The sequence below is a fragment of the Centropristis striata genome, chromosome 4 (genome assembly GCF_030273125.1).
Source record: "Centropristis striata isolate RG_2023a ecotype Rhode Island chromosome 4, C.striata_1.0, whole genome shotgun sequence".
NCBI classification, from domain to species: Eukaryota; Metazoa; Chordata; class Actinopteri; order Perciformes; family Serranidae; genus Centropristis; species Centropristis striata.
The window spans coordinates 36,654,083-36,772,458 of NC_081520.1; the positions used below are offsets into that span (position 1 = coordinate 36,654,083).

At 37.5% G+C, this 118,376-nt stretch overlaps 4 protein-coding genes across 6 annotated transcripts; 3 read left to right on the forward strand and 1 right to left on the reverse strand.

Moving 5' to 3' along the window:
• The first annotated feature begins 17,044 nt into the window (after positions 1-17,044).
• vps53 (VPS53 subunit of GARP complex) lies at positions 17,045-52,765 on the forward strand. Its single transcript, XM_059331685.1, has 22 exons — positions 17,045-17,163; positions 18,259-18,339; positions 20,686-20,735; positions 20,830-20,896; positions 27,464-27,550; positions 28,045-28,160; positions 28,778-28,897; positions 32,249-32,327; positions 32,466-32,609; positions 32,844-32,986; positions 34,623-34,764; positions 36,156-36,254; positions 37,487-37,581; positions 38,630-38,872; positions 42,072-42,222; positions 43,034-43,116; positions 43,214-43,292; positions 44,082-44,230; positions 44,344-44,413; positions 44,577-44,714; positions 49,913-50,017; positions 51,433-52,765. The coding sequence occupies exons 1-22, from the start codon at positions 17,077-17,079 to the stop codon at positions 51,598-51,600; spliced, it is 2,496 nt and encodes an 831-aa protein (XP_059187668.1). The 5' UTR covers positions 17,045-17,076; the 3' UTR covers positions 51,601-52,765.
• Positions 52,766-54,272: 1,507 nt separating this feature from the next.
• Positions 54,273-59,828, forward strand: rflnb (refilin B). Its single transcript, XM_059331692.1, has 3 exons — positions 54,273-54,814; positions 56,653-56,747; positions 58,454-59,828. Exons 1-3 carry the CDS (start codon positions 54,617-54,619, stop codon positions 58,770-58,772), a joined length of 612 nt encoding a protein of 203 aa, XP_059187675.1. The 5' UTR covers positions 54,273-54,616; the 3' UTR covers positions 58,773-59,828.
• A 1,580-nt stretch (positions 59,829-61,408) lies between these two features.
• Positions 61,409-70,978, forward strand: LOC131970322 (tRNA-dihydrouridine(20a/20b) synthase [NAD(P)+]-like). 2 transcript variants are annotated; one of them, XM_059331691.1, is made up of 12 exons: positions 61,409-61,764; positions 61,914-62,035; positions 62,225-62,342; positions 62,630-62,752; positions 63,158-63,388; positions 66,076-66,177; positions 66,367-66,467; positions 67,121-67,268; positions 67,356-67,491; positions 68,692-68,794; positions 68,965-69,065; positions 69,784-70,978. In XM_059331691.1, the coding sequence occupies exons 1-12, from the start codon at positions 61,673-61,675 to the stop codon at positions 69,817-69,819; spliced, it is 1,413 nt and encodes a 470-aa protein (XP_059187674.1). In that variant the 5' UTR covers positions 61,409-61,672; the 3' UTR covers positions 69,820-70,978. The 2 variants fall into 2 exon arrangements, with proteins under 2 accessions (XP_059187674.1, XP_059187673.1); XM_059331690.1 differs by lacking the exons at positions 66,076-66,177; positions 66,367-66,467; positions 67,121-67,268; ... (2 more) ...; positions 68,965-69,065; positions 69,784-70,978 and adding an exon at positions 63,955-64,299 and having other exon boundaries at positions 63,158-63,384.
• A 3,023-nt stretch (positions 70,979-74,001) lies between these two features.
• LOC131970321 (solute carrier organic anion transporter family member 1C1-like) lies at positions 74,002-114,483 on the reverse strand. 2 transcript variants are annotated; one of them, XM_059331686.1, is made up of 15 exons: positions 114,138-114,483; positions 107,073-107,245; positions 94,705-94,846; positions 89,770-89,902; positions 88,518-88,639; positions 88,290-88,436; positions 86,882-86,980; positions 84,714-84,962; positions 82,648-82,812; positions 81,627-81,819; positions 80,458-80,623; positions 79,218-79,390; positions 76,136-76,200; positions 75,226-75,343; positions 74,002-74,520 (listed from the first exon to the last, which is right to left on the reverse strand). In XM_059331686.1, exons 2-15 carry the CDS (start codon positions 107,166-107,168, stop codon positions 74,283-74,285), a joined length of 2,106 nt encoding a protein of 701 aa, XP_059187669.1. In that variant the 5' UTR covers positions 107,169-107,245; positions 114,138-114,483; the 3' UTR covers positions 74,002-74,282. The 2 variants fall into 2 exon arrangements, with proteins under 2 accessions (XP_059187669.1, XP_059187670.1); XM_059331687.1 differs by lacking the exon at positions 107,073-107,245.
• Positions 114,484-118,376: the final 3,893 nt, after the last annotated feature.

The window sequence follows — 118,376 nt, forward strand, 5'->3', positions numbered from 1 at the left end:
CAATCACACACACGCATGCGCGGCTTCAGAAGCACCCACACAGAAACGCATTCACCATATATCATTATCATGGGGTTCCAGGCTGCAGATAATCCGGTAACAGTTGACATTTAGCAGCCTGTTGTTCACACAGACACATTGAGCAGAAGCCCTGATTAACACTGGGCATTAACACATTTTATGAAGGCAAGATTAACACCAACTAGCAGAAGATGCATGCCCTCGAAAGCTGCAACAACAGGGTACTACACAGCAAAACAATAACGTCTTCCTTTGTTTGCTTTATGCTGTTTTGCAGGTATTTTTACTTGGTGCAAAAAGAGACAAAGGCAGAGTTTGAAAAAAAGAAGTGTTTACGATGGAAACACAATTGAAAAGTTGAACAGATTAAGTCATAACGCAGCTAACCATCAACAGGTGGGTCACAAAGAATTAGCAGTGTTTATCAAGGTTAGGCTCTAAAATCCAGTGGTGGAAAGTAACTAAGTACATTTACTCAAGTATTGTACTTGAGTACGTTTTTTAAGTATTTGTACTTTACTTGAGTGTTTCCATTTTATGTAACTTTTTACTTCTACTTCACTATGTTTGGAGGCAAATATTGTACATTTTACTCCGCTGTATTTAGCTGCCAGCTTTAGTTACTTTTCACATCAAGATTCAACATAAAAAAAACATGATACATTAAAAGTGATTAGACTTTTTTTTTTTTTTTTTTAAACTAAACCTCATAACAGTATATTAAGTAGTAAAATGAAAAATACAAAGAATCCAAAATTAAAGCACTTACATTAATGCATCAATACAAATAATCTAATAATATATTTGGAATATATAAAACAATGGGTGAGTGGGGTCATTCTGCATAACGAGTACTTCTTCTTTTGATATTTTAAGTACATTTTGATGCTGATACTGCAGATCTGAATGCTTTTTCCACCACTGCTAAAATCATAAAGTGTAGTCATGAGGATTAAATGGCACACCGCCTGCTGCTGCATAGGACTATAGCATGCTTTTTGATATTAACTGGAGAGTAGAACCATGTAGATGGAGTATTAATAGGATTGGGATTAGAACAGAATATAAAATAATCAAATCCTGTTTATTTGGCACCCTGGGGAAAAGTTCCCAGTTCACATCCAAGGACCTTTGTTGCATGTCAATCCAAATCTCTCTCCCCTTCCATCAGTAAAAAAGTGCTTGTAATGGGTAATAAATATATAAATTATTGCTGAGTAAAGGTAGATGCAGGTGAAATAAGCAAGAGAAAGGAAAAACAATAAGTTAAATCAGCCTTAATTTGCCCTTTTTAACATATTGTTAGCAATCATAATAACAACCGGTATTGCCACTTCTGTCGCTGTGAAATATTGGCAATGAATGCCTTAAAAATACTTATTTTTAAGAAAAGACCACTCTGATCCCTGCAAAATTGCAAAACAAAATATTAAGTTATGTTAAATTTGGTCTCTCTTGTGTTGGTGTATATTTTTAATCCTGTGCAAAATCCCCAGAAAGATTGCTTTTAATGCCTCTCAGACAGGCTGTAGTGGGAAAGATTAATGGTTGAGTCAATATTAGGAATAATATATATTCACAACTGTTTGCAGAATGTGTACATTTCTTTAATTTTTTTGTCAGTAGAATCTGCAGTGCTCATACAGCAACAGGTATGTACATTGTATTTGCAGGCTCTATATTTGCAGATATACTGTGTGTGATTTATACACAGCTGGCACAGCAGTGGGTACCCACTCTGAATATTTATTGCTTTCAGCATGCCACCAAATAAGCACAGAGAAAAGATTAAACAGTGAGTATTGCAACCAACCTTTTCACTTAAGACCGGTAACAATCGGTTGTTATTATAATTGCTAACAATATGCTAAGATGGGAGAATTAAGACTGAATTAACTTATTGTTTTTTCCTTTCTCCTGTTTATTTCACCTGCATCTACCTTTACCCAGTAATAATTTATATATTTATTACCCATTACAACTGCAGGTACCAGACCTGATGCAAGACTCTGGAAAGACTCCACTATGGATGCAAACTTGTCACCTTTCTGCAAAAATAGTAATTTTGAATCCAAAATAGGCCATTTGTGTAATTCCTTCCTAGTTTTTGAAATATGGTGGGCAGCAAAATCTCATTCATTTTTACTTGAAGCCCTAGGAGAGAGAGCTGGTAGAGCAGAATGAAGCATGGTGCAGCACACACATTTATTATATAGTCAGAAAGCAGCCATACAGCAGTGTGTGAAGTTGAGACAGCTAGAACTGTTACTTGCAGCTATGCATACAGCCTGTTTTGATTTTTTTATAATCAATTACAGTACATTTTTTTATTTAACATTTAAGTACAGTTTTATTTAATCTTTAAGAACAGTTTTTTTGTTTGTATGTTTTTTAAATTTATTTAGGAACAATGTTTATTTGTCTTTCATGTGCAATACCTTTTTAAGTGAAACATCAATCAATTTCCTATATTTTAGCACAGTCTTACTGTTCAAACTGTGTAAAATTTTACAATGGCTGACAATATTAAATATACTTCTTTAGAAATGAAACCTCTGCCTTGCTTTTGATGAATACTTAGGCCTACTACTGTATAGTGTTGTCATTATGGTGGTACTTGGACAGCCAAGTGTTTTCTGAGGTGGTACTTGGTGTAAAAAGTTTGAGAACCACTGGTGTAGTGGATGAAAAGTACTTTAATACAACTTTTGACCCACCTAGCACTGTCTTGGCTGGGTTTTGTTAAGTGCCCTGAACTATTGTCCTTCCGTTGCCTTTATAGCAGTGAGAAAACATTAACATTAACATTAACATTAAACGACTTTAAATCCATATTAGAAAAATGCCCCTGGTGGAGCGTATCACATATTTGTTAACTTTTTCACCCCTGGTGAGTTTGTCTGGCTTATATCTGGTCCTATTGCAAATCAATGGTCAATGGCTTTAATTTATTTCTTTTTTTTTAACACATAAGAGCAAGAGGATATAGCTAGCTGAATAATATTGCTAGGCAATATTGGGAGGAACTGATTGTATTGTAGCTGACTAAGTTAATCAGGAGCTTTATATATTATTATGAATATAAGTATTATATAGTTTATATACAGTTAAATGCTCCTTTTCATGGCTTTATGAAATAAAAGCAGCAGAATACAATGGGATTTGGACATGGCGTGGATTAGTGGATTGACCAGGATAAATACGGTGTAGGGCAGAGTTATAGGAGTTTATTGGTAGTAATATTTAAAACAAATACATTATAAGTGATTTAAACTCCCTCAGAAATCTGGTCTAATGAAATGTGTGTTTGCATGTCCTTCTGTGTGCATTCGTGTCAATGCAGGAGCTCGGGGACACATTTACCTTGCAAGAGAAATGGATGAGTCTAGTGAACTAATTACACAGCTGTAATGTTCTCATCAATATTAAGGGGTAATCACAGACTTAACAGGTACTGATTACAGAGAAGAGAAAAGAAGAGAAGGATGACCCTGTATCATTCATAGTATTTCAATCTAAGCTTGTGTACAATGTTGGCATGAACAGTGTAACACTATGGCCTTGGAGGAGCACCCACGGTGAGTTTTAAAGTAGCCACTTAAAAAGCTCTAGAAGCATAAAGAACATATTTTTTCCTTTGGGTCAAGGACTAATGTATGTAATGGACAAATACCTCTTAAAGCAGGAAATCTGAGGGCTAAATCTATAATCTACTCAAATACTGTACACATGGACGAGGTTGAATTTGGAAAGCTGGAGCTCTGCAGACATGAGCTAGAAATAAGATTAAGTCAATCCCTCAATGTAAAGAATTTTGAAAGTTCCTATAAATAATCTGCACAAATGCTGCTCGTGACGTGCCATTTCTTTCTCTTCCATTTCTGTCTTCTTTCCGCCTTTTCTGGCCTCTCTTCCTCTACTTGTGATTGCATTGTCTCTGCGCGCCATCTCCTTATTTTTCTACGTTCTCCGCCTCAACGCCATGAAAAGAACATCGGCACAAAGCCATCGCCTGCACTCACAAAATTCCCCCGAGAGTGGAGTGGAGGGGGAAAACAGTTGGAACATTAAATAAAAACATTTTTAAACAGAAAAGAAAGAAACACCCAGAGTGACAGAGTGCAACAGAGTCATACATGCAATTACCCTGTTTCTCTGATAGACATTGAAATCAAGATTGAGAGAAGAAGAGAGAAGGAAAGAGATGGAAAGTATCAACACGTGATCTGCTGCTATTATTGCCCCTACAGGGTCTTACGTGCTCTGATTAGTCCTACACTTCCTGGCACAAAAGGTACATAGATACTCACAGAGACGCTACTGTGCACACATGCTCCTGGGAAAATGCAAGCGTGCAACCCACACTCAATCATACACACACCCCTTCACGGTCATTTGCACACACACCTGCATGCATGCAGTCAAACACTCCCACACACGCGTTAAATCTCTATGCCATAGCACTTCTCAGCTCTATCATATGAAACTAGGAAACTAGGAAAAAAATGGTCATTAAGGTGTAGGACATTAAAAAAAAACAGGGTAAATGTAAATCTGCAATGAAATACAGACAGATGGAGGAGTGACAAGGTGGGAGTAACAGGGAAGAAAAGAAAGAAACAAGGAAATTGTTTGTTCCTTCTCTCTGAAGAAAGTGGATTTGTGTCTATCCTGAATGTAATATATGCTCATCATTTATCTTTTTTCACTTGAATTCTGAGGCTCTAAATTGCACCACGCCATTTGACAGGAAATGGATTTCATTCCCCCTTAAATGTGTCATCACATCAGCCTGTGGAGAGGCCTTCTCTTGCTGGTAAAATACAGCACATTTTGGGTGGCACTTCCTCCCAGTGTGGGTTCAGACCCTGTACAATTTGTTCTGATGCAGAAGTCCAACATTTGTTCTGTCTCGCAGCTTTGTCCCTTCACCTCCCTGTTGCTTCCTTTCTGACTGTGAATTGCTACAATGGGGTGAAAATGCAATTAGGGACAAAAGTTCTATTTTCATGCACAAAAAGCAGTCTGAGAGACCACGAGGAGTCCTGTCTGTCTACTGATCTCTTGCTCTGTTTCAGTACTACGGACAGGGCCAAACATGCACCCCCTAATTTAGCTATTGTCATTTTACCTTTCAAAGCACAAGCAGACACGCCTAGCTGTGGGGCTTGCAGTAATTATATCCTCAAATATTTAGACACCAAAAAGCATTGAATGACTTGCGACGAGTAGAGAATGAGAATGAGAGCCATGTGGAGGCAATCCCTGCTTGGACTCTGAAGCTAAAATGTTCTGAATGCCACTGCACCTTTAATGTCCCAGTTCTTGTTGGAGGACGGAGGATCGTGACTGAAAAGGATTGAGAATCACTGACTGGAATGGGTAAATATGATAAATATGGGTATTGATCTTGGCAAAAAGGCGAAAAATCGTAGGCTACTTCCATAGACTGTATATAAATAATGGACTTAGTGACCTTTGCTGTTTTCCAATACCCATACTACCCATACACTTAAACGCAGTACACTATCCGCACTTACTAAGTACGCAGATTTCAGCAGGTGAGTGTTCCAATCTGATACTCCGTGGTGCACAGCCGCCGCGGCTCGTCAACCGCAAAAAACTTCCGGCTTTGAACAGCAAAAAAATTACCCTTTGTGTTGTTTAATCTTTACTTCTACAGTCCGGCAATATGGCTCCATTAACGCAGCAAATGTGGAGAATACGCCGGCATCGTCGGCTGCCATTAAAAAACATTTTTTTCGAGCTGAGCGGCTCTGCCTGGCTCCGCCTCTTCCGCTACAAGATGGACAAGATGGCGGCCGTTGAGTGCGTATAGTGTACATCGTTCCACACTCGTTATGAGGGCAACATCCTTTAGGTACACTTCTTTTCGACGCGATCGGAATCGGAACACCCTGCGTACTCAAACTAAGTATAGTAAGTACGGGAAGTATGGGTATTGGAACACAGCACTTGACGTCACAGCCCTTTTGAGGCATCGAGTTCAGTGTTACACTCGTCGCCATCTTGTTTTCGGACACAGGGAGCAGACCATATTTGGACTGTGGAGGAGCGAGAGGGATCTGACGTCACTGACTACATGCTTTTCTACACCTCAACCTGACTGAAAGAAGCTGCTGCTAATTAATGTTAGCATTAACTGGGATGTTAATTTTGGCTAGCAAAAAAGAAAAACAAAATATACTACATTACTTACCTGAAGAAATGAACAGCGCCTCCTTGGAGTGTCTGTTAGTCCAACCAAACGCTGAACAAGACATTTTTAAATGAACAGAATGTGTGAAAATACAGTGTGAATGAGCCCAAGTTATGAGACCAAACAGGTTAATACCTTTTTTTTTTACTTTATTGACACGTTGCCGTGGATACGCATTGTTCTGCTTCTCTTCTGATGATGGCTCGCCTTGTTAGTGACCTGTCAATCAAAGGTAGCCATACCGCAAATCATATAATTCTTTATCTTCTATTTTCTTCTAATTGGGGCCATTATTTACACTATTATTAACATCAAATTGTCTTGAAGAAGATTTTTTACTAGCGATTGAGACCATAACGTTGATCTAAAAAAAGTTTCTCAGGTAATAAATCATAAAAAATAAAGTGAAAAGTTTTCTCATTTTGTATTGAAATCAATGGACCCAAATGCTTCTGCAACCTTCGTCAGCACCCCCTGCTGGAATTTTTAGTAGAATGCAGCTTAAGGCACCTCCTGGTTTGCCTCACTGCTCAGACCCGGAGGTTACCGCTTGGCTATTTTCCAAAGTTTGCCAATTTCCTTTTTTTAAACCTTTGCTACTGTTAAACGACATTTAGCCTCCCACCGCAGTTCATTTTATATCTTTTTATATACTCCATCGTAGTATTTCTCCACTTGCTTCCTTTTTTAACCTTTTGTAAAAAATATAAGTGGGCATCAGCTTTAAAAATGCCTTGAGAAAACGCAGAGAGGTATTGAACTTTGACCTTCAGCTGATGGTAAAGCTGCACACACATATAGAGAGATAATAAACCCTCCCAGTTGTAACAGGTTGCTCTCGGTGTGGTCATAAAAACAAGGTCACTGCCCACATCTTGGGTATGCCAACTCCACAGGCAACCATGCAAGCAAGGTTATTAAATGGACCATCTGTCACTACACATGCACTCACACACACACACACTCATATGTGCTATATGCATACATACACAAGCATGTACATAAAAACAAATGTTCGCACGCACACAAATCAGTGCACACAGACCCACAAGAGAGTGTTGATTTGGGTCTTTAGGGTTCAGTGGCTTTTCTATTTTATCGCTTTCTTTCTCCTGCACTGCAGAAAGACATGTGGATACTCATGCAGCACATATGGATATATGCAAGGTTTTAGTGTGGAACACTTGCATGTTATTGCTCCTTGGTCAGCATATGTTGGAAATCGTCCAAAGCTGCCGCGGTAACCTTCCCTCTAGCAAGGCAGACTTCTATTAATTTCCATGATGTTGTTAGTACGGTGCCTATCGAGTGCTAGATCTCATGGAAAAAACACTTTATGAACAAGTAGCTACAGTTTAATTCAACTCAGTCAGTGAAAGCATTTTTTTCTAAGTGTTAAATCCTTCTGTAGCTGTGAGCCAAAACACTGACATCCCCATGTTCCCGTTAAACCTACAATTTACATGAGTGATTAAATCATTTGTATCACACAGGGAGCCATCCACCCCATATCTGTAAATAAATGAATGCAATCATTCTGAATTTGTAGCTACAATTACAACACTGAAATCCCTGTGGTTGTATTCATTTAAGAGTTAAAATTAACCATCATTCTGTTTCTCTTTCCTCATCAGCTCCACGACGAATAAGACTCTAAATCCACCGTGACAGATAATCTTGGCAAAATAAGATGATTGCGGTGCTCTTTAAATCTTCATATTAAATTTAACCTTGACATTTAAATCTGTATGCTAATTTTCCCTGATTAAGGGAGGGTTAAAACCATATGCTCCTATTATACTTAGTGTCACAAAGGGCATGTAGCTACTGTACCACAAAGGACTAACGGTGGGATGTTCTATTTCAAGATGACATTTAGCTCAGCCTAATCTTACTTAAGCAGGATGCACCAGGGCTGTCGTGATATCTGAGATGTTCGCCACTCGATTATAATAACAAGTAATAAAGTAGAAAATGAATTTTTAATTTTCTTTTATATCCTTTGTGCCTCAAGATAATACAAGACAGAACGTCATGTTCATCAGGTGGCTGGAAATCTGATTGCCACACAGGTGTCGCCCCATTATCTTCTACAATTCTTCTGCAGACGCTTCCAAACGTACAAATGAGAATTTTTTATCAGACAAAGAACCGTATTTGGTAACTTCAGCGGATATCCAAAATAAAAATATTTCGAGAAAATAGTTGCAAATTTACTAGATTAAAGTGGCAAATCTACAAGAAAAAAGTTGGAGATTTAAAGTGGCAAATCTACAAGAAAAAAAGTTGCAGATTTACTAGATTTAAAGTGGCAAATCTACAAGAAAAAAAGTTGGAGATTTAAGAGATTTAAAGTGGCAAATCTACAAGAAAAAAAGTCGCAGATTTACGTGGGGAAAAAAAGCAACTTTTTTTCTCGCAGATTCACCACTTTAAATCTCTTAAATCTGCAACTTTTTTTCTTGTGGATTTGCCACTTTAATCTAGTAAATTTGCAACTTTTTTCTCGACCCCATTTTGATATCCACTGAAGTTACCAAATATAGTTATTCGCCTGATAAATGGGTAATACAACACAAGCAAAGATAAGGTCAAGAAACATAGCAAGAGTAAGTGCTGTGGGTTATGTCTTGAACTCTGATTGGCTGTCTGACCAGTCAGAGGCGGGACCTTCATCGTTATTGTTTTTAAGAGGCTGTAGCCTGCTGTTTAAAGATCAAAATATTGGTATATTGGTATCATTTGAATTAATAATAATAACCTAAGGAATCCATTGGTAGCAATCATGTCATTATATGTTATAAGAAGATGGGTAATAATGCACCAAAGGTGAAAACAAAGAGGTCACTTGACGTCTGACCTCAATATATCTGATGAAAATGTTTGCTTAAATATTACAGAAAAGTGCAATTCTTGCAGATGCAGATGATCATCACAAGTGCTGGGCTGCATCTCAATTCATGTTCTGATTCCCAGCTTTTGTTGTGGAAAATCTTAACAGACGACAAGAGTTTCTTAGAAAGACAGCCCTTTGCGGGATTTAATGACAAGTATCAAAAAACAGATATAATACTCAACATACACAAATAGGTCCTTGGTCCAAACAGAAACTGCGCAGTATTCTATTGCTTGTACTATTATACATAATGTTTGTGCGTAAGGTTTCATGATTTCCTGTTTTGTTGTCAAATGATGCATTGGGACTTCCTAAATTAGAGCTGCTCTTATCTTAATCAAGCAGCTTTCCTGTACAGAGAGACTGTGACTGTTGGTAAAATTCTGTGTCTTTGTCAAATCATATGTGATGCATTTTTTAACTGCTATGTGTCTGATATTTTAATACATCAAATTCATTCCATGACACTTTGAGATGATATACAACACTTCTATGTGGCATCTACTGTTTACCTTGAATATCCCCCATAAGTTCCTCTTCCCTTCCCTCAACAGAAGACAAAAATATTTGGTTGTTTTGCCTCTTTCCATAGTCGCTTTGAGCCTTTTTGCAGCTGTTTTTTGCATGTTTTTTAATATTTTTGCCTCTTTGTAGTCATTTTGCCTCCCTTCCTGGTTTCCTCTTCAGGGGATATTTTGCAGGTGAAGGCCAGGGGGTGCCCGGATACTTTGGGCCTCATTAAACCTGCTCAGTAATACATCCATGAAAACAATTTTAATTTTCCCCACAACTGTACCTCACCTTAGCCTTTATTAAACTACCTATTTGTTTAATGATCGCATGGATTTCATTTCTAGATGAGTGCTGGAGACCTAGAGGGAAATAAAGAGCTCATATGGCCAGATCTGCGTGTGCAGGTGATCAGATTGCAAGCTTGATCAGAAAGCTGCTTGAAGGCTGGCTGGAGTGCAAAGCATCGAGTTCTGCCAGCCTTGAATCTCTGCCTTGTTTTTCCCTGCAGCAGCTAGCTCTTCACCTAGAGTGATACTGGTAGAGTGGATTGCTTGTGGATTGTTTGTTTCATGTTGCTTTCCACTGTGCATTGTATATTGTGCATCTTCATCCAAAAATCCATTTTATTAAACTCTAAGAAACCTCTGCAGAAAATACAAATGTCCAATATGCATGTTTATTACTCTATGGTTGCATTTTACGGGTCTGTGTGGATATTTCATGTCCCTAACCAGGTTTTTACTCAGAGTGAGTGCACAGTTTATAAGAAGATGCAATAAATATTTTTTGGTTCATGCAAAGTAAGTATAGATTCACAGGGGTGCAAATTCTGAGATTTATTCCCATTTCGTGCTCAAGCTTTCTGGAGAAGTTGTCTAATTACCTTTTTTTATAATTCCCCAAACTTTGGCATTTGCCACTGATTCTGTTTCAAGACATGTCTGTGATACCACATTCCCTGCACAGGTCAATTTTTGGCTGGCGCAGCAAAGCACAGAGAACTTGTGGGATTTAAACCAAAACAAATATTCTGACAAAGTCTGGACAGATCGCAAAAACAGAACATGGCCAAGGCTCACTTCAGAACGCCGTTGCTTTGCTTGTTGACACACAACTTTGGTTATAATGTTGTAAAAATAGTTGCTAATGTACAGTAACTTCTTCTTAAAAAGAGGTTTTGGTCCTCTTCAGTGAGGATGAGTCAGTAAGACGCTGAGGGTCTCACCCAGAGGGTTTCAGCTGTCAGAGAATCTTCGAAAGCTCTTTGAGACTTTAGCACATTACGTGTTCTCAAGGGTTGAAATGTGCGATCCTCTTTGTCACCTTAAAGCAGGGGTGTCAAACTCTGGCCCGCGGGCCAAATTTGGCCCGCAGTGTAATTTTATTTGGCCCGCGAGGCAATACCAAATTATTATATTATTATTGTACTATAAAAGCTGACCCCCCGGTATTATACCGCGCATTTACCGCTAATACTAGATTTATTATTGTTATTTTATTTTTAAATGTATTAACCTGTTGAAAAACTTTATTTTGATATTTAAATCAGAAGGATGCAAATAGAAAAGAGACATATGATTTTTATTTTTTTTTTATTTAATAAATTAATGACATTGATGTGTTTTTTATTTGAAATTTGATTTTGCATGTCTGCACTATTTAGTTATATATTGTATGTTTATAAGCGTAGCTGGTTCCATATTTAATGTTAAAGCAAAACATGTTTGTTATATATTAAAAGGTTTATTTGTTCAATGATGGCCCGCAATTTTATTCAAGTTTTAAATTTTGGCCCATTGTGTATTTGAGTTTGACACCACTGCCTTAAAGGGATAGTTTGTATCTTTTGAAGTGGGGTTATAAGAGGTATCCATAGTCAGTGTTTCACCTACAGTAGATGGGTGACACAATTTGGAAAATGATGCATAAAGTCTTTCATTTCCCACTGGAAAGGTCTGGCAAGGTAAAGCAGGGAAGCTATTCTAAATGTAGTGTCAGTATCACTTTTAGTGTACGATATGTAGAATATTTTCACAGCTTTTCCTTTCTGTCAGACAGTGTTTAAGTTTACGTTAGGGGAACTGGAGCCGTTATCTATGCTCTCTTGAAAGCCACCAGACTCCTTTGACAATTTGTCGTTTTATCTTGTAGAACACAGACTGGTGTTTGTGTGTGTTGTTTTGTGTTTGGCTTTGGTGTTTTAAAGGGTAAGTTTGGATTCTCCAAAGTTGTGATTATGGATAAAATCCCCACACATTCAACCCCAAAAAAAGCTTGACTTATCCCTTTAAATACTACACAATTATACATCTTTCCATCATTATTTGCACACATAGTCAGACGTGATTTTACTGTAGTTTGAAATGGAAAAAAAAACATTCAATACACAAAACACTGACGTCTGACTGACGCAACAATCTTTGTAAAGCTCGTAAAGCAGAACATCTTGGACTGGATGTTGAGAGAAATTTGGTTCTGCTTACATCGTTGCCTGCTTTTTTCCAGGAGTAGTTAAACCCCTTGACCACAATCCATGACTGCTGCATCCGATTTGCAAAATCTTCAGCGCTTTTCCATTTGCAAATGATGCCAAAAGCAGCTGATTTGGGGAGAAAAGCTTTCATCAAAGCTTTAAAAGTGGTGCTAAGTGGAGGTGTGTTGAAATGAAATGGACTGTGTGGAAGCAGTGATGCTTCTTGAGTAGATTAAAACACATTCGTAGCTCAAACTTGACATGAAGGTTCATATTAAAGGTCTCGTCAGGACTTTGAAACAGCTGCTCTCATAAATGTTCTGAATCTTGACCTCTTCCCGACCCTGAAAGACATCATATCCATCGCCACAGATCAGCCCAAGACCTTGTGATGACCTCATCTTGACATGCACTAATCTCATCTGCCTTTCTTTTCCTCTCCGGAGACTCAAGTATGTCTCGCCTTGCTGAACCTCTAGCTTTTGCTTGACTTAAAGTCTCTTGTTTATTGAACACTGCCTGGACAATGAGAAAAAAAAGCTTTTAGGGACAACAGTTGAGCACAGTCAGCTCAGGCATTAGCAGGAAATGGCTTTCCACAATCAGAAACCGTCTGGCTAATTAAGTGCTATCATGACTGTAGTTATCTCCTCATTCTGTCCACCCAGCTTCTTCCAATCTTGCTCTGAATGTGTTTATACCACTGGTGGAAACTAACTAAGGGCATTTCCAATTTCTGCTTCTTTCTGCTTCTGCTGCACTATAATTAGGTGAGAGCTATTGTACTTTTATCCCTGGTTTTACATAAAAAATGCATGATAAGCATTTGAAATACAATGCATTGTAAAATAAATAAACCAGTGGATTCTCTACCCTATTAGCGTATGGTCTCAGATGGTTTCATAGAAGTATCTGTTAAAGGCCAAATTGGTCAAACTATCTAATATAACAAATAAACATTTTGTGCAGCAGAACTTTATTTTCCTTCATTTTCACCCCATCAATCACCGAGCACTAGGGCAAGAGGGAGGTGTGGTGGAGGGATGGTAGACGGGTCGAACTATCCCCTGAGTTTGTTCTAGGAGGCTGTTCATGTTCCCCATGTAAAACAAAAGACAGTGTTGTTATTTGGAGCCAGCCTGCTTAACTGTGTCCAGTAGTTAAGTTTGGAAGTAGCTGTTTTGACCCCAACCCGGTTCTCTTACCCTAACCTTAGCCAAGTGGTCTGTTGCGTCAGAGGTTTACTTTGAAAAGCAACAATGCATGTAACTAACGACACTTTCAAAACTGAACCTAAGGGCTTCCCTGTGCGTCCATATCTAACATCGAGGTGCGCTAACCTCTGTTGTTGGTATCTGATGAGTTGGGAGTGAGAATGTGTTGATACCATGTCTGAAGATGAGAAACAAATGCTGAGTCCCAAGTCACATATTTTTTCTTTTTAGTTTTTTTAAACTTATTTTTGACCATTTTTCAACATTGAGAGGGGAAGACATGCAGGAAAGGGCTCCGAGCCGGACTTGAACCCAGGCCGCCTGCTTACCAGCACTAAGCCTCATATGGTAGGCGCCCTACCAGTGTGCCTCTTCTTTTTACTGTTAGTACGTACCGGAACTGCCCTTACAAAGTATATACGACTTTGACTCACACCCCCTGCAGGGCACCTTGTCAGCACTGGAGAGCTCCTTCAGCAACAGACTGCAGCACCCAAAGTTTTCGAAGGAGTGCTCCTGCAGGTCCTTCCTTCCTGCCAGACTTTAAAATCAGTCCAATAGACCACACAAACCAGACTTTGACAATCACTGCACACTCAACCAATTTTTTTGTGCAATGTTCCATAATGCATGCATGGTCCATATCCAACTGCTGACTCTATCTACATTGTACATAATCTTCCTTTTTTTTTATTTTATTTTTGTTTTAATTGTTAATACTTTTTAGAAATATAAAAACTTGTTCATATTGTAAATTGTTAATACTTTATTATATTTTTTCACTTGTTTATTTGCTAATACATCTCTTATATTTCTTCTTTATACTGCTATTTACTATTTATTTATTGTTGTTTTGCTATCCACTTTGCTGCTGTGACTCTTGAAATTTCCCCATTGTGTTGACTGATAAAGGAAATCTTAATCTTACTCTTAATCTTAGCACTGTTGCATGCAGTATGCCCACAATCGGGTCTTACTTCTTTGTCATAATATTGTGACTTGAACTTTTACCCTCTTGGTTATATACTGTGTGCTGGGCAGGGGATTTTGGGTCAAAACAGCCAGAAAAGCATGTCCTGCTCACCGCAAAATGCTACCAGATGACGTTGGACATCCTGTTATTTTGGCACACTGAAACATACTATGTTTCAAAATGTACTAAACCTGGTTTCCTGTGCACTAAATAGTATGTTAGCTATGATTGTAATAGTAATTCTACCTTTGTATAGCGCCTTCATTCATCCACAGCAGCTGGATGTGCTGCATACTCCATCACACGGTCGCACTTTTCAGTCACATCAAGTCTGTCGAACAAACGTCTCCTCATTTGAACCACTGCAGATGTCTGTACAGCTGAATTATGCAGATTATTAGATCGATTAACCCTATGATATACACAATCATCTTAACCTAACAATGACTCCCATTTTCATATTGCACTTGTCATAAAATGTATTGCAACTTCACTACCACACACACACACACACACACTGCTTGTCTGCAGTGTTTGTTGTGACCCCTGGTGAGTCGTGCAACATAATGTGTTTCCTCTGTGGGAGAGATTTATATCAGCCGTCTGACAGCTGTGCTGTCCCACACTAACACATTACACTACAGCAGTCTCTTCAGTCTTCCTACACTCTTTCTCTCATTCCTTTTTCTTTCACCTCCTCTGTGATCCAATCTCACCCTCCTTTACATTCCAGCACATCCTTTAAAAATGTCAGAAAATGCTTATTTGCTCATGAATTGCAGGGATTTTTCAAAAGCCTCTGCATAAATTCAATCTTTTCTATGGTTTCTCAATTCTATGTCTTTGCATGATGGGTGCGATGGGGACCTGCTACACCTGATCACCTCATGTCTCGTGCTGCGTCTCCTTTTCTCCCCCTCTCTACTATTGATTTTCATCGCTATAAATAATATGCAGCTAAACCTGATACCTTCATTTCTGTCTTCTTCTCTCTTTTCTGTCCATTTTTTTGGTCTTTGATACTTTGTCCTTTGTGCTCTCCTTACTCTTGTGTCATCTTCAGCTTTTTCACCACTCCACTGTCTTCCTCCTCTCCTCTCCTATGTCTTTCCACACTTTTTCTTTTCTTCTGTCTAGTCCTTTAAATAGCTGTTGTAAAAGCTCTCTTATGGCTTTATATGCCTCTCTCCAGAGTAGAACAGGGATATGCTCAGAAGCTGGGGCTTATGGGAGCATGTGTATGTTTGTGTGTTGCTTCCTTTAACAGCAGGGGGCACTGCTGTTCCTTAAATAACGATGTGTGCACAGATGACAGCAATACATTACTGGAGGGACACAGTAGGTGTGGTAGAGACAATTTTAGAATATGAAATTGTCACTGCGTGGCACATTGTCAGTGGAGTCATGCTGCAGGTCAAGATACCCTGTGATGTATTAGGATCAGAGCAGGGCAATGATGAGGTTTGTGGTCAGACAATGTGAGAAGAGGTTGAAAGGCTGTGTGAAATTTAATTAAAGTATTCAGAGAAGGATTTTCATCACCTCAGCTCAAACAGGACTTTAACAGATGATGAATGAACAAGTGATCAGATACTTTTTCTGTGTTTGATTTAATTTCCTGTAACTATTACGGACTTTTGTTTAAAACAGAAACAGAATTAATTATAATATTCATCACTCATTGATTATCTTGTCAACTAATAATGTATCATCAGGTGATATATGAACCTATATATTTGTCGTATTTACCACTTTGTTGGATCAATCGTGCATTTTCAAGAGGGTGCAATGATCTGAGTCGGAGAGGAAATTTGCAGCTATTGTCAGGCAGGAAAAGGATGCAGGAGAATGAGGAAGTTTTTTTGTTTTTGTTTTGTTTTTCTTAGGGAACCGTGAATTTATTCCAGAAAAGGCCAACATGGCCAAGACAAAAACATTTTCTATCCCTAACACTAAAGGTGAAAAATAACATAAACAATAAAACATATGGCTCATTTGGAGTTTTGACATTTTAGTACTAAAGACACAACTCAAAAAGGTACAAATAAAAAGGTTTAAAAAAAAAGACATGTTTTCAACAGTTTTTTAAAGTTCAAAAAGTAACTCACTAACTCACTCACGTTGTTGTTTCCTGGCCCGGACATCATTGGAGCATGCTCAGCAGCCATGCTGGGATGAGGAAGGACAAGTGTTTTTTTTTGTGTGTGTGTGTGTGTGTGTGTGTGTGTGTGTTTTAAAACATCAATCAACTCTAAAACTTATAATAACATCAATATTGTGAATTCAGAGCAGTTAAAATAAAATAAAAATAAATAAATACAAAAATAAATAGACAAAATAAAATACATATAAAACAGTCTAAATGTTGTTTTCAATAAGGGGGATTCAAATTAGTTTTAACTGTTCATTTCAGTGGGAACATTTTTCAAGATATCATATAATTTTTGTGCCTTTGTTATTGTTAGAGATTTTAAGTACAATTTGAATTAATTCATGAAGACAATAAATATGGGGGATAATTTCATAACTCTACTCATAACACTTCTTTTGCAAAAGCATACCGAAAGTGACATCGTCTCTAGAGATAGCAGCTGGAAATAATATGATTATTTTTTTTTGTTTAAGAAGGACAAGTGTTTGTAGGTAACCCAGTGCTCAGGTTAAACTCTGATTTCCGACAGCCCTGAAGGCACCATTTCTCTAACGCCGGTATCCCAGAAGCCTCTTCACCAGGAAGTGGAATGCCGGAGAGGTTTTGTTTTGACAATGATGGAGGAGGAAGAGTTTGAACTTGCTGAGGATTTGGAGGCTATTTTGCACCTAACACCGGAGGTGCAGCTAGCCATTGAACAGGTAAACCTTTCATCTCGTTGCTATTGCATTTAAAAAGAAACCATTGTTGCTGGTCTTGCTACTAAACCAGTTGTTAAACTAGCAGGCTAACTGGATGTGGCTGTGCTGTATTACGACTGTTAGCTATCAAACATTGATTCTCCCACTATATTTACACGGTTTAGCCCAAGGAAATGTTGTCAGATTGTTTACACATTGCGGCCACGTTAAAAACCAGCTGGAAATAATGCGTGACATATGTTTACAAAGCCGTCTTTGTCTTTTACTCTTCGGTGATTGTCGTCCATTGCGCCTGTAATTAAACAGCTTGAATATCGTCACCCTGTTAAAATAATCGCCTTACTCATTTTTTTCAAGTTTTGCAGGAAACACAAACAACTAACATATGACATTTATTGATCATTTCACTCATGTAACAAAGGATGGCTATTGGCATAGTAATAACACTGTGTGTAAATTATGTAACTTAAGAGAAATAAATGACTTAGGCAATTTTTTTGAACATGCTTTTGTGACTTAAGCAAGATATGGTAACACTTTATTTTGAAAGTGTCTACATAAGAGTCACACAAGCCTGTCAGAAACATGACATGACAAGTATCATGAGCATTAATGTTACTTCAAAGTGTCGTTAATGGTCATGACACATCTCATGTCATGTTTATCACACGCTCATGTCGCTCTTATGTAGACACCTTCAAAATAAAGTGTTACCATATCTTGCTTAAGTCACAAAGGCATGTTCAAAGAAACTGCCTAAGTCACATTTCATTTTGACTTAGGCATAGTAAATCCGCTTAAGTCACACACTTGACATAGGCCATTATCTTAAAGGGGTAAAATCACATGATCTGATCAACTGAGGATGTAGGCGTCATGAGGAGATGATTTAGGCAAAAAAAAATGACATATTTTATTATTTTAACAGTGTGACGATATGCGGCAATGACAGGCTGAAAACAGCTGAATAACGCTACAAGGCATCACCAGTTTGCATGTTGAAGTCATCATTATACAGCATCAAATATTTGAGTGTAGCTGACGTCGACAGCCATGACAGTGTGACTGAACGCCGAGTGTATCTTGTGTACTAAGGTTTTTCCCAGCCAGGACCCGCTGGACAGAGCAGACTTCAATGCTGTGGAGTACATCAACACACTGTTCCCCACCGAGCAGGTACAGTACAGTGACACATCCTGCAGACATACTGAGTGCTTACAGATATTTATTATAGTGGGGGGTCAGTCGATAGCTCTATGAAACACAAGTGGATTGACTGTTACTGTTAGGAACAAAAAAAACATCATAAAGAATCCCCTTAAAACTATTTAACAGCAGCACCACATAATACAGCACTGTTTGTTCCACCAGACAGTTTACTTCACTGCTTTATTTGCACTCTGTTTACATACAACCACATTAGGCCTATATTGGGCCTTCTGTATTTTTTTCTATATTATATATGTCATATACCAATTATATATTTAAATATATCTATTCATTGATGTTCATACTACTACATGCAACAAGCTATTTAACCTATTTTGCATGCTAAAATATATTTTCTCCAATGTGCAATGTCTGCAAAAATGCAAAGTTCCTTTAGGAAACAAACAACCACAAAAAATATGTAATAATAAATGCCAAATAGCAGAAATGTATGTATATAATGTGTATATAATGTATATATCTTATTTTTTATATTCTTTATTCTGTCTTCTATATCTATGTGTCTGTACCTTGTGCTGCTGTGACAACTAAATTTCCCCACAACGAGATAAATAAAGTCATATCTTATTTTATCTTACTGAGGGGAAAATAGAAATAAGACATAAATGAAATATTAATAAGATAAGCCAATCATTTGTGTCATTAACCTCCAGTAAATAATTTTTTAAATCATAAATTTCCCAAATTTATCAAGCTTGTTTTTTGAAAAAATGCTTTTCTTTTTGAGAGTATAGTGAAAAGTCATCGCTTCCAGCAACTTGGAAATTCCACAGATTTTTTTTTTTTTTTCAACTACAGGCAATACATTGCTTGCCCTCCAAAAAGTGAACATCGAGAAGGGGCTTTACTTAACAGAGTTTGAGGTCATAAAATCATCAGAAGAAGTAAATATTCAGAATATGTGGTTACCAATAATCTTTCCATTAGGATGCAGGACCTTTCTCCAAAAACTGATTATCTGCAGGCATTCCCAACAGTAGACATTTTTAATGATAACAATAAACATTTTTTCACAAAATAAAATGCAGCTCAAAGTGCTTTACAGTGGGGAAAAACAATAACACAGCCATTAAAGAACAAAAACATGTTGAGCAATAAAATATTTAGTACTTATTACATTACATTAAAAATGTAAAAAATATATTGACGTGTCAAAATAGGGAAAAAAGTGTCACGTATACTGTAACATTAACAACGGCCCTGTTCTATTTAGGTTTCCCAGTCAGCCATGACAGTGAAACAGCTCATTCAGCCATCACTGTAACATGTCTGTTGCATGTAAAAAAAAAAATCTTACATGAAAAACACCAGTTGATCTTTGATTTATTAAATACATACTGTGCTTTATAAACCAAAGAAGTTACATAGATTAGACCTCTTTATATGTGCATGGATGAACATTCAATATTTTATTTTATAGGAACAATACAGGCAACCAATAAAACCAAGAGGAATTTATTGTAACACATGTAACATATAAAGTTGTTCCCTAATTTTTATGAGGTTATCAAGGTGAAACAACTAAACAAACAAACTGATATCAGATAAGGAATGAAAAACAAGTGAACAGAACAGATTTATGCATATGTTAACATGCACATTGTGCAGATGTCTGTGAGGGTGTATGTATACGTATGTGTATACATATGCGATCATGTGTGTATTGTGATTCTTTTGACTGTGTTGCACTATAAACTTTATCTTAAGAGATTGCAGTATAGTTCATATGTATACAGTACATGTCTATATGTATACTCCATCTCCATAAGGGGTCACTGTAACCCTGTGGTTTGTATTCATATATGTAGGACTTCTAGTTGTGTGCATGCATGTTCCCTTTGGGTTTTGTGTAAAATAATTCAACAGATAAGGGCTCACACCTGCCCTGCATTTCACATTCAAGATATAATCGAAGAGATTTGTATAATTTGAAGTTTTGTGCTTGTTCAATGGTATTAATAATAATACACTTTATTTTTAGCACGTTTAAAAACAGACAAACAAACAAAGCAGTGGTGGTAGCAAGACGCCCAGAGGGAAATATAACAACAGAAAACAGAACCGTTCAGCATAACAAAAGCAATACACCTCAGGGTAAAATTTAAAAACAAGACCTAACAAAATAAATGCTGCAGTATGTGGGTGTTTTGTGTAAAATATAGGGTCAAAAGTGCAACACATGAGCAGCTGGATAAACTTCCAGAAAGTTATAATAAAGAGTATAACTGATTGAAAAGAGTACTTTCTCTATTTGTGTGGTTGCTTCATGTTCATCCATCTTTGTGTCCTCAGTCTTTGGCTAATATTGATGATGTGGTAAACAAGATCCGTCTCAAGATCCGGTGAGTTCATGTCAATGACTTGATAACACATTTCTCTTTAACACTTTTTTTTTGTATTTTACCCTTACTCTGAATTACTGTCATTTTGTGATAGGCGCCTGGATGACAACATCAGGACTGTGGTGAGGGGCCAGACCAATGTGGGCCAGGATGGCAGACAGGTGAGTTGATCTTTAGGTCATATAGGGACATTCTGCAGCACCAAGACAAACATGATCAACTTTAAATTTGTTTTTTCTGGTAATGTGGCTTGGAAAAAAAACCATTATTCTTTTATTTTAGTTATATGTCAGATTTTACGAAGTGCTGAATTCTATTATTTTGTTATGGTGATGGAGGTAGTGCACCAGTATACAGTATTGTTCCTCACACATCGTGTTATAAAAGCAGCATTTGAAACTTGCATGTTCTAATAGAAGATATGGGGGAGATTTACAACCGCTTTTGTGTATTTTCTATACAAACCACAAGGGCTATTGTAACTTGTGGCATTCAAAACAACATCCTGAAGTTAGAATAGTGCCACTGGTTGCTCCCAACCCAGAAAAACATGTTCTTCCCGCTCGCCTGCTCTTTCCTCTCTCCACATTGCTTCCATGGAAAAGGACAAGATGACTCAGAACCATTCCCACTGCTCCAACTACCCCTCTTTACGGAAAACACGTCTGGGAAATAGATTCCCGTATGTAAATACTTAGATTTCTTTTAAACCCAGGCTTTTGAGTCTTTGCCTTCTTCTTGTGGGAGCATGACGGAAAAGAACAGCCCCTGCTGATTTGATCCAGGTCCTCTCGCTGTCAAAGAGTTGCGGCTTGAAGGGAACGTGACACCTGACGGGCGAGCCGCGTATGTTCTGACCAGCTGACATGATTAGGTGTGCGCTGTCGTCAGGGTGTCTGGCCTGGTGGCCCTGTCTTTCCTAATTAGCTACCGTTTGGTAGCGGAAACGCTCCAAATCCCCTCCAGACCAATAACATTATACAGTCACACACAATAATTTTAGTTTGTTTTTCCAACCCCACAGTGCCATTCCAACATTTCCAGAGGGAAAAAATCCTTTCTGCAGACGGAAAGATGGAGAGGTGTTCATTTCAACATGGCGATTGAAACATAAAGACGGCAATAGAATAAAACCAACATCATCAGCAATTTAGTCATTTCTGCTGTTGACTGAACTCTCACCGAGCTAAATGCAATCCGCAGCTTGAAACCTTAGAAGGTAACATTTATGGAGAAGGATGGAGAGACAGGAGGAGAGACAAAGTGGAGGAGGTCTGGGGAATGATTTCTCTTGTGTGTTTTTTCTGTAGGGAGTCAGACAGTTGTATGCTGCAGGACTGAGAGTGTGGAAATGTGATTCTCTCAGTGGTCAGGCCATGGCGGCTAATAGAGCTGATATTTAATGTGGCGATGGCTGTGTTACTTGGCAACAAAAAAATCTTTGCATTTGTGAAAAAAACCCATCAGTACTGAAATGTCTACTGTATCACATGAAGAGCGATACATAGGCACATGGCCCCACAAGCCAAAATGGTGACAGTATGATTGACTGTAATACATGGTGTCCAGTGGCAGAGAGACAGACTCGGTTATAATGACATGAACTCCGTCATTAACCAGAAATTATGGCAGTGCTCATACGCGGCTCATTGAGAATAGTCCAGACTAATCCCCCTAAACCTGCATCATTTCATGTGGTAGAAATATTGCAAATGTTATTTCCTAAAGTGCTGAAGATTAGGGCTCCTCACCAGTCAAACACACAAAATGTACAAAACTCTACACAAAAATTATCTGGATCTGGTTGTAGTTTGCCAGCCGAGAAATTCCTACCACACATGATGTTGCACGGTATTTCCACATCTCAGAATCCAAGCATTAAAGAAAGGGGTGTTGTGCTTGTATTTTTTTTATTTATTTTATACTTAAAAATTGTATTTGGCCACCAGACATTACACAAGCACCACACACTGTTTATACAACAAGCTTTCTGTTTTAAAACAACAGGCGGAAAAGGAGGAGAAAGAAAATATAAATAAATACAATTATTATTATTATTATTATTATTTTAAATAAACTTAAAATAATATAAATAAATGATAACAAAAAAATATATAAATAAATAATAATATTTTTTATAAAAGAGCATACACCAGAGATACATTTTCAAATCATTTTAACTCATTTAAGTTTTTTTCCCCCCTCATATTCACAAACTTTAAAGTTTTTTTAACAGTAATTAATCTTGATCCATCAAACTATTCCAAGCTGGGTCACGGAATATAAGGGAATCAGGCCTGGAAAGTCTTTGAATTTGATGTTAAAGAAGGTGTGAGAACCCTATTTTTGGTTGGAATCTAAATATTGATGTCTAAGCTTAAATATCTCATTAAGCAGGCTGAACATTTGTTACCAGTTACCGCCATTCACATTAAGTTGAACTTGCTGCTTGCATGGTTGGCAACCTGGTATTTGCGTTTTACTTTCTGTGTTTGTGCTCTCTTTATATGCCCATTTTGGTATAGAGAGGAGCTGCATTAGAAAATCCAGTGTTGGGTGGTCTTCCTATAGAAAGGGCATTAATGTAAATATTTAATGTTGGCTCAAAAAAAGACTGTTCACAGCTTGTTTTAGCTTCCATGCTTTCATCTTCTTAGAGCTCTGTCTTATATGCTCTAAACTGTCTAATTTGTGGTGTCTATAACCTTCTTTTCTGTATTTATATTTCTTAAAAGAAGATAAAAAATGCTTCACACTGTTGATTCTATCAGCCTGTGCTGTGTTTGGTGACTGCCTAAATCTGACTATGGCATCACCTGCAAACACCAACTGTGCCAACATGTTGTGTTGCTTTATGAAGAAGAAATCGAACATATTTTACTTCTATTTATACTTGTAAAAAATGCATTAGAAAGTGGTACTTTTTTTATGGCTCACTGTCAGTTTCAGCCTTGACAGAACAGTTGTTTTAACGAAGAAGTGTTTCTATACAAAACACTTCATGAGCTTCTCTTGTCTCTCTCGAAAAGTTTACACGAAGCTCAGGCAGTGATCCAGTTGTTAAAATAACTCTGTTTGCTTGATCAGATTTATTGTATTTGGCTCTAAACTCAGAAGTGCTGTTTAATATACCATCTACTTTACAAAGTTACACTGATGTCTGTCAGAGGAAGGAGGAGTGAAGTACACCCCAAGCCTGTTCAAACTGCTTTTTTTAACTCTATATTACCGCCTACGTACTGTACGTCTTGGAACCTGTGCCGCTTATTGCATGTTAGAGGATACGTCGGTGTGCATGTGCGTGTTTGTGTGAGAGCAGATAACATCTCGGGCATGGAGGCGCCTGCTGGGCAGTGTTCTCTCTCTGCTTTCCTCAAGGCTAAATACAGGAAATGAGCGCTAGGAAGCGAGCCAGATTGACTCAGCTGAGTCTGCATGAGCGACAATCGCAGCCTTGGAGGGTCTGGCCTCTTCTAACTGCACTTTGTTTGCTCAAGAACTCCTCCAGGGAACCTCTTTAAAGATTCAGTGGCGCTCCCTTCCTCCTCACTCTGAGATCAAAGAGTAATCACATAACCTGCATGCATTTTTCCAATTCATTTATCCAATCATCATACAACCAAAGGGCTGTTTGAAGAATAAAAAGAAAGAAAGATGCATGCAAGCAAGCAAGCTAGAGTCGGCTTCTGCTCATCTTTGTTAAACAAGAGTTCCTCTCTGTCTGCCTCAATGGCACATTGTCTTAACAGGGATATATATATTTTACACAGAGTAGATGAAGTTTACGCTTAGTTCAGGAATATCAAAGGGATATTTCAGATTATTAGAATAGTTTTTTTCTTTTTCTTTTTTAATATAAATGTTTTTATTCATTCGACAGGCAAAAGTACATACAGTGAGAAATAAAGACTTTTTTTCTTTTTCCAAAACAAAAAACAACCCCTTTTCCCCTCCTCCCCCCTCCCAGTCCTACATAGTCTTGTTACAAATCAGAGAAAATTAGAAATAATACACATCCTTCTTTTTTACCATGAGCAGATAGAAAAATAAATGAGTACATGAAAAACAACAACATACAGAGATACAGCATTAGATAGATTATTTGAATAGTTTGTATGAGGTACTTTTTTGATTGTCGGTGTGTTACCTACAGCAGATGGCAGTCGGTGCGTCCCCAGTTTAGAGAAGCAGGCAGGAGTACCAGCACATCTGTGGACGTGGGCAAAACATATTTCAGACACCGAAAGAAAGAAAGAATGAAAGAAAGCAATTTCCTTTTAAGTGTACACTACATTTGAATATTTTCACTGCATTATCTTGCAGACAGACAGCCCTTTTCTATGTTTATTTGGGGAAAACTGAAGCCCGCCAAACTTCTGTGTTCTGTAAGCTAAAACTGATTTTTGTTGTCAAATGATCTGGTGGCTTTTAAGTGATATAATGGCTACAGTTCCCTGCCAAAAAGATGTCTGACGGAAATGTAAAGAGGTGAAAATATTCTTCATATAGTGTATACTTAAACTCATATTGATTTTTTTTATTTTAGGCGAAAATTTGTTTTGATGCAGCAATACACTGCTTAGCTTTTTGTCTCAGTTCTGCCTCTCCACACTCAGGGCGTGAATAAGTATCTCATACAACCCCGCTTCTAAAAACCCAACCATCCCATTAACCCATTGAAGCCTGGACAGCGGATACGTCGTTTTGTAGTATTTGTATAAGCTCTCAAATACTTTTAGAATTTCATTTCTATCTGCTACAGAGGCTGAAAAATCTATTATTTAGTAGAAGCGTTGACACTTCTGTTGAATTTCCAGAAAAACTTCAGGTTTTAGGGGCTTATTTTAAAATCGCCCAGAGGTTTTACAGACGTTTCAGGCCTCAATGGGTTAAGGTTAAAACTCCCCTTGCAGAGATAACATCAGCTTTGTTTTGTTGTGATCTTTTTGACCTGATCACATGTTGTCGCCTTGACCTTGATTGTGTCTATACGACACTGTCACCAAGTGCTACTCTTTGGCTACACTCGGGAAGGGAAATTAATCCTCTGCTGTCAGTGCAAGCTGTATTTATGTTTGTGCGTGTGTACATGTGCACAGTTTTGTGTGTTTGCTCAGTCGCCGATTCTTAGAGGTGCTTGTAAAAGTGGTAAATTCCTTGCACAGCTGGTGCCGGCTGTTAGCATTCCTCGTGTACATGTGCCCGTGTGTGTGTGTGAATCCGAGGAGAGTCAAAGTTGCATCGCAGCATCGAGCCAAGTGAAGCCAATTACCTTGGCATCAGATGTCGGAGCACAATCTCTGTTTGGGACCATCAAAGAACAGCTGCCATGTCAGATGATGGTGAAATATTAGAATAGCACGTTAACCATCTTACAATTCTAACTGTCTAATGTTATCTAATCCGGTCTGGCTTTATAGGCTGTTAAAACTGCTAATAATCTCTTTAGCCTTCATAGTGACAGCCTTTATGCAGAGATTAGCCTCATGGCTCATGTGTCAAACCAAGACCTATCAATGTCAGATATCAAGATAGCTCGCCAATTAGACAGCAATTAGTCTGTATTACAGAACTGGGAACAGGCATAAGCAGGATATTTTTTCACATGGAGCAAAGCCAGTGGTGAGCGCGGATAAGGAAATATCCATGGAAATTGGCACACAGTTAGTCCACACACCGCACTGCTACTCACAATAAAGTATTATTACTGTAGCATATTTTTTTCTACGAAGGTTTATGTTTTATGTATGGAATGATACATTTGATTTATAGCAAATAAAAAATAAATCAATTTTAGCATCAGCTGCTGACTGGGTGTCTCTGCCCATGAATTTGTGGATGAAAGAAAATCCAGACAGTCCATTTTGTTTCAGATCTTTTACTTCCAGCAGGAACCAGAAGGCAGTTTAATGTGTCATTTGCAATGAATGCACAGTACAGGCTGTTAGTTTAATAAAGAAAAAGAAAGTTTAGTAATAAGGGATAAAGATGAAATAATTTATGAGCTAAAGACACACCTGTATTGCATCTCATGTAGAAGCAACAAATGGCAGATTACTTTTTTATTATTTTCTGACCAACTGCAGATTAGGGCTGGGCGATATGGACCAAAACTCATACCTCTGTATTTTTGGCAGAATGGTGATATACGATATATATTAGTATTTTAAACAACATGTGCAGTGTTTAGTTTTAACTCAATGTCGCAAGTAATTATCATCAACCCTTTTATTTAAAGACTTTATCATATTCAGAACTTTCCACCTTTTGAAGCAATTTGCTTGCAGCATGTTTTGCAAAAGAAATTGTGTTGCTCTTCATCTGCAATACGAAATACCTCCAAATTACAGAACCATTGTTTTGTTTGTTTTTCTTAGGAACTAGCTCTGGGTCTTTATCAACCAGCACCATGTCCACCATGTCTTTTTGAAAAGTTTGTTGTGTTGCGTGGAGAAAAAAAAAAGAGTGTGAGCAGCAGAGAATGCTCTGTGCCTGTCGTGCGCAGAGAGGAGAAAACAGCTTTATCGAAGAAAATTGAAGAGTTTTTTTATTTTTTATTTAAATGTAATTTTAAAAAAATATATAAATGTATGTATTAAATTTTATTCTAACAAATACATACAAATACAAATTAATCCAAATCCAGACATACGGGGGTGATTTTTACACAGCAGTTGTAAAATGTGCCTTTTCTGTATGTTTCATGTTGCTCTTTTTCTTTTTGGCAGGCTTTGGAAGAGGCCCAGATTGCCATCCAGCAGCTCTTTGGCAAAATAAAAGACATTAAGGACAAGGCAGAGAAGTCTGAACAAATGGTTTGTACACACACACACACACACACGCACACACGCGCACACACACACACACACAAAAGGTGGCTTGTTGAAGTTAATCAGGGACGTGACCCGAGCACAGGAGAGATACACCCTTACACCCTGTATCCTTCTGTTACAATAGAGGACAGTGGTGAGAGTTATTTAAAGTCGAGGTAATGCTCCTACCATGTGTCTGTCTGTTGTGTGTGTGTGTGTGTGTGTGTGTGTGTGTGTGTGTGTCAGAGGAAGGCCAGTAGGCTGGGTGCGAGAGGGGTGAGTTTGGCAAGCAGACCCTCCCTCAGGAGGCATGTAGGAGCAATTATTTCTCAAACCAGTGGGTGTGTCGTTCATCAAGTTCTATTTCTCTTTGTCCTTTCACCCCATCGAGTGAAAAACACACATTTTTTTTTTCTTCTTCCTTTCCCATCTTTAACTGTCTCCTTTGTTCCATGCTATATGACCACCCTGTCTGACGTGTTCCACTTCCTGCACAGGTCAAGGAGATTACGAGGGACATAAAGCAGTTGGACCATGCCAAGCGCCACCTAACTACATCCATCACCACCCTCAACCACCTGCACATGTTGGCAGGGGGCGTCGACTCTTTAGAGTGGGTACAATCCAATTTAACAGATCAGACCAAAGAGTTTTTCCCTAAAAACTATTCAAACAAAATAAAGAATTTGGGATTAAGTTGTGATTTGCACTCTTAATATTAGGATAAAGGATTAGTTGCTTCCAGTTTAAGGCAGGTGTTGTTTCAAAACTTGTATAACCCTCAGACTTTTGGCTAAATAATAAGTTTCATTGCAATGCATTCTGTTTTCAGTAGTGTTGGGTTAAAGCAGTTTATGTATATTAAAGAAACATCGGATTAAACTGCAAAGGATGTGAAAATCACATAGAATTTCATAATTTTTCAGGTGGGTGGAATTATAAACATACTATGCAATCCCTATAAGGCCCCTAATCATTTTAATCTGTAATATCCATATCCCTGTGTATTCTGTATGCTATTTTTGAAAGGAGAGTGGGTGGTTATCTCACCTATCGTGTGTTAGGAAATAATTAACACCTCTGAGAGATATACATGGAGACTGATGCATTAATGACATGATTACAGAGGTGTGTGATGTAATCACATGACAACTTTAGCGCAGAGAATATGAAGATAAATCTTTTCTTCATGTTAGAATAGAAATAATTCATATCTGTGTTTTGTTCCAGAGCCATGACCAGAAAGAGGCAGTACGGCGAGGTGGCCAACCTGCTGCAGGGAGTTGTCAATGTGCTTGAACATTTCCACAAGTATATGGGCATACCCCAGATCAGACAGCTTTCTGAGAGGTAACTAATATTCACACACTAACATGCACACCAAGGTTATTATAGTTAACGAAAACTAACAAAATAACGAAAACTAGAATTGAAAAAACATTTTCGTTAACTGAAATAAAAATAATAAGTTTTTTAACAAAAAAAAACAAAACTAGCTAAAACTATAGTGAAAATGTCCTTAGTTTTCGTCTTTGACAACTTTTTTCATACATAAACCTTTTTGGTTGATATGAAATCTATTTCATCTATCTGGTTTTATGACTTAGTAAATTTATTGGGGCTGAGATGGATCAGACAAAGGAAATAAAGGCAACATTTATTGTGACCTTATTGAATCTGGCACCCAAAAAATACCCCATTACAAAAAACTAACACTAAAACTAATAAAAACTACACTAAAACTAAGCATTTTCCAAAAAATAAAACTAATCAAAACTAGCAAACTCACTCTAAAAACTAATTAAAACTAACTGAATTTGAAAACAAAAATTGACAACGAAATTAAAACTAAAACTAATGAAAAATCCAAAACTATTATAACCTTGATGCACACACATGCATACCACTTATCTACGATGTGTGATGCACATATGGTTATTTCTTTACATATTTACAGACACACTTTCTGTTCGGCCGCATTGAACGCTGAGTGGTTTGGTGCCTTGCTCAAGCTCACTTTGGCTGTTGGTATAGCAGCGTAGCGTTAAGAACAGCTCGTTTCCAGTAGCCAGTTCAGAGCCAGGTCTCCTCTTACAGCTGAAATATTCCACAGCTCGTCAGCTGAACTGTTGAAAAGCGGTTAAAGTATTTGGCTGGAGGTATTTCGCGTATTACATCCTGTTTATGGAGATATTCACACACATGCACGCACAACCCCCCCCCCCCCCACACACACACACACACAGGAAGGAAACACTGAATAGGGTCCAGTTATGCCAGAATTTGTTCCATTGTGAGAGATGAGGGGCATACTTTTCTGAGGGTGTGTTTGTTTCTCCATGCATGTGCTTCCACTTGTGTGTGTGTGTGCAGACGATGCATTTATAACAATCTGCAGTTGAGTTACATGACAATCAATCTAACAGTTTAATTTTTAATTAATAGTACATGTAGGAATGTTTGTTTGCTCTGAAAAGTCTTGCAAATATCTGAATGTGGTATTTAATCTAAACACACAAGCGCTCACAGAGAACAAAGTGCATTGTTATACAGTTGTTTCCCACAGTCCTGGCTGATTACGATCCCATTTTTACTATTATTTTCCAAGAACATTAGAATCAATTTGGGACATATTGGTCAAGCTGATGTTCACGTTCAAAGCAGCCCCGGTCCCTGAAAAGAAAAAAAGTCGACCTTGTGTTCTGTTTTGACTGAGGTGTGGCAGACCGTGCTCATACCAAACAACAGCTGCGTGGAAGAAGTGACTCTGCTGGAGGAACAGATGATAGGAGAGACGCAGGGAAGGGGGAGAGTTAATAGAACGTATAAAGAAAAAAAAAAGAAAGACCTCTCTGTGACAAACGTGGGCAGACTAACGCATGAGCCACAAAAATACTGCAGAAAACAGAAGGCAAACACTGGCAGGATGAAGGATCAGGTCCCAGAATTGCAGACAGACAGAAAAGAAGCTAAGGAATGCTTCAGAGCAGCACTGTTCACAATATAACCATTTTTGAAAAGTTGATTAATTAATGAATAAAAGACTACACATTTCTAGGGAATTCGGAAATCAAATATGAAGCAAAAGACTAGACCTACTTTCAATGGGTAAGATGTAAACTATCTCGTGAGGCAAGTTGAGGGTATTTTGAGTAAATTATTTCTTCTATAATGAAATTAAATACAATTTTTTTTATTTTATTTTATCAAACAATTGTATTATTTATATTATATTGTACATGTATAAGTGGGTGATAGTAGCATGACTATTATAAATAAATATCATATTATATTATAAATATTACATATTATAAATATTATAAATAAATATCATATACTATAAACATCAAATCTCTCAAATATCAGATCTGATTAGATTCAAAGGATGTTTTGTGTCAATTAGGGTTGCGAAGGGGTGGAATATTTTCAGTAAATTTCCAGAAACTTTCCATTGGAAGTAGAGCTAGAGAATTTTGGAAATATTCCTAACTTAAACTTTCCATGGCATAAATTCCCACTAATTGCCATGAAAAAGGTTCCAACTTTGAAAATTTCCGGAATTTTTAAACCCTAGTGACACTGCAGAATATAACCGTATACTAAAGTAGGCTAAAAGAAAACAATTTCTAATTTTGACAAACAAGTGCACCGAATTTTTCCAGCTCTAAAAAGTAAAGAGAAAAGAAATTATAAGACAGTTCAGAAATTTAATGACTGTGAAAATTCGACAGGGTAACAGTCTAAATGGATATTATAGCCCGCATCTGACATTTCTCTACTCCTGCTTTCACTTCTTTAATCCAGTGAAAGAAATTGGCCCTTTGTCCTGACAGTACTCTGAGCCATGACTAAATAGAGTCAGTGCAGCTGTCACCTTTGAACAGGATTAACTTTAACTATTGTTTAATAAGGATTTTTCTTGTCATCGCTTAATGCTTTTCTCACTGTTTCAACTACACTGACTGTAACGGTCCAGCTGACAGGCAGCGAGACAGAATGTTTGGCTTTGTCGCACTATTGTAAATACTGTGTATAAAGCACGCATTACTGGTAGAAAAGCAGCCACAGACTGGACACAGTCAGACCTGCTGCTCTTTTTGATATCAGTTTATCGAGAGTGTGAGACACAGCTGAAACAGGAGCTGTGGAGCAGTGTGTGTGATTAGAGTCTCAGTAGCTGACCAGACAGAGGGGGGATAGTTGGATAATGTAGCCGACAGCGAGCACTTGGAACGAAGGCTACCAGTTCAGTTGCCATCCATCTGTGATACTATCTCTGCACCCTCTCTGTTGATTCTGGATGGTTGTCATGGCTTTGGGTGCTGTCCTTGGTTAACCCGGCCTGGATGCCTTCGGGTGAACACAGACTGTCCGAGGACACGACAGACTCTGATTGTCCAAGTAGACCTCATTATATAAGCGCTTCTCGACCACTTTTTGAGTTTTCAAAAGATTTTACACGGTTATGGGATTTAATAGTGGGTGCTGTGGAATAATTAAACCAGGTATCTTTTCACTGGCTGTTAGCCATAAAAAGTCTTTGCCAGAGTTTCTCGGGAGCCAAAATATTCAAGCCTTCAAGGAGGCTAAAGTCTGTTGTATATTGGAGGCTTCCATGTGAAATTGCCACCATTCCAATTTTACATTTGACTAAGTGGCAATGAGTAATTTCATGTCATTGGTTTTTTAAATCCTTTCTAGAGTAAAGGCAGCACAGAGTGAGTTGGGGACTCAGATCCTGGCAGATTTTGAAGAAGCCTTCCCCTCTCAAGGCTCCAAGGTAAATATGTTGTATGGAGTCTGGATTTTCATATTTATTAAGTTTTTGTTTTAATGTATTACTTTGGGACAAATTAATTCAATGTTGTGTCTGCTCCTGTACAAAACTTTGTGTCACACTTTATTTTTAACCATCCAGAGACCAGGTGGGCCCAGTAACGTGCTGAGAGATGCCTGTCTGGTGGCCAACGTGCTGGATCCACGCATCAAACAGGAGATCATTAAAAAGTTCATCAGGCAGCACCTCTCAGAGTACCTGGTGTTATTCCAGGAAAACCAAGATGTGAGTTTGAATTCCATAGTGTACAACATCATATCCAATTTTCAGTTAATGCATAAAGTGGCTTTACATAGTTCAGATCATATTCACTGCCTACACAGCTCTCAACGTGGCTAGCAGCAAACCGTGCTAACACCACCATGAACAGTCCTAAAAATAGCAACAACAGCTGTGTACAGCCTCTTTTATTGAAAAAGGTGGTATTTAGGTATTAATGTGAAGCTACCTGTTGCGCAGGTTGCATGGCTTGACAAGATCGATCGGCGCTACGCCTGGATCAAACGGCAGCTGGTGGACTATGAGGAGAAGTATGGACGAATGTTTCCGGAGGAGTGGTGCATGACGGAGCGTATTGCTGTGGAGTTCTGTCACATCACCAGGTAAACGCACCCCACAACTTCCAGGCCTGAAAATTATAGCCAGTGTGGACGTCCCTAAAACCTGCATTCTTTCTAACAGCCAGCAGGGGGCGACTCCACTGGTTACAATAAGAAGTCTGATTGTATGAATGTCAATAGGAATCTACTTTTCACTTGATTTGTTACCTCAGTTAACATTTTCCTAATAAGTTTAATGTCTCAAACACTAGTGTCAAATCTTCAATACAGCATGATGTTCATTTAGTTAATTATAGAGTAAATTAGATGATAGGGCAGGTATGTATTTAAGGCCTGGCTACCTTATGATGGACAGGTTGATACCAAAGCACACTGTGTTTTTACGTTGTCTAAGTTGATCTCTTCAGTGTGTTTTCATTTCATCACAGTTTGGTTGAAGATTATTTTATGAGTCGGCTGTTCCTTTTGAATCATGATTGTAGGCCTGTCATGATAATTACTATATCGACTTATCGTTCGGTATATGGACTCTATATGTGTTGTGCTTAAAGTAATGCTGCAAATGTTTGAAAGGCAGTACGAATTGCCATATAAACACTATATTTCCCAAGCAGCCATTCCGGCTGTTTGTTATTTTAATAAAATAATATAATTCATAATGATTATCTCATTGCAATGTTTTGTTAACAGAGCCTGAGAGTCTATTTTATTTGTTTTGGTTGTAGTTTATTTATTTGTTTCATTTATCTGGGATATTTTATTATTTCTTTTCCACATTTCAATTCCAATGTTTAATATTCTCGAGATTTAAAAATTCATTGCTGTGGAAAATGATGTACTTATTAGGCTCTAATATCGTTCTAAAACAAAAACAACATGGATACAACAATACTATCGTTAATCGTGATAGTTTCTGTGAAAATATATCGTCCTAAAAAAGTGTTATCGTGACAGGCCTACATGATTGCCCCTTGCTAACAAAACTGGCTAGGTCGTGCTAGCTTTAGCTGGTGATGAAGTGTCCTTCAGGCTCCTGATTTCTTCCGCTAATGCGCTAGTTGCGGAAAAACAAGATGCTGATGGCCACAAACTAAGATGGCGATGACCAAAATGCAGTGACTACGTCCATTATTTTTATATAGTCTATGATTTTGTGGTTTGTGGCTACAGCCTATTTAATGAATATTTTGTGCTGTGTCTTAATCCCCAAGAAAAAAGAAGAAAAGAAACTAAATTAAGTATAATTACATTTAAAAGGCAGAAATTGAGGAATAGGTTGTGGTACAACTTCATTGTGAAGTGAACCAAACTGGTATGGCGTGCCTGACGTGACTGTGATTTGGCTTTCAGTACAATTGACGTAGGTGGCCTACATGCGCAGTGACCTAGTGTCCCCACTTCTCGGTCTTTTCCCCTCAGCTCCATGAGGGAAGAAAGAGTGGGTACTGTTTTGTGTTTTGTGTGTTACTCCTGGCTGCCGCTCACAATAAAAAAAAACATCTGGCAAAAATTGCAGTAGTGTTGTTAGAAAAAACCCAGACAAGATGTTTTTGAAAGTTATGGTCCAATCCAATTATGCACTAACAAGGATTATTGAACACATTTTGTGATGTTAAAGCATAGAAATTAGAGGCAATATACTCAAAGTGATGTTAATTTTTTCATGTGTGTTTTTAAGGGTGGAGCTCGCCAAGGTGATGCGAACTCGGGCTAAAGAGATTGAGGTGAAGCTGCTTCTGTTTGCTATTCAGAGGACCACAAACTTTGAGGGACTTCTGGCCAAACGCTTCATAGGATGCACCTTGACTGACACACCCGGAGTAAGAAAAGCACACACAGACAAACAATACACACAGGGCTGCTCACTGTTGACTACTGCTTCAAAGTTTTCAAGCTGAAAATGTCCAAACGCAGAATTAGATCAGAGATTTTTGATGTATGCATCAAGGTTATTATAGTTAAGGAAAACTAACGAAATAACGAAAACTCGAATTGAAAAAAGATTTTCGTTAACTGAAATAAAAATAAAAACTAGAGTAAATAACTAACTGAAACTGTATTGCGTGGTTACAAAACTAACTAAAACTAACTAAAATTATAGTGAAAATGTCCTTAGTTTTCTTTTTTGTCAACTTTTTTCATTCATAATTCAGTGTTTCTATTTGAACATGTAGGAACACATGGTAAATATGTTTACTGAGACTGGGATGTCTAGACTCGAAACAAAATTCAAATCATCCTGAACTGTAAGAGTTAATAACCTTATTGGGGCTGAGATGGATAAACCAAAGGAAATAAAGGCAAAATCTATTATGACCTCTTTGAATCTGGCACCCAACACATAGCCCATTACAAAAAAACTAGCGCTAAAACTAAAAAAAACTAAACTGAAACCAAGCATTTTCAAAAAATAAAAACTAAACTAAAAGTAGAAAACTCACTCTAAAAACGAACTAAAACTAACTGAATTTGAAAACAAAAATTCACAACGAAATTAAAACTAAAACTAATGAAAAATCCAAAACTATTATAACCTTGGTATGCATACACTATTTTTTATTGAGACACTTGCAGTATTGTTTTATCCAAATGGCAGCGTGCAGATTGTTTTAAGGCAAATATATATTTATTTATGTTGCTTGTTTTTTTTTTGCACCATAATCACACTTCCATGATACTGCTGATTCGTAGCTTGCTGTGTTCTACATTCACACACACAGAGCATTCTCTGTGTCACAGAGAGAAGAAGCCTTTTAATCCAGGTCATGTTGGCGTGCGTGGGTGGAAGCAATACACAGAGAACTGACGGATTATGATTATTATTCTGTTGGGGCACATCTAGGCCGAGCTTGTTCAGATTCAGAACTGATAATATTTAGGCGAGTCAGAAGCCCTTTGTCTTCCGCTGAGTTTACACCCATGCTTGTTTGGTTCTGTAATTCAATCAGGGATTTGGTTGAGTGGAATTTTATAATTGGAAGTTTCACCAAAGCCTCCCATGAAATGTTCTACATAAACATGAAAGAAAGCAATAAAACCTGAATTGTTTTTTTTTTTGTTTTTGTTTTTTTTAGAGTTTGTGATAATTGCAGAAACAGTTCTGTCAGTCAGTATTGTTGGCACGGTGTGCCTTAGTGAGTTAGTCAAACCCCTAAAAAATACTAAAGTTTGCCTTTTAAAGTTTTACTTTTATCTTTATCTGTTTTTACAGCAGAAGAGACCAGAGAGCCCTCTCGAGCCCACTAACCCCTTCCTGGAGGATGAGCCAGGTGAGGATGGGGGCACAGACAAGGACGAAGATCTGGCTAAGGTGAGTTGAACTGGAATGACCCCATCTGATCTGTTCTGCAACATAAAGGGACAGTCAGTTGTTGTTTCCTATGATGTGTAGCTTTCTTTAGGCCGAATAGATTGTTTTTTTTCTCTAAAGGGCGTCTCTTAAAGGGAATATTTTCTCATAGCAATGCAGTGGCAAGTAGAGTAGTAGTGTTGTAGCCTTTTGTTTAAATATTCCCCCATGTACAAAACCTAGACTGAGTAAAAGAAGTGAGCGTTACTACTCAGACGTCACACGTTGGTTTGTGGATCACTGTCTGAAGCCTTTAAATGTACACAGCTCTTAAGATACTCTGCACCTCTATCCTGATTGACAGATTGATATGAAAGCGACTTATCAATCACAACTTCAATCACAAGACCATCAAAAAAAGAACATTATGATGTAATGACTTGAAACTAGCAATTAAGACCGTAAACTCAGTTTGAAAATATTTCCTATAGTGTTGATTTTATGTGTATACATGCATATTTTATTTTGTGCGGGCAGTGCATTTTATTTTATTTTATTTTATTTTTATTGTATATTTTTGTATTGTTTTGTTATCGTTCTATTGTCTACTTCATATTTTATATCGTGTTATCTTTTTATTGTGTTTATCATTTTGTGCAGGACTTTGGAAACCTTGTGTTTGCTAAAATCATGCTTTATAAATAAAGGGGATTGAATTGGATTGGATTACTGTGGTAATAAATCAAGTGAAAATGAGGGTAATTTTCTCATAGACTTCTACACAATCAGAATCAGACAGAATGCATGTTTTTCCACCCAGAGGCTAAATTTACTTTTTTTTTTATACAGCCTGTGGTACGACATCACATTACAACTCTGTGCCTATGTTGCAGTAGTTGAACAAAGCTTCTTATCTGATATACTTGTTGTCTTTGCTGAAGGACTTTAGGCACACCAAGGTAAAACTACTGCTTTTTAGTGCAACAGACCTGCAATGAGGTTATATGCAATGCTATAACACAACACAGTTCAACAGAACCACAAACAACAGCCTGTAAAAATGATCATAAAGTCGAATCCACATCTCTTTAAAAGTGTCAACAAAAACTTTTGAAAACTCTGCACAGTGTTTTGACATTTAAACTTGCTTGCTGTGCTGGAAGCACACAATAAACCCACTGATTGGTACTCAGAGGAGCTACAACTAAAACATGTGATTCCACTAATTCCTAATTTTCCCTCCATTCTTTCAGCCCAGGAAGCCAAAAGCTCCGGACAACCCTTTCCATGGCATTGTCTCCAAGTGCTTTGAACCTCATCTATACGTCTACATAGAATCCCAAGACAAGTGAGAAACACACACACTCACACATGCAAGCACACAAGGCCAAATTGGGTCAGGGTACACAGACCCAGGATCAAGAGCAGGTTGTGTTTAAATCTGGCACATGCATCCGTTTTCCATTGCCCACTCATCAATCAGATCCCCCACCTCCCATTCTACTTCCTTGCTTCTTCTGTCTTTCCATCTCTTGTTCCTGTACATGCCTCTGTCTCCACTGTGGCAGAAATGTTTCCCATTAGCTACACGACCACAGACGCTGGGAGAAAGAGAGAGGGAGGTTGAATAAGTGCTGCCGCAGCAGATCTGCTTATTTTCATTCCCACCTCTTTATTTTTTTCCTTTTTGGTACCCCTCTTTCTTTTGGTGTAATTATTGTTTCATTGCTCTTTTCTACATCTCAAGCTCTCGTTCCTTTTTTTCTTTACAGCCTCTGTCTGTTTTCATTCTGCCTCCCTTCTTCCTTCTTCTACCACCATCCTTCACTTCTCCTCCATCAGTCCCCTCCCCTCCCCCAGTCAGGGGGATCACTCCTGAAACTGAACACAGTACTGGGACTGCTGCGCTTTCATGCAGCTCCTGGCTCCTGGCTCTCTGGACCGTTAAATGCTGTTTGTCTGTCCAAGGGAACAGGATTGACCTATTCTGCAGCTACAACCTCATTTCAGTTCAATCCAAAGGCCTTAAACAGGCAACAGCCAGATCAGCCCGTCCCCAGTGGGACGTAGCAGGAGAGAACAGTGGCCTGCTTGTTTTGTCCTTGGCTTTAGTTCCAAAATTCAGTAGGATTGGGCCACACCAACTGACTCTGGACCTGTTGACTGTAGTACTCAGGATTTTGATACGCTTGGAATATTTTCTCCTATTTATTCATATGGCTCACATTCTGTCTACCTGTTATTTGATCCTTTTATTTATTTCTTGGGTTTAGACACCAATCATGTGTTTTTAATGCTTTTATTTAATTCCTTTCACGTGCCCCTAATCCAGCCACTTTTGTGTGAATGTGTGTGTGTGAACCTGTGTGGGTTTGGCTGTACATTTTCATCTGCAGGAACCTGGGCGAGCTGATTGACCGGTTTGTGGCTGACTTCCGAGCACAAGGCCCACCCAAGGCGGGCACGGAGGAGGGCGGAGCGGTGCTGCCCAGCTGTGCCGACCTCTTTGTCTATTACAAGAAGTGCATGGTGCAGTGCTCCCAGCTGAGCACCGGGGAACCAATGATTGCTCTCACAACCATTTTCCAGAAATTCCTGAGAGAGTACGCCTGGAAGATCCTCTCTGGCAACCTGCCGAAGTAAGACTGGTTCAGATTTGGTTATTTAAAAAAAAAAAAAAAAAAGGTAATACAGTACACCCATCTCATTCAATGCGTTTTTCTTTATTTTCATGACTATTTACATTGTAGATTCTCACTGAAGGCATCAAAACTATGAATAAACACATATGGAATTATGTACTTAACAAAAAAAGTGTGAAATAACTGAAAACATGTCTTGTATTTTAGATTCCTCAAAGTAGCCACCCTTTGCTTACTAGAATATAAGACATGTTTTTAGTTATTTCACACTTTTTTGTTAAGTACATAATTCCACATGTGTTCATTAATAGTTTTGATGAATTTACAATGTCAATAGTCATGAAAATAAAGGAAAAACATTGAATGAGAAGGTGTGTCCAAACTTTTGGCCTGTACTGTATATCAGAATTGTCCTTTTGCATCTAGTCTAAACAGCACCCTATTTTCAATTATGTTTTCTCTCTCCAAACATGAAGCACGTCTTGTGTTTGATCTTGAGATGAAACACTCGCCATTCTCCTTTTGTTTTTCATTTTTGAAACGCAGTTGAAACTGATATAGTATCTGGTATTTGTAGCATTATCAGCACAGCATCTGCCGTCACAGCACCACATTTGGCGGTGTTTGGGCACGATTTGACCTTATTCCTGAGATGGTCCATCTCGGACACCACGCGCCACAACTTGAGGAGCTAAAACTGGTCACAGAGCAAATTAATCTGCCATGGTTTGCCTCAGTACGGCCAATTGTGCCGATGGAAAAATAGTTTTTAGAAAGTCTGACTTATTTGAGGTGAAGGCAGAACACCCTCAACTTCTTTCTCAAAATACAGTCATTTCACGTTAATATTGCAGTATAAGTCTGGCAATATTACATTTTTTCTTATTTTCAAAAGTTACCATAAAAAGGCCAAAGCCAACAATGAATTGATTGCACTAACAAGTATTGTGTGTGTATGCCACTGCACCACAAACCTCCACTGCTTTCCAAAAACAATTAAAAACACATCATGAAGCCACAATGTTGCACTTCTGACATGTTCCTTTTATAACAACCAACACAGGCACTGTAGTCTGAGTCAAATCCACATGTACCGTTCTGCTGACACAAACATTCACTAATATTCACTCACTAGTGTTTCCACAGTTTTCCGTCCATGAGTGTCATTAGGTTTCTGGGCAGTAACACAAACAGAGATTTATTTGGGATTAACTTTTCACAAACAAGCATGTCACGCCCATATTTGTTCATTCTTCTGGTATGGTGATGGAGCTGTTTTGGAGTTTAGTTTGAAACTTAATGTCTTTTAGTCCTCGCTGTGTTTGATGGATTGGGATGGCATGCTATGAGGGATCTGGAGTTGGTTATGTTGTGGCAAAGCCTAATATGCTACCAGCAAAAACATCTCTGGCTCATTGGCCACATTAAAACTCATCCCTGGCTGTGGTGCACACACACAGGCATGTTCTGTTTCTATCTCAGATATGCATGCATGCTAATTACACACTTGCGCTCGCCGACTAATGTATACCATATTCTGAGCCGTATACAAACGGGATACAGAGATGAACTCAATCGCTTTGCAAGTGCGTACACTTATAGGCGCATACAGACACGGTTGTCCAGTGTGGTGTGCTGTGGATTGCTTTTGCAAGGTTTGAAGAGGGGCCATCAAAAGGAGCTTCAACTATGTTGTGGTTTTACCCACGTCTCTGTTATGACATTTATTAATGACTGGGTCGCCGTTGAAGCCCCTTTGGCGCAGCATCCCGACACTTGCGTCTGCTTGTAGTTATGTCTGTTGTGTTTCAATTACAACTTCTTTACCTGTGGTTCCATAAAAAGGTATTTCTTACGGATCAGTAGCAAAGGGGGTCCACATCATCCAGTCTCAGGAAAAATAATACACAGCATCTTGGAATTTGTCTCAACATCTGATCCCTCTCATTCCCTCTTTAACCCATTGAGGCCTGAAATGCCTGTAAAACCTCTGGGCGATTTTAAAATAAGCCCCTAAAACCTGAAGTTTTTCTGGAAATTCAACAGAAGTGTCAACGCTTCTACTAAATAATAGATTTTTCAGCCTCTGTAGCAGATAGAAATGAAATTCAAAAAGTATTTGAGAGCTTATACAAATACTACAAAACAACGTATCTGCTTTCCAGGCTTCAATGGGTTAACTTAACGGCATACAGTTACTTATGATCCAAATATAAACTCATGGAAGTCACCAGAACCATTTTTAACACACAAGATTGAAACCAGCTACTATGAGTACTAACTTAACCGCTTAGTTATTAGTAAAAACATTTTTTTTCAGATCAGCTGAGAAACACAAAGTGCAGATTTTCTGTCAACAAGTGAAACTCGATCCTGTAGTGCCAGCCAAATGTATGTAAATGTTGGTGTGCCTAACTGCTCCACCATAATACAAAAGCTTGTGTACATATACAGTCATGGAAAAATGATTAGACCACCCTTGTTTTCTCCTTGCTTTCTTGTTCATTTAATGTCTAGTACAACTAAAGGTACATTTGTTTGGACAAATATAATGATAACAACAAAAATAGCTCACCATAGTTTAATTTAAGAGCTGATAGCTAGTCATTTTATGAGCTATTTTAGTTGTTGTTGTCATTATATTTGTCCGAACAAATGTACCTTTTAGCTGTACCAGGCATTAAAATGAACAAGAAATTGAAGAAAACAATGGTCTAATAATTTTTCCATGACTGTATATGTATGTGCAGGCTGTCCAATTCAAAACATCCTGACTGTGGAGCAGCTGGTGCTCTAGTGTGTATGTGGGTGCAGTGTGCTGCCTTTTTGACATGAAATTAGATATATATTGCTATGGGGTTTTTTCTGTCTTTATTGCATTTTTGTATTTGTTGTTTGTTTTTATTTAATGTGCTGTGGACCCTTTTCTGTGTCCTTATTAAAGTAGATGGATACATAGATTTATTTGACAGAATTTAAAAGGCTGATCATACCAGTTTCCATATTGGAAAAAAATGTTGAGGAATAAAAGACACAATAAAGCCAGTGGGCTTATATCCATTGTGGTCTTCTAATCCATCATAATGTGAAAATTACAGCCAGATTTTACTAATTGGATCTTTAAGCATTTTTCTCTACTTGACATGAACCCATTTTTCTTTTCTCTCCTCCTCTCTCCCGTCGCATCTGCAACCAGATCCAGCAGCGTCAACAGCGTCGGTCTCACCATCAGCAGTCTGTTGAAGGAGAAAGAAGGCTCAGAAGCTGCAAAGTTCACTATGGATGAACTCTGCTTGATCTGCAGCATCCTCAGCACGGCGGAGTACTGCCTGGCTACCACACAACAGGCATGCAAATAAGCACACAGATGCACAAATCTTAAGTATCTATGAATTCACGTTAAGTTGAGCTGCAGTAGCAGTATATCAGGGTTGTCAAACTCTGGCCCGTGGGCCAAATTTGGCCCGCAGTGTAATTTTATTTGGCCCGCGAGCCAATATCAATTTATTATATTATTATTGTACTATAAAAGCTGACCCACCGGTATTATACGGCGCATGTACCGCTAATACTATATTTATTATTGTTATTTTATTTTTAAATGTATTAACCTTTATTACCTGTATAAAGGTATTAACTTTATTTTGATATTTAAATCAGAAGGATGCAAATAGAAAAGAGGCATACGATTTTTATTTATTTTTTATTTAATAAATTAATGACATTGATGTGTTTTTTATTTGAAATTTGATTTTGCATGTCTGCACTATTTAGTATATTGTATGTTTATAAGCGTTGCTGGTTCCATATTTAATGCTAAGCAAAACATGTTAGGTATACATTAAAAGGTTTATTTGTTCAATGTTGGCCCGCGATTTTATTCAAGTTTTAAATTTTGGCCCATTGTGTATTTGAGTTTGACACCCCTGCAGTATATGCTCTAAGAGATGCCTATCATGTCGCGGTTACAGAATGTTTCAAGTGTTTCATCAGTGTTTTAAGGAACTCACAGTGGCAGTTAGGATTACAATACACTGGAAGGTTTCATCCATACGTTTTTTATTGCAACACATATAACAGTTTTGTCACATTTGAAAAGATGTACTTAAAGCAGCTTTTTAAGTGTTTGTATTAATGTTTTGTTTTTATATGTTCCAGTTGGAAGAGAAGCTTAAGGAAAAGGTGGATAAACTCCTCGTGGAGAGAATTAATTTGACTGGGGAGATGGATACATTCAGCACGTAAGAAATGTTTTTTTACTTTTAAAAAAAAGGGCCTAATTTCTATTATTTGAAGAGTTTTAATGGTGTCAATTATTTTACTTTCTTGTCTCCTTAGTGTGATCTCAAACAGCATCCAGCTACTTGTTCAAGATCTCGATGCTGCATGTGACCCTGCTCTCACTGCTATGAGCAAGGTTGGAAACGGACACACACACACACACACACACACAAACACAAAGATTAGATAATTTAGTATATTTAAGCAATAGCTCACACCAGGCTGTGGTACGGGCTGTTGTCCCTGATTATAGCTATACATATGGCATTATGAAATGTATAGATACATTCCAGTTTAAATATTTTGTTATTAATAAATATTTATGTTGAAAAATAATATTGGTGTGCTGGCTGACTGCACACACAGTACCATAGCAGTTGCAATGGGAATGTACACTTCCTAAGAGTTGTTCTCTTTATTTAAGTTTACATGTCATTTAATAGGTGGCTTTTCTTCTGAAGACTCTTCCAAATATAGTTTGGCCACTCATGAGATTGAAGTTAATAAAACATTTTCTTGTAGTGGATTTAAGAGAGCTAACTTTGTTACTTTTCTCATTTTTTTTCCTCACACGGGAAGTGATAATGAATAGTGTAAAGAAAGTAGAAGTTATCGCAGTTGTATACGGTACCACACATTGATTTGAGCTGTTTGAACTGTTTTATAAAAGTTGGTGGAATCCCAAACCACTGGCATTCTTGAAAAAACTTAAATGAACATTTTCATCTTTCTGTCTTTTCAAAGACGACGCACACGTTCTAGTGGTTTCGTGAATGTCTTTTTTTCCGCTTATCATTCACAACTTGAAAAGGTCTATATTAACATATGCATTTCTTTTAAAGGAATTGTCACATAAACCTGATGATAAAGAATATTTAAAGCCTACTTGTGTGTTAAAGCTTCACTCTCTTCCTCTCTTTCTAAGATGCCGTGGCAGAGTGTGGAGCACGTAGGAGACCAGAGTCCTTACGTGACATCAATCATCATGCACATTAAGCAAAATGTGCCGATCATCAGAGACAATCTGGCCTCCACGCGCAAATACTTCACACAGTTCTGCATCAAGTTCACAAAGTACAATAAACACACACACACACACACATTCATACACATATTATAGTTATATCCATGAGCATCAATTAAAGGTTCCCAAAGTTGATATATTTTTCACTTCTTCCTTTCCTCAGCTCTTTCATTCCCAAGTTTATCAACCACCTGTTCAGATGTAAGCCTATCAGCATGGTGGGAGCTGAACAAGTAAGTTTAATTGAAGCTACACTGTGTGTCATCACCTTATGCACACTTTAAACATCAGAAAAATCATGCTTATCATTCATTATGTGCACTGGTATATATGCTTGGTCTTGAATAATTGTTCTTATATGCCTGAGTTTCTGTCTTGTGTGCCCTTCCTCAACAGCTCCTCCTTGACACTCACTCCCTGAAGACAGTCCTGCTGGATCTGCCCTCCATAGGCTCCCAGGTGCTCCGCAAGGCACCTGCCAGCTACACCAAGATAGTGGTGAAAGGCATGACCCGGGCAGAGATGATCCTGAAGGTGAGGAGTGCAGAGACTTGTTGCAAATTTGTGTTAAAAGCAGAACTCTTCCTCGGACAAATGTTGGAAAAAACACTCAACGTTGCTCTTAAGATCAATTTAAACAGTTTACGTTTCATGTATAAACTCAGAATGACCTCGTTTCTTTAACTGATGGATTTTAAAGACAACCTGAGTTCCTCTCTAAATACAAAATACTTCAATTTAAACACATTATCAGAGCAACTTGATCTTTATTGGACACTTCAGATTTTTACGACTTTTAACTTGGGTGGCTAAATTCATGCCGGCCACTTTTACAACCGAAAGCTTCCCTTTCTGACCTTTAAAGGCTTGGAATTTTAGATAAGCCTTTTGTGTGAGTGCGGTCTGATTGAGTTTTCATGATCTCTTGTTTGCCATTGTACAGATTTAATGCTGAAACTCTGACATATCCAGTTAAACATGAGCTTTGGTGTTTACGTTAATGCCCTACCAGGAATAGCCTGGCACAACCTGCGGCTAACTGCTTTTTCCGCTGATTGAGGTTCCATCGCAAGAAGCAACAAAAGACAAAACTTCTCATTTGAGCATTTGTGGTTTGACTGGCGAGCCAGTATTAAAGTGTTTGTTTTGAGTCACTCACGCAGATTATCTATTTAGAGTTTATTTTGGGCAGAATAACCCTTTAATTGTGTCTTTAACCCCACTCACAATAGCACTTTATGAGCATGTTCCCATAAAATAAGCCACCTCACATGAGGAATGGAGCTCATGCACTACTGGTTTAATGAGTGAGAGACGGGCCAACGCAAGACACACAGACACATATTCTTTAACACACAGTATGTGGTTGACCTTGGGCCAGTGGAAAGGTGTGAGTGAGTAAATAAGTAGATGCATGCAACCATGCGTTTACTCACGAAAGCATGTGCAATATAGCATTGTGTTTATTGGATGTTGTTTTCAGTGAGGAGAGCAAACACAGGGTGCAGCCAGCTAGCCAAGCCTCAGAATTACCTTATGAGACCCTGGAGGACACTGGTATGTGGCTGCTGTAGATTAACCACACCCTAATTAACTGTCTCTGGAGTATACAGAAATGCTCGCACACACACACACACACACACACACACACACACACACACACACACACAGAGTAGATGCCTGTCCCTTGACTTCCCTTTGACTCCTGGGAGGCCTTCTTTCCTTCCTGAAGTTATCTTGGTGGGACAGTCCTGACGTGTGTAGCAGTCAGTGTGACCGACACTAGAGCCCGACCAATATGAATTCACAGATTTCCGACATGGCAGCCAATATAATGTTGTTGTTTTTTAACTGTCATGAAAATTGACTTGGAATTGTGCACCAATTTTTCACTGATATGACTCTGCAAGTACCTCGGAAGGCTGCTTTCTAAAACTTTATTAAAGGAAATTTAACATTATTATACATTAATATACAGGTGCATCTCAATAAATTAGCATATTGTAGAAAATTTTATTTATGTCAGTAATTCAATTCAAAAAGTGGAAATAACACATTATATAGATCCATTACACACAGATGGAAACATTTCATGTCTTCATTTATTTAATTTCTTCTAATTATAATGATTATGGCTTACATTTAATGAAGACCTAAAATTCAGTCTAAAACATTTTTAATTTAATTTTATTATTAATTACGTGCTTTATTATTACAGAAGCTTTATTATTACAAAAGAACAATTTTAAATGTATGTTTAATATTGAAATGTTGGCCTCTGAAAAGTATGTACGTCTATCACTCAATACTTAGTTGCGTAAAAAAAAAAATAATAATAAACAACGCATATAAAACACATACAGATATGTCTGCAAATATTAGCCAACTGATACATCTGTAGGCCTCTAACATGCTTTAATCGTGCTGTACTGTGCTTAAATGTTGTACAATAATATTATAGCATATTTGGGCCTTCTGGCATATTATCCTTGTTTTGTCTCCAGCAAACCGCTCACCACTTCAGATTTCATAGTCTCTTCTGGCTGTTTTCTACTGCGATGTACACTGTTCCATATGGCCTGTTTAAGGCTCATCTTTGTTCCCTGGAAAAGTGCCCTGAACGTACAGTATATACACACATTTCCACTCATCTGCCATACATTAAAGAGGCTTTCACATTATAGCATTATAGAATGCATTCACATCAGCATTCACTGTCTGCTTTTTGCTGAAATTGACTGCCAGCAGGCCCCTTTAGCTGGAATGTGATCTATACGGCTTCTGAAGAACTCTCACAGACGTAGCTGATGCTGCATAAAGGCCCCCCGAGTGATTCACATCGATTACTGTGACAGCAGAAGACAAAATAATCATTGTAGAGGCTAGAAATCTGATACTAAGATACATCAAAAGAAAAACCGAACAAACACCCTATAGAAGAAACGTCTTAGTAATAATTAGGATGATATGCAAATGATACAATCCTAATAAAAATGATACAATCAAGCAGTGTATTTTATCCCTCATAGCAAGAAGGCAAAAAAGGAAGAGATTTCTGGGTTGCACCCTTCTAAAAAAACAGTTAAAAAGAGTCAAATATAGATTTCTTCTATGAACATTTTTGGCCTTGGAGAGGGAAAGCCCTTATAAGTTAAAAAAAGCAGCTTTTATAACATGGCCAGTATTTTAGCCATCAACTTTGTGCAACATCAAGGTTCCTCACAAGTAATTGCTTCCACCTTGGGCTAAATATTGAAAGAAACCCATCGAAAGAAGGTCAATACAAGAATTCCTCTGTCTGGCCTCAACAATGGTTTTAAATTACACCCTGGGATGCTGTGACTTGAAATTAAATCTGGCTTACCCCCAACAAGAAACTGCAATTCATTGGCAGTAGCACTTAAAGTTTTCAAAGCTCACCTTGAGATTTAGACAGAAAGCCCACAGCAGGATTCCTTCTACATTTCAGATGATTAAATGAATTCTCTGAACTGGAACAGTATTTGTTTTTGCAAATTTTGATATCTACCCTGAATAATTTATAGATAAAGCAGCTGTGAGTTAGAGTGATCTAATAAAAAAACAAATCACTGTCGGTGATATAAGACTGAACAAAACAACAGTAATTATTCAAGCATATTTTCTCGTGTTATGGTATGTTATCTTGTATCTAGAGTTGATTTAATGATCTGACACAAATCAAAACTATCCTGTTGTTTTTCCTCTGACTTTAAGTACATATTTTTGGCCACTTAGGAACAACGAAATAAGCTGTAAACACAGCATTAACATATTATCACCATATAAATGTGTTATATATTAACAAACAGTTGTGTACCTACACATCAAACATGCATGGACTAACATAAACATGTATTTGGAGCTTGTGAAGGAATTATTTGTCTCTTTAGCTGCTAAACGCTTCACAGTTTGTCTCTCTATGGTTTGTTGCTGGGCAGATAGCGTACAGTGGTTTATCTGAGAATGCTAAGACGATAAAGTTCTGTGCCCTAAAACCAAAACAATAATCTTAAAGATGCTGAAATGGTCCTCTGTGAATTCATTACAATTTTCACATTACACATGGCCATTTGATCCATTGTTAATATAAAGTACAGGCCAAAAGTTTGGACACACACCTTCTCATTCAATGCGTTTCCTTTATTTTCATGACTATTGACATTGTAAATTCATCAAAACTATGAATGGACACATATGGAATTATGTACTTAACAAAAAAAGTGTGAAATAACCGAAAACATGTCTTGTATTTTAGATTTTCCTCAAAGTAGCCACCCTTTGCTTACTAGAATATAAGACATGTTTTCAGTTATTTCACACTTTTTTGTTAAGTACATAATTCCACATGTGTTCATTAATAGTTTTGATGAATCTACAATGTCAATAGTCATGAAAATAAAGGAAACGCATTGAATGAGAAGGTGTATCCAAACTTTTGGCCTGTACTGTAAATGAATATTTATTTAGTGCAGCTTTAAACTGATGCAATATTGACTTGCGCTTTGGTTTAGCTAACGTTCTATTTCAATTTTTCCCCTTTTCCACAATCTTTCTCTAGCTTTCAAAATATCTCCTTTGATTGTGAGTGATAAGTGTATTTGTGTTGGCCTTAGTTATGTTCAAAGTACATAGGATTCTTTCTGTCTGTCTGAGACGGCCTCTCCTGGCCGCTACGATGCCTGTGAGACGTGGCTGTTTTCCACGCTCTTCCAGCCCTGCCCACCACAACTCCAGCTCTCTCTCCCTCCTCTGAAGTTCTCTTCTGGGGAGTATTTAAAAGGCAACCCCCCCTCCCCTCCCCACCCTGGTTCAGCCTGATTGTCCCCCCACCCCACCCCTCCTTACTCTGTTGCTCTCGCTCTCCTATTTTATGCCCGTTTTCATTCTTAAACTCCCTCTCCCCCCCTTTCTTTCTCATTTTTACAAGGTCCCTACAGGCCTTTCCCTTGGCCTGGCTCCAGGACAGTTGCTAAGTAAATCACTCAGTCAGCAGGGCTAGTGAGAAAGCAAAGAATTCCACACGATCCTGAGTCTTTCATGCCTGCTCTTCCCTCTCTTGCTCTCCTGCTTCTGATTTGTAAACTCTCTCTCTCTCCCTGTGCAGCTCACCTTCTCATACATTTTGCTTCGGGTAAAAAGAGCAAACACTAAAAGCACATTTTTTTTTAGAAGTGAAGGAAAGGAGAAACATTTTGTGAGATGATCCCTGCATGCATGAGTATGCATGAGGTGGGAGGTGGGGGTCTGTCAGCCATGTGTTGGTTTGCCTGCTTTGTAGCGGTTGCAAGAAATGCTACCTGATCCACGCTTTCCACCCAGAAAAACCCCAACCACCAATAGAATCCATTCCAGAAGGACATGTGCCCCATTAAACCTTTTCTGCCTGCTCTTGACTAATGCTAATTTTTGCCCAGACTCGTTATACCCCCCAAAATAATTACCGGTGAAAACCAATTCTTGCCCACCGATGCATGGAGTAATTGGCGTGTAAATAGAAAAAAAAAGAGTGAGGAGTGGAGTCCTAAATATAGAACTATAGACTTAACTTTGCAGCAAGAACTGCACGGTTTTGTCAGTGTAGCCCCCCTTTCTCTCATTTGGGCCATAGCTGCCCCATGTGGGATCATTTAAAGATCTCTTGGGTCGTCCCATGATGGTTCACAGGAAAGGAGGGAGGGGTGAAAATTACATTAAACTCTACTTCTCCGCAGGTGGTGATGGCCCCGCATGAACCACCGGTGGTGTTTGTCGATAACTACATCAAACTCCTGGCTGATGGAAACCCTGAGACCTTCCAGAAGATTCTGGACATGAAGGTCAGTTGGTGTACCAGTTATATGAAGGAACAGGTCGACATTTTGGGAAATATGGTCGTTTGCTTTGTTTTTAAGAGATTGATACCACTCCCATTTCTGTATGTTTAATATGGAGCTGGGCCTGGTTAGCTTTTCTTAGCTTATTAGGGGGAAACGGCTCGCCTGGTTCTATTCAAAGGTAATGAAATCTGCCTACCAGCAACTCTAAAGCTCACTCATTTACATCTGCACATAAACACCCTCTCTCTTTGTTTTTGTATGGATTACACAAACAAGATTTAGTGTTAATTAGTGAGCTTTAGAGGTGCTGGTAGGTGGATTTTGTTACCTTGAGTTGTGTTTACACAGACATTTATTTCTGATGCTTATTTACACAATATCAGGTCTAAAGTTTTGAATGAATGAATGAATTTTATTTTAGGACAGACAGTACAGAGCCATTAAACATTGCAACATGGACATGAGACATGAGAAGATGGTTGTACAAACAGGCTTAGCAGAATTGCTATATTTCACCCGGCTGTCCGTGAAGAGACCTGGGTAGGCAAGATGTTTTTGTAAGATTAAAATGTCTTGTTATATTATTAAAATAGCAATTTTTTGCTAAATTTAAAATGCTTTTTTGATATTATAAAACGGCGTTCAGTGGTTGGTTGGGCCGACCTTACCTTGATGGTAGCGCCGGTGCAACTGGCCACTTGTGAGACATATACTATTAATTTTGTCCACTTGTATTTTTCTGGGTTCTTAAATTGAAAGTTATTTTTTCAAGCACATAAATATGATGTACCAAGTAAATCTATCAGTGCTAGGTATTTCAGTTTTCAGCCATTTCTTGTTTATGGATTTCTCACAGGCTACCAATAGTGTTCTTTCTCCGATGTGGCTGGTATTTATCTTCTCACCTAACTGTTGGAAGAAAATCAAATGAAGCATATTTCCCAAAATGTAAAACTATTGCTTTAACCTGTGATCCAGCACAGTCCAAAAGAAAATGTTTCATGATTCCTCCTCTGTTTGTGTGTACTTGTGTGTATTTCTGATGCTTATTTACACAATATCAGGTCTAAAGTTTTAGATATATGCTATTAATTTTGTCCACTTGTATTTTTCTGGGTTCTTAAATTGAAAGTTATTTTTTCAAGCACATAAATATGATGTACCAAGTAAATCTATCAGTGCTAGGTATTTCAGTTTTCAGCCATTTCTTGGTTATGGATTTCTCACAGGCTACCAATAGTGTTCTTCCTCCGATGTGGCTGGTATTTATCTTCTCACCTAACTTTTGGAAGAAAATCAAATGAAGCATATTTCCCAAAATGTAAAACTATTGCTTTAACCTGCGATCCAGCACAGTCCAAAAGAAAAAGTTTTGTGATTCCTCTGTTTGTGTGTACTTGTGTGTGTTTGTGAAGGGTCTAAAGCGCAGCGAGCAGAGCAGCATGCTGGAGCTCTTCAGGCAGAGGCTACCCACTCCACCCTCCGGAGGGGACGGCGGCTCCTCTCTCTTCAGCGCCCCCACCCCTGAGCAGGAGTCCTCCCGCATCCGCAAACTAGAGAAACTCATCAAGAAGAGACTGTGAACAGACAAACACTAGCTAGCATCTTGAAAATTAAAAATAGCTGAAGGCTGGGACAGTCGTCGTGTCTTTTTGCAGTAATTCATCTCAAAGACTTCATTATGCTCCATTCAGTTATCGTGGAGAAAGAGCAAAAAGTTGACTGGATTCTCTGACTGACAGTAATATGAACCCAAGCTGACGCTGGATTATGAAGAAACTTCCTCAAATGCTACTTGCTGTTGTTGCGTCATTTACTTCTGTAATTTCCCACCTTTTTTTTTTTTCATGACACCAATGCCTGAGCTTTGTAACATAAGTGCTGTATTGCAGTGTATGTGCACTCAGAAAACGATTGTAGTGCTGTTAACTCAATTCTGCTCATCAAAACTAATGTTTTCTGATCGTAACTTATTTCAGTGATAGCCATGGTTTTCCTCAACCAATCAAATTCTGGGAAAGTTGAGAATACCTGGTTGAAATCTGTATGCATATCTGCCGTCCTTTAAAGTGGACACGCGTCATAGGTGTCGGGATTGTTTATGTAAATGGTGGCAAAAATGAATCACTTAATCCGGTTTTACAGTCCCCAAAAATCTAGGACGAAGAGAATCTTTGCTTTGCCAGTCATACATGAGGCTGGCTTTATCATCTTGGCATTCAAAATCCCTCTAGGTTGACTTGAAAATTAGAACCAGCTAGCTGAAGTCTTTTAACTCTGGCCATTGCCTGGGGTGTATGCTATATATGTGTATATAACAGGAGTACACATGGGTGCGGGCAGTCGTATTTGTTTAAAGTTCCCAAATATTCTTTGATAATTTAATCCTCTGTCTCCTTTGCATTCACATGAAACCCAGGTTTTGTTTTACTGTAGCCATTTATCCATGCCTTCATATCCACAGGGAAAATTGCACTGAGACAACAAAATGGGTTTGTCTCAAAACTTGTATCCTCAGCTATGTCAAATACAGTGCATCCCTCTCCCTAGAAAAGAGAAATAAATCTTTTATTTAAAGTTAATGCCCCAATCATGATGCCAGTCCCTCTAAGTTGTAGTAAATCAAGTAAATGTAACTGCATTTATGTACACATTCCGGCCTTGTGGTACAAAAAGCCTGTTTGTATTGTCTGAATTGTGTGTTACACATGCAATTGTTAAACACTATTAAACATTGCCACCGTGTTACTTTGTGCTTCATGAGATGGGTTTATACTGCTTCAATTTGTATGTATGTATGTACAATATCAGCTGAAAATAACCTGGGGCCGGATTCACAAAAGTGTTCTTAAGACAAAACTTAAGAGAATTCTTAAGAAAAAAATAGGATGTTCCTAAGAATGTTCTTAACCTTTTGATGCACAACATATGGACAACCCTTCTAATGCACAACATGGGTCAAAAATTACTCATTCATCCAAATTTGATTTAAAATTGAATGACCTAATACTATAATAATAGTAATTTGTTTCAAATAGTTACTTTCCACACTCATATATTTAACATCTTTATGTATCATTTTGTCACACATACAGTGTTTCTGGTAGGTATTCACAGCACTTCACTTTTTCCACATTTTTTTATGTTTCAGCCTTATTCCAAAATTGATTAAATTTGTTTTTCCATGAAATTATACACACAATACCCCATAATGAAATTTTTGACCCATGTTGTGCATTAGAAGCGTAGTGATACAAAAAGGGTTTTTATTCAAAAAGTAAGAAATGAAAACATAAAATTAGGATGTATGATGATCAAAAACAAGTTGATTGAGGGAAACCTGGAATACTGAATGATGAAATTAATTTATTGCAAAGATATAGAAAATTAAAAACTCAGTCTGGTCATTTTTGACCCATGTTGTGCATCAAAGGGTAAAATGCTATTCACCATTTTTTTTTCTTAAGAACTGTCGTATGTCTTAGGAACTTCTTAGTTTTCTCACTTAACTTAAGATCACTCATATGATTCCTCGTGATCAATAAAGTAGTATCAAATACAACAACTTCCTCTATGATTTACTAAGAGTAGGCTTACATTTTAGTGTAATCTAGGAATAGGCCTACATGTCACACAGACTGAAAGGACATTTCAATTATATGTCAACTGCAAAAATAAGCTTTATGTGATACATTCAGAAAAACACTACCCTGACCAACTTCAATGAGCAATTTTTGTTAACACAATGTCTAGGACTAAGTTCAATATTAAAATCAAATTAATGTCTTGTGACTTATCTTTTCACTGTAGCTGTTTTAAGACTAGTGAGGGCTTCTCTTAAAGTTGTGAAGAAATTTTAGAAGAAATCCAAGAACTTGATTTTCAAGAATCTCGTTTGTTCTCAAGTTCTATCTTAGGAAGAAATTAAAGAAAAAAGTAAAGAAAAGATAAGAATTTTTGCATGAATACTAAATCTTCTTAAATTTTTGTCTTAAGTAGTCTTGTCTAAAGTCAAGAAAAAAGTGGCACTTAAGAAGCATTTTTTCCTTAAGATTGGTTTGTGAATCCGGCCCCTGATTTTACTAGAATTCGGTTTTGAATGGGGGGCTGGAAAAGACCCCATGAGCACACCTATCTCTGGTTGCCTCTTATCCCGCATCCAATCAGGAGCCTGTTAATGCTCCTGAAGGCGTTTCTTTTCGTGTGTGTGTGGATGTGAAGGCCCCTTTGAGGGGAAAAAAGTTTGAAGACGAGCCGCGGGCAGCAGGACCTCCACATCCTCCCTGCTCGGTTCAACAGAGACCAAGCATTCCCTTTTCTTTATACACATTCACCGCAGAGCTGGGTTACACTTTGATATTTTTGAACGTCAAAGTAAAGGTCACTTTTTTAAATTTTCTTGTTTTTAAGGTCTGGCGGTCGGGGGACTGACTCTACCGCCGGGTTGGTATTTGCAGCGGGTCAGCCGTGCATCCTGTCCGGGGAGAGGTTTGCAGTAACACCGTGGGACTTTACACATAAAGGAAACTGCAATCTGGAAGTATTTCTCTGTCGTAATCCGCCTTTCAGCCGCTGGACTTTCGCAACTTTTACCTAGAAATGGTTGGCAGGTTGAACTTGCCAAATGTCTGTGAAGGAGATCCACTGGATATGAGCTGCAGGGCTGATAGAGGACTTGACAGCCCGGACTCCGGGTTACCCCCGAGCCCGAGCCCCAGCGCCTGGCTGCTGCCTGTGTGTGCGGATAAAGCCGGGGCTGTGAGCCCGGTGTCTGAAGACGAGGGAAGGGGCTCTCTGGTAGGTTACACTACTCTCTGACTAATGCTGCCATTTCAGCAATATGTGGACCAGTGGCGGTTCTAGACCAATTTTGCTGTGGGGGCTAAGCAGGGGCCAGTGTTTAATCAGAGGGGGCATATTTTAAAAACTGCAAAGATGATATTTAAGCATTCAAAATATTTATTTTAGGTTATTTAATAATCTCATTTAAGTATATTTGGAAGATACAAATACATTGATTGAAACAATGAGACTAACCAACAAGAACAGTTATTTTTGTACGACAATGATATTTCTCATCTTTGAGCACAATTACCTTTATTTTTATTTTGAAAGTGCGGTATAGTCAGAATTATAGTTTTTTTTTAAATATACACAAGCTTTTATTGCTTTTATTTAACTACACAATGTACAAATTTTGGGTTCCTTTTGTGTACAATATTGTTTGAAGATAAAATAGGTAAGAATTGTTCTGTCATTCATCGTTATAAAATGATCACTTCATTATTAATTTGACACAGGGGCCACAGCAGTGGCCCCTGTAGGTCCCTGTGTAGAACCACCACTGATGTGGACTATTTCGTCTTTAGACAACCGACCATGAATTGCATGAGAACCAGGGCCGGTTCTAGGGAGCATATATGAGGGGGCAGTCAGAAATGTGAAGGGGGCATCATGTGTACACATCATGCTCCAGCATTTTTTCTGTGCATATAGTATTTTCAATTCAATTCAACTTTATTTATAGAGCACATTTCATGCACAAGGCAGACTCAATGTGCTTCACAATGGATATACATAATTACAGTTAAAAAACAAAACAAAACAACAGAAAACAAACAAACTAACAATTAGAAAAAATCGGTTACAAATTAATTGAAGAGTGCAGGTAGACAAGCTATGCCATATTCACCACATACACACTTACTTACTCACACATGTGCACCCACTCCCACAACCACACATGCACACAGTTCAACCGAATGCTGTTGAAAAAAGATAGGTTTTTAATTTTTTTTTTAAATGGCTGCTGATGTGGCATGTTTAACTGTGTCAGGCAGTAACGATGCTTTCTTCATTGAAAGGGGTCTATGTGTCCAACCCCAACCTGGAGAAGTGGATTGCACTTTGTCAGGCCTCTACCTTCAGACCTGTCCAGGTGTCCCACCTGGAGACTAAGCTCCTGCTGGTTTAGCTCTTAAGGTCACTGAGGCACGTAAACCCCCTGACCACAATAAGGTGGCAATCCCTCAGGGGGGGAACTGAAAAATAAAATACATGAATAAAAGAAAACATCCTTCATCCAGATTTCAACCAACAATCGCCCCTTTTTGGTGGATTTTTTCTCTATTGCAGATAATTTTGTCAAATTGTAATGTATATTAATTTTGTGAGTATATAAAAATGTGCTTTCTCAACTTCTAAAATTTTGATTTGAGGGGGCAAGACATTTATTTAAGGGGGCTCGGCCCCCTCTTGCCCCAGTGTAGAGCCGGCCTCGGTGAGAACACTTATTTTAAATGGCAGTGTATTTGATGTGGGAAACTTGGCATGCTACCAGGAATGTAGCATTGCAAGCCTGCTAGTTTCCACAAATGCATCCTCCTATAAATTGCAGGTTGCTTTGCTCTGAAGTAGATGTTGCCACTTCACACAGGAAGTTGGCTCTGAAATAGTCATGCACATTGTTTTGCTGACTATGAGTTCAATAAACCAAATGTTTGTGGAAGTTCTTTAGACATCCCTGAGATAATTTGCTGTGTGTGTTCTGGAAGAAGTGGGTCACTTGGAGCTGGATCTATGATAACTTTCAGTACTGGCTCCTTATGTGTTATGGGCTGATTTCTGCATTGCAGGTTCCAGTTTTACCCACCGGATCTTTCCAGCAGCTTCATCCATTGTCCTTTGGGGAAGGCATAGCACTTGATCCATTACCAGCGAAGGAAATAAGGTGGGTTGCTTTGATATGATCTGTTCTGTGTGATGATGCAGGTCAGTAGGGCCAGACTGATATGGAATTTTTGAGGCCGATACCAATTTTAGAGGGGAGAAATTAAATAATCCGATAACAACAAGCAGATATAATACATTTTTAAGATGGAATGAAAATCTTTTCTATGTGGAATTTCCACCAATATGACAATGCAAACGTTCAAAGGAGGCTATTTTCTTAAAGCATATTTAATATTATTGTACATTATTATGTATTATTATATTCTTCAGCACTCTGCTGGACAAACTCTTTGATGACAAATTTCTAAATCACCTTGTCACCAACATTGTTTTTTGCATTATATGTTCTGTAAAAGAAGTGTTCATATCCATGCATATTGGATAACATATATGCTGATACCAATATTTCTATGATATGTAGGCCAATATCAGTGTATAATGTCAGTCTTCCTCTCAAGGTAAAAAAAAGGAACACAATGAGGACATGCAGTATTATTTTTATTGGGGTATTTGTACCCTAATACTCACCGAGAAGGTCAACAACTGACTAGAACCCGACCGATTTATCAGTCAACCGATATTATTTGCTGATATTGGACATTTCAGTCTTTATCAGTATCAGGCTATATGTTGTCTGATATTTACAGTATAAAATCCGTATTTGACAAAATCTAAAGTGTAGGAAACGATGCCTGGGGTGATTTAGAATGTTGTCATTTTTTAAATGTATTTAAATGGTCAGCAATTGACTGATACTGGCCATACACTACTGATGTGTATTAAGATCTAACTTTGACATTTGTAAAGCAACTTGATGGGCTTCATTTAGAGTGATAAACCTCCAGCTGATCCATTATTTCTGGTTGAGGACGACTGACTCTATGCACAACTGGACCTTAACCGCCCTGTGCCCCTCCCTCATCCCAACCCCTCCCTTCCCTCTTATGTTGTCCCTTTCTGTCTGTTTGTGTCTTATCTTCCTTTTATTCCATTTTATTATTATTATTATTATTATGTATTTATTTATTTTTCTATTTTTTATTTTATAATCTTCTCTTATATGGTTATCTTCATTCATTTATTTGTTTTGTTTTTTTTATATTTGTTTTGTTTTTGTATATTTTGACTATATAACTTTGGTGTTTTCATTTATTTTGTACTTGCCTAGTCTATGGATGAATTGGATAAACTGATGTGTGCTCTGACAGCTGATATAATTATGCATCCAAGGAAAATCCAATAAAAATAATTTTGAAAGAAAGATTTAACTTGGACACTGCAGCGTTGTAGTGGAATGGATAGTTTTGTTTTTTTTTTTTGAAAATTATATTTATTGGGTTTTTAGAATTAACATGACGCATACATTAATGAGGGTTTACATGCCCACATTCTTAGATAAAAACAAAACAGACAAGACAAATTACCACTAAAACAAAGAACAAAACAAAGTAAAACAAAAAAAACCAATAGATACAAAAATAATAATAAAAATTACAACCCTGTATTTCCTATGTAGCTGCTGTGTTGAATATTACATTTTCTTTATACACTTCATTGTCCTTTTCAAGTGTTCAACATCTTGATCGGTGACTTTCAAGATATTCAATAAGCAATAGTGCAATGGATAGTTGGTAGAGGTGGGACACAGAGGACACTCCATTGTCTTGCACCAAATAAACCAATTCCACTTTCCCTCCTCCACAGATACACATCATCCGTGCACTACGACTCGGACCGACATTTCATCCAGGGCGTGTCCCTGAAGCCTACAGGCCAGGGCCTTGAACACTGCCAGCAGACCATCATGGCCGTGCCCCACAGTACCTGGCGCCACTACAAGACACAGCTGGAGTTCCAGCCTCGCCATCGGCCTCAGCACTTCAAGAGCACCACCATCATCTACCCCAAGAAAACCAGCGCCCTCTTCACCACGGAGCTGAGCTACGACTGCCACCGACTGTCCAAGCGTTTCCTGTCCAGCGTGGAGCTGGAGGCGGCGGGTCGTAGAGAGCTACCTCAGTGAGGGAGGAGACACACAGCCCCTGTACTCTAGCTCCCCAAGGCCGGCTGCCATTGACCTGCTGTGTTGTCTTTTTACACTTGTGTATCTTTTTAAGTACCCTTCCTAAGCTGTGGGCAGGAAGAACCTGTGCTGTGATGTTGCATATATCAGAAATGACAAGACATGGACAAAGTGACAGTCCATGTCTCCATGTTTATATTCCTGCCAATGGATTATCTATCAGTTGAAATGGATATGTCATTAAATGCTTCATTTTTTTTGTTTTTAGTGGCTGTAGAATTGGCTGATATGGACTGTCATGACAACAATACTTACAGCAGAGTAACTTTCCTCAAGTTGATCAAGAATGCAGAGTGATTGTTTTTAAATTTGAACGATGAGGGCCGGCTCACTTCAAAGAATTTGTATTGTAATCATTCTTTTAAAACTGCTAACTTAGAACTAGAAAGCGACTCGTATGTGAGGCAGAGGAAATGAGAATTTAATGTGGTGATGGAGTTTGGATGCATGCTAAAAATCACTAAATTATCCACACTGTACAAAGGATGTAATGAAAATACTTAACACGTGTTTCTCCACAGGGTATTGTGTGTTTCTGCACAACATAGACACAAGCTAAGCTCCTTCCGAGCCACTGTCTGGCTGCGAGTCATAATGTATTATGTAAATGTTGGTAGATTAAGGCAACTTTTCTGTTCCTGGTGATGTGTAAGCTTAAACAAACTGATTAAGTATGTAGTATAGATGGGTCATGAGTGTGGAGTTTACTGAAAAGTGGATATTATTTTTGATATCGCTCACTGGCTTACTAGTGAAAATAACAAGCTGCATTCCACTGCTTTCACTTTCTTTGGCTTGACTTGGATTGAAATTGTATTTATTCTGTTGGACTTTTATGTTCTGAGATTTTATCAGCTGTTTAACGGGTTTCTCCACAGTCATGGCAAGGGATGTTTTTGTGATGCCCTTTGTGCCTTATTGATGTCTGTTGATGCTTCTTTTTAATATAAGTCACTTATTCAGTGCCAGTTTGAAATAAAGTGTTCATCATTACAACACATTTGTATTTTATATAGAGCGTTTTAAAAGATGACAGCAGATAACTCAATATTTTGGCCTACAAAGTAACAAACACTAACAAAATTTACCATCAGTATGTCATGTATAAAATAAGCTCTTCACATGGTTTGTGTATGATGCAGTGCTGCTTACATTCTTGTTCAGAAGAGAAACATTTGAAGGTTGTATTTGATGCTTTGAGTGCCACAATTGAAATACCATTGAGTTGATGACCTACTCTGCAACTAATATAACAAATCAAACTAAACCAATGAGGTAGATGGATGTGCAATTGATCTGTTCAGGTGGGAAAATCATGTATACTTGGGTTTTGGGTGAATTGTCCCTTATTGTCCTCACAAGGAGAGATGCTTTTCGAATTGTGCAACTTTAATGCCCTCCTGTGGCCAGAGAGGGAAAGTACAAGTACAAGATGCTTGCTGTCCTTACAAAAGGTTGATTTTGGGCTTCAAATCACATTTTCGACATCATAGGTTTAACAAGATTCCCGTTGACTCTGTGTTGCAAAGAGAATGCACTGAAAAGTGGGGATAATATCAAAACCACATACATAATCAGTGCATAGTACACTTGTAGTCCCAGTCCTTAGAAAAAGTGTTTTCTGGGAAAATTGTTCTGGTAGTCACTGTAACTGATTATAGTGACAAAACAGAAAACTACATATAAACTTAATATCAGAAATCCTCTGGATGTCAGCTACAAGTTTTAACTTTTGGCTTTTCGCATATTACACAAACAAGTAAGTTCAACATTACATCCAACACACATTATTTCCCTGTCTGATGACCACTTTGTCTGCCCTACTGATTGTCTTTAGTGCAAAACGGTTGTTGCAGCATTGGTGCTTATTTCATAAATTCAGTGTTTCTTGAGCATTTCTGCACCAGAGGGGTTTCCTCAGAAGATGTCTCCACCACTGGCAGTCCTGGCCTGATGGGAGCTGAGGAACAGTAGGTATTGGGTAACATCTTGCACCATTTCATTCTTTCATTGTATTTCACATTTTGGTTTTTTTCACTACACAATATGACACACTGAGGAGTTGCTTTTCACACCCTGAAAATCACTGATTTTATCAGTTGGAATAGGCAATTTTACTGTTTTCTCTTTATATGTAACCGTATTTATCTGTGGGATAAATGTGTGAAGATAAATTTCCTTTGGTGCTCCAATTTTTTTTTTAATCGTAAGATGTTTAATATTTCTTCCAAACCATCATTGCCCTTTTCATAGAGGACATAGTAATTGTTTGTATGTCTCTACATGTGTGTAATAATGAGCCCCTTTTAAGCAAATTAAACTAATTCCACAGGAGCTTTGTTGATTTGAAATCTTGACAACTATTTTTCCCCACACAACCTGAAAGCAGCATTGCACGGATAGCTGTGACGTGGATGTATCGCTGTTACATCAAACACAATTTTTTACACTTTCAATATTTTTTTTCTTTGCCTTGTACAACCTAGACTTTTTACATTGATTAATATATTTTTAGGATTTTAAATAAAATAAAACATTAACACTCACCGTGTTGTATGACGTGTTGGTTCAGAGGTCGTAAACACACGCCCACACTTTTTTCCCGCATGGTGGACTGAAGCGCTGATGTTTATTATTGTTGTGAAGTAAACCTGATTATATTTGTGTATCTGCGTGGGCATGTGTGGGATTTTACGAAGTATATTTAGTTCGTCCTTGTCTCTGAAGCAATGAAGTAAATACCAGACGACAAAAAAGCCACTGTTTAACGAAACTCTACTCTTGGATATTGCGCTCGTTAGCTTGTTATGCTAGCTGGCTAACAGTGCTGCTTGTGAAAAATGAAGACTGCTAATGGTAACAACAGTATCATGGACATGTTTGAGAAGGGAAAGGTCCTGAAAATATGTGCTCCAATGGTTCGATATTCAAAGTAAGTGGAGACTGTCTCCTCTTTTGTAATGGTATCTATTTATTTCGATATTTTTTGTAGTCTTGAATCTTGAATTATTGATTTATTGAATGAATCTTGAATTATTGTGTGCCCGTTGCACATTATACTCAATATGATTGTTCCCATAGGCTTGCATTCAGGTCCCTAGTGAGGAAGTACGACTGTGATATCTGCTTCACACCAATGATAGTTGCTGCCGACTTCATGCGATCCGTGAAAGCCAGAGACAGTGAATTCACTACCAATGAGAGTGAGTAGCAACATTGCAATATGAGTTGATCTGTGTGTGTTTACTACCATACTGTCTTGCTGTACCAAAACTTGTGCATAGTATCTCTACAGATTCACCAAATGATCAATGTCACCACATTAATTGTGAGCATTGCACTCATAATCTTGAGAAATGATAAAACATTTTGCTTTTCCCTTTCTTCTCCAGGTGACCGGCCCTTGATAGTGCAGTTTGCTGCCCATGATGCACAGACTCTGGCTGATGCAGCCTGTGTGGTAGCACCTTTCTCAGATGGAGTTGACCTCAACTGTGGTTGTCCTCAGAGGTACAGTTACTGACAGTAGGCCCGGATACGTTTTGTCATCAGGGCATTATTTTTAAGTCATTATCTTATTCAGCATTTGGAATTTATATTGCCTCACAAGCTCACGGTTTGTTTGGCTTATTCATTTTAATACAATAATAAATGGTATGTTAATGTTTCATCCCTATTATTCATTCATTCAAACACTAATTGAATGAATGAATTCACTAATTAAGTGTTACCATGATGGATAATTGCACTAAAATCTATAAAACCATGTTTTTCAACTTGTAATGTTGTGTTTTCAGATGGGCTATGTCAGCAGGGTATGGTGCATGCCTCATCAACAAGCCTGAGCTAGTGAAAGACATGGTCACACAGGTCAGAAACCAAGTGGCCAATCCAAACTATACAGCCTCCATCAAAATAAGGTAAAAACCTGAACCAGTTTGACATAACACTTTATTATTATATATGAGATAGTTTGTCCACCAGAGAGCACTGGCAAGTTCACTTTTCATCTGTATTATTTCCCACTCTGTATTCTTGGTAACAATTAAAAAAATTAAAAAAATAAGGATCTGGAAAAAGTTTATTTGTATATGGATATATGTGGACCTTTAGAGTTATTGTATTATTACAATATCTATCAGCAATGACCTCAGTAATACAGTATCGGTTGAGAGACATTGTACCTGGTAAAAATAAGAAATTCCATGTGTCCAAATAGATGTAATTAAAGTTTTTAATGTAACGGTACTGTGACCTCCTGTGTTAAAACTAGGTAATATGATAATACTAACGAGAATAATAAATGTAATTCACTTCACCCACAGAATTCACAAGGACCTGAGGCGGACAGTGGATCTGTGCCAAAAAGCTGAATCAGCAGGTGTGTCATGGATAACGGTCCATGGCCGTACAGCAGAAGAACGCCACCAGCCCGTCCATTATGATGCCATAAAGACGATCAAAGACAGCGTGTCCATCCCTGTCATTGCCAATGGGGACATAAAGTACCTCCGAGATGTGGAGTCCACTCACCAGCTTACTGGTGTCGATGGTAGGTCGTTTCTCAACACATCAGACTTTTAAGCAAGTACACTTAATCAACATATCGTTAGCCTCATAGCATATTTGCCTAAGTCATATTTGAACGTTTTCGGGAAACAAGAAAAAACACAATTTTTAGGATTTTTAGCCCATTGGTATTTTTAATTGATATTGTAACAGTAAGTTCAAATAGAAGTGTGAAAAAGTTTGCATAAAAAATTAAACACATCGATTTCATAACAGATAAAAGTGACTTAGGCAGAATATGCCCTGACTAAGGCAATTTTTTCTCTTACATATAAATAATGTAGTTTGGTTTGTATGTAGCGGCAAAAATGCCTAAGTCAAGGAGATGACTAAGGCAGAAAGTGATTTTGGACTCTAACAAGTGTTCTGATAGGTTGAGAACAAAGGCAATAAGGCAGAAAGATGCAGCAGTGGTAGGAGAGTAGAGTTAGGCAGATATCACAATTTGGCCAAAAAATGACTTAGGCAATTATGCTATGAGGCTAACGATATTATGACAGATGCATAAATGACAATATTCCTTTTGAATTTATTTCTTGTTTGTTTGGATCAGGTGTGATGGCTGCACGAGGGTTGCTTGCAAATCCTGCTATGTTCAGCGGCTATGAAGATACTCCTTTGGAGTGTATATGGGACTGGGTGGACATCGCATTAGAGCAGGGCACTCCATTCACCTGCTTCCACCACCATCTAATCTACATGCTGGAGAGGGTTAGCTCCCAGCCAGAAAGAAAAGTATTCAATTCTCTTTCCAGTACCTCAGCTGTAATAGATTACCTCCAGAACACATACGGGTCAGTGAATGATCTGGGAACATGAGCCGATCGACAAGTGATATTTTTTATTTTAATATCGTGATTTTATTCTAATTTTTTTGCCAAATAAAACTGCAAAGCCATATGTTTGTCACTGATGTCTGTCTTCTTTGTTGCTATTTTTTCCTGCCAGTCAAGCCTTCAGTAAACAGTAGCTGTTTAAACAGAATATCTAGGTATTATTAATGTTTGTCTGAAGCAATAAGAATACATGTAAGTACATACTAATGCTTGAGTGTTTGGCCTCACTGAATATTTAACACATGTAACATGGGACATGCCATTGTAGCTGCAAATCCACAAAGATGTTCAGTTTTATCAATACAAATTTAATCTAGGGCAATATTCTCAAAGTCATCAACTATGAAATATATTACATTTAGCATAATTTCTTTTGAGTGCATGTAAAAAAGAAAAATCACAACAACAAAAAAAATGGTAAAATTATTATTTTTATGATGTTATTTGTAAGTTTTATTTGTAACTATTTAGCAGCAGAAAAATAATTACTGAGTCAAAAGGAAACAACGAAATTGAATGTAAATAAGGGTTTCTTAATTTGGTGAGTTATTGAAAGCAATCGACCGGAAATAATTAGATTTTTACCTTCAAAGTAAAAATCTGTACCTTGCATCCGTGTGAAAATGAATAAACAGAGGTGTGGATAGACAAACGTCAGAAAAAAAATAATATATGATATACTGAGCCAATTATCAAAACCCGACGCATTGTTCAGCATTGTTAATGTATGTCTGAAACCATAGACGGTAAATAAAGCTGAAACTTGTTTTTTGTGATCTGCACCCTGAAACTATCTCGCATTTATTTTGGTCTTGTGAATTTACATACATCTCTGGACATTGCCTCGTTTGTTATTTTCACTGGTTTTACTTTGCATTATAAAGATGTCATATTTGGCTGTTTTGATCACAAAAAGTAGGATGATGATGCATATTTTCTTATAAATTTAGTTTTTCTTCTTGCCAAATACACATACACAAATGTAAGTTTTCAAGTAAAAAAAAACAAATTTATTTTTGTTTAGGGCAGAGTTTGAACAGTATATCTCAACTCTCTCCTGTCTACAAAACAAAAAAGTTGTGAAGACTGCCAGCATATGCACTGCGTTAATGTCTTTAACATGTAATCTTGCGTCTGTTTATTATTTGCGTATGCGCATGCGCCACTGAGAGCCACGCCTCCAGCACTGCCCAGTTCTCCGACAGGAAGAGGAAGGAGTCAGGCTAACTTTTCTCTGCCAGAGCTTAAAAGTTACATTACTCTCTTAAGTTGGTACCTCTGGTGATTTGCTTGTAAGTTGTGATTTTTTTTGCCTTGCTTCTGACATGAAAGTAGATACATAACTGCCTTGTTTTCGTTTTAAAATGTTTACGCTAGCTAACCTAAGTTAGCTAACGCTGCTTCTGAATCTGGATGCTTTTATATGAACGGTGGCTTTGAACAGGGACGAAGGATAATGAGAGTAACCTTATTATTAAAATCCTAAGCGTTACGTCACGGGTATTTGCTTCTGATAGGGATAAAAGCGTAAACTTAACTATATTTTCCCCGTTGCTTGTGTTGGCGCACTCAAATAAGGTGAGGTTAACAGAGTTTACTGCAGCTAGCTTTTGCAGGTTTAAGTTAAGGTATGTGAACTGTGAACACAGTGGATAAGGCGCTTTAATCCGCATATCTCTCAAATGACTGCATTGTTGTCCAAGTGGGATAAAGGCCACACGTGCAAACTAAACGTTCCAACTGTATGTTGTTTTTCTCACAGAGCCTGTTCAGAATCCAGTCATTACCCGTTTTTCCTGTAAGGTTTCATGTCATTCTTTGACAGGTTAACGCCAAAGGTCTCTCAAGATGACTCTGCAATGGACTGCTGTGGCCCTATTTCTCTACGTGGAGATTGGCATTCTTGTCATCCTCTGTTTACCCTTCATCTCACCCAGGAGGCAAGTCAGAATCCTGTGTGTTCAGGGTTGTATTACCACAACGTGATCTTTTAATCAACACAACAAAAATAGGGCAACATTGCAGAAGATATGTATTATATGTTGCTTAGTGAGTGAGTCGGTGGCATACTCTTGATATGCTGCCTGTTTATAAATGTTTGTAATTATGTGTCCATGCGTGTGGTGCAGGTGGCAGAGTATTTTCCACCTGAGGATCTGGAGTTGGATGGCACCGTTCTGGAACAAAGTGTTTCTCACAATGATCATAATACTCATCGTTCTCTTCCTTGGTAAGTGAAACATTAAGCGTATCAGGTTTTTTTCTTATAACCTTGAAGATACTGTAGGTAAAAACTCCTACCGCCGGTGTCAAGTGTTGGAATTGACACATTAGCAGTGTGTTGAGGGAATTCCTGCACTATTGAATAAAGTCATGGAAACTGAAAAATACATGACGATGACACATAGTAGAGAGAAATAGAGAAATAGGTTGCAAACAATTGAAAAAAATCCAGACCATGTTAGACAGACCATGTTCTCAGATGCCTGCTGTTGTTTAACCGATAATTGGCCCCTTTGAAAACTACAGGAAATGTAAAGAAGTTCCTTATAACATATTAAACAATCAGAATATTTTTGTTTTTTGCAAATTAAAAGTGAAGGACAATACAATCAACTAATTTGCATATTAATATTATATTTAGGATAAAAATGTTGGCATTGTGGACAACCGTCTTTTAGCTTTCCTATAATCAGAAAATGATCATACTGTAATGTTAATTTTTGAAGATGCGTCTCTTGAACAGTTGGTAATTCAGGTTTATTTAAATCACTCTCTAATTCTCTCTCAACTAGATAAACATATAAAAACATATGTCAAAATTGAAATGCCCCAGTAGAAAAAGAGTAACTTTTGGTCATTGCTTACATTTTATTTCTTCAGATGCCGTGCGTGAGGTGAGGAAATATTCAGCTAAAGAACTTGGCACAGACGCCAAACTGCAACCGAACATGTTTGACCACCTGCACATGAAGCTCTTCAGAGCCCAGAGGAACCTCTACATCTCTGGCTTCGCTGTCTTCCTCTGGCTGTGAGTCATTGCTCTCTTATACTGATTCCCAAATGTCATGTCAGAGGTGTTTCTCAAGCTCCTGAAATTATTTTTGTCTCTTTGCAGAGTAATGAAGCGAGTGGTCACCTTGATTAACCAACTTGCAGCAGCATCTGCCACTACAGCTGCCCTTCAGACGCAGGCTGATAATGCTAACCAGGCTGCCAAAAAATACATGGAGGACAATGAGCTGCTGAAACAGGTAAAGAAGATTTCACTGTTAGATGGAACTATTTAAATATTCAACAGTATTAGTTACTTTTTAAAATCCACATGGACCACTCATCACATTGACATAGATGAGATCTACACTTACACATTCTCTGCACTTATTTTGAAAGAAAATCAGTTAGTTAAGTTACCAGATGAGTGGTTGCTGACAAGCAATGCAGCATTTAAAGGCTTTTTTATAACAGAGTTCATTGCATCACTCTCTACACTAAAAGAGCATCACTTATCAGTCTGTTTTCACAGTCAGTCAGGACTGAACACAACATTGTCTTCACGTCACCTAGGGTGAAATTTTAGGTGCATGTTTCAGGACAATGTTCCAAAATTTGGGAAGATTGAATGTTATCTTTTGCTAAAAACTCTACATACAAGATTCCATTTAGACATACTGAGGCAGTTGAAAACATTTCACTTATTCTAGGTGTGATCACTGGGTGTTTTTTTTGTCTCATAACACATGATCCAGATGAGAGACCAGTTGGGATGGGCAGACCCAGGCTTTTGTCCTTCTGTAGTCCAAAACCCTGTTTCTCACCACTATCTCTGTTTGGTGCCTCTCTTGGCTCAACTCTTAATGCCTGGGATGCCCACTTGAGTGATTTCCTCCACAAGGCTGCATGTGAACTACTTTCAGTGCGCATTTGGAGGCAGTATTTATACCGCATATGTTTGAGACACTTGCTTTGTTTCCCCTGATTAAGCACCTCTAGACTGTGAACACACCATGGATATTTTATGTTGGAGTTACAGTACAGGCCAAAAGTTTGGACACACCTTCTCATTCAATGCGTTTCCTTTATTTTCATGACTATTGACATTGTAGGTTAATCAAAACTATTAATGAACACATGTGGAATTATGTACTTAACAAAAAAGTGTGAAATAACTGAAAACATGTCTTATATTCTAGTAAGCAAAGGGTGGTTACTTTGAGGAATCTAAAATACAAGACATGTTTTCAGTTATTTCACACTTTTTTTGTTAAGTACATAATTCCATATGTGTTCATTCATAGTTTTGATGCCTTCAGTGACAATCTACAATGTAAATAGTCATGAAAATAAAGAAAAACGCATTGAATGAGAAGGCGTGTCCAAACTTTTGGCCTGTACTGTATATGTAGACAAAGAGCTGTATTTCATTAACTTGTATGTGATTTGGTGTATTTCAGACTCTGATGGAAGGGAAGGGTGATAAGGCTACAGCAGAGGGCATGGAGCTGTTGAGGAAAGAAGTGGAGAAACTGAAAGAAGAACAGAAGACTGCAGCAGATGGTTAGTAATCATACACATATCCACTTTAACGATTGTTGCTGCTTTTACATGTGAGTTATTTGTATATTAGGACTCCAGGACAGGTGATAGAACTGTACACTTTAAAACTTGTCCCTTCTAAAGACAAAGAGGATACCCTGTGCTAATGTGTGCGCTTGTTTCTCCTCTAGCCCTGGAAAACTCCCAGTCAGAGGCAGATATAATGAAGACGCAGATGGAGCGTCTGGCCAGGGAGTACGACAGACTGCTGAAAGAACATCAGGAGCTCCAGGTGATGCTTAGTGCCAAACACAGCAGGATAATGGCTTGTCGGGTCATTCACGATCTACATATAACAATTTTAGAAAGCAATTATCGACATCAGGCAGGTTGAAGGCATGGCTCCTCCATAGTTCACATTTTAAAATGTCAATCGACTTAAGTGCCGTGGCTCTGTTTTTGAGATGCTGAAAACACAGGAGTAAGGTCTGTCCACCCTCCTGTTTCGAGGATTTCAATTAAAGAAATCATAGTACATTTAAATTTACAGTGCAGGGGTTCCTACTGGTACTGGAGGTCTTTAAACACTCACATTTTAATGTAGTGTTTTCAAGGTTTGAAAAGTGCTTGGATTTTGAAAATTAGGCTCGAAACCACTTGAAATGAAATCTAGGATGCCATAATGTCTACTTATAATTACATTTGACACATTTCGAAATATGAAACGTTGTTTATTTGTCAACCTTCTGTTGAATGCAAACAATTTTGGTTGTTTGTAGCACAATAACATAAAATTTCATGTGAAATGTAAGGTGTGAATAAAGCTTGAAAAGTGCTTAAATAATTCTCAGGAAATAGGGGTTGACAGTAGATGAATTGAACACGTGTTGTTTTATTACCATTTAAAAAAAAAAAAAAAAAAGGTAAAACAAGAACAATGTATTCATGTGGCTTTACATAGAATCAAAACACATTTACTGACATTTTCTTTTGTCTTTTTATCTTTTCAGAATCTTCAAGACAGCGCAAACAAAAAGGACGACTAGTTATCGCACAATCCTTGAATCTTGAAGTGTTTACACAATCATCACGAGAGCCACTGCTTTACCTTCATATAACACCTTGTGTCACAGCGTATATCACAAACCCAGGATTGGCTCCTCTGAGATAAAGACTTTTGCTGATATCAGTAATGGTTTTAAAGCATGGAGGTAATTTTTTTTATTCGGGCATCGGACTGGCTTACATGGAGTGCATAATACTTGATGGCTTCCTGTTTCTGCCGGCCACAGTGTGACTTAGTGCACACACTTTCAGGCAGAAGGGAAGAGAGAGAGAGAGAGAGTTCAGTCAGTAATGGACCCAGGTCTGATCACAGGGCACTTATTGTGTTAACGAAATATGCAATGGGTGTTGTTTTATGGTTTGTGTCATTAGTTTTAGCCAGGTGCAGAGTGCAAGATTTGTTTAAAGCTACAGTAGAGATGGCTATGAATGTATTTTGATACTTAGTTTGCTCCTTTATTCCTGTGTGTAGCAAGGACACCTGCTTTGAGCTTAACAATATGCAAATTCAGTCTGAGCTGTTATGGCTGTGCAAATATAGTTTGCATGTACAGTTGCACGTCACGTGTTCTTGTTTATCTGCACTTTTTTTTACCCAAGTACTGGTGGTGAATTGTAATGGTGGAAAATTTCTCACTTCAAGTGCAGAAGTTTTTTTTCTATTGGTTTCCTTCTTCATTTTAACATCTAATGTAATGAATCTGTGGATGCAGATATATTTATAGGGATAGAAAATTTGATTCAACCATTTATGATTACATAAGGTTCAAATGTCTTAACCTGGTAGGATAAATTGTTAAATATTTGCGTGTTCAAGCTTTGATTTTTGGGTTAGTGTGAAAGTTGCGTTGGGAGTATGTGTCATGAAAAGGGGCTGTGATGTTTTTGTTTTATTTCCCTTATCCAGTGCCTTGTTACTGTGACTGAGGAGCTCAGATGTAATCACCAGATGCTTAAATGTTTCCAATTTTTTATGAGAAATACATAGTTTATAGGGTTAACCAAAGTTCCCTTTCAAGTCATAAAATTGCAAAAATTCCTTGAGTTGTGTTCTGACGTTTCTGATGAAGACAGGAAACGGATAGAAGTGCCTTTTAGGTGGATGTAGATCATTTTGTTTAATAAAGATACATTTCTTTATTCTTTAGTCTTGTCTTGAAAAAAATAACACCAACACATTGTTTCATTGGATATTAAAAGTTTTATTTTAGTATTACATTTAAGATATTTCTTTGAAATTTTACAAAAATAATCCAAGAAAATTATTTACATTCTGATTTCTTTAATGCAAGAAAAATGCCTTGCATTACTGAGATAATGACTTCCTTCCTCTTCACCGCTAACTGCTCCTCTCTGAGTCTGTACTTGTGCCTGAAACTTAACCTGAATTGAAAAGATGATTCAGTTTACAAAATGGCACATATCCATATAGGAAATAAAGTCTTATAAAATAATATGCTATACATTTACAAGTAATACTTTTTAAAGCGAAAAAGTGTGGAGATACAGTAGCTAGTCAATTAAGTTAACTTTAGAAATTATGTTGACAGATTTCGAGGAATTGGTTCTGATTATGGGATGAAGTTGATGAGAATAAAACCTGAGAATAGACCATGATCTTTTTGTTGTGGGTTTTGGCACAGGAGTCCATTCACATGAAAACAATACACAAAAAACCTCAAAACTTAATCAAAAGAATAGACTGACCAGTAAAACATCATCCCAATGGCTGCAGATGTGGAAGCAGAGCTTATACACAATAGTAACATAAATGTTTAATACCAGAGCCTGCTGAGGTGCACTGAGATATTCTGAGCAAATTCACTCTAACCGTTACAAAGTTTAATATGCTGATTATCTCCATGTAACGCTTTTTTCCTCAGATTTACAAATTAATTAATTGGGGTTGGTGCTGGTTGAAAGCATCAAAATATTGCAGCCTCCACTAGACAAACAGGTAAGCAAATCTCACCAAAACACAGCTTCTATTTTTAGTGAGCATGAGTACCAAGGGAACCAGTTCACATCCAGAAAGCACACAACACAAACTGCAAAACAATCACACTGGACATTAGGCTTAAAGGGGGTAAAAAATATTAAGAGGCTGGGAGAAATTGCAATGAGTCGGAAATTTAAAAGCAAAATAAAACTATTCAGATGTGTTCAAATGATAAGGGATAGGGTTGGGCGATATGTTAACATTTTCCAACTGGCCATCGTTGCTATGTTCCCACAGGTGTGTGTCCATTTTGGTGCAGTGCTGCCTGCAGAGAGTGGTGCATGGCCACTGCATAAGACTGTATTTACTGCGTGTAGGCTACATGAAAATTGGTATTGGTAGTGACTAATTTGCTGCACAAAGCACCACAATCACAACACCCGCCATGCGAGGCTAGGATTGTTCAGCGCAGCGCAGTGTGGTGTGCTTCTTGTCACCTATGTAAGGTGGCGCTGCAACTTAAGAACACAAAACGCAAGCAAATTGAGAAAACATCAATTTGACAACAGCGCAGTATTTAGAAAACGTGCTGCAAAGACCACAACACAACAGAAGTTTATCCAGAGGACACTTAAAAGTGTTGCACGCGTCTGGACACGCCTGTGATATTCATTCATTACCATTAACCGCTTATCCGCATTCGGGTCGCGGGGGGCTGGAGCCGATCCCAGCTGACATTGGGCGAGAGGCGGGTACACCCTGGACAGGTCGCCAAACTATCGCAGGGCTGACACATAGAGACAGACAATCACACTCTCATTCACACCTACGGGCAATTTAGAGTCACCAATTAAACCTAAGTGCATGTTTTTGGCCTGTGGGAGGAAGCCGGAGAACCCGGTGAGAACCCACGCTGACACGGGGAGAACATGCAAACTCCACACAGAAGAGCCGCAGGCGGGAGGCGAACCGGCAGCTGTGAGGCGAGAGTGCTAACCACTACACCACCTTGTTATCAAGTTATTTCATGATAATGATATTTTCACGATATAATGTGATATATAGCGCTCGCCCGTATCAATCACATTGCAGTTGAACAAATAAAATAAATGAATGCTACACGTTTTAGTTGGTCTTGCTATCGATTACCGGCGCCATGATCGGCCGCTAATGTTAGCACGCTAGCGCTAGCCTGCATTTGCATCACTTTTAAGTGTCCTCTGGAAACACTTCTGTTGTGTTGTGGTCTATTTGCGTTGCTTTTTCTCATTGTGTTGTGTTGTGGTCTTTGCAGCACGTTTCCTAAATGCTGTGCTTGTGTTGTCAAATTGATGATGTTTTGTTAATTTGCTTGTGTTTTGTGTAATTTTTCTTAAGTTGCACCGCTGAGAGCTCTCAGAGCCACCGTGCCCTATGGAAGAAGCTAGCAGAACACAGCTGTAGCATTCAAAGCTATTTATTAACCGAATATTTCACATAACTCTGCAATTACACCTACACTTTACCTACCAACCGATCCGCAATAAATTGAACAAAACATATTTCCAAGTGACCCAGCAGGGAGTCAAACCCACAGCTCCAGTGACTTCCTACCTTAGCTAACCAGCCAGTTGTAGAACCCCGCCACGTTTTAAATATTAACATTAAGCCATAAGTACATAAGGCATAACCTTAAACAATCCTAGCATTGTAGGGCGGGTTTTGTTGTGAGTTTACATGATTTTGGTACACTGTCACACTTGATTAAACCTTGTCTGCCGCCACCCCAAAAAAACAACAACTGGAGATGTAGTCAGCCAATCGCTGATGGCTGATATATGCGTCCAATCACCCATGGCTTAACACATGATTTAGAGGTAACTGTTGAGTAAATGAGGCACATAGGCTACGTCATACTGCCAAGCCTTCTAAAAGTAAGTAATTTCATCTTCTCTATTTAAGATTCTAAAAATATATAAATCCTCACTTCCTATCTCTTTGAAGGTCTAATTTTCCTCATCTTAATTATATATATTTTTTGTTTAAATTTAGTGTGGTGCCTCTGGTTTATAAGGCCACTTCTCTTCCTCTGTTGTTGTCAGGAAGGATACAAAATTTCCTTTGACATTAAAATCCCAAGAGGCAGCTTCGTTAGTGCTGTTTTTTAGAATTATACGTTTCGCAAGAGCCCGCACAAGTCATATTTCCCATGTAATCGCTTGTGCTACCATTAAAAATATTGAAAAAATATTGTCATACTTTACTTTATGAGGAAAAAATAACAGCATGTACATTCAAGAATATTTCAGTTATATCAAATTTCCAAAGCCTTCACAGGTCCAGTAGTATAAATATAGAATGTACGCTTTATAGGAGATCAGATACAACATGTGATTCCCTGCAAATATTTGTGTGTGCACCTGTACAGTATCACTGTGGGTGAATATGTACGTGTATGCTTGTGTGTGTGTTTGTGTATGTCTGTGTGTGTGAAGGAGACAAGTGGGGGGCCAGTTCTGCTGGATCTCACAGCCGTGTTTCTCTGTCTGTGCTGTTGTCTGGCGTTTGTTGTGATTGCTCAGAATTGGAAATCACAAACTCATCCTTCCTGAGGGCCTCCAGCTCCGTTCCCCCGTTGGCTAGAGCTCCGTGGATGGCGTTTCTTTCCTCCTTCTTCAGCTGTCGGCTGAGCAGAATGAAGCCCGGGATGCAAATAATGAAGGAGATAGTCCGCAGGCTCAGAGTCAGACCCAGGTATGCTATCCTGAGAAGTTAAGATGTAAAAATTATTATTATTAATTGGTAAAGATGCTGCTGCTTTTGACAAGACGGGACTGAGGAAGTGTCAGAAAACGGCAAATGACGACAATGTACCTATTTTAGCTGTACAGACAATCACAGGATTACTTTGATACTGAAGAAAACATGATGAATCTCCAGCAAGTTCTGGGCTTATAATGAAAGTTTATCATAACTTTTTTTTAAGCAGGTAATGGATATTTATTTAAGGATGGAAACCAAGGCAATAATATCAGGATTTAATCTGAAAATATGTACATTATGGCCATGTATTCAGATTTAATTGGGTTATGACTCTGAGAAGGAGTTTGAATTTCAGGCAAGTTAATGATATTGTAACCAAAAGGCATATGACAGACACAAATGTAACCTAATATGAGCAATTACAAAATAGATTTTGTACTTCAAAGTTGGTACTCGCCACCTTTTTAATCAAGTAAATATACCAAATCAAATATATCAGTTACAACTTAACATAAATTTCAACTCGGTCATCGGCCATTTTAATTCAATTCTGTTTCAGATGTTGTTCATTGCCCCGTAAAATATAATATTGCCACATCAAAAGTCTGAGCTTTAAGTAAGCCACCATGAGACTGTGATAATGACTGAATGTCTGATATTTATACAGAGAACCACCCACAAAACTCTGAATATGCTGGAGTACTACCTGTATGCAGTGGTGTTGTAGATTCTGCAGGCTCCTATGCCTCCACACCTCTTTTGACCCCATTTTAGACATGTGGTGTCAATGATGGCTCCAAAATAGATGGGTGCTGGGATCCCCGCTGTAGAACCAAAAATATATTTTTAATTCAAATGCCTTTTTGAGTGCATCTGGTAGTTAAAGTGACAAGAAAGATGGCAAAAGTAATCAAAATGATTCAAACCCAGGGTTTGCATCTTAGCCCTGAGGCACTCCAACAAGGATGATAGAGGAAATGCTTTTAACCCTTTATCAGGCAAAGAACTATATTTGGTAACTTCAGGTAATATTTCGAGAAAAAAGTTGCAAATTTACTAGATTAAAGTGACAAATCTACACTCAAAAAAGTCGCAGATTTAAGAGATTTAAAGTGGCAAATCTGTGCTAAAAAACTCCCAGATTTACGAGAAAAAAGTGTGAAAAAAGCAACTTTTTTCTCCCAGATTCATCACTTTAACCCTGAACAGGACACTCATTGAAATACTTGCAAATTCCAAATTTCAATCCTAGAGAATATTGGAGGATATTACATACTGCCAGAATGTGTAAAAAAAAAAACATACGAAAATAATATTTTGAGAAAAAAGTTTACGAGATTAAAGTGGCAAATCTACGAGAAAAAAATGTGCAGATTTATGAGATTTAAAGTGGTGAATCTGGGAGAAAAAAAAGTTGCTTTTTCCCACTTTTTTCTCGTAAATCTGCGACTTTTTTCGCACAGATTTGCCACTTTAAATCTCTTAAATCTGCGACTTTTTTTCTTGTAGATTTGCCACTTTAATCTAGTAAATTTGCAACTTTTTTTCTCAAAATATTACCTGACTCTAACTACCAAGTATAGTTCTTTGCCTGATAAAGGGTTAAGGAGGCTTACCAAGGGTACGTGTTGCCAGAGCATGGAAACCCAGGGCCAAAGATTTCAGCTGCGGTCTGATGCACCTTCAGGAAGAGAAATTGCAGACAATTTTTCAGGAAATATCATCAGACAGTGCTTAGAAAATGTTAGCCAAGTCTACAGCACAAAACATAACACATACATGTTTAAGTCAAGTTACCGTCTAACTAAATTTCAAGTTCTGTAAAACCAATGTAAATATGGCTGATTCCATAACCAAAAAAAATACTTTTCAACCTTTCCATGAGAAAGGAATATTTTCATTGTATTGTCCTGACCATACAATAACACACAGAAAATCAGCAAGAAAACTAATTGCATTCCAGTGAGGCCAGTGTATTCCAACAGGATCAGCTGATGTGGCTTGGGGATATCTTGAATCTATGCAAGAGTGTTTCTATGTCATACATAGGTAAAGGCAGCAGAGGGTGCTGTAGTGAGGAGGAATCTATCCTATCCTTTGATGACTCAGTGCCAATTTAATGAGCCAGTGTATGTTTAAGGGATGCACAAATGATACTATAGGTTTTACTATGGACTATAGACATTTGTATGGCATATTATACTAGACATTTTTAAATAACACTTTTTGAACTACAGTGAGATCATTACATCTTTTAACATATTATTGTAATGTGTTTTTTTGGTTGGCATTTTTGGATAAAATGACCTATGAAGTATACATGTTAGTATACTTAGTATACTATACTATACTTTTTTTTTTTTTATTACTGCAAGCTAAACATAATTTATAAATTATTATTTCATGACCCTTGTGTTTTTGTATTTGAATAGATGCTGTTTCCTAACCAAGACTATAATAGACCCATTTCTAGTGTTCTCAGGCATTTTAAAATTTGACCTTTTTTTGCAAAAATCAACAATTACTTTTTTTTTCATCGCATACTATGGTGTTTTTCTGTCATTTCTGGCCATGTCATGCTCTAACATGTATCAACAGACTATAACTGACCCATTTTAAGCATTTTTAGACATCATTATTTTGACCCTCTCAAAAAAAAAAGTCATACTATAGCATGTCGATTTTTGTCAAAGATGGTAAAATTTGAATTTGCCTAAAAAAGCTTAAAATGCGTCCATTACAGTCTGTTGATACATATTAGAGCATAGTCGGGTGGTGGTTTGTCCAAAAATAGCAAATGTCCAAAAACAAAACAAAAAAAAAAAGCATAGTATGTCGAAAAATGTCAAAAAACTGTCATAGTGCAGTTTGTCCAAAAATTCCCGAAAACATTTTAGAATAGTACACTGATCATGGTAATAGTATAGTATTTCCAAAAATAGCACAAAAACAACACCATTATCGTATGTCGAAAAAAATGTCAAAAATGTTCATTGTATAGTTTGTCCAGAAATGCCAAAAATGCTTTATAATAGTATGCTGATCATAGTAATAGTATAGTATGTCCAAGAAATCTAAGAAAAGCACTATTATAGGATGTCCAAAAACAAAACAAACCCCGCCATAGTATAGTATGTCGAAAACTGTCATAGTTTGTTGTGATGACATACTATACTTTAATGTGTTTATGACTTTTGCTGGCATACTACAGTTTGGATGTCATAAGTAATATAAGTGCAGTCCATTTACCATTTTACCAAAATATTGTAACATCTTTTTACAATTTTGTTTTACTGCATTTTTATGTTCAGGGGCCACACATTATGTTTCTGCCATTGTCCCACTCTGCATTATCACGTCAGCAAGTGAGATAAACAACAGTAGCTTTTTCCATTTTGCAGTTGGTAACTCAACATTCTCTCTGACCTCATTTCTGAAGGATTTATGTGATTCTCAATTGACCATGCCCTCCCCACTGTCATCATCAAGAGATTTAAACCTCAAGAAGTCATATGATTGGAAACAGACTATTTTTATACAGTTTGTTTGACAAAGCTACTGTTTATATGTGACACACACAAAGACACACAGTAAAATGTAGTTATTGCCAATAACTGTAAGACAGCTATAAATCGTCCAAATTATTGTCTCTGAATGCTTTGATGCTAAAAATATTAACTTCCCATGATTCCTTGAAATACGCAGATCAGACAGATGTCATAAATAAATAAATATGAGATGTTCTGCTTTAGGAGTATCTGAATCTAAGTGACAAATTATATGGGAAATGTCATTTACTCTTGATTAGTCACTGAAGGACTCAATAACCGGTGCTACAATTATGGGTCATATAAAGTTGAATGTCAGTAACCAACCCATGTTGCCTCTAAATGAGCTACAGAAATCAGCACAGCTCCATATCCAAATTCAAAGATCTGAGAAAAATAATGTTAAATCTTTTACAAAACAGCTTTAACCCTTTATCAGGCAAAGAACTATATTTGGTAACTTCAGGTAATGTTTCGAGAAAAAAGTTGCAAATTTACTAGATTAAAGTGGCAAATCTACAAGAAAAAAAGTTGCAGTAAGAGATTTAAAGTGGCAAATCTGCGCAAAAAAAGTTGCAGATTTACGAGAAAAAAGTGGGAAAAAAGCAACTTTTTCTCCGAAATTCACCACTTTAAATCTCATAAATCTACGCATTTTTTTGTCGTAGATTTGCCACTTTAATCTCGTAAACTTTTTTCTCAAAATATTATTTTTGTATGTTTTTTTTTTTTTACACATTCTGGCAGTATGTAATATCCTCCAATATTCTCTAGGGTTGAAGTTTGGAATTGCAGGTATTTCAATGAGTGTCCTATTAAGGGTTAAAGTGGTGAATCTGGGAGAAAAAAGTTGCTTTTTTCCACTTTTTTCTCGTAAATCTGCGACTTTTTTTGCACAGATTTGCCACTTTAAATCTCTTAAATCTGCAACTTTTTTTCTTGTAGATTTGCCACTTTAATCTAGTAAATTTGCAACTTTTTTCTCAAAATATTACCTGAAGTTACCAAATATAGTTCTTTGCCTGATAAAGGGTTAATGCCATCATGTCTATTATTTGTCAAATATGACCCTTTGTAGCAGTGTGAGTGATGGAATGTAGAGTGTTACGTCATAATCTTTTTAATATATTTTTAAAAATGTAAATCTGACCTGATGAGAAACATGTAGCCTGGTGTGCCCCCAAGGGAGATGATAAAGGAAGTGATGACAGAGAGAGCCAGGAAGTACGGGAACATCCTGTCACAGTCGTCCTTGTGGTGGCACTGACCTGTACTGGCCGTAAAGTTACCGGCCACACCAACACAGCTACAGTTAGAGAAGACCTGGAGAGACATGCATAGTCGCACACACGTGACCATGTACAGCAGGACATAGACACATATAAACACAGCATACATATACTGTATAAACTGTCATAACCCGGCTCCTAGGCCATGACAAATATGGAACAGGACACAGAGGATGTCTAGAAATTAAATGAATTTATTAAATTAACTTAAACAACCGAGGTAATAAGTACAAATATGAAGTGTGTAAGTCAGTAACATCAGTAATGTAAATGTGGATGTGTGAGCAATATGAAACACTTAAATGTTGATGCAGATCACCAAAATCACTGCAATTGCTAATAAGTCATAGTAATGATGATTGCACTCACGTAATCTACTAATACAGTCATGGGAAAAATGATTAGAACACCCATTGTTGTCTTCAATTTCTTGTTAATTTTAATGCCTGGTACAACTAAAGGTACATTTGTTTGGACAAATATAATGATAACAACAAACATATATAAGAGTATAATTTAAGAGCTGATTTCTAGCCATTTTCCAGGGGTTTCTTGATAATGATTTTGGTTATCAAGAAAACCATGGAAAATGGCTAGATATCAGCTCTGAAATTAAACTCTTATGAGCTATTTTATTGTTATCATTATATTTGTCCAAACAAATGTACCTTTAGTTGTACCAGGTATTTAAATTACCAAGAAATTTAAGAAAACAATGGTCCAATAATTTTTTTCCTTGACCGTAGGTTATGGATCAAATTGATATGAAAATAAATAGACCTAAAATAAAATATAACAACTTTAAACTCTATCCAGTGGAAAATAAATAAATGCAAAATCAAATACAATAGGCTAGGCCTTTTTTTTTTAAACTGCCACTGTTTCATTTTTTTTTAAAAATACAGAGTAATAATTGGCCATGGCCCCTGGATCATACATTAACATCTGATTGACAAAACTTCATGGCAACAATAATGCAAAATGTTTAGTTCATGTTGCGCATTAGCCACAGCTGTGTTATGCAGCCTGCTGTATTTAATACCAGAGATTAATGTAATTACTATTAATGTTTCTAATAGTTTGAGTACCTTGTCAACTTACTGTGTTTTTCCCTGAGCCAGCAGAGCCGGTGCAGCCAGCGAGACAGGGAGAAACATATGTGATGCCATTCTCTCCACAGACTGGGTCCCAGTCACTCGCTGAACAGAAACAGTCTGAGTTGCAGCCTGCAAACACTGTGTGTTTATCATAAGATATTGTGTCCGTGCTGGAAGGAAGAGAGTGAGAGAAAAGTACACGTGAGAAGAAATTAGTTGGAATAATTTTGATTTTTAGACACAATCCTTTGTTAATTGTGGTATCATTTTCATTGTGATATGTTTTGAAGACATTGATTAAAAAAGTTTTGAGAAGATGTACACTGTATCTGTCAATAATAAATCACATTGTCACAATCATTTCATGGAAAGAGGTAAAAAAAATTTAATTCCAGCATTATGAGCAACCGTAATGCATGTAATAATGTCCACAAACGGAATAAACCACAAACGTAATAAAAAATCTGCAGCTTTAAATGCAATAATCCCACAAATGTAATACATTTTCCACAAATGTAATAGCTATTACGTTTGCAGGGACTTATTACTCTTGTGGAGAAGTAAAAATCTTCAACTTTCAATATTGTAATAACTTCCCACAAATGTAATAACGCAATGAATAATGGTTGTTGTTGTTTGTTTGTTTGCCTATACACACACAAATATTTTATACCTTTTATACCTCTATACCTTTATTGTCCTTAAGTTGTTTTTGTGTTGTTGTTCTTAATTGTTTTATGCACTACAGGAGTTGCACACTAATTTTGTTGTACTGTATACAATGACAATAAAGGCTATTTTATTCTAAATGACCGTGGGTGCAAAATCCAGCCGCTGGCTCTCTGCTCCCTTATCACACAATTATCACCGGAAATGGAGAATGTGTAAAATGTATTACGTTTGTAGGATAATTGCATTAAAAGCTGCAGATATTTATGAAGTTTGTGGTTTATTACGTTTGTAGACATTATTACATTCGCAGATGTTACAACCGTTTACATAGCAACAGACCATAGAAAGCCATAACTGACCAATCAGAATTGAAAATTTAACAAAACCATGAAATAAAAGTTCAGTGAATAGTGAGCTGTCTGTGAGGCAAATAATTGTACTGAAATTGGAATAAATCAATACTTTAATGACATAAAACACATGTGATTTTCAATGACTCACCTGTATGAAAGCGTCACCCCAGCTACCTTGGCATTCTCACAGCTCATCGCGAAGAAGAAGAGTGACAGGATGTATCCGATCAGAGATGTGCCGAAAGCAAACCTGGCTGCTCCCATGATGTTCAGCTTCAGCCTCTTCATCAGTAGACCTCCAGAAAACATCCCCAGAGCCACAGCTGGGATATTGATCACACCTGAGATTAAGAGAAACGGCGAAACAAAAGATCGATATTAAAGGAAATGAAATGTTGCTTCAAAGCCTAAATCTGGATTTGAACAAAGACAGACAATATGATTTAATATTATATCAAAGCTCTGCGATCTTTCACTCGCTAATAACGAGAAGGGGAAAATAAGACTACACAAATTCCATGTCGCCTTGATCAAAAAGCACCCCTGCTTTTTATTTTTTCAGTCTCTTCTGTTACACCTTCATTGAACATCAATGTGAAGACATGGCCTTTTATCTACGCCAATGTCTATGCTCTGGTCACTAATATTGCATTCTCTTTCATATGCAGCCAGTCTCGTCAGTGTAGGCATCTCCTTTCATGAGACCACATGTACATAGAGACTTTCATCTTATGTTATCAACTTCATTAGATATTTCATTTCATATGCAAAGCACTTTTCATAACCACAAAGATCTCGTATCTGCAGCTGTGGAGGATACTAGGCTTAATTAGAACCCCGTCCCAGTTTTCCCTTCTTAAACAAAATCTCCTCTCCAAAGATCTTTTTCTGCTTCATTCAGCAAATTCAAAACACCATTTATAAACAGGGAAAAACAATCCTGATCTGTAGATACACTGAGATAATGTATGAAAAGAAACCCTATGAATTGTGAATTATAAACATTGCAGTGTATGTTGAATGCATATTTGACGCTAGAATGTATTTGCGCTAACTCGGCACATATAAGAGCTCTTTCTTCTGAACAATACCCAGCAGAAAAGCCTTCCCTGGCTCTGCTGATTCTCCAGGTTGTAAATATTTAATGTGACAGAGGACTTGTAGCGCACCCATGAGAAAGTTGGCCTTGGAGGCAGACTGCCTGAAATGCTGCTCGATGTACTTGGGCTTGTAGGTGACCATGCCGATGAGAGAGTTCAGCTGAATGATTGTCACACACAGGTAGATCAGATACACAGGGTGTCCCAGCAGAGTCCGCAGGGTTGGAATAAAGTCTGTGGAGGAATACAAATCTGAGCTGAAACACACCGGTCTGAACATTTTAAATATGCAACATACGTAAAATGTATATGTAAAAACGCCACATCTCAATACAATTACTGCTATGAAATGGAAGTTGCATTTCTGTCCACATTAAATAATCCCATCTGGGTTTTCTGCCTCTCCCTGCACTTTACACTCTATGCTATCTTTGTCATTTTATGTATTTCTAACTGTGCAAATAAACCTAAACGTAAACCTAAAAGGAGTATTGCCTTGTGACAGCAGGACAAAATGGCAAATGCTTCAGTATGCAGTAGGGGTGTAGTATGAGCGAACATGGTCTCACAGGAATGCATGAAATAGCCACGGATTCGCTTAACTCAAAATCCGTGGAATAGCCACAAAATCACTCAAATTTCCGTGAAACTGACACGGATTTTGCTACAATGCAAGTTAATGACAGTCATATCCCGTGGCTATTCCACGGTTTGTTCCAAGTCACGTGACTTTCAAGGTCCCGGCGGTCAGAACAAAAAACATGGCGCACAGTTCTCTCATTTTTAGTGAAAAAAGCAATATTTTGACTTAGTTTCTGCATACAAATGGATTTTGATCGCATTTATAGCGAGAAATATATGTTTTATTTTCTAAATATTCACTCAGTGAATGTACATAATCACTTTGTATGTTGGAATAGCCACGGGATATGACTGTCATTAACTTGCATTGTAGCGAAATCCGTGTCAGTTTCAAGGAAATTTGAGTGATACCGTGGCTATTCCACGCATTTTGAGTTAAGCAAATCCGTGGCTATTTCATGGATTCCTGTGAGACCAGGTTGTATGAGCTTTCCATTCCAGAAAACTGTGGCAGTTATATCACACTTGACACGATGTAGCAGGGCTGTTGTCAAGACCAACCCCATGTCAAGTTCAAGACCAGGACCAATGGCAGTTGAGACTAAGGTTGCAAAAAGTTGGAAACTTTCCATGGGGATTAACTGGAATTTATGGGACTTTACAAAATTGAAGGTTTCCCCTTGACAGGAAACTTAAATATAGTTGGGAGAAATATATTTAAACATAATCTTGACCAAAGCAACCAGATTTCATTCAAGTACACTTTAATATCTCTGCTGTTCCTCAATCACATGCACACAGCACACTGCTTACTGCAGGGCTACTAAGACCACGCCCCCTTCTTGCACTGTGCATTCATCCGTCACATGTTCAATTCTACATTTACATGTTGAGGGAAGAAGAGGGGCTCTTTTCATTTAACATTGTGAATGGAACTTTTGGGGGATTTTTGGAAAGGGGGAGAGGTAATTTTACTTCAATTTTGAATGGTTGGGGTAGGGGGGATGAGTTATATTTAACTCAACATTAATGTTGTTCAATGAAAGAATTGATTGTTCAATAAAATAATTAAAACTCGACAAAGTTCTACGTTTTTGTTTTTTAATTTTATTATTTTGTATGGATGTCTGACTAATGACAAAACAAAATGCTTATATTTATGTTTGGATATGACACAGTTTGTTTAAATTATCACCAATTTTCAGTTAATTCCATTACATTTCCATGACTTCCATGGAAAGTTTTCATTTTGGAATATTTCCAAAATTCCTCAGCTTAACTTCCCATGGAAAGTTTTACCGGAAATTTTCCACCCCTTTCAGTCCGTCTGTTTACAGCTATGTCATTCTGCAGCCCATTTATCTCTACTACATTTAGGAGATTTATTGAAATAAATAATAACAAAGATATTCAATTCATCAAAATATATGAACACAGGCATCATTGACGGAATGCAAAGTGCTGAACTTTTATTCCATTAAATGAATCAGATGGTTTTTCCAGCTTGCCCCCAGTTAAAAATAACTACTACTAACCCCTAAATCCATCCTTACCTTTGGCCATTTCTATGAAAGTGGTGTTTTCGTCTGCAGGATACTTGTGCTTCAGAAGAGGAGGCTCTTTAATGAAACTTGTCTGCTCTGGTGTGCATTTTTCCGGGCCCTGGGGTCCAGATATGGGCAGGGAGCGGGGCAGAAACCAGAACGGGATGGCAGAGATCAGGGTGATGACCCCCGCTATGAGGTAGCCCAGCCACCAGGCGCCCACCCAGCGTGCATCTGCTGGGGTTATGGTGATAGTTTCTATGTCGGGGGTGCAGATAATAAGATGAAATAAATGCTCAGAGACACTCACAATTAAACACAGATGCTGTATTGTTTTTGTAGGACTTCTATATAATGGGATAAGCTGTTTTTTCATACTTTTGTTAAGGCTTTCTAAAGCCTACTGGATTCACAAAGGTCATCAGAACAGCCCAGGTTATGAAATGAAAAGCCTGATATGGAAGCTGTTTTCTCTCTGATTCTTTTCTATATTTCTGTCTTGGTTGTTCTTCTCTCTCTGCTGCACTCTATTTGATTAAAGCCTATCACTTGGCTTTTTCCTTCCCTACTCTCACCGTGTCTTGTTCATTAGCTAAGTGATGCTAATCCTGAACACCTGTTCTGAGTCTGTGAGTCATACATATACTGCCGTGGGTATATCTGATAATATCATGCCTCAGTTTTATGAATGAAAAGGCCCTTTTAAAGAGGAGACATTTATGAATAACATTACAGATGACTCAGTTCTATGCAGGTGTCCCAGAAAGACTGCTAACCATATTCGGCTGTCATTATGTCTATTACTTATACCTGTGACTTCCCAGTGACGAATGTCTTCCATGTAAAAAGACATAGTTTACATTTTAGACTCACATTAATCGTACCTGAATTTCTTTTATTATTTCAGTATCTGAATCATGGCTGACTTTAGGTTTTTGGGTTGCCAAGGGGTCACTAATAAATATATATCTATAAGCTAACCATTAGCTGTCACAGCTTGGGTTGCTCTACTGATGCTTAATGATTCCTATTGACAGTTTTATAAAAGACTACTGTAAATCCAAACAGAACAACTTTGTGAAACCCTCATTACACAAAAGGTTGACCCGATTTATTCTGTCCACTAAAATGATCTTTTATAGGTGGACCTGGTACAAAGTGACAGAACAAATCAAACCATTGCTTTTTGCAACAAGTTTTAGCTAATAAGCTCTCTGATACACCTTTTCCACCATATTAGCTCTGGGTCTTACACCAATTCCATTCAGGATCCTTGGAGCCTTGATGCTGTTTCGAGAACCAGCCCATTTTTTTGGCTCCAACTCGGACCAAATTTTTCAGATTTCTCAACCGATTTATTGTTGGATGAAATGCTCAAAACAGTTCAAAATTAGGTGAATTAACTGGAACAGAACCAGTTCCATGTTAGTGGAAAATGGTTATAGAGATGGGTAAAGCTTCCATATGATGTAAGAAAAAACACGTTTTTACAAATGAATTCACATGAGCTCTCTGTGAGACTAGGATACGGGGTTAATGACTTATACTGTGGGCCTGTTTACACGACAATGCTCTCAGGTAAAAACAACAAAATATTTTATCAGATGTGCCTTTTGTTAGATGGCTATGGCGTTTTTGGGGCTCAAAAAAACGCAAAAAAAATTAACCCACCCTCCAGAGTGGAAATCTTAATAATGCTCCACTGTTGCATTTCCATCTAAAGGGTTGAAAACGCTAAAAATGTCTCTGATCTCTGAGCTCTCATCATGAACGTGTTTAGGTAACATCCATGTGCAGCGACAACGACAATGAACATGTCAGACTATTTCTATCAGTCAGACATTCAAGTTGCTCTATTACTGTCTGATTACTATCCAGGAGTCATTCAGCAGTTTATTACGCTGTACTAGGAAGAGAAGCAGGAGAGAAGAACTCATGGTGGTGTTGTGTGGCAGTGCTTCACAGTACCAGCTAGCATACTACATCGAATTTCATAGACTTTTGTGTCACCTTATGCATGCAGATTTCCCCATAAACGTGGAATAAAAAGTGAGAACGCAATGGCAATTTTGCGTTTTCTGTCCAGATCGTCTCCATCTAAACAGGGTCTGTGTCTAGACAGTCTACCAATTCACGTAATGGTCTGGCCTTGAAATACTGTAGACATTAAAACTCACCCATTTTTACAAATCCAATGTCCACATAGATTTTGGCACAAAGGGAGCCGAGCAGGTAGCCAAACACAGGTCCAACCACTGAAATGGTCTGCACAAGGCCTATGATATGTTAAACACACAAAAAGACACAGACACAGACACACACACACACACACACACACACACACAATTAGCAAGCTGGTTAGGACACTAACCATCTGAATTAACAATTGAGACACTCTAGATAATAGACAGTAGACAAAAGGAAACATTCACTATACATATTGATTATGATAGATTAATTAATCACAATTACATGTTTGATAGGCACAGGGGGTTATTTGTCGTTATTTTACAACAATCTGATGCTGATTACACAAAATGTAAATGCAGTTCGTAATTGTGGCTTGATGGAACTCATACCTGCTGCTTAAGTGATGCTGACGGTATGTGGTGATTCTGGGCTAAACCCTTGAATATTTACTGATTGCTTAATGTGATTGCAAAGTATATTTTGATTGTCCACATTGTCCATTACCCCAGGAGGTGTAACACATGACAAGCGGCATTGTGGTCAGTGTGGTGCTGATCCAACCCTGCAATGTAAATTGATGTGGTTCCTTGACCGAAGAAAAACATTATTTTCTCATAAATTTGTGACATCTCTCAGAGAACATGTGGGTTTTTTTTTGTAAATTTGGCACTCCAATCTCAGAGAAATCCAAGCTGTTATAGTCATAAATGTATGTCTTTAATCTGGAAAATTCTGGGGTTTTTCTCTGAATATTGTCCTGCTCCAGATTTAATTGTCCTCGCAAGCAGGGGGCCCCGATTTGGAGCCCTTCCCCACATGTCTTCCCCTATGTCTCCCCCTTTCACTCTGAATCTCATCAAAAAAGCCTGTAACGCTTTATAATAAGGTCCTTAATAACCATTAATTAACAAGTAATAAGGCATTGTTCTCGCTTTAGATCCGGTAGTTGCAAAAAGCATAGTTAACTAATAGTTAACTTATAATAGATGAGCAATAAAGTATATTTTAATATCAATAAGCAAACAAAATAAGATTAATAAAGGCATGGCAAAGACATAATGGGTGGGTCATGGGTGTTTGTAATGCCATTATTAACACTTATATAAGCTTATAAACACACAATAATGTTAATAAGCATCTTGTAAGGACTTACAAGGGCCTTATTACTTGTTAATTAATGGTTATTACAAGGACCTTAATATAAAGCGTTACCGAAAAGCCTTTAAAATGCCCAAAAAATATCCCCCAATAAATGAAGTATTCCGTTTAAACGCAGTATTGCTTTCCTGTTGCACATAAAGACTAGACTACACTGATGGTAATTCTATTATAATTGCACATCTTGTATTTAACCATGTATATCTCTATCACTGTGCGAAGTTCTTCTTATCTTACCAACATATAGCGCAGCGTTCTCCTCAGTAGCAAAATCATCTATATAAGAGATCCCGAGTGGCTGGACAGGCGTCTCACCGATCCCCCGCAGGACGTTTCCCAGGAGCACATAGATCCACATGGACAGGTTAGAGTCTCCCTCACAACCTGTGGAATGGAAAAGATGAGTGTAAATGGGCATCTTTTCCTTTCTTTTCTACATTAGTGTGCTTGTGTGTAAACGCTCACCTGTTGCTGGCACTTGAGGCAGTTTACCATCTTGGGTCAGCTCTGCTGGTGAGCCCACCGGACAAGGAGAGGGGTTAAGTGTTGAGTTCACCACCCACCGCACTGATGTCTCAAATTCATAGCTGTACACAAAACACAAATGGAACAATAAGTTAAAATACAGCGGACAGAGATGAAATAATGATTTTTTATTTCATTATAGCATACAATCTGTGAAGTAGATTTATTAGTAAGGAAGAAAACTGTAAAGTTTCTGGGTGCATCTACAGTCAAAATTGCTTGAACAGCAATATGTTTGACCTGGTATAGGCTGACCCATATACAGTGCTATATTAGATAAAGTAATAAATCATGGAAAAGAAAGGGTGGTATGTATCCTATCTGAGACTATACACAAGGTTCCTCATAAAGTTGGACTAAAATATATTTTTTTACCTCTTTCCATGAAATGATTGTGACAATCTGATTTAGTCTTGACAGATAAAGTGTATATCTTCTCAAAACTTTATCAATCAAAGACAAACTTATTTAACTTTATGAGCAACTTTGTGTAGCATTTAAAATGAAAAATAGCACAAGGAAAATAAAAAAAAATTCACTTTTTTTGTTCAATAAAATAGCAGTCCAATGTGAATAACCAGATACCTACTGGTACCTTGTTTGCCATGTAGCAATAAAAAATATACTAAAAACCTGGATTAATCTGGTTAGTCACATTGGACTGCTATTATATTGATACACTACTGTATATATAAAGCTCTGGAAAAAATAAAGAGATCACTTTCACAAATGTTTCTTCAATCAGCATCTCTGGCAGCCAGTTCATTACAATATTTGTTTGATTCCAACACAAGCCTCATTCTACTTAATACGACACTGATCAGGTGATCACCTGAAGCAAATCTTATTTTATGAGGAAATGCGGTTCGTAATTGTGCGTAATTGTGGCTTGACACTGAGCAACTGCTATGGAACACATACCTGCTGCTTAAGTGATGCTAATGATATATGGTATATGGTGTATATATATATATATATATATATATATATATATATATATATATATATACAACAGTGTGCCACACTGGATGGTAATGTGGTGTTAATGAGATCTAATTGGTTATTTACACAGTATATAATGAGTTTTCTTGTGTAAATAATGAACAGATTTGCAGCCGTTATTGATGTGTTGGAAAGTTAAACAATACTTGTACTAACTTGATTTGAAATACCTGAGCTCATTTTCACTCACCGTCCGATGATGAAGTGAGGCAGAGCGATGATGAAGGTGCCAATAGACATCAGAACACAACCAACTGCAATGATCTTTGGCCGATGGAGTTTGGCCCCAAAGTAACTGACGAAAGCTATCACCAACAGGTTCCCTGGGGGGCGGAGGGAGGAAGCCACAGTTTAGAGTTCTCCTCAGGTCTAGTCAGTAGGGCTGGGCGATATTTCGATATAAAATATATATAGATAAAATATATATTTTTAATGTGATATGGAATAAGACCATACCGCATATATCGATCGTTCAATTTTTTTCTTTCTTCATGCTGCCCTTACTAGGGTTTGTCATATTTAGTTCTTTTGTAATGTTCGTTATTTTTTTCTCATATAAATATATTTATTTCAGAAAAAGATTGGCCTATTTTATTTTATCGGCTATTTTTCTTTAAGATTTTTTATTTATTTAAATGTGCACTTTATGGAGCTTTGATTTTTTTGAAAAAGTTCTCCTGTTGTTATACAATATTTATGTTCGCTTAACTTAACGGTTTCAATAAAACTACTTGTGACATGTCATATTTGGCTTTGAATTTGACTGAACATTTGCTCTCACTTTGCGATAAAAATATCTGGATATATATCCTATATCAATATTCCGCCTGCTGCTTAACTATATATGACTTTTGGTCCATATCGCCCAGCCCTACTAGTCAGTTTGAGAAGTAACATTAAATCCATTCATACAGCTTTTTCTGTCGTGTGGGAAATACAGATGTGGCTCTGTATGCCCTTGACATCAAAATGTGATATTACTAAGTTAAAAATTAATGTGTAAGCATATATGTTATCCTTTTAATTGCATTCTGTAGCAAAATGAGATACAGAAATGCCAAAGTAAATGGAAAAGCAAAAAGGAAATATCTGGAAAACAAACATCCGAAACATTCATTTCCTATAGCCAAGAAACATACATGCTGCAGATACATATAATTATATTAATATACCCAAACACTTTGATGTGCCCATGTACAGTCATGGAAAAAATTATCAGACCAACCATGGTTTTCTTGATAATAACCAAAATCATTATCAAGAAAACCATGGAAAATGTGTAGATATCAGCTCTTAAATTAAACTCTTATGAGACATTTTCATTGTTATCATTATATTTGTACAAACAAATGTACATTTAGTTGTACCAGGCATTAAAATGAACAAGAAATTGAAGAAAACAAGGGTGGTCTAATATATTTTTCCATGACTGTACATACTGCAGATACATATAAATATATTAATACACCCAAACACTTCGATGTGCCCATGTAGATTAGATTAGATTAGATTCAACTTTATTGTCATTGCACATGTCACAAGTACAAAGCAACGAAATGCAGATAGCATCTAACCAGAAGTGCATTAAGCAGTAATTGTGAATCATATTGCAATACATACAGGAATGAATTGTATAAAAATGCAGTATATATATATATATATATATATATATATATATATATATACATAAACATATATATATATATATATATATATATATATATATATATAGGTATATATTATATAATAAATAAGAGAAATAAATGCAGATTTAACTGTACATTAGTGCAAGTAGATATATATATATATATATATATATACACATATACATACATAAATATACACACATATATACACACATATATATATAAATATATACATAGTTCTGCATTTCATTTTTACATAAAAAGCATCAGATGAAAACTGACTATAAACAAAGTTTGAAAGGCAGATGAGTTTGTGTCTCACAGGTGAAGCATTATCTTCAAGCATCTAGAGAATTTTATTATCTACAGTCTTTTCTCTACCTTTTTAGCGCATTTTGTCCATTGTAGAAAAAAAAAGAAGGAGGTGGAAAACTGACCTAGAAAGATAATCTGAAGCCATGCTGCCTGCCCTTCTATTGTGAACTATCAAGGCTAATTTGACCTGATGACGTCAAAGCCTCCAACAATCCTTTGTGTGTATGCGTGTGTGTGTCAGAGGGGGGGGGGAGAGCAGCACTGAGAAATAATTATAATTAAATAATAATGAGTGTTCATGTGTAACCTTGATTTCTGGTTTAAAGACACTCAGAAGTGCTTGTATGTGGGTGTACAGATGTTTGTCCTTTAAAACCTGCTTCACTGTGTATTTTGTTCATTTGTATGTTTCATTATTTATTTAACATTTTTATATACAGTATGCACATGTGTAAGTGTATGCTAAGGATGTTTTATGTTGCAAACGTACAAGAACATGTGTGTAAACATCAGCTGTGCTAATTATCCTCCATTAGCACTCTCTTCACCTCCTCTTCTTTATTTGTCTTAATTTTTTTGTCTTTCCATCCTCTTTCCTCTCTTTTTTCTTGCACTTTTCTCTTCCTTTTTCTTTCCTATTTACGCTGCCCTGCTCTGCCTCTATGTTACCCTGGCAACGGTCCTATAGAAAAAGCTTGTTGCCTAGGCCACCCGAGCGAAGCAGCTTTCATGGGAGACGGAGTGATGGAGAGATACGAGGGAGAGAGATCCGGGGCATTCAGCTCTGACTGGAGGTGTCAACCTCACCTCTTTGGTCCAGAGGATACACCCCCACCTCCATCAGAGTAACAGCAGGTTGCCATAAAGCCTTCAAAGTAAATTGTTAATAATTCTTCACTACTATCGTGTCTCTGACGGTAAAAGAACAGAAGTAGAACGGCTGATAGTGGACTTTTTATCTTGTGAAAACCGTGTCTCTTAGGGTCTCGTCTCGCTCTGCAAGCTTTGTATAATTTATAACCTACAAGAGATACTTTAGTTGAATGGACTAACCTTACATAACTGGCCTAGAAACTGGTCAGGGGACAATCTGGGAACACACTTTGCTGGATGTCATCAAGAATTCTTCAGTGTTAAGAGGAACCTCAGGTTATACAGTATGTACAGTAGCTGCAAACCAGATGTAGTCACTAGCTGAAACCTTTATTTATTCTATGAGATATCACACTACCTGTAGTATAAATATCAAGTTGCTATGGCTAAAACTCAAAACCTAAAATTAGCCTGAAACACAGGTAAAGTAAATCTAATCCCACACATTGTTCTTCCTTGTTAGAACCTGGAAACTACATTACCCACAATGCAACTAGAATGGCAACACTTAATTGAAAAAATTGTATGTGTTGGTTGTGCTATGAGCCATAGACAGTATAAAAAATTTTCCCTGATCAGTAGTATAGACTGGGGGTAGGCAACCTGCAGCTCCGGAGCCACATGTGTCTCTTATATCAGGCCAGCTGCAGTTGCTCTCTGTGGCTGCAACAAAAAATTATACAAAATTATAAAAAATATTTTTATTTTATCATAGCATGCGAAAGTCTGCGGCCAAGTCAAGTCTCGTTTTGAGTTTCACTATCTCTTCAGTGTCCAGCCTCCCATTTGCACTTGGGTCCTGGCTGCATTCTGACCAAAACGCATCAATAAATGCATATTAGGAGGTATTATTTATGTTGGTAGGCTAAAGACTAGGCTGCCTTCTTCATTTTAAGGCTTAACAAAAGGTTTGCGGCTCCACATTTTTTCTTTCTTTTGACCAACGATGGCTCTATCTAAAGGTTGCCAACCTTTCCTAGACCAACATGTTATTTTTAGTTGAAAATGATGTTGTTGTCATGCCAACATACTGGTTTTGTTGTGGATTTTTGGGCGATATTGAGTATATATGCCTGAAAAATATGTCAACTTGCCCATTTCTGGCCGCTATACTCTTATTACTCCTCCTTGGAATCAGCGTACAGCCTGACAACAGCGTTGGTCCTGCCTAGGGCGCTGATTGGCTACTTGTTAGTTCCACTTGTTGGATTGATTACTTTCTAACCAAGAAACCACTGTTTCATGTCATGATGCCACAGGAATCAGATAACTTGGGGGAGTAGGCGGATTAAAAGATCTGGACAGAGACAGTTTCTTAAGCAGTAATTTCTTGAGCAGAAGTGGGACCAAGTCATTGTTTTGCAAGTCATTAGTAGAGACAGGGAAGTCCTAAGTTTCGAGTTCTAAACAAGTCTTTATGCCATTTTTACCAGATGTAATGTCACTTTGACACGGTAAAAAGACGAAAAATCCTAAATTCTTTATCAAAATTTGTAATTATTTGTTAAAACAACCGACCAGGACTGAACTTAATCATAAAAATAAAATAAAAAAATGCTGACATTGCACTTTCACAGCATGGCTTGGGGGAAATGATCAAGTAGCTTGAAAAGACTCAAGTCTAAGTGAAGTCACAAGTCATCAGTGTTAAAGTCATTGTCAAGTTGCAGTCTTCTGAAGTAATTTGTGACTTGTGTCTAAGTCTTGTGACTTGAGTCTACTTCTCTGCGTATGAGCCAAGATGTGATATAATATTGGCGATGCCATCAAATGACGACATTTGCCAACATTTTGTTGAGATTACGTGTCCCTCAGAAAACTTACATCATCAGCGTGTTGCACTTGCACATCACACAACAAACTCTTTTGGCCTTGCTTGCAGGGTGTGTATGCTTTTAACTGATTTGCATGTCTGATAAAAGCTGGTAAATGCCAGCTGATTCCTGTGTATATTACTGGGAGGAAGCTTAGAATAAAGTCATGATAGAGAAGTTATTGCATAACAAAAACCCTACAAATCCTAGAGTCCAGCTGTCTACAGCAAAAAGGGAGCTTGCCGTCCGTTATGTCCCTGCTCGACACCATGACTCACTACGCACACACACATAAACACACACCCCTCTGTCCTCTTCTTGGAAGCCTGATGAATCCTTTATCTGCAGCTTGAATACCTCTGTGACCCATTCATATTTCCGTCCCAAAGACAGAAAGAGAGAAGGGAAGGGAGGTCCAGGAGACAGAGGCTGCAAACAGAACAACAAAATAACAGCAGTGACTGCAGGCGTACTCACCTATCTCGAAGCTCCCGTCAATGACACCTATTAGGTAACTGGGGATGTCAAAGCGCCTCTCCAGCTGGGTTATTGTGCTCTTCATGTAGCTCCCCGACAGAGCCTTTGAAAAGTAGGCAAAGGACAGAGCCACCAGAAACATCTGGACGAAGAGAGTGAGGTGAGGAAAGGATAGAGAAAGAAACAAAGAATGAGATTTTTACATCAACATTCACAGGAGATACAGCGAATGGTGTGTTTTTTTAAAGATTTTTTTTTTCTGGCATTTCTGGTTTATTGAAAGGGGGAGACAGAGGGGAGGACTTGCGGCAAAGGGACCTATGTTCCTTTTGTTACTGTTGAACTAACAAGGCTCACAAACTGTAGACTTGGCAATTAATAGCTGGATGAATGTAGAGTAATATTAAACAGAAATTCATCCATTTTTTCTGTATGAATTAACATACATCCACATGATTACAGATAATAGAATTTCTGGAGCAATGTTTATAAGGAACCTACAAAATGTGACTTTGTAAAAGTATTGCAATATTTACTAGAATAAGTACATTAAAGGCATAAAGATTTTTTTTTTTCTGGCATATTTAAAGGGGGAGACAGAGGGGAGGACTTGCGGCAAAGGGCCCTCAGGCCGGATTCGAACCCGGGTCCGCCGCGGAAGGACTCAGCCTTAATGGTACGCGCTCTACCAGTGTGAGCCACCAGGACGCCCCCGAATGGTGTGTTTTAAGTTAATTATTGTGTTCACACTTGTGTTTTGTCCACGGGGAATGAATAAAGAAAATATGCACACCTCCATGTGGATGCACAAACTCCCCTCATTAACCTACTTTCACTGGTCCAACATTCACTAATTAACACGTTCCAGCATCACAGGAATAAAGGGTTGTAGAGGAGTTCAAGCTTGCAGAGTGGGAGGAGAGGGATGGAGGTAAAAACAAAGTGTAGGTCAGAGAGATTGAACTGACAACAACAATGAGAAAATAACTGGATACGCTTGAGTGAAGACAGACAGATAAACACATGGAGAATGTAATGATGAAAGTATGGATGGATGGATGGAAACAACAAGTTCTCCAACCTAAACAGCAGAGGTCATGTGTACAGCGCCGTGTTCTGAAAATAGCACACATGTACGGTCCGCGGGTGTAAAAAAGACGGCAGTTTCTGTGGATTTATGTTGTAAAACCATTGACCTAGGTTAAGGGCAAAACACTTCCTGGTAAGGTGTTTTAAAAGAGTTTAAACAGTAAATAAATGTACGTAAATGCCGGAAGTGAAGAAGTTACAAGGGTCAAGCTACGTATAAAACATGATTCACGTAACTTAAGTAAAAAATGTTCTGCTTTTGTTTTCACACGGGATGTGAACCCTGCTCTCTTGGGTGAAAGTAGACTTATCTTTTTAATTTGGCTTTTATTTGAACCATTTTTAAATATTTTTCTGCTCATGTTACAACATCTTGTCTTTTATTTATTTGCTATTATTTATTAATCTATTTTAATATGTATATTTTATCATGCTTTACTTTTTAATTATTTATTATATGTTTATAATGGGATGGGTGGATGGAGGGTCAGGGGTGGAGAATTGGGGCTGGGCGGAGGGTGTTTGCTTGTTTCTATGTTTTATTTATTTATTTTTTCCCTTTTTTTATTTTTTATGTGAAGCACTTTGTGTTTCATTTCTCTTGTGTGAAAAGTGCTAAAACAACGCATGATGATAGGAAAAGTTAAGACAGTTTAAACTTTGCCACTACACATGACAGATGGAATCCTCATGGATATAATTTTCATCTTGATAATTTAAATTCGGCTGCATTAAGAATGAAGATCTATCACCAACAGTGACTCAACAGTTAGTAACAACAAAAGGAAATCTAATAAACTAATGCATTCATTGATGGCAGAGGTCCAAAACCCTACAAACTCAGTTTTCTAATTAACATCAAAATATTCCCAAAATATACTCAGAACTATAATTGTGTTTTTGTTTTTGTTTTTTACTTTGAAGAAAATTTAAAGAGACAAATAAAATAATTAAATTGCATTGACTCTGGATTTTTTTTTACTTTGGAAGATAGATACAGCAGTTTCAATCATTTACAAACTCCACAGAGAAAAAATAATAAATTATCTTAAAACATGCTCAGTCAGTTGTTGTCTTACGCTTTTTCAAACCTTCATTTATCTTATAGGGGTTTTTTTGCTTGTCCTGAATTAAATTTGCCTGTTTCAATGCACATTTTGTCTACCACCCAAACTTCCAACACTTTAAAGAGTATAAAGATACAATAATGTTTACTGTGTGATTGCCGGGCAGATTGCCAACACTAACCACAGCTTCCTTTCTTCCTTCAAACATTTTGTGGAAAGTTATGATCTTGCCTTGAAGTGATGATTGTAAAGATATGAGGCATTTTTTTGTTTTCAAGAAAAAGATACAGTGGAGCCCTCAGGATTTAAATGAGAAAATAAGCATTTATTATCACCAGCTCTTATTCCATATCTGCTGTATTTATTATGGCTGCATGTCGCATTTGTAATTTTTATGATGTTTACAATGTGGTATGTAGAATTTACTGAGCGACTATACAATTAATCCGCAGTCTATAATGAAAAAACAAACAAACAGGTCAACCCGCTTCCTGTGAAATGTATCAGAAATAGATTGGTTTAATCTAATATAGAGTCACATGCTTTACTGAGCTTGCTTATAGGAGCATGTAGTAGAGTTATCCAACACACACACACACACACACACACACACACACACACGAACCATCATTACAATCCTGGCGTAACATCATGAGAACTTTAGCATGCCAGTACAAATTATTCAATCATGTTAATCAGTCTATGTTCCTTTTGTTACTGTTGAACTAACAAGGCTCACAAACTGTAGACTTGGCAATTAATAGCTGGATGAATGTAGAGTAATATTAAATAGAAATTCATTCATTTTTTTCTGTATGAATTAACATACATCCACATGATTACAGAAAATAGAATTTCTGGAGCAATGTTTATAAGGAACCTACAAAATGTGACTTTGTAAAAGTATTGCAATATTTACTAGAATAAGTACATTAAAGGCTACTAAAGGTGGAAAATTTCCAGTAACTTTCCATGGTAATTAATATAAATTTCTGGGAATTAACTTGAAATTTGGGGTAATTTAAATAAACTGTATCCTATTAAAACATAAATATAAACATTTTGTTTTGTCATAAGCAGTCATCTTTGCAAAACAATACAATAAAAAAAACAGATTTAATTATAAGTAGAACTTTATCAAGAGTTAATTATTTTATTGAGTAATCAATTCTTTCATTGAACAACGAAAACATGAATGTTGAGTAACATTCAAAGACGAGAAACATTTCAAAATAAATTTTGAGTGTGCTTGACTCCGGCCTGTGACTCTCACCCTTATTAGATTACAAGTTGGTGGTTGGGGGGGGGCAGGCTTTGGTAGCTAAGCAACCAGGGGCAGGGGGCGGACACCAATCAGAGCAGAGCAATCAACTGAAATGCTCCTTTGACGCCACTGACAGAGAGTGAAAAACAGCAAAACATTCTCCAAATTAATTTTTTGACCAATTTTTCTCTCCCTCTGCACTTTAGGGATGATGTCATGAACTCTAGTCTCTCCATAGGGTAACATTGGGGGGAGTTTTTGGTGTGTTTTTGTCAAATAATTTGAAAATCATTAGCTGAAACCCTTAGAAAGCCAAGAGACCAAAACTCTGGGAGGAGTAGTCGACCGAAAAAAAACACGAACAAGCACACTCAATTAAGTAAGATCCCCAAAAAGTCCCAAAATCCAAAATGTTAAAGAAAAGAGCCCATCTCCCTCCCTCAACTTGTAAATGAATTGAACATCTGATGGAGGAATGAACAGTGTATGTAGGGGGCGTGGCCTCCATAGGGGGCGTGGCCTCAGCAGCCCCGCGCTATGTGCATGTGATGGAGGAACAGCAGATATTCAAGTGTACTTGCATGAAATCTGGTTGTTTTAGTCAAGATTATGTTAAAATATATTTTCCAAAACTATATTTAAGTTCCATGCTAAGGGCCAAACTTCAAGTTTGTACGTTTATTCCAGTTCATTCCCATAAATTCCCGTTAATTCCCTTGGAAAGTTTCAAACTTTTTCCAACTAAAAATTCCTGTAATTTTGCAATCATACATAGACGTTTGTGATTTTAGCCTGTCTTTTGTGGTGTGCACAAACCCACTCCATTATTTTTCTTTTCTTGTTCTTATTCTTATTGACTCTCTCTAAGTACTTCATGTAACTATTTGCTACTTCTTGCCAGTTTGCCTTGTGGACAAAATGACAATGGTTTCACACAGAGTTTACACAGCAGGAGAATAAAACCTTTGTGTTTCTAACACATAATCTCTCTCAGTCTCCCTGAGTGCTTGTAAATAAGTAATGGTTTGTGGCCTTGGTCATGGTTCTTGTGCTGCATCTCTTCCCCTTACTGAGTATTCAGTGCTTACGTGCGGAAAAGCGGCACACATGAGAGTCACATTACACAAATGATCACGCAAAGACACGCCATGGTCATGAACCGAACAGTGTCGGAAAGTATCATTCAACTATAGCATATCCCAACTAAATAACAGAGTGCAAATAATCAGCGTAGGAGATGCAGTTTGACCTTTTGACCATTAAGTAGTTGAATTGGAAGCAGCTGACTATACTACCAGAGAGAGAAGGAAAGAAAAACTCTGAGTTGAAGTCTATCTGGTTGTGAGATGATCAGGAGTTCAACCTAATAACCTTCTCTTAAACCTGCACCTCTCCCTGTACAAAATGTCCATTGACGTGATACAATGTGATCGATGCAAACAGACCTCTGTTGAGATCATGCTGACCACCAGCGTTGGCTGTGGGGCATTAACAAAAGTAGCTCATCACATGTGCATTTCCTGGGGGGATTAACTTGCAAGCATGCATACACTTCCCCTAAAGCAAGGGAAAAGCTTTTTTGTCTACTTGTTTCAGTTTACTTCTCATGCATTTGTTGGTGGAAAAGGTGAGCAAAAGGTTAAGTGAAACTGATGAAAAATCTTAGGTAGGAATTGTCAAAAAATCCAAAAATGTATTTCCTCGAAACCCCTATATTTTTTATGAATAAGAAATAAATCAACATTGGCATGACATTTTTAGTAATAGTTCAAATCTGATGCTGTTTGCATCAGTGCAATATGCTTAGTATGAGTCGATAAAGTGATAAACTGACACAAGAGGATCAGTCTCACTGGTGCCTCTTCAGTTATTGAGTGATTTACAATGACATTTTTTATACCAGAGTGGGAAACAGAGACTGCTTGTTTGGAATGTCATTCAAGTTAATATCAAATTAAAATAAAAAAAAAAGAAGAAGAAAAAAGACATTCCTATGACATGAATAGATGGAGTTGTAATAAATACTGAAATAAATCAATGAGGCAATAAACATTTGAATAAATGTATAAAGTGTAAATATATAAATTAATCAACAAAGTTCAATGAATAACTAAAATTTTATTTTTAAAACTGTGTTTTCAAAGGACAACTTTTATACTTTAATTACTATTTTATGTATATTATTATTATTATTATTATTATATTTATTATTTCATATTGAAAAATTAGCATTCCATATACTAGAGACTATGTTAGATTTTTAAATTTTATTTATTTATTTATTCACTGCGACCTTTTAATGTGCCAAAGTGGGACACCAACGCTCTTAAAGCAGAAAAGAACTGAAAGCTGATTCAGATGATGCACGTCAGCCGCTCACACACATTCCACTCACATTCATATTTTCTGGTAAATTATCTGCTTCGATAATATTTCAATAATTTACAGTGGAGAGTGAAAAGAAATCATGAGACAGAAATAAGATTTTGTTAGCCTCGGAGCCAGGCACGTTGCTTCCCTTCTTTGTGCTAAGATAAACTGACTGGCTGCTGGTAGTAGTTTTATATTGATTGGACGGATACTTCAACCTTCTCATCTAACTCTCACAAAGATCAAGCAAATCAATAGTAAGGAAAGTAATAGATTACTTTTTGTGGATAAAATAATTTGGGACAACAATAGTATGCATTGTGACAGTTTCATGCTGTTATTTTAATTGGGTTTTAGCAAGAACCAAATCAGCAGTGGTCTCATTGTGATTAAAGATCACTGAAAGGGGATTCACATTAAGAACATTTGGAAATTTTAAACAAAGCCTCCTGCTGGCCTCTGACCTGCTTTTGTTCTTAGCTCATTGATGTCACCCAGCTAATAAGCTTAAACTAACACCAGGGCTCTGTTCTACCAATATATATTTTAACTAATTAAGGCTGAGTTATCCTGAACAAGAGTGGGCTCTTATTTTGAAATAAAGTGCTGATCATGTGATTCCATTTACATGAGGTAGGTGTGTTGAGAATTCATTCTTAATCTCAGTTTACGTTCCTGCATTATAACTGGTGTCACTTTGTTCTATATTGAGCTTTATGCAGCAAAATTATCTTAAAATTGTGTACAAGAGACTTCATGTATGTGGTGGGCAAAATGACCCTAAAAGAATATCACAATATTTCAGGGTATTTTTGCATCAACGATATTCTTGACGATATTACAAAATCCTGAAAAATATAAAGAAATTATGATATTTTTATTTTCAATTAATTATTTTAAGTAACAACATAAAAATCTAACATGAGTCTAAATCGAGTATAAAGTGCAAATCTCAACTTCAGTGCAAAACAGAAGTATTTGAAGATAAAAAAAAATTACAGGCTAATGTCAGTTATGGAATGTAGCTAAGTACATTTACTCAAGTACTGTACTTCAGTACAATTTTGAGGCACGTCTACTTAACTTGCGTATTTCCATTTATAACTTTATACTTCTACTTCACTTTTTTTAAAGGCATATTGTATTTTTTTTACTCCACTACATTTAGCTGCCAGCTTTAGTTACTTTTCGCATCAAGATTTAAGATAAAAATGTGATCAAACATTTTTATAAATTAAACCACATAGAAGTATATTAAGCAGCTAAAATGAGCAGTAACCATGACAACAGTAAAATGCTGCTTACACAAATGCATCAAAAATAATTATCCAGCGATATATATAACAATCTGAGTGGGGTCATTTTGCATAATGAGAACTTTTACTTTTGTTCCTTTAAGTACATTTAACTTTAAGCACTTTTAACTTATGCAGTTTCATCGTACAAAAAATATACAGGTATTATCGTGAACTGTCAAGTAGCCTGTCCTTTTGTAGGTTTGGGCATAAGGACTTGGTCAGCAGTTCCAGATATAATCTGGAAAATCTGATTTATGCAAAATTGTCTGTCAATTGTTTACATTCTCATCTGGATAACTTGGTTATCCATGTATGAGGAAGAAGAATTCTTGAAGCCACACACAGACAGTTTTCTGTCAAAAAGTAAAAGAGAATTTATCATACAATTCATAACAAGATTAGAAAATGTACGGGGAGTTTAAAGAACAAGAAACAAACAAGAGATAAAACATTTTAAAGAAATTGGTACATTGTACAGTAGCACCAAAGTTCTAATCTCATTGGTGGAATTAACAAAAAAAAGAGCAGAGAATAACACTGAGCACAGGATTAGAGTTGAAACGGGCTGTGCCATGTCCCACCCAGCCAGTCATGGAACCAAACAATTCTGAGAAGTAATACAAGTCTGTCCTGCCACTGCATTCTGTATTATGATAAGCTGCTTGAACACCATTGTCTCACATCACTTTCATGTTGGGAAAAAAGCAACAAGAGTGTCTGATCTCTCTCCTTTCCTTTTGAGAAGGTTGTTTGAGGTGGGTGGAAAGAAAAGAGTAAGAAGAAAAGCCTGAGGTGGCCTATTTATAAATATATGAGATTCACATCCTGCTCTGCCTTATTTTCTCAGAAAGTACCATTGTGACATTTTCACTGTGGCAACAAGAGGAAACGAGAAATACTATTGTAATAAAAAAAGAAGAAAAAAAGGAAAAAGCATGTAGTTTCATAGGCTGAAAGCCATTATCTTAAGTTTTCTTGATTCAAGGGTCTTCATCACTGCAGGATTTCTACTCCTCAAGGCAACAAAGAAATCATCAATCAAAAACATCCATCCATCCATCCATCATCCATCCATCCCTCTATCCATCCATCCATCATCCATCCATCCATCCACCCACCCATCCATCCATCCATCCATCCATCTTCCATCATCCATCATCAATCCATCCATCCATCCATCCATCCATCATCAATCCATCCATCCTTCCATCCATCCATCCATCCATCCATCTATCCTTCCATTCCTCCATCCATCCATCCATCCATCATCAATCCATCCATCCATCCTTCCATCCAGGCCAAGCAAAGTATTTCAGTTGTCCCTCTCAGGAACACCTTGAGGGAATTTCCTCAAAGTTTAAAACAACCATCCACTTGGACACTTGAGAAAGCAGTGAATAGATATCAATTGTCAAGGCCAATTCACCAATTCAGTATCTGACCAAATGAGAAATATTGTCACACTCTCTCCTTCTGTTCCTGAGTTATGGTGTTAAATAATCGCCACATTAAGCATTTTCGCAGAACATTATGATATTACAGTGACCGTTTGGATAGAAAATGTCATCACTTGATCATTTTATCTGGGTTTTTTCATACTTAGCATATGAGTGTTTTGTGGGGTCACAGTGACCTCGATATTTGACCACAAAAAAAGATTGAATTTATCCTTTAATCCAAGTGGATGTTTGTATGAAGAACTTCTCTGAAGGCAATTCTGAAATATCGCATTCACAACAACAGAGCAGATGGACGGACGGACAGACAAACTGAAAACATAATGCCTGTTGCCAACGTGTTTGGATAAAGTCAGTCAAGCCTTAGGAGATGTTCCCACTACGTTCATTCACTCAAGGAGGTCATTCCTGTCTACAACTCCTGTACGACTTCAGTATGGCTGATGTTCTGGACTAATACTGCACCTGAATCCACAATGCTCATCAAATATTTAACTTTATAATATTGTAAATACTTATATTTCATTGTATTTTTGCACCTTTCTTATATTCTGTCATTTGTATTATTGCACTTTTTGTTATATTTTGTTGTTTGTCTACGCTGCTATGACAACTTAATTTCCCTTCGGGGATCATCTATCTGTCTGTCTATCAAGGCAGCTCAAATTTCCTGTGTATAAAATTAATAATTCATCACTAATTATCAGCACTTATTCTTCAAATGGCACAGCCCTATGGTTTTCTTATCTGCTACTGTACAGTTGTCCCTACTCTGCAAGGACAAAACAGATTTTATCAGCTCCATCTTCTGATGAAGATCATGTAATATGATTGACAGCTTCAGAACAATTGCTGTTTCTCAGGTCAAGGAAGCACTTTTAGACACTTCCTAAGTCCTCCCAAATCCTAAAAACAACTGAGCAAACTCTTTACTGTTTATGATCTTGTGATATGATTGAAAGATTCAGAACAATAACCAGCTCTCACCTTGAAGTGAGATTGTTTTGTTGATGGCTATTCCAAGGACAAAAGGCAACTTTTTTTTATTATGTCTTTGATAACAAAACAATAAAGAAGAGCGAATCAGTCGAGTATTGTGAGCAAAGGAAGGAAGGAAGCACCAGACCTTTACAGTCTTTGCCCAGATTTAATTTGGCAGAAGACAAGGCTCTACATAAAGTGCCAACGCGATAAGTGCCAGTAAATGGGTTTCCTGCAAACACAGCGGCAAGGTGGAAAACTCATTATGAAGTCATGTGGCTCAAACATGATATACAACAATATTTTCAGTATTTATAAAGAAAGCAACTGCCCGAGAACCAGTAAAAACACTTCAATACCATGTGCCATACTTTGATAGATGAATACTGTCTTGGAGTAGCTAACATGACACATATCCCTGTGAGAAATGGCAGGTAGAGTAACAGCAGTGATGCTAACCCGAACTACAGTTAGCTTCTGCATGGCATTAGAAATGACCTGTGTCCTAAACTATCAGACAAAGCAACATGGACTACTTTTCTCAGTTGCTTTGGTGCATTTCTCACATCACTATTAACATTTGCACAACAGTTAATGCATTTCTCAAAACAAATAGTACAAACTGAAAAACCTAGTTGATAACCTGCAAAAGCGTGTCAATTGCTCAAAATGGATAGCTCATTCCTCAAAAGCAAGTATTCATGTCAATGAAAGTGTCACTGACATCAAGATGAAACGTCCTGACATCATGTTTATGAACAAGATGGTCAAATGGCTTTGTCATGTTTTCATTATGACAGTTTACTCTGTAAATGTTTTCCAATGAAAAAAAGTCAGATCTTGGTGACATTACCTGAAAATGCTCAAGACAGCACTCTATTCTATTTGCACAGCCATTTCAAAACTACAGTAAAGTTACACATTCCTGTATTTAGTGAGGTAACTGAGTTCAACACACCGAATATGTATGTTTCACATTTTGCTGCATATGCTCTTTGCGTTTCTAATTTGTTAACAGCATTGTGCAAAAGAAAAAATACACCCTAATTTACAACAAACATAAAGTCCCTTTGGGAGCTGTGCAAAGTACAGTGCCACAGTATTGTAGAAATGGTCCACACTACGTCCTGCTTGGTTCATATATGCTTGTAAAGTGTTTATGGGTTTATGGGATTCAGCTCTGAGTGACTGTAGAGAATTGGCTTATCATTGGTTGCAACTTATGCGTCACACACCTCTTCTCATCAGTGAAAGCTGAGGTTCACCTGAGAGAAATGTATTCAATTCCGGAGACATTTTCAATAAAAAATAAAGATTTTAAAAAATGTATAAAATTTGCTTGACAGAACTAGTTCAACATTTTTGTATGAAATGACTCAAGCAATGAAATGAGGACTATTAGTCTTATATGGAATGACTATTCACCATTCACAAGTATAGTTAATTTTGACTGACATGACATAAGCAAATGATAATCATTATTATTACACAGTAGAGAGTTGTATGAAAGCAATTGATGCATGTCCAAAAGCATTTGTAATTTGTTGGAAGGAATGAGAAACTGCTACTATGATGAACACAAATGACTAAATGTTGTGGAGGTTGAACCAACTGTTGTGCAAATGTTAATAGTGATGTGAGAAATGCACCAAAGTAAAAACCGTAATAGCAAAGAAGCTCAACTTACACTCATTTTTTTAAGTAACATTATTATATATAGGTTAACTTGTAGGCAGGGTTAAATGGCATATTTTTGTTTTTAAAAAATGCCAAAATCTCAAAATTTTTCGCAGTCTGAGGCTGTTAAAAATTATAGTTGGAATTTCTAATTTCGAACCAAAAACAAAACTTTTGAAATTGTGGACTCCTCAGTGCAACTGTAAAGCCATGAATGACTACTGAGACCAAGAGTCATGAGAAAAAATTCAGTGAAACTTGCAAAAAAAAAAAAAATGCAGGCTGTTTACACAGAGCAGAGAGGAGAGGTCAGACAGGTCAGGAGAGGTTTCAAAAATGTCAATAGTTCAATAAGCATAGCTTGTTTTTACTAGTATTGGTAACACTGGTGGCCACTGGGAGACATGCTGTATATATAGATGTATTTATTTATTTATGTTTGCAAAATACTGTATGTAGAAGCAACATGCACTTTTTTTTTTAAATAAGAGCTGTGGCATTATATCTGTATTTCTAGGATTGTATTGTTTACATAGAGACGCAGGAGGAGATATTACTGGCCACAGTGAGTAAAATTTGACAGGACCAAATAAAACACTTTGATGCTGCTGTAGGATTCAAAAGGTTAAGAGGTATTGATGAGTAGAAGCATGACTCATTTCCCATGGCATCCTACACATGCCTGAGTATTAACCCATTGAAGCCTGGAAAGTGTTTACGTCGTTTTGTAGTATTTGTATAAGCTCTCAAATACTTTTTGAATTTCATTTCTATCTGCTACAGAGGCTGAAAATCTATTATTTAGTAGAAGCGTTGACACTTGTGTTGAATTTCCAGAAAAACTTCAGGTTTTAGGGGGTTATTTTAAAATCGCCCAGAGGTTTTACAGGAAGTTTTAGGCGTCAATGGGTTAAGACAGAGAGGTCTCAGGTTGAAAACCACAGACACACACATCTTTGTGGAAGTGACTTTTTGGACTGGAATTGGGTTATTTAGTTAGCCCTGGCCTCTCCAAACACACACACACACACATGCAAACATACATAAGAAGGCATGTGACCCTTTCCCAGCACACACACATACACAGACACAGACACACACACGTCTACAAGATAATTAGCCATCAGCTGGAGCGCCTTCATCCCAGACACGTTGGTTAGCGTACCTTGAGGCTGGTGCAGGATGAGGACCGAGGTTCGGTGGCCGCCGCGTCACTGCGCCCGTTCCTCTGCGCACGTCCTTGCTCAGCTCCCACCTCCATCCTCCAGAAATGTCTCTGTATCTCCTTAGCAGAAGTCTCCCACGTAATGCAATTTCTTGGCACTGATGCATGCAACCCTGCAAATGGATAATTCAAGCATGTGACCCACTTCTCATCCTCAGCACAAAAACAGAAACATGTCTGCAGCAGCACGCAGAGGAGAGACCGACACACAAACAATAGTCCCTGTATGTGTTCCAGAGATCTTAAGACTTCAATCACAACCAAAGATTGTAACAACACAGGTGACGTGTGCACTTTTTCCAAACAAAAGATTTTAATTTCAAGTTAACTATTTTAAGCCACAGTCTCAAAACCCTGAGCTAAACATTCCTACGTATCACAACTGCATACTAGTACAACAATACTGCATAGTATTGTTGTATTGTTCAGCGGGTAACTAAGAGCATGTGACCAGCAGCAATGAAGCATAAACCCCGGCTTTGAAGTGTGCTAAAAGTATAATCTTAAGCCTAAAATCATAGAGAACTTGAACCACTTGGGAAGAAAAGTGATTTGCTATGTGATTGACGGTTGGTATTTTTGGCTTCAAAAGAAACAGTTCCCCACGTTGGTGTGAAAAGGTACACAGGGTGAAAATATGTGTCAGAATCTCTGCAGTATAAGCACTGCTGCTCTGAAGTATGTTCACTCTGATCTGCCCATGCCAGGTGAGTTGGTGGGAGTTTTAACTTTAAAGACCTCCAGGTACTGGCCACACTTACTTTTTTGCAACATCTGCAAATAAGGCTAGAGTAATGCAAAGAGAAGTTATCCTGGCTCAGTTTTTTGCAACCACTGCTACCTTTCTGAATCTATTTTTGGCTGGCCAACATGTGTCAGTGACGTGTGGAATAAACTTTTTGGACTTGTGTATGTTACATATTAATATTAAGGTATAATGTAAATAAATATATATGAGGGAAAGAGTTCCATCGTTCACCCTATGGCAGTATTTAGGAAAAAAGACAACAATGGCTGGATGGTGTACGTGTTCTTTTAGTCGTTTGTGCCAACTCTAGGTGTTGTGCCAGTCTGTTCCATCATGCATTTGCAGGAGGACATTCCTGAGGCAACCTATGCAGTATCCATGCAGAGCTTGTGGACAGGGCCAAAGCATGATTGTGCCACCCTCAGCTGAGCTATATTGACATCATGGTTAACGGAGCGGCTCAAACTAAGAAAGAAGGCATCACGGAAAACACTCACATGTGCTCCCCAGTGGTTTTATAGCTCCTGTGTTAAGTATGAGTTGCTGTTTGTTTGAATTGTGGTAAATTTTTAGTTTTCTATTTTTTTACAAACCATGTAAAGTTTGGGAAGAAGCTGTTTTCTGATAGAATCCACTCTGTTACTAGTGTGTTTGTCTCAGAGACAATAGAGTCCAATACTCCCATTTCAAAGACATGTTTCCATTTAGGTCAAAGGAAATAAAGAAAATGCGAATTAGGGATGTTTCCATCAACTGGTTTAGAGCGAATAAACAAAGCTGCATGAACATACTTTGGTCAATAGATGGCAGTGTAATGTGTTGCTGTAAGATAATCCGTCAGTAAACAGTAGAAGAAGTAGAGATTGTGCAAGAGAGAAAAAACAACAACAAAAAGTGGTTGCTAATCCGACAACCTTGGCCACCAAAAAAAATGGAGAGTGTCTCCATCTCCAGTTTAGTGCATTAACTATTTTAGAAAAAAGACAAAAAAACACCTCAAACAGGCGTAAAACTTTTATGCATTTTTTCAAGTTTATATATATATATTGTTTCTTTGTTAAATTTTATTTTATGTGTGTGTGTCTTTCCTTCTTTTCTTTTGTCTAACAGTGGGTGGGAAGGGATAAGGGTTAACTGCGGTTCATAGGAGCCGTTCTGGCTCAGTTTAAGTCTGTTGTTGCGTTCAACATACACTGTGTAGGACAACTAACTGCTAACTTCGTATACGATTTTTTGGATACATTGTATTTGTGAAATTATTGTTTTATGTGAACGAAAAAAACAATAAAAAGATTTTTTTTTTTTTTTTTTAAAAGGAGGGCGACAGAGTTAATTACAGCCCATTAACAACAGAAAACGTTTTTTACTGTGAATCAGCTGCAGGAAAGGTCACTGTGGTTTGGACATTTTTAAAATAGTTTGTCATGAATCAGTTTGAACACAGTGGAAGTCTTATGAAGCATGGTACAGAAAAGTCGTACAACAGACTGCAGACTGTTATCTATCGCTATCTATTGTTTACAAGTAGAATGAATGAGAAGCTGATTTTAACTTCTTCTTTACAACTTCTTTCACCTCTTTCTTACTGACCTCTTTCTCTTCCTTTGCACTTTCTTCATCTTATTTCACATTTTGCCCTCTCCTCCCCCCTCAGTCCATCTCAAGTAGTCATGTGAAGCAGTGAATGTAATTGCCCAAGGGGCCTGGGGTTAGTAATTGCCACGCACAAAGAAGACAAACACAGAACCATCACCATTTCTGTCTCTGATTCTGCCAAAAGTAACACGTTTGTATTTCCCCCTGAATGATTTTTCTGTCTTGAAGACTGCAACAGGTTTGACCTACTTTCAAGGAATTAGATCAACAGCAGTTTTAAGTAGGCCAATATAGGGCAGTCGTTTAGCGCTTTTTCTTGTGTTCCACCGATATTTATGCACATTTGAACCACTTTTTCTCATTCCCACAAACAAAATATTAAAGCATCCGACATTTAATCTGTCACAGTTATGTAATTATGTAATTTCTGGTTAAAATATATCTTTATTCAGACTCAAACTTAGTCGCTACAGCAGGGATGGAAGTGGGTAATTTCAGCCACTAGACAGTCAGGTCTAGCAAGAGAGATTTGTCAGTACAGGTAATAAAATATTAAAATGATATAGTATATTAATATATGTCAAACCTACATATAGCATGAGAGCTTTAAATTGCATTCAGTGATCTTTACTCAAGCTCTGAAGCTATAAAGAGGACCATTGTGCATAATTTATATTTACCATATACTGTTCCTAAAGGTTATTAATAAATATACATATTCTCCAAACAAAAAGGTTATTATATTTATTAGTACAGATAAGCATGTTCTTCAAAAAAAAAGGGAAATAGTGACTGTAACTAAGGAAGAGGAGAGCCATTAAGCCACATTAGCCACACACTGGAGTCACTGGAGGAGCCATTAACCAGTTCATTAGTATGGTAGAAGGAGCACACTTCATCTTGTTTGTCTATATTTTGCTTCTCATTCAGTGGAACTGCCAAAACACACATGTACCCAACAAAAAAATCAAAGAAAAACTAATTGATTATTTCAAAGCCCCACTGAATGCCGTAAATTAAACTCCAAGGCGGGAAAAAGCCAATATAAATAAGGTGTCATTAGTCAGCTCACTTTTAACATCAGCTTTGTTTTTCAAGGCTTTGGCCTTTAAAGGCCACTTAAATGCCATACCTACAGTGAGATAGAGCAGGAATTATGAGTACATTTTGCTGTTGTTAACTAATCGTTCTTTTAGGGCCACAACAAATGCTTATTGTCAATTTTTCTAATAATTTTCCTGAATTATGATATAAAACAGATGCAAAAGCAGATTATTGGCACACATGAAAACAGCAAATTTCTGCCATTTTTGCAAAAAATAAAATAAAAATTGCCTAAAGACTTGCCTTCAAACAGCCCTCAACATGGCAAACAGTCTTAAAAATGGCAATAGTGGGCATAGAGCAAACAGTGTAACCTGAAGGGAACAGCAGGTGGCCATTATGCTTCTGCAACAACTCTTTGGGTCGGGAAGCTGTTAATAGTGATAACTGTTGTATGATAGCCCAGGTGACACACACACACACACACACACACACACACACACACACTGGACCCTTTGTGCACTAACATGTACACACGGCAGGATTGACGGGCTACCACAACAACTTGTTGTTGTTTGTTGTGAACAAAGAACAGAGAAGGTCGGATTAAAACACATGGAGGGAGCATGGCTTCATGACTTCAAGACACCATTACTCCACTATATCTTTTTACATAATAAGAGGTTATTTCTGCTATATATTTGTTCTCAATGTCACATGCAGCCCCTTTAACCCATTGACGCCTAAAACTTCCTGTAAAACCTCTGGGCGATTTTAAAATGAGCCCCTAAAACCTGAAGTTTTCCTGGAAATTCAACAGAAGTGTCAATGCTTCTACTAAATAATAGATTTTTCAGCCTCTGTAGCAGATAGAAATGAAATTCAAAAAGTATTTGAGAGCTTATACAAATACTACAAAACGACGTATCCGCTTTCCAGGCTTCAATGGGTTAATAAGTTGTCCTGTGCATACACTTTAAAACAGGACTAAACTCTCTGGCCCCAACCTGAACTGATGCCCAGATTTGAACATGCTCAACATATTATCTGTGTAAAGAAAGATACCACTATTACAAATCATCATCAACATACCAAGTCTGTTCTTTCCTCCCTTTGATTCTTACCTGCGGCTAACAATAGCTGTTCAGGTTGTGCCACTACCAGCCCAGCCCCTCCTCGTCATGCCTGTTAATCAACATGCATGAAATAGCATGTGCATTCTCAGTATGTATCACATATCTGCATACAATATGTCACTGTTCTGTACACTGGATCTCTAGAGGCATTGAATTAGCTCCCTGCTGACTCATTAGCATGCTGCTAAAGAGCAGAAGTACCCTGTGGTTATAGCTTCCTGATTGATTGTTGAGTATTTCTGAATTAATTTACTGAGAATCAAGCATGATTGTAGAGGAGGAGTATTATAGCTATTGTTACTGGCAGCACCAATAGTTATCAGAATTATTAACCCATGTATGCCCAGAGAATACACATGAAAAACATTGACAAAAGGTCAAGACATTCATTCAACACATTGGCCAGGAAACCTTCATTATACAGTGATGGGTACTCTTGGTATGGGTGATGATGGGTATTATTTTCACTAAACCACTAAAAGTCTATCTCCTCTTTAAATAGTCTTACTTACCATGGAGATACAAAGGTCAAACACTCATGCCAACTACTAAACAGGAAAAATTTTTTTAAAGAAAAAGATGATCCAGATCTTCTCAACCTTCCCATCTCTGCTGCAGCCTGAACATTATTTCAATCACCTCTCAACATGTTGGTGTTATTGTAGCTTTAATGAATCCTACACATTCACAAAGACAACTTATTAAGATAATCTGTACTGATAAATACGGTAAAAGTGGCCTCAGTAACCACTTTTTAAAAATGATTTAGTAAAGCTGTTTTGGGGGGAGACCAGGACATTTGTACAAAACACTGCAGTCAGAAACAAGCTAGAGTGATGAGCATGATGCTTTGTAAGCTTCTTTCCCTGCCTGTGGAAAACGAGCAGGATATTTCCACACTGGCAGAGGTTTTCAACAAAATTATTTTAAAAAATAATTAAAAAGGGGTATGAAAGTTACTTTTTTGGATGTAAAGTATTTTTCTGCTGCTGTTTGGAATTTGAAATATGTAAATGTAACATCAAATGTATCTCTAGACTATTGCTTCACAATGAACATGAACAACCTTTAACCAACACTTTAACATGTCTGCATTTGGAACATTGTTAGATGAGATTATACTTTATTGATCCCACAAAGGGGAAATTCACTGGTCACAGCAACAAAAACAGAAGCAAGAAGTGTGATATAATAATAATAATAATATAATAGTGTAATAATCATCCCAAAACCACATGACCCAGTGTAAAGTTCTGTTAGTTTTGTCTGTATAGTTGTTTAAATGGGTTTTCAGTGTTATTATTGCACCCACTTACACACACTTCTTGCATTAAATAAAATATATGAGTCTTGTCCCTAGTAAAATTATCTAATTTTTATTATAATCAGTGTGCATACAGTAGTTAGTAGTTTCTTACATATGAAAGGACATTTTTTAAAATGTTACAATTGCCCCCGGTCTCCCCTACATGAGACTCATGTCTGTCTGTCAACAGATGTGTCAACGTTTTCAAGGTTACTGTAAATCTGGAATCAGAGATGTATGCAAAGAGTTGTTTTCAATTGAGACAATAAAATCAAAAGTTATTCATACATTTTGACCAGTCTGATAGCATTTATAGGGGCTGGAATCAGTAATTGTGATGCCTGTAGCTCATGGGTCTCAAACTTGCGGCCCTTGTGACGATATTTTGTGGCCCCCACCTTGATATGTTGTGTGTGGAAGGTCCCTTTAATTACTTTTTTTTGGTAATTTTGTGTCTTTTTTTTTAAATATAATTTTGTGTCTTTTTTAATAATTGTGTGTCTTTTTTGGTCATTTTGTGTCTTTTGAGGTCATTTTGTTTCTTTTTTAAGTCATTTAGTTTTTTTCTGTCATTTTGTGTCTTTTTTTGGGTCATTTGGTGTCTTTTTTAAAAACAATTTTGTGTCTTTTTTGGTAATTCTGTGTCTTTTTAAAGTAATTTAGTGTTTTTCAATCATTTTGTGTCTTTATTTAGTAGCCTAATTTTGTGTCTTTTTTGGTCATTTTGTATCTTTTTTTAAAGTATTTTTTCCTGTCATTTTGTGTCATTTTTAGTTATTTATTTATTTTTTTGTAATTTTCATCATTTTCATATCATTTTAATACTGCCCCAGGTAATTTGAGTTTGAGACCCCTGCTGCAGCTGATATCTCTGCCAATCAATCATCATCGAGGGAACACATTTTTCTAAGGAAACACCCCTGACACATTTAAAGTGAGGACGCTGCTGTGCCTGGATAACCTGCAGGGACAGCAGGTGCCTCGTGGATTTCTCCCTGCACATCTTACACACACACACCATCAACTTATTTCACACTTCATAAAACAGTGTCCATTGAAAAAAAAAACCCCTACTATAAGGTCAGATTGTGAGGACACAGCTCCGCAAACACACACAGTCAAACAGCTGGGCTCCAACAAACAGCTTCAGGATGGAAATCAAACGCACCACTTACCCCAGTGTCCTGAGAAACAGTGGTGCGGTTGCTTGAGTTACACGGATGAATAAATGACAGGTAGAGCTCCCTTCAGCCAGCTCCGGTCAAACTTCTCATGTGGATGTGAGAGGAGGACAAGCGCCGACTCTTATCATGAATGCTGTGAGACCGACGTGTACCTTCAGAGTTCATTTCCAGCCGACTTCACGGTAACTCTCAGGGCAGACTAGTCCACATCAGACGGGGATGTTTATCTCCTGAATCATGTCTTCACCGGCTGCTGTCCATCAGTGAAACGCAGCTGGGAGATATGGCGAGTTAGATGGGCTCGTAAAGTGACCCCGCCGCTACCTGATTTTTTTTTTTCTTGGACTGATTCTGCAGATAGAAAGGAGTCGACAAGCTCGCACAGAAAAACCTCCTAATCTGCGGCTCTCTCGCTTTCTCCTCTCTTTCTTTCTGTCTCCCGCCCCTCTTTCTCCTCCTGTTATCCCCCGCCTCTCATTTCTGTAGCTACAATTCAACTGAGCTTTATTTGAATCATATATCATTTACAGTGTTGTGCATTTGTCAGCAGACTGCTGTAGTGGTAATAACGTGTTATCAACATGGACATTTGAAAGCATTTAAAAGCACTTTTCAGGCTCAGAAAGCTGAAATAATATTTGTCTGATAGCTGCGGTAACATCTTCTGATCAATGACACGCTGTTGTGTATTCCTCTTAATCAATGAGTCATGGTCACGTGGCCAGTCTGCATATTGTAGGAATAATGAGTTGTATTTACTTGATTTAATTAATTGGGAGCTAATTAGCTTTAGTCCATTATTATTAAAGTGACTGCTGATTTAGTTTCATGTTAATGTTGCTCTGCAAAAACAGCAATAGTATCGTCTTTCATGCAAGCACATAATGTTATATTAGGCTATCAACTTTCTTATAGAGTTGTGGCTATAGAGGTGGTGCTTGGCAATAAACACTGATTATACCTGAGCTGTCTTTAGGGAATAGTGGAAGCCCCAACTCTGATTAACTGACAGAAAAAAAAAAAACGAAAAAAAATCCACCCTTTATTACACCCTCCAACTTTCTGGCTTTAGGCAGAACCATATTTATTTATTGAAAATCTTTCTTCTTCTTTTTTTTACGGGTAATAAGTAATGTATGAAAACTAACCGTAGCAAATATTTAGTTTTGCATTTTCTATCCACTGTAAATTTCTCTAACTATTTGTTTTGTACCGAAATTGATGATATGCTTCATTTGTTTGTTATGCAACTTTTTGCATATCTATATTTATATAAAAAATTAGGGTAAGCTGCTAATGAGTAAGCCATAGAGTTACATAGATAGCTATTTTTGGTTGCTTGCTGACTGAAATGAAAAACTTGTTGAAGGAGAAATGTGAGGTTTGCGTAAAGCAGTTAGACATCAAACCCAGGGGTCGGCAACCTTTTCTAACAAAAGAGCCACTGTCGGCCAAAATAAGAGAAAACTGTGGAAGCCACATACCTTTTGAGCCTTAGAATGAAGATAAAACAGCCTACTAAGTCTTAATTAGTCTACCAACATTCATAATAGGCCATAATGAGCATTCATTTATGTGATTTTGTCAGAATGCAGCGAGGACCCAAGTGCAAATCCGTGGCTTGGAAACCGAAGAAATATCTCAGGAGATTTGGAATCGAAAGATAGCCTAGCTAGAGAAACTGAAACATTTCCATACATTTTAGTTGATTAAATTGTCATAAAAAATATTTTTACTGCTATATATAATCCACACATTTTTACAATTGAAGAAAAAAAATCGCTTTGGGACTACACCAATGAAAAATGATATTTGAAATGTAAAGAAATAAATGTTTCCTTTTATATAAGACAAAAGCAGTGATGTCAGCAAGTGCAGAAGCAGGAAGTTGCACCCCTTGAAATCCTGGGAAAGCACGGTAAGTATAGGTAAATAACGAAGAAAGCTACACTCAACAAAAATCACATTCGATTTTACTTGAACTTCTATCTTCAGGATTCTCTGAGGCCTAAAACATAAATAGAAATGTCATGCGATTAGATATGGATTACAGATCATTTGTCATATATGACTTATTATTTTGATTTTTTTTCAATTAAAGGTCTTTATCCTGTGTTGCAAGAATGTCTTATTAGAATGTTGCTTAATCATGTCTTTGCTTGCTAAACACACAGAATAGTCTGCGTATTCACGGTCTGAGCAGGTTATTCTAATGAAGCTTAGCAAAAGTTCAATCAGGAAGACTCTTTACTCTCATTTATTCACAAATCTTTCACAAAAATCTCCCTCAGTTCATTCTAGGCATTCAGTCCACATCAACCGACAACATTTCGTATTTTTGATGAGTGAACATAAGAAATTCAGGCTTTTTAGTTCAAAGGGAATATATAATGAGATAAACATGGTAAACTTCAAACATGCTGATGTTAGCAGCTAGGTCAAAGCACAACTGTGCTTAAATACATGTGAAAATCCCAATTACATGTGAAAAATACTTTGCTTCCATGTTCTCTGTCTGTCCACACTGAAATCCTGAAACAATGAGGAGTCTCTTTTTCCACAATTCATATCTTATAATCTTACTTCATATTTCCAGGGAAGCCTACCTACACTGTAAAAAAAGGTTTGTAGAAATAACAGTAATACACTGTCAAATACATCAGAAATAGGGCATAAAATGAAAAATTGTATATCACTGTATTAGACGCTTTTAATTACCGTAAATCAAAGAATAGCACAACAATTTCATGTCATAAACTGGAAAAAACACACAGTTTTGCTGTAAAATATAACATTTTCATGCAAAATGTATGGAGAAATACCCTGATGTGTGAATGAATGACACAATTACCCTAAAAATAACAGGATTATTCAGACTAAACTACAGTTTTTTTGCTGATATTTACATTTAAATTTAGAATAGAAAATCCACTCACTGTAATTTTTACGGTGAAGTTCTGGCAACCACAGCTGCCGGTATTTAACCGTAAATTAAACAGATTATTTTTTACAGTGTACCAGATAGGGCAAAAGAAGACTATTTTTGGATTTAGCCACTCTGTGTTGGTTGTGACAAAACTCACATATAGTAATAAAGTTAAAAGGTCAAAATGGGGTTAAACCAGCCTAGTGTAGACATGGCCTTAGAGAGATAAGCTAGAAAAAGCAGAGGGGATGTGAATGATCCGCTCGTGTTGATCTAAGTGCAGATGTGACTGGTAGTGAGTGGTGACCCCTCCTCCTGTCCCACAAGGCCCGATTCCCATGCATGCTCATTATCCACACACATCACAAGGTTAGATCTAAGAAGGGCACGGATTATCGGGAGAGAGGAATGAATGGAGAAGAGGAAGTGAAGCTCATAACAGGGAGGGAGACATAACAGAATGATATAATGTACACTTCACTTTCTTCCTATCCTGCTCAAAGTATCAATCCAGTTCTTAGTTAACTAACCCGATATTCCCACTCCAGCCTGTGGATGGGAGAAATGGATGTCTCTTGATATTTATACACACTCACAGGTCAATTGCAAAACTGATGAGACAAGAAGCGCTTCAACGCTAAGGCAGCTTCATTGAAAACAAGACTACCAAAGGAATTACTTTTGAACACTCAGTCAATTTATAAAAGCCTCTGCACTGCCACTGCTGAGAGCTTTGCTTTGAGCTATTTTTGTGCAGGACAATAAAATAAAAATGGAAAAAAATGGAAAAATATGAACCATAACATCATAATTTGACATACTTTAAAATGTGTCTGGAAGGGGACTTTAACATGAACAGTTGGATACTCTGTTGCTTCAGAGGGAGATGTCTCAAGCGATGTCACTCTATTGGGTCTGAAGATGAGAAATTTATTTGTGAAAAAATGTGGCGTTAGAAGTGAGCTTCCCAGACCCTCGAGGCTACAATAGCCACTACTAGCATAACACACCTGAATCTCTGACCGAACTGTCAAGCTGCATTGTGGGTAATAATGACGACAGGAGAGAAGAATGAGTGGAAATAAAAAATACAAGATCTTTGATTTTGCTTATAAGAAAAAATATCTAGCAAATAATTTGCATTGTAAATACTTATAGCTAATTTTTAAAACTGAACTATAGTGTCAAAGTTGGACAGAACAGCAAAACAATTTGGTTTACTCACCAGTTAGATGTCTTGAAATCGGATGTATAGTGCACGATTTATTACAATTGAAGAATAAAAATCGCTTTGGGACTACACC

Coding starts and splice junctions, on each gene's coding strand:
- vps53 (XM_059331685.1), top strand. CDS start 17,077: ATGATGGAGGAGGAAGAGTTTGAACTTGCTGAGGATTTGGAGGCTATT. Junction 18,340..20,685: donor CACTGTTCCCCACCGAGCAG/GTACAGTACAGT, acceptor TTGTGTCCTCAG/TCTTTGGCTAATATTGATGA. Junction 32,987..34,622: donor GAGTTCTGTCACATCACCAG/GTAAACGCACCC, acceptor TGTGTTTTTAAG/GGTGGAGCTCGCCAAGGTGA.
- rflnb (XM_059331692.1), top strand. CDS start 54,617: ATGGTTGGCAGGTTGAACTTGCCAAATGTCTGTGAAGGAGATCCACTG. Junction 54,815..56,652: donor ACGAGGGAAGGGGCTCTCTG/GTAGGTTACACT, acceptor TCTGCATTGCAG/GTTCCAGTTTTACCCACCGG. Junction 56,748..58,453: donor TTACCAGCGAAGGAAATAAG/GTGGGTTGCTTT, acceptor CCTCCTCCACAG/ATACACATCATCCGTGCACT.
- LOC131970322 (XM_059331691.1), top strand. CDS start 61,673: ATGAAGACTGCTAATGGTAACAACAGTATCATGGACATGTTTGAGAAG. Junction 67,269..67,355: donor TTCGCTGTCTTCCTCTGGCT/GTGAGTCATTGC, acceptor GTCTCTTTGCAG/AGTAATGAAGCGAGTGGTCA. Junction 67,492..68,691: donor ACAATGAGCTGCTGAAACAG/GTAAAGAAGATT, acceptor GGTGTATTTCAG/ACTCTGATGGAAGGGAAGGG.
- LOC131970321 (XM_059331686.1), bottom strand. CDS start 107,168: ATGGAGGTGGGAGCTGAGCAAGGACGTGCGCAGAGGAACGGGCGCAGT. Junction 86,981..88,289: donor GAACGCTGCGCTATATGTTG/GTAAGATAAGAA, acceptor AACATATCATAG/GCCTTGTGCAGACCATTTCA. Junction 74,521..75,225: donor TACAACACCACTGCATACAG/GTAGTACTCCAG, acceptor TTAACTTCTCAG/GATAGCATACCTGGGTCTGA.